This window comes from Prunus mume, linkage group LG1, assembly GCF_029339155.1.
Source record: "Prunus mume cultivar Tortuosa linkage group LG1, ASM2933915v1, whole genome shotgun sequence".
NCBI classification, from domain to species: Eukaryota; Viridiplantae; Streptophyta; class Magnoliopsida; order Rosales; family Rosaceae; genus Prunus; species Prunus mume.
In genome coordinates, this window is record NC_142698.1 from 3539162 (window position 1) to 3683340 (window position 144179).

Genomic DNA, 144179 nt, shown 5'->3' on the forward strand with positions numbered 1-144179 from the left:
TTACATATGCATCATAAAACGGTTGTGTTTTGGGTTTATGTGTGATTTGAGGTATATCTAAGGGGCGAAAGAAGACCTTTGATATATTTGAGTAAAAATGTGGAATATATTTAGGTGACGAGAGCAGAGCCTGAATATATTTAGGTGATGAAAGCAGGACCTTCAAGAAAAATTGAAAGTTTAGAATTCATAAATAAAAAATTGGGTTAAGGGACAAATGGGCAGAGCCATAGTTGTAAAACATATGGTATGGGATGTGCTGGCTTGTTTACCATAAGGTATGAATTAGTGGGATTATAAGGGAGTGAGTTCATGACATCATCACAAATGCATAATTTATCTTATATTGTTCATTCTGTGTTACGTGATGCATGATACTTTGATTAACGAAGATAACTGACCTTGAGGGATGTTGTTTGACGGTACCCTACTGGGCGTTAAAATGCTCACACCCTAACATAATATGCAAGATTCAAGGCAAGGATTGAGAAAGATGGTTTTCCACCAAGTTAGTAGGCACTTGTTGTGTGTGGTTGAATTGTGTAATATTAGTAAGTAGTCAACTGTTAGAAATGGATTTTAGTATGTGTATTGAACTATAAGCTACTACAACTCTGATTCTGTATTATTACATATTTTTTGTGTGGCTATATTTCTCATAATACCATTGTTATAGGAACTTATTCTTATAACTATGGTATGACTCACACCATGATTTGGGAATATTCTTTATTTCCAAATCGGGGTGTGACATAGCCTCACCCGTAATTTCTGGATCCTAGAATTGTGTGCATGCAACATGTTAATGACTAATTTTCATTTTAAAATTAACAAGATGCATAATTAATTTATATACTTAATAGTATACGTTGAATAATCCAAATGCCATCCCCTAACATCTTTAAGAAGATAATAGCAAGTTGGCTACTATACTAGCTAGCTAGTTTGCTTATCATTTCCCGGGAGCCCGAAGAGAAACTAACTACATGCAATCCCAATGAGGTTGGTTTTTAATTATGAGGGCTCAAAGCTGTACAATTAAAGACCCAGCAAGCTTGAAACCACTTTTGCCACCTTTTTCCCAAAATGGAAGCTTGAAATTCCTCACACTCTAAAGCAAGTCGCTATGACCTTGCGGACTCTGAGGAGCCCAATTAAGGAGCTTGAATTTCGAGACGCCCTTTTCTAGCTTGTCTCTAGCTTTGCTGCTTTTCTCTTTTGTATGCTGGTGCCAAAATAAATGCGTGGCTACATCCTGTCAGATCAGATCAGATCTCATCCATCCATATCCAATGCTTCAATATTATTCTTCTTCCTTACATTTTAGCTACTTTTTACTATTGATAAAAGTTCCCTAACAGACTACCCCACTTACCCCACCCCCTTCAAAGTCCCTACATACACACCCAGATTATTGTTGATGTTCTTTTCAATATTATTTATACTGCTTGTTTGAACCGAACTAGTTAAAATATATATATATATATATATATATATATATATATATCCCCATTTTGGATGACCAGTTTTCCAAAAAGAAGATTCAACTCATTTGTTTGTAGCTTTCTTTGCCTGGATATTCCTTTTACAGAAGACAAAATGCTCACATGAGGTTAACTTTTACCTAGCATTGCTTGTAATGGAACGCGTTACTTTGTAAATTGTCAATTGATTTTGGAGTGGAATTTTAACTTCCTTCATATAGACTAAGTTCGTGTGTAAATATTGGATCATATTTAATTAACTTGGTAGATTTATCCTTGTTCGTGATATACGTGTGTGATTCACCCTATGGAAAATGGTACTCGTAAAGTCTTTAAGTGCTTGCTGCAATTTGAAAACAATATTAATATATTGCACATGCATAACTGGAGTCAAGTTTTAGGCCAAAAACTTAACTTTAGGAATGAATGATAAACGCTCGTTTGGTTTGGTTGGAGTATATTAGGCAGGACAAAATCACTTTTAGGGAGAATCATCTTTCATGTGCTTCTTCGTATAATCATTTTAAGTGATTTTGGGGAGAGGCACCGCTCATCTGCTTATCCATAAAATCATTTAAAACCGCCTAAAGTGATTATATAAAGAAGTTACTCTCCATAAAAGTGATTTTTGGCATATCCGGAATCACTCCCAAACGAGTTCTTATTCTAAAAAGCAATTAATTATTTCGAGACCTATTATTACATTGATAAGCGTTGGGCCCTTTTTTCTTTATTTCAAAACCCTTGAAATTTAATTCTAATTTTTTTTATATCCATACATATTGAATGTAAAACCATAGAAAATTGTAACGTTACATCATAGGTTTCTGGTAACACAAGTTAAAACCCTAGAATGATTGCGTTATGCATGCGCATTTATATATAGAGCAGCAAGAATTATAGCGTATATAGATGCAACGAAAGCGACCTGGTGTATTGCACTTGAAAACAAGAGGATGACATAAGAGACTTGTCCTACCGTCTGATCCAAGTTAGAGGCTGATGCAATACCTGCACGGTGTTTCAACTCTATTCACTCTCCGTATTAGCTGTAAGTTTTTAATTTTTTTAATATTTTTTTTCATTATCAAATTTGGTCAGTGTTCTGGTTCTATATGTGCAATCTCTCTCTCAAGAGAAAAAAGAAAATGTACGCATTATTGGAGAAATTTGTGAGTGTGACACATTGACACGTGGTGTTATTAATTTAAGCATGATTTTTTAGTGTATAATGTTAATAAATAGATATATGTGTTATAACAAGACTCTAGTGGTATCACCAAGTGATGTGACCGTCACATCGAAAAAGTACGTGTATTCACTTCTCCTATTGCTTGCAAAGAAGGAATTATTGTGTGATACTAGAACACCATCACAAAGTACATTCCATTTATTTTATTTATTTACATTTTTTAAAATTTCAAGAAATAAAAAGAACCCAAAAGATTGCAGTAGTGAGGTACAGAAAAATTCAAAAATCTTTTTATCATGGATATCAATTAAAGTTGTGGAAGACACATGGGATTTCCACAAAATCTCCATGGTGAGACAAAATTAGTTTAAAATAGATTTAACGCTGACAATGGTTAAAGCACTTAAATAAAATAAAAAACCAAAAAAGTTTAACTCCTTAAAATTGAGGAGGAGCTCTTTCTCACAACCAATGTGGTTTTGACACATGTTAAAAAAATTTAATATTCTTTTTTTGTTGTTGAATCTTTGTCAATGTTGCTGGAATTTGACAACGGTCAAAACCCCATTGGTTTTAAGGAGGAAATCCTCCTTGATTTTAAGGAGCCAAGCCTTGCTCATCAATAAATAAAAAGTTACAAATGCTTAATGTAACGAAAAGAAAAATACTTTCCTCCTTACCATGTAAGTAGGAGCTCCTACATTCCTCACAATAGCAAAGTGACATATGTGTAGAATTTTTTAATTTTTTATTTATTTTTGATGAATTAATTTTGCATATGTGTCAAGCTGCGATTTGCAAGGAGTATCTCCTTACACATAAGGAGGCAAACAATATCCTAACATAAAATGCTAAACTGCTAAATACACACACTTTATTTAGCAGTGTTGATAAACTATATATATATATATATATATACATTATCAATCTAATGAATGACTTATTTTGATTGACGTTGGTCATTTAAGAGGTTAGCCATGGGGAGAAAAATCCTACCTGCTAAGAGAGAGAGAAAAAGAAAAAGGGAGAAAGCTTCATAATCCGGGGGTTTTCCCCTGAAATTTGTCCGTTCTTCTATGTTTTTCTCTTTTGGTGGACCTATGTCAATTTATGGTAGATCCACTGCTCATTAGTGCGTTGAGGCCCTAGAGTAACTAGGTGGCATTCTCTATGTCATGTCCCAAAGGGGGATTAGTGGCGGCTAGTTTTCCCTTCGTCGGCATTGCTTTAACTTTTTTATTTTGGATTAGTTTGTTCAATAAAGTCCAGATACTCTATGAGTTTTCTATGTTTTTTTTCTCTCGTGATTCCAGAAACTTAGTTGAGTTTGCTGGGTGTTCTTAGGCTTTTTAGTAGAGTCATGTCGTTTAGCGGCTAGTTTTTTTCATTGTTGTCATTGCACTAGATTCGGAGAAATTATGGTGATTGAAAGGGGTTATAAAGAGTCATTTCAAGAATAATTCTCTCTAGATCGTTTCAGCTTATTGGTTGGCTCAGGGTACTGGCCTCTATAAGTAGGGAAGTTTAACCTGTATCTAACATATTGTTATTGGGATCAAGGGTGGAGCCACAAAGAGACCAGTGTGGTCTTGAACCCCCATCATTTTTATATTAGAAAATATTATATATTAATATCTTTTATGATACTTCTAATATTTCTTCAAGTTTACATCTTTTTTCATGTTTTAGATCATAGTATTATTTTTTAAACAAGTCCTTCAAATCCTAGAGTCATTTTCACCAATTTCTCTAGATTTGTGACTATTTATTCTCTTATTCTCCATATATTATATTATCAAGTTTCAAATATTTTTTTGGCCAAATTATCAAGTTTCAATTGGGTTGACTCACTTGATTAAGATTGTTAATTTTTCTCTTTTTTTTTTTGTTTTCTCTTTACCTATGGTTTGTTAGGGTTTGGGAAAATTTGAATTATTCTCTATTGAGTTCAATGGATCTTTCAACTAATTTGTGGATTACCAAAAGAAAAAAAAAAGTGTAAAGATTTCATTACATATGTATTATATATGATGTTTTGGTATTTTCGGTTACTTTGGAATGTATTGTGAGTTCGAATTTTTTTTTTATAAATATTTTGTAAGAGGCCTCCTTACACATGAAATCCTGACTCCATCATTGATTGGGATAACTTTTTTATCAACCAAAAAAAAAAAAAAAAAGGTTAGCCTGAAGGGGAATTAACTAAAGCTAGGATTTAAAATCACTAATAAATCTCTAGGTTATTTCCCTTTTAAAAGCTAGCTATATAGCTAATTAATAAAGATAACTGGATTTATTATTAAAATCTGCATTAATTCATGGAAATGGTTTGATGTTTCTTTATGGGAGATGTTGTGGTCTAAATAAAAAAAATAAAGCTTTTTTTGAATACATGAGATAGTCTAAACTACAAGAGGAGGAGAAATTTCTCACACACATTACTAAAAAATCATGAAAGTTCAAACTTGAAACAAATTTGCAAGTCAACATCATTTTTTACCTTGACAACAATGAAGCTTTTAATTGCGTACGTGGGTTGTGTTGTGTGTGTGGGGAGACTAAAAATCAACCAAATCAAACATCACTCTCCCACACGAAAAGCAAAAGAAATCCAAAATTGACTGATAAAGAGCTGTGAAAGTAATTTTATCTCAACAAGAGAGAATGATGAAGCATAAAGAAGAAGCAGCGCCAGGATTTCAGTGCTTGTACTGGTCAGCGGCCAGCCCAGCCATATATATGTAAAAATATAAAATAAATATATTGGGAGAAAACCCTAGCAATGTAGCAAAAGCCTGCAAGCTCTCAGTAGGTGCAATCCTTGACCCTAGACAAGTATGCCAGAAAAAAGATAAATAAGATTTCAACCCTTTGATCTCCCATCGTGGGCCCCACCTGACACCCAATATCTTCTCCTTTTATTTCATCAACTCATCTTTTTAGTGTACTTTGTAATTGCATCATGCATGCTTTCCCTCAGCTCAGCTCCCTTCACTAAAATTCTGCTCCAATTCTCTCTCTCTCTCTCTCATAAACCTTTTTTTTTTGTGAGTCTTGGATCAGTCTTTCTAAAGCTGCAAACTAAAGAAGCTAGAGCTAGAGGGTTTTTATTTTTTATTTTTGTTCTTCATTCTTTGTTTTTACCAAACTCATACTAATCTGATCGAAGTGCTTTTGGGTGATCTTTGATGTGATAATTGATCGTACACTCCACTTGATCAATCGATAGATCGAATTCGCCTTCCCAGTTGTTATATGTTCTAAATCAGAAGATCATCACTTGGAAAAAGCCCACAGAAAAACATGGAGATTAATATTGATTACACAGGTAAGCTGGCAATAAACTCCTCTGGATTGGATCTGGATGATGATCATGCTAATATGGAAGATCCCATCCTCCATCAGATTTCCTCCTACGAATATTCTTCTCTTTGGCCAAACTTGCCTCTCCCTCATCATCCACTACATCAAATACCATCTTCATCCACTGCTCCTCCTCCTCCTCCTCCTCCTCCTCATCATCATCATCAATCAATCGCTGATCATCATCATCATGATCATCAAATGCTACTACTAGCTGGCGGGAATAATAACAACATTTTTGTGGAATTAAATGAGCACGAAGATGATGAAGAGGCAGGTGATGGTGGCGGTGGTGAGGAGGAGCTTGGAGCTATGAAGGAAATGATGTACAAGATCGCAGCTATGCAACCGGTGGACATCGATCCAGCCACAATCCGGAGGCCCAAACGGAGAAACGTGCGAATCAGCGACGACCCGCAAAGCGTGGCGGCCCGTCACCGGCGGGAGAGGATAAGCGAGAAAATCCGCATCCTCCAAAGACTTGTTCCGGGGGGAACTAAAATGGACACAGCTTCCATGTTAGACGAAGCCATTCGCTACGTCAAGTTCTTGAAGAGGCAAATCCGGCTACTTCAATCATCTTCATCCTCATCAGCGTCGTCAAATAATAATCATCAGCTTCATGATCATGATCCTCAATCAGCAGCAGCTCATGATGATCATGATCATGGTCAATGCAATATTAATATTATTAATAATATTAATGGATCATCATCAGTTGGTGCCAGAGGCGCAGGGTTGCCTTTGGATTGGCCGCGGCATAATATTAATGTGAATCATATTAACATAGCACAAAAACCCAACAATCATCATGCCGCAGCAGCCGCCGCCGACGCCGCCACCACCACCTCCTCCGCTAGAAACCCTCGTCACTAGACAACGGGGCGGGTCGATCCACGCAGCTGCCTACAATTAATTACTAGTACTACGTAATCCTGCTGCTGCTGTTGTGTGCTGAGTGATGATTAGACATATATTAGACGCGTGTGGCTGATTAATTTTATATATAATTGTGATTGTGTGCTAATTAATTAGTTAAGTAGATGTGGAAGGGAAGATGTCAGTGTCTCTCTCTCTCTCTCTCTCTCTCTCTCTCTCTCTCTCGGGTCATGTATTATGTATATGATTGTTATTTGTGTGGGAGGTAGCTATAGCTTGATAGCTTGATAGCTTGATAGCTTGCTAGCTAGCAAAAGGTTTGTTAGGATTTTGTTGACTAAGGGGCTGAAGAATAATCATAACGGTTTGCTTGCCTTACGTACTAGTACTACCATACCATATATCAAATATAAAATATATAAAACATATATTATAAATAACATCTCTCCCTGGAATAAAACAGTGACGCAATTAGTACCTATTGAATATCAATATATATATATATATATATATATAATTAGTAATATATAGTATGTGAGATGTAATTTTGTGTATGCATGTATGATCATGTATACATTCGTTTCCTATTTATGTTCACTACTAGAAAAAAGGATCAAGGCCACGGTTTGCCTAGCCACGACAAACCAGCAGTAGCCATTGGTGTGTAATGACCCCAGTTATTGTGCATTAAACGTTTTTGACACCTTCATTCAACACAACACTTAATCCCAATTTAACAATGTTATATCTTTTCCTTCTTTGTTGCATCTTCTTCTATGTTCGTTCTCTTCGTCGTCATTATTCTTCTAAGAAAAATTCATTGGTTGCAAAGTAATTATTCTAGCCTTTCACTAATTCTCCCTCTCAATAGACAGAATAAACGAGCCTTGAATGTTGATACAAATAGATCACTAACCACTGCTTCATCTCCATTGTAATGTACTATAATTTATAGGTAATAAATTGTTGCCTTATAGGAACTTTGTTAGATAATGTATGTTGTAATTTGAATGTTTGAATAAACTCTATGTGCCAAAAATGTAGGATGGTCCTGACATTGCCAAGGCCAATGTGGTAGAAGGGTTTTGTCACTTTTGTAATGTTGCATCCCTTAGATTGTATTGCTATATATCTAAATGTTGGGTTGTAACTAATACGTAGATAAGAATGTTGAATTTGAACTTTAAACTTGGTTTGATGGTACTTTGAAGTTAATGATCTTGGGTTTGTTACTATATTAGTTATTGAGCTTTTAAGCTTGATGGCATGTTGAGTTCAATTTTAGTATATTTGATGTGCTGGAAAATGGAAAAGATTAGTAGGTTATGGAATTTTGTTGTTATAACTCAACTTTGAAGCATGTTAAATTCAATTCGAGGATTGTGTTGGGAAACGAAAAACATTAGCAGGTTATAAAATGTTATTGTTGTAATTAATTTTTTTTTTTTTTGGGTCAGAAAGTAGGATATTGAGCTAACAAAATTCAAAAGGAAAAACAATATGGGTTGGGCCCAAATCACCCATTCAAACCGAACCAAACTATCCATTATTTGGTTTACCTTCGTAACTTTTGTTAAAACTGAACTGAACCAGATGTGGGTGGAGAAAAAAATGAGTCAGACATATTTCTGATATTTTTTTTTTCTTTTAGTGGTAGATATAGATGTCAAGGGACATTATTAATTTTTTATTTATTAAGGGGCATTTTATTAAGGGGCATTTTGGTTGATGAGGAAGGTTCACAACGCTGGGAAGTAGTTGCAGCCCTGCTTGGATCACCAATCACCAAACCAGCATGACTAAACTCTAAAAGCTCACGAAACAGCAGGGTCCCTAAAACTGTGTGACAAAAGATGACAAGCGCCCATTAAACCAATGTAATGTGAGTCTCCCCAACAATGTAAATCAACTCCTTAATCCCTTCCAAACTAAGGAAAAAAAAAAAAACCTATGATGATAGACACGTCGAATATTAGTATCTCTACAAAACAAATTGAACACAACCAAAATTCTTACATCATTCAAAATCAGACTCTGGATCTACATCCACAATATCAGGAAATGAACCCGCATCTGAATCATTGCCTGTTTCAAATGCAACTCCCATGCTCTTCTCAGGATTTGAAGTAGTAGCGTAATTGTCTCTGCCAAGAGACTCATTGCCTTTAGCCACCAGAACATCCACCGCATTGCTATCTGCTTGATCTGATGGGCCACTTTCCAAATCAACCCTCCCAAACACTTCTTCAGTAATAGTAGTTCCAGCAACTGAAACAATATTTGGAGACACGATATCCTGATATTGAACTATCGATTCTTGCAATTGGTGGGATTCAACCATATTTTCATCCCCATTGCCTCTCATGTCCACATCCTCAATGGTTGCTGTGAGCTCCTGTGCACTTCCTGCCACTACTACATTTTACACTTTGCGCGATGAAGGGACTTTCGTCGCGCAAAGTAACATTTCGTCGCACATAATTATGCGCGACAGAAGATTCGTCGCGCATATTCCGTCGCGCAAAGATCATGAAGAAAGACTTTGCACGACCAAATAATTGACTTCGTCGCGCAAAACGGTGCGACGTAGCACCTTCGTTGCAGAAAAGTTGTAAGGACGAAACGACAGTTGGATGCACGAATTATTGCGCGACGAAAGGCTTTTCGTCGCACAAACAATGTGCGACGGAAAAGTTGTTGCGCAAGATTAGTGTCGCACTATTTTGCGCGACGAAAATACTTTGTCACTCTAAATTGGTGCAACGAAGGACTCTTCGTCGTGCAAACCTTGCGCAACGAAAGTATTGCGCGACAAACAAGCATCTCGTGCATACATATTTTGCGCGACGAAAACATTCGTCACGCAAGCATAAATTAAAGTGTATAAATTATTATTTTCACGATTTTTTTTAAGTGAGTTTGCGTGACCAGAAACATTTCGTCGCGCAAAATTTATACAGATTATTTAAATTTAATATTACGTTTTCTTTATTTTGTAAAAAAATAAATTTGGTTTTTTTTTTTGGGTAATAAAATAAAATTGCAATCCAAAAATGAATTGTAAAAAATAAATTTATTAGATAAAATAAAATAAATGTAGATTACAAGAGAAATATTTAAAAAATAATTATGAAAATTATAAACTAATCAAATAATGTTCCAAAATCTACATGGTCGTCAGGCATATGCGGCTCGGGGATCTAGGGGTCTATAGGGGCCGTGGTCTGCTGGGGATGCTCGGGGTGGACAGTCTTGAATGTCGACGCACCAAAATTCGGGATTGGAATGCTAGACCACGCGAGGGGCTGCAGAATCACCGACATCCGACCCTCAAGCTCGGCAACCGCGATATCAAAGCAATCACCGACCGCTTGCTGCGATGATGACCGGTCGAGGTTCCCTCTGTCGAGCATTCCCATCCTCTACAATATGTTCCCGGCCTCCTCCCGAGAATCTGATCCAACGTCTCCGTCAAGATCTGAAATCCAGCATCCTGTGGAGGATCCACAGACTCGGTCGAGTCTCGGGAGGAAGTTGGGAGGCAGACTCCTGAAGAACCAACTGGCTCCTCTCCACCATCGTCGTCTGTTTAACATAACATAAAATATAAATTAAAACATGTATATAAATTGAATGCGTAACATAAAAATTTTTAAAAAATAATACTTACATGAAGGGACTCGCCTAACTCATTCCCAGGTCGAACATAAACGTCACCAAAGACGTCGATCTCTGGGAATTTCGACCCCCCCTAAATTGAATAAGAGAAGAAAAATATTAGTATGAACAAAATAAATTAATAATAATGACATATTAAAAATTAAATAGAAATGATATTATTATTAGCCGCCGCCGTGCATCCATCCTATATGAGAAGGGCCTGGAGCCGGAATGGTGGAGAAGAGTCTTCTTCTTCCTATTGCCCTTATTCACTTGGGTTTTATTCTGTTATACAAAAAATAAAACATATTAGTTTAAATATAAAAAATTAAATAATAATGAAATATAAAAAATGAAATAAACATTAATAAAAAATATGAAATAATTAAACAAATACCACATAATAGGGCGCCTGAAAATGAGTGCAGAGCCATGCCCAACTATCCTCCCGCCCCTCAAGCTCCTTCGGGCAACCCTCCCGAAGAGCGACTTCAGGATCATCAAATGCCTGAAAATGGTGGTGCAAGTCGCTCTTCCACTGCTTGTACCTCTCACCGAAGAGTCTGTTGACGTATGCCAACGACTCCTCGTTGAGGTCCTCTAAGTTATAGTTCGTCTGCAATAAATTACTTACATACATTAAGTAATAGAAATATATAAAATTTGAAAGAAAAATAATTACAAGGTAGGATACATACCGACAACTGGCCTCGAACCTCCATCTTGATCTCGTCAGGCATGACCTTCCAAGAGTTCCAGTGCATCGAGCAATGGGTCCAAACGGCGTGGCCAATGTCGTGGGCCAAGGAGCTATGCAACTCCGTTGTCGGTGCAGCCCGATGGTGCTCGTCGTATCCGATCTGATACGATCGCTGGTCACCGGGTGACCTTCGCCTTCTTCAGCTGCCGATACGGCCCTCGGGTGTTCTTCTTGGCTGCAATGAGATATGACAATCATGTTAAATAAATAACAAATTTAACTATAAAATTCAGAATATAAAAAATTAAAAAAAGAACTACGATTGAGGGGATATCTATGTCCGGCATGTGACCCGAGGCAACAAGCGATACCGTTGGTCGGCGTCGTGTCGGTGGTGCTTACGGGCGGTGCCTCCGCCTAGCACTAACAGGTGCGCCATTGATGAAGCGATGGCGGAGGCACAGGACACCCACGACAATTGGTCCATCGGTGTTGGAGCGGGCGCAGATACCGATCTGAGCCAGGGAAACTCGGTGTAGTCGTCACCGACCTACGACATCTAATTAGATCTGACATCTGCACAATTTCCAAAGGGTACACACACAAATTAATAGAATTTAGAATATAAAAGTTATAAAATTTCATTAACAATTTTAAAGAATAACCTAGGGTTTACGATTTCGGAGTATCCGGAACTCCGATCCACAATCCGTCGAATCCTATGCGATCCTAGAAATACAAGGTACAACATACGTGAGTTTGAGTTCGATCCAACTGTCCGAACATATCAAACCTAGAAATTTCACAATAGGAGAAATCCGTTCGAGACTGAAACGGTAACCAAATTAAAATCTGAGCACACCTACGTGCTCGTGACAAATAGGGGATTGCTCTGGGACCCAATGCCCCACTGCCATAGTCCTCACGTGGGTGTCCAAAGCGATAACAATCGCCGAAAATTTCTAAAAACTAAGCACCAAGGTTCCTACCCTAGGTTCAAAACATTATTTAGAGGCACTTTTGTTCTCGGACCTACCCCAAAAAATGGCCGGAAGTGGCCATAATTTAAATTCAAAAACCGGCCAAAACCTAGGGTTTAAATTCGAGACACCTATTCACACAATTATCCAAATCCTAATCAACCATCAGCTAGAGCACAAGAAGTAGTCCAGAAACCGTACCTCAGGCGTAGGAATTGGTGGCCGGAGGAGAGAGAAAACAAGCGCAGACCGCCAAACGGCTTTTTCCGCGGAATCTTCGACGGTGACAGGGGGAACCTCGGGCTTCAACGGTGGTGACGGCCCGGTCCTTTTCGGCGAGCACTTTGGGCTGGGGTGACGGCGAGAGAGGGTGTTTAGGCGAGAGAGGAAGTGAGGAAGAAAGGAGGCAGTCGCGATTTTTCTGAAAATTTCTCGGATCTTGCGCGACAAAGAACACAATGCATCGCGCATACTCCGTTTTAATGAACCCTGCGCAATGGAAAAAGCAAAAAACCGTCGCGCAAGGTTGTTTTCCGCCCAAATTTTCATTACATTCTGCCCAAATTTTGAAGATCTTGCGCCATGAGGTGCAAAACCGTCGTGCAATCTTGTTATGCCACCAGAAATTTTAGGGTTTATTGAAAGGTATGACCACTTTGCGCGACGAATAAATTGCGTATTCGTCGCGCAAGCTTGTTATGCCGCCAGAAATTTTAGGGTTTAGGGTTTGTTGAAAGGTATGACCACTTTGCACGACGGATAAATAACATATTCGTCGCGCAAGCTTTTTATTACGCCAGAAATTTGTAATATATCGCTTAGGAATAGTGAAATTACGGTTTTGCCCTACTTATGTTCTTTGTTCTTTTCTGTCCTATTAGGCAGCACAGTAAAATGACCGTATTGCCCCTCTCTCTTTTCAATTAATTTTTTCCCTTCTGAACTTTTTTATAACACATTTAAAAAAATACTGCAACTCACAATGAGTACTTTGTTTAATTCACACATCGCTAAGTAAATAGTCGGCCGAGAAAAAAGGTACCTCTATATCTCACTTGATCACAGAAGGCTGAGAAAAAACAGAGAAAAGAAAAGGGTTGGAGACTTGGAAATTTAATGTGAAAGGTTGAATTAACTTTCAAGTTAGGCTTGGGTGGGGCTAAACAAAATCACAATTTATAAACATGATAAAACATTGAAGTCTTCGTATTCGTCTATGTTTTGGCATTAATGGATAATAAAATATAAATATGTACATAGAACGTAATCCCTGCCTATATTTTGATCACTTTATACACATTTTACACAATTTTAAAAGAATTGAATGACATGGCACGACGAAATATTGATGTATTCGTCGCGCAAGCCTTTGAACTGGTAGCTTGCGCGACGAAGAGGTAGTAGATTCGTCGCGCAAAGATAATAAATTTCAACCAAGTGTACCATGGGGTTTAGGGTTTAGGGTTAAGGTTAGGGTTTAGAATGCGCGACGAATAGCGTGTATTCGTCGCGCAAGTCTTTGTTCTGTGCAAACCTCTGGCAAAATTTTATGCTAAGTGTTCTGTATTTGTAAAAGGCCTGAATGAGATTGCGCGACGAATATACCGCTTTTTCGTCGCGCAAGCCTTTGTTCCGTGCACTTTGTGCGACGAAAAAGTTTTTATTCCGTCGCGCAAGATTGTAATTCCGCCAGAAATTATGAAAATTCCGAAAATTTAATTATAATTACATTGCTTTTTGTTTATAGGTGTTATATATGTTTTATGTAAGTATTCATATATTCATATGCTAAACATAGGAGTATATTAATTTAAGACTATTGGAAAAAGAAAAATAAAATGTTAACGTGTTATTCTCTACAAAAATCTCAAATTTTTTCCTATAGATTAATTTTAACAAAGGAGTATATTAATTTAAGACTATTGGCAAAAAATATATACTCTTCTTTGGGTGAAAGGTGTAAGTTAAATTAAAATGTTAACATCAATTATGATAAAATAAATTTAACATAATTTATGTGATTAAATTATATGTATATATATACATGGTTCTACAATAAATTTATAACAATAGTGTTTAATATTATAATATCCTTCAAACAAAACCAAAAATGAAAAAATCATCTACATGTGGTATTCATTCAATTTGAAGATTTTAAACACAAAAAAGAGAAAACCGTAATTCTTATATTCATAAATGGCAATTGAAAATCAAATAGATATATTCAAATATAGGTATATTCAAATAGATATATTCAAATATAGGTATATATGTGTTATATTCAAATATGTTTTCAAATTTAGGTATATATCTAAATTTTAATTTATATATTATATGTTGTAATTTAATTTGTGATTGCAAATTTTGTGTGCAACTTCATTTTAATTTGTGATTGCCATATTCACACTACCATAATTAAATTACAACAAATTTCATTTACTACGTTTTATATGGGTAGTCGCTAATGAATTGCATTATTCATCATCTGAACTATAATAACTTTTGTTATCCTCGCTATCATCAATTTCGGTCTCCCAATCCTCCTCCTCATCACTTTCGTTGTTCGGGCCCATTGAAACTTCGTAGCACGGAAGATCACCGAGGTCAATTGTAATTGACTGAATCGGTATTTCGATTGAAGACACTCCTTGAAACTGAAACGGTTCTTGTATAACATCTGTATCTCGAAGTGTTTCTGCATCAGTTTCTATGGAAGATTCCAACCGTTGGTCAATGACGTTGTCGACGTCGTTGTCAGTTGGGTCTAATTCTAGTATAGCATACAGTTCCTCTGATCCATCTGCTGAGCAACTTTCCAACCGCTTCCGGCTTTAGGGTCATCTAGATACACAATCTGTCTTCTTATGTTTGCCAAAATGTAAAGGTCGTCATCATACCAAGTTCTGTTAATGTTCACTGATAGTAAGCCATGGTCTATTTTAACATTTCCCTGCCTATTTGGGTTTGTATCAAACCATCGACACTTAAACATGATCACTTGGTATCGGTCTTTGTAAAGCAATTGCACGACAGTTGTGAGTTTGCCATAGAAATCAATGTCAGTACTTTCACCACCACTTGGGACATGGACACCGCTGTTTTGCGTACACAACTTGTCATCTCGTGCAGTCCCCAAAAATTGACGCCATTAACATGGTAACCCGAGAATAATTCAGTGCGAATCGGGCCGAACGCCAAGTTATATAACTCTTTACTGTAAGAGGGTGAGTTCGATGATTTCAACTTATTCACCTAATATTATACAAATGAGTTCACATGTTAGTTTGATAACATTAAATAATATACAATATATATATAACAAATACAAAACACTTATAACTTACATATTCCAAAAACCATTTTGGAAACAAATCACGGTGTTTCTCGGCATACAAATGTGATGGATGTTCTCGCTTCATCATCTCTTTATGCTCATCTAAGTATGACATTATCTCATCACAATTGTTAAGTACGAACCAATGCGCTACCTCCATGTCATTTCTGGAAAACGACTCTCCTCGTACCGGATCTCCAAAGGGTCGTGCGCTTTGGGCGAAAACAGAAAGTTTCTCATTTCTCATACCTCTGTCATTATTGCGCTGAAGACGATTGAAAGCCGTGTCCACATCTTTTAAATACATTCCACAAAAAGTAAGCAACTCATATTGAACCCAAGCCTCTATAATTGATCCTTCGGGTTTCGCCCTGTTGCATGCTTTTTCAACTCTCCGAGAAGCCTGGCAAAATAAAAACAAATGATACAAATTAGCGACCATGAGATAAGGATACATCCAACGATAGTTTACAGGACCAGCGAGCAATGCCTCTTCTGGCAAATGAACCATCACGTGGATCATACTTGTGAAGAAAGCTGGAGGCAATATCATCTCAAACTTGCATAGGACTTGGACAATGTCATAGCGCAACTGATTAATGTCTGTCTTTCGCAATGTTTTTGCCGTCAGTTGGGAAAAAAATATGGACAACAACATGATTGGTTTCATTACATCTTCTGGCAAAAGGTGTCGAATACCCACAGGAAGTAGGCGTTGCATAAACACATGGCAGTCATGGCTCTTCAGTCCAGTAAATTTACCCCCGTCAACATTCACGCAACGCGCGATATTAGAAGCATACCCATCGGGAAACTTTACCGACGATACGAATTGTAGAAATTTTTTTTGTCATTCGGTTTCATGGCAAAAATGCCAGGTCTCTTCTAGCTTTATCTCCGTCCCTGTTCATCCATAAACCTCTTCGTATACCCATTCTTTCCAAATCAAGATGAGCTTTGATCTTGTCCTTTGTCTTACCCTCGATATCTAGAATCGTGCCCAGCAATGTGTCAAAGACATTTTTCTCAACATGCATAACGTCGAGATTGTGCCTCAATTTTAGTTTCAACCAATATGGGAGCTCAAAAAACATAGACTTGTGCGTCCAGTTCAAATGTGTAGAAGGTCTGGTCCGAGTAACTATTTTCCCGAACGGAGAAAAATCCAAACGGTTTAGCTGTTCCAAGATCTCATCACCGGACCATTCTCTAGGTCTGAGGCGATGCTCTGTGTTCCCGTCAAACTCTTTATCCTTTTCCCGCCACTCGTGGTCCCATGGCAACCATCTTCGATGACCAAGATAACAAACTTTTCCCGCGTGCCAACCAGAAGTTACATTTTCCTTGCATACAGGGCATGCCATATAACCCTTTGTGCTCCACCCAGAAACCATTGCATATGCCGGAAAATCATTTACAGTCCACATCACTGCTGCCCGCAAAGTGAACATCTTCCCAGTGGCTTTATTGGACGTGCGCACACCGTATGTCCATAAATCCTTGAGCTCATCAACCAATGGCCGTAAGTAAACATCGATTGACCTGCCAGGATCCTCGTTATCAAAACAGTCATCATCATGTACTCTTTTTTCATGCATTTCCAAGGCGGCAAATTATATGGAAATACGAAAAATCGGCCAAGTGCTGTGGTGTTGGTTTAGAACCCCGTACATGATTGAATCCGCTGGCAAGTCCCAATCTAACATTTCGAGGATCAGCAGTAAAGTCGGGAACGTTTGATCGAACTTTTCCATGCTTCCCCATCCGCAGGATGCCGCATCACATCGTCGTCTACTTGTTTCTCCTTATGTCATCTCATGTCTGTGGCAGTATGAGTCGACATATACAATCACTCGTAGCCTAGGTTTCAAGGACGAATAACGCATGACTTTCTGTGGGACCTTAGTCGTCCTATTCTGAGATGTTATCTTGAACCTCAACTCTTTGCATATAAGGCATGTATCCAATGTTTCATACTCTTTGTAGAATAACATGCAATTGTTTTTGCAAGCATGAATTTTTTCATAACTCAATCCAAGACCATTCAACACCTTTTGCGCTTGTCTATGGTCTTTGGGCAAACAATTGTCCGTCGGAAGCATTCTCTTGAAAATGCCCAAAAAGTAATCGAAACACAGGTTCGACATACGATACTTTATTTTTCCGTGTATTAGCTCCACAATGGCCTTAAGAACGGAAAAGCTCTTGCACCCTGGGTATAACTCTTGGTTGGCACTTTTTAACAGTTGTTCATATTGTTCGAACTCTGCACTGTCCATTGGGGTAGCACGTCATCTTCCCCTTCTTGATTGATGTTGGTCGATGCAAATGGAAAAACATCATTTATAATATCCATGACTTTTTCATTAGGATCCACAATATGTTCAATATTGTCTACCCTTGTGGCATTTGAAGATGAAGCATTGTCTAATTGTTCCCCGTGAAGGTTCCAAATGCTATAAGTCTCAATCATTCCATTCCTTACTAAATGAAAGCCAACATTTTCAATTGTCTCCCACAACGTGTTATTACACCTTCTACAAGGACAACGAATTCTAGTTGCCCCCGGGTTGCGTCTACGTGCAAACTCAATAAAATCCTTGATTCCGTCCAAGTATTCATCTGCGCATCTATTCGGGTTTTGTATCCACCTTCTGCTCATGATTCCTAAAACCACAATCACGACACTGTATCACAACAACTTCATACGAAGTTATAATGTCACCTTATGCCTCCGGTAAGGGCCTTATCCCATTCGGGAATGCATAGTTGTCACGTAACCTACGACTACATGATATTAGATTTCGACGTGGATAAATTTCGGCAGCATCTCGATACAGCTTCTTGAGGTGGGCATAGGTATAAATACCTACGTACCACCCGAAGAACGTATCGAGATGACACCGAAATCTCCACAATCGAAATCTAATTCTGTAGCCATAGATTACGTGACAACACTATGCATTACCAAATTGTCCAAATAATGGGACAATTCAAGAATTAATTGGACCGCAGTCATGCTTTACGCATCCATGCACGAAATCCAACTAATCTCGAACGGGAAACTAAGTGTTACTAAAAAATTATAATAAAAGTACGAAGTTAATTTCAATTAACTTCGTACATCACAACACATTGTGCTACATCACGCACAATTTAACAACATAATATAAATATAATTCAACAACAAAATATATAAATATAACAAACTAAGTTCAACATAATATAATGAATTTAATATAAAATGAATGAAATACCTTCTCAATCGTTCTCCACAATAGCAATTTACAAATATCTATAATAATAATAAAAATTAATACCATTAGTACGAATTTACATTAATAATTTTAAACAAATGACAAATAATACTTACCCAATGAGCGTATTGAATTCTTAGCAGAGGTAGCAGCACAGATAGAGGAAAAATCGAAATGGCAGAAAAATGGAGCAATCTGCCTCTGCAATGGCAGATTGCAGATATGTAGAAGAAGGATTTTGCCCAACGAATAACGTTTTCGTCGCATAAGAAATTGGGTTTTTGCACGAGGGAAATAATTTGTCGTCGCGCAAACTCATAAAGGTGTCGCGCAAGCGAAACTTTCCGTCGCACAAGATAGTGCCGACATCAAACCTTGAGCGACAAACCTAACGTCCGTCGCGTAAGTATTTGGCGCCATTTTCTCTCCTTCTTTGCGCGGCGAAAGTAAAATCGTTGCGCGCAAATATTTGGGGAAAAAAAACCACCTTGTTTTCCGTTCCATACTTTGCGCGACGAAGAAATTAATTTGTCACGCAAAGGTTCTTAGCGCGACCAATTCTGTTGTCGCGCAAAGGTTTACGCCAAAAAAACCCCGCGTTTTCTTCCCACTTTGCGCGACGACTCATTTTTTGTTGTGGGAACGATCTTTGCGCGACTAAAATGTTCGTTGCGCAAGTTTCCATTTTTTGTGCGACGAATAATTTTTTCCGTCGTTGTAGTGCCTTTTGCACAACGAAGTTTCCTTCGTCACGCAAATAGTAAAATGTAGTAGTGTGCTAGAGTCTCTTTACTAAATGAACCATCTACAGAAAGCGTTTTATCCCGATGAACTGTTGTAGTTTTTGATGGCTCTCCAGCCTGCATAGTCTTTCCTACGTCACTCTCTTGTGCTTCCATTTCTTTACAATTTGCAAGACAGCTATCATATAGGTCGTCATGATCAGATTCATAAACAAAAAGGTCTCTGTGCACGCATTCCCTGTATGTCAGTTGAAAATGTGGTTTGGTGCCTTAGATATCAGAGTACATATTTTCTGGGAGTTTGTGGCGAACTCCATCAGAGAGGCTAGGTGCATTAGCGAAATCTGTCAGCGGAAGGCCCCTGGGATGCATAAGCACCTCTAAGGCCAAGAGAGCATGAGCACTAAATTCAGTTTGGTCCAGTTTCTTGTTTGCCTGCGGAAACCACTTTTCATGTGAACTAAAATAGATGATGAATACAAGTACAGGAAAAAAAAAAAAAAAAAAGACTTGATTCTAATCGAAGAAAAAACTATTTGAGATAGTTAATTTTATTTTAGAGAAATGTCTATCTCTTTTTCAGAATGATGTCCCGTGCCTGTCTTTGAATTTTAATTTGTAGATTCAGGCCAAAATCAGTCTCTTACTCCTTGGTAGTTTTCCCGTAGGAGTAGTCAAGTGTTATTAAAGAGGTGTAATTCCTTCCTGCACATCGGTAATTAGGTTCTAATACGGGTGAAGAGTCCACCATCATTTCTAGCACATCAGGACATGTAATCATCCCATACATGTTTATTTGTTGCTTTTGATACGTCGACAAGATAATCAAAATGAAAAGAGAAAGATTCCACATATTCATGAAGGAATTACCTCTACGGAAAATATCAAGACCCTCAGCTAAATAAGGGGGCGGACACAAGATGAAGTAAGGAAATATGCCAAAAGTGCACGTAGTGCAGCAAGCTGCATATCACCCCAAATATCAGCTGGTAAATGTTTCTGTTCTCACCAGCCCATCCCCCTTTCTGAGAATTTGTAGCTATGTTTATCAGAAGAAGATGAACATCTGATCGCCATCCTTCAGATTTCAATGCGTCACCCTGTGAAAAAAAAAAAAACTATATATATATATATATATATAATATCTTGCCACTCATTAGTAATGCTTTGATGTCATAAAAAAATTATCCACAAAGATTTTAAGTTCTACCTACATAAGTAGATTGTTGCTTTAAAAAGTTGGAAATTTTCAGGTAAAATTTCACCTTCTAAAGCAACAAGACTTTATTTATGCGAGAGAGAGAGAGAGAGAGAGAGAGAGAGAGAGAGAGAGAGAGAGAGAGAGAGAGAACTTTAAATAAAAATATTCTTATTTCCTACTTATATCCAGAAAAATATTAATGACAGAATGCATACTTGGATGTAGGTCTGGGCACGGATCGGTTCGGAATGGTAGAAGGCTCTTCCGTTAACGAAACCAAAGATTTCGGTAGACCATTTTCTCTTCCGTTAACCAAACCAAAGATTTCGGTAGACTTCGGATTGGTTAACCTAATATTTGGTTTGGATTGGTTCAGTACGCCGGTAGTATCGTAATAAAAACATACTAATAAAAATACAATTTATAATACTTTCACATAACATAAGTTCTTGAACAAATACACCTAATTATCTTTGTAAAATATAAAAATCCAAAGTATAATTCATCCAAGTATGAAATCAAATAACTTAGTCACTATATCATTCAATATATACTCAAGATGTATTGGGAGCCACTTGTGTTTGTTGTTTGAACATTTGAGTGTTATTTTTATTGAATTCTCTACATTTATGTAAATGATTTTGACATTTGTTCTGCGTTGGGTTCTTTAGTTTTTCATGCTCTATCCAACTATATAAAAAAACATAAAATTTGGATCAACGGTTGGAAAATTACAAGTAGAGACAAAGGTCGAAACTGGAAAACATAGGAAATTCATAAATTCTTCTATGACCAAAAAGTGCTATAGTACCTAGGTGATAAAGAATTGATAGAATGGTGATAAAGCAGTGATACAATGATGATAAAGAAGTGATACAGCAGTGATAAAGGAGGGATACACAATGCTGATTGTATTTATCTTTGGTTTCTTATTTTGTATTTAAATAGTAGAATAAGTCGGGTTAGGAATATTGTTTCCGTTAACCAAACCAAACATCTCGGTACATATTGGATTGGAATAATTAAAATTAAAAAATAATTATTTAAAAAAACCAAACCAAACCGTCGGTACGATATGGTCGATACACGGATAATTCGGATGAGATGCCCAACCCTACTTGGATGTTAAAGAAGTTCAAGCAACTGAACGGCAGAACCCATAGGCTATAAAGACCAGATTTCACAAATAAAATATCGTCTGTGATCGAAGTATTGGTTGTTCTCATAGTATATCAGGCTTAAGAATTTCCTTTAGAAATCTTAGGATACTACAGTTAGTTTTCTACTTACTGTGCAAGAGGCACTTCACTGTTCCATATTTATATTCATAAATTACAGGAACCTGATAGAAGATGAGGGTAAACATTATACGATGCCCAAAAATGCACTGAAGGAGTGTACATAGCACAGCGAGAAGAGCTTCTAATGCCTCAAGTACAGGGATTTTCACAGCAATTCGAGATGTATGGTTGCTGGGCGTTCCCCCTTCCAAACTACTAGTGTTATGCCACTCAAGAGATCCGCTTGAAGCTCCATGCTTCCTCTTTCTATGGCTAGGTTTTGGTGTTTGAAGCATTACTTCAGCAGAAGGCTTTGAGTTTCCACTAGAAGATGCACCGCCGCTCTCACTGGCAATGGGATTTAGATCAATAAAAGCGTTGTTAACAACTTCCTGTGCAAGGCTTACTGCCACACCTGATAAGCATATGGTTCCCGATTAATAAAACTAAAAAACAGCTTCCAGGAGAAAGATACTAAATGATGGTAATACAAAAAGGGATTAGGCTTTCTGTTTCGTGCAGGGCATCAAGAACAAAAGGGATTGGTGATGCAGGATGTGTATGACCTAAATTGATTAGTTTCCTAATTTATTTGTTAGTTTCCTAGGTTCTCTAGTTTTCCAAAATCTAGTAGGATTTCTTTTCCAGGTTTTAGTTTGCTATAGTTCTTTAAAATTCAGATTTGAATGTCGATTACCTTTTCCTAGAACTCTCTGATTTCTACCCTTTCTTCCGTCCCTTCAATCTATATTTTCTTCTTCTCGATCTCCGATATTTTTCTTTGTTCTACTGTTTCTTCCCTTTCTTTTGTCTTTTTGATCTATAATTTTTTCTCCTCGATCTGTTATAATCTTCTCTGTTCTATTGTTTAAGTGCTTAATCTAATACCTTCAGGCTGTGCTACATCAATTAGGCTTTCTGGTCTGGTCAACATATCCATCCCTGTCTTTGCAATCTAACAGGAAGGTTTCTTTTCAGCAGGATCAAAATTAGATAAAAATATATTTTCCGAAATTACTGCATACCAACACCCATGGAAATCAGCAAGCTCCTTGTGATTTAGTAGACCTTTATACTCAATTCTGGCAATGCACCTCTTTTTAAGTACACTGAAAGCAGACGCACTAAATATGCAGCATGTGGTAAAAATTGACTGCAAGGGGAGATAATAAGATGGTCAGAAAGTTAGCATTCTAAGAAGTCAAGAACCGGAAAACAAAATTGAGAAGGAAATATCTATAAATATAACTAGGTAAGAAAATTAGAGCCTAAAAAGGGCATCTCTAGCACTCCTAAGTTCGAAAGAACTAGGCATATTAAACTCATATTCTAGTGGAGACTCATATCAAGTAAGCATCACAAAATATTACAAGAATTAAGTATCACCAGTTAACCAAATGTTCTATTAAACAACACATCATTTGGTTCTAGGGCAGGATATACCTTTAAAAATGTAAAAGAAAACAGTGGCATTAGTGACAATTGATCTACACTCTTTGCCCCATTTTCTATCAACTTATGAGACAATTGATCATCCTTCATGGCATTAAAGCCTTAGGATTAGGCCTTCATTCAAATTTTTGGGATTCCCCATTGTAATCTTGCCTTCTGAAAAAGCAATGGCCACATTGTCTGGAACTTCAGGGGAATTCATTCACATGAGGGGGGTGCTTAAAGCAAGCTAGCTTGAAATAAATTATGGAGCACAAGCAAGATCATATGAAGCTTTTGGTTAAATGAACTATCCAATTCTTGGATGCAGCTAAAAGCAGACACAGTTCGTTATTTCATTATTTAACCTTTTTTTTCTTTTTCTTTTTTTCCATATTAGACAAAATCCACACTGGCAAAAGCCAAAAATGGCAGGTCCCTGTTAATATAATTTCGAGGTAAACAATCAACTCTGTCGAAGTTAAAACCCATACAGAAAAATAACAAGTAAAACAATTGTAAAAAAATTATTAAGAGAAAAAGTTTAGAAGAAAGAGTAGGAAAAGGTATAAGGTGTTAAGGTGTAAAATATTCTTGAATGCCCACATCAGAAACAACTCTATAATGAAAGAAAGAGAGCAAACTTGAAGAGTAAGGCCAGCCTTCCAAGCAAACAGGACTTTACCTTCAGCATATTACCAGTGCATTTTCCTGACAATTTTTTTGAAGCAATAACATCCTCAGCCTGCATAAAGCATACAATTAGAATCCATTAGCAAGCAAGGTCTAAAGTTTTTGTAACGAAGGAGGAGCACTTATCATTTTTAGAGTTGTTTGGACAGAATCATTGTAGGAGATTTCTGACAAAGAATTAAGGGAGCACAGGTGATTAGGGATCCATGGCAGAGGTGATTTTCGGCAACAGAGTTCACAGCGGAAGAGGTAACAAGGTATGCCTGGTTTTTTACCCTGTTTTTGAATTGAAATGTAGTTTTGATTTGAAGTTGTGCATGAATCTTTGAATTTATGTATGAACATTGAAGATCATCCTTAGAGTAAAAATCGTAGGCATTCCAACCGTTTAGGTACATTGCTTTGATCTTTGGCCTACTGTTTAGTGTCCTTCATTTGTGTTTGCAGATGTCTGATTGTTCGGATAAAGAAGTGAACAGTCCCCATGCCTTTGATGGGGGAAGAAACGAAGAGTGAGAAGTGCAAGATGGCCGAAGCGCAGGAGGCCATCCAAGAGAAGAACACCGTGGTGCTGCAGAAGGCGGCATTGGCCAAGGAGGGGGAGGAGTTGAGGGAGAAGCTTGCAGCATCAGAAAAGGCACGTGCTGAAGCAGAACGAAAGAAGGTCAAGGAGATCGCTACTGCGAGTTCTGAGGCGGTCGAGGCTTACCGATCATCGAAGGAGCTGAGAAGCTATATCCTGGACAGGTTGGTGAATGATCAGCTGGCGTGGGAGGTGGAGTTGGTGAAATTCAACCCCACCCTAAAGATCAATTTTGATACCTGCGATACACCTTCTCCTCAGCCGATTCCTTATGCCAGCCCTGTGGATACCAAAGGTGAGGCCATTGCCATAGAGGTTGAGAATGCAGCTGATGAGGCTCACGGTCGAGATGCCGAAGCTTGAAGACTTCTTATGTTTTGTTTGTTGTTTGTAACTGAGTATTTTTTTAGAACACTTTTAGAGTGCCAATGGCACTCATAATATGTACGGATATTTTTCCTTGCCATCAGGCGAGGTTATTTTAGTAATTTAACATAGCTTGTCATTTATTTAACAAATGTCTTGTCAAAAGACAACCATAAATGTGTGCCGAAGGCAAATTTATAAGTAGAAATGAACCAAAGTAAGGCGTTTCATTAAGTAAGTACCGAAAGGCATAAGTACATAGGATAAAGGCACGAAGTGCCGATGATCATAAAGAAGAGAAACTGAAATGCCGAAGGTAAGTTCATTGGCATGTCTATTTGTAATAGTACTTAAGGTTATTAGCGTTCCAGGGGTGAGGCAAGGTGTTATTAGAACCACGAAGCTGATAAGTGCAAAGGGAGCAAACCTTGATGACTTCATAGGGTCCTTCCCAGGTTGCGCTTAGGGTACCTTCGGTAGAGTTCTTGGTTACCAATGAGACCTTCTGCATGATCCTATCTCTAGGTTTGAAAGCACGAGGTTTCATACGAGAGTTGTAGCACTTGGCCACGTGCTGTTTATAGGCTAAGTTGCACATTTTAGCCTGGTCACAAAGCTCGTCAATGAGGTCCGAGTTTAGAGCCAATTGCTCGTCATTTGCTTCGGCGTCATATACTGACGTTCAAAGGTGGGAAGGCTGATTTATCTCTCTGGTACAACACTTCAAAGGAAAGAGAGAAGGGTGTTTCTCTAGTAGAAGTGTTAAAAGTGGTTCAGTACGACCATAAGACCTCTTGGAGCAATTCAGGCCAACAAACTTTGCTTATATCAAACTTCGTCTTCAAAGTCCACTTGATGATCTTGTTCATAGCTTCGACCTGGCTGTTAGATTAGGAATGGACTAGAGAGGCGAAGCAAAGGTGGATCTTGAGGTTAGAGAAAAATTGCTTGAATTTAGCATTATCAAATTGCTTTCTGTTGTTCGTGACAATTGCCTTGGGTATACCGAAACAGACGATATTTTACCAAACAAAGTTTTCGACGCGAGCTACCGTGATGATAGATAGGGCTTCAGCTTCAGCCCACTTGGTAAAATAGTCCACTACGACAATGGCGTGCTTGACCTAGCCCTTTCCCTTCGGCATGAGTCCATTGAGGTCAAGTCCCCACTATGCAAATGGCCATGTGTTAATCATTGGTGTCAATGGTTCAGCAGGGAGCTAAGGATAGTGGGGCATTTGTCGCATTTTAGGGTGGAGGCTAGGGCATCAGTGTGGATGGTAGGCCAGAAATATTCCTATCGAATGACCTCTCGAAGGATGGTTACCAAAACGGTTACCACAGATGCCTTCATGGACCTCTCGAATGACATAATCCTCTTCGTCAGGTGTAAGACACTGAAAGTAAAAGAGGTTGAAGCCAGGTTTGTCTAAGGCACCATTAATGATCAGGTATCGAGCTGAATGGTACTGAACGCGACGTGTTTCAGCAAGATTGGCAGACAACATTTGATTCTAAAAGAATTGGAATATGGGATCCATCAATGTTGCATTATGGTCAATGATGCAGTTGGCGGGCGTTTGGGTGCTAGGTGCCTCTAGGAATTCAACGTGGATATTACAATCGACGCTTTAGTCTAGGCCGAAAGCCAACCTTGCAAAGCCATCAACATGGCTGTTCTCAGAGCTTGGGATCTAGCTGATGTGATAAGCGTTGAAGTTTTTTAGCAATGGTGAGTATACTAAAGGTATGTTGTCATAGAGGTGTCTTTGGTAAGGAAGTCATCATTAAGTTGATGAACGACTAGCTGAGAGTCGCTGAATATTTGAATCTGTATATATCCTTAGCTAGCCAAAGGCCAGCTAAGAGTGCTTCAAACTCTGCCACATTGTTGGAGGTTTGAAAGTTTAAGCGAAGGGCGTACTTTAAAACCACATTATCTAGGGACGTGAGGACTAAGTATGTGCCACAGCCTTGGGAATTGGAGGAGCCATCAACATGAAGGGTCCACAGTGGCTCACTGAGGTCAAAGTTGCTTTCAGTAGGGATGGTGACAAGATTTGATTTCGCGGTAGGTTTCGTAGTGATCTGAGAAGAAGCCAAATGTGTGGGTTTGGTGAACTCCGAGAAAAAATCGGCAACTGCATGCTCATTTTCGGCTAGTTGTGGCTTGAAGTGGATATCAAACTCCCCAAGTTTAATTGCCCACTTGATCAGCCTACCAGATGCCTTAAGCTTCTGCAGGACTTGTCGCAGAGGCTGAAAATATGGCTAATTAGTATGGGTACCTCCATAATGTGGTCAATCAATAGGGCAAAGAGTTGGTTGACAAGGCGCTGCTAAGTAGCTCTAGTATTTTTTAGGCCGAAAGGCATCATCTTGTAGCGGTATAGTCTTTGATCTATAATGAAGGATGTGTGAGTTTGGTCACTAGGATGCATAAAGATTTGGTTGTACCCAAAGTAGGGTTGGGCTCGGTTTGGGTTGGTTTGATTTTGGGCTCAACCCGAAACTGAACCGTAGGCTTCGGTTTGGCTATTTTGAAAACCGAAACCAAACCATAATTGATGAAAACCGACTACTTTTGTTAACAGTACTTGGTGGTTTGGTTTGGTTCGGTTTTGATTTTTTGGCTTTCTTAGAGAGAGAGAGAGAGAGAGAGAGAGGAAATAAAAGCAATGGAGAGGAGAAGAAGAAAAAAAAAAAAGGGGAGAGATGGAGAAGAAGAAGAAGAAGAAGAGGGAGACGGGGAGAGAGCGTGAAGAAGACATATATAAGAAGAATAAGAAGAAAAAAAAAGGGGGACTGATAAAGACAAGACAAACGGAGAGATTGAGAGAGAATAAAAAGAAAAGATTGAAACTATGTATTATATATATATTTCTTATAATAATATTATATATAATATTTTTTAATATCTTCGGTTTTGTTTGGTTAAACTGTGGTTTTGAATATTGCAAACCATACACTGAACCATATATTTCGGTTTGGTTTGGGTTCAAACCAATTGAAAAAAAATTAAAAATCAAACCGACCCAACCCATCGGTTTGGTTTGGGCGGGTTGGCTAGGTTTCGATCCAAATGCCCAGCCGTAACCCAGAGTATGCATCCATGAAGCTAAGAAGCTCATGGTCTGCCTTTGTGTCAACAAGCTGGTCGATTTTAGGAGAGGGAAGCTATCCTTAGGACAAGTACAATTGAGATTGGTGAAATCCATACATGCGCCAACCTCGTGTGGGCTTGCGAACCATGGCCACATTTGCCAGCCATGAGGGATAATTCACTTTCTTAATGAAGCCAATGTTACGTAGCTTCTCAACTTCAGTCTTCATGGCTTCGTATCTCTCAAGGTCATAGGCATGACACTTCTGTTGAACGGGTCAGACGTTTGGATTAATGCCCAATCTAAGAGAGATAACCTCGGGAGAAATGCCAGGCTTGTCAGTGTAGGACCAGGCGATGACTTCAAAATTTTGACTATGGTAGGCAATAAGGCCCTTTCGGAGGTTAAGGAGAAAGGAGGACCTATCTTCACCTGCTGATCAGGGAATTTGTCAAGTAAACACACAAGTTCAAGGTCTTCCATAGGCTGTGCCTAAGGTGTAATAGATTCCTCTCGAGGATTCTCAAGTTGTTCAGTAATGGCATGAGGAAGATGTAGAGCCATGGCTACTGAAAGAGCTTCATGTTGCGAGGTCGATGGGTGGATTTGAATGCTGAAGTGAACAACTTTTGGCACCAAGATGGTCACCTCGCACAACGCTCGTGTCATAGAGGGTAGGAAAGTTCAACATGAGCATATGTGTAGAAATAAATACCCTCATTTAGGCTAGGGCTAGGCGTCCCAAGATAACATTGAATGTCGTAGGGCAATCTAAGATTAAAAAAAAAATGAGGTGGTAAGCGTAGCCCAGTGGGGTGCTAAACTAACGCCGATCGGGAGGTGGATGCTCTGTATGGGTTGGACAACATCTCCAAAAAAACTCACCAAATTTGTGATGCTTCGGTTGATCATGTTGTTCGGGACTTGAAGGGCGCTAAAGGCCTCAGCAAACATGACGCTAACCGAGCTACTAGTGTCAACAAGGATATAGCCAACATCAAAGTTAGACATATCTGCACAAATGATAAGCGGGTCATCATGGGGGAAAATGACACCTCGCTCCTCCTTTTCACTGAAGGTAATAGACTCCTAGCCAGCCTTGGTCATCTTTAGCATGCGTCCTTGTTCAAAACTAAAAACATTATGGCCTCGTTTGGTTCACGGAATGAATTTGAGGGGAAATCATTTCCCATGTCATTTCTTAAGGGATGAGACATGGAAAATTCATTTCCCATGTTTGGTAATGCTGGGAAAGTAACCAGGAGATAACACTTTATTTCTTTTTCCATGTTTGTTTTGAGTAGGAATTGAAAACAAAATTTGTATAAATTTTCAATTATACCCATATTAAATTAAATAAAAAAATGTTGCATTTAATGATATATATTGTAATTCTAAATTGTTAATGGGGACAAAATGGTCATGAAAAATGTGTATTTAATATTGGTTCATTTCCCCAAACTTTCCCATGAGGAGGGAAAACAAAACCCAAGTTGAAAGGATGGCTTCACTTTCCCTCCTACTTTCTCATGGGCCAGGTAATGATTTCTCATGCCTGGACTTACCGAACATAGGAAAGTAATTGATTTATCATCCCCAAGTCTCATTTCCCATGAACCAAACGAGGCCTATATGCATAAGAAGATCGAACATAGCGCTTCAGCAAGTTATTGGATGTGTCAGCCAAAGTAAGACCGTTGATGGTAGAGATCCTGTTGATCTAGCGTTGGTGAGGGTTTGGTGGATTTGGAGCATTGTGCATATACTTATCTAACTTGCCTTCGCAAATAAGGGATTCAAATATATTGCGCAAGGCAATACAAGATTTGATATCATGGTCGTTGAACTAATGGAATTGGCAAAAGACACTAGTGTTCGACATAGGCTTATTGGTGAGCCTTCAAGCATGAGGTTTAGGGATGATGGTGCTTCATTAATCAGCACCTACTCATAGGTGGTATTTAGTGTTGTGAAGACCTTAAACCATGGATTAGGCTCAAAGTGGAGAGGGTCGCGATCTTTTGTCTTCGAAGGGTTGGTACCACCAAAACGGTAGTTATGGAAGCTCTTGTCCCGTTTATCATTGTTAAATGATCGTTGGTAGCCATCCTTTTGAAATGTTGACAACCCTAGGTATTATTAGTAGAAGTGAAATGGCTGGGCTTTGGGTGAACTGTCACAGGATGATGGTATAAAGGATCAACAAGGGCTGAAGCCTGCAGTGAGTCACCAAACGTAGTCTTTGGATGGCCAATAAAACTACGTTTGGAGTTGAAGTATTCAACCTGGGCATGGATTGCAACTTGCTTGATGAGTTTAGCATAGGTGCTCCATAGGTTGTTGTGAACCAAGTAACGGATGTTAGATTCATGAAGGCCACTTTTAAAGGTGTCAAAGGCTACACGATCGTCTGTCTCTGGGCAACAAGAATACTCATGACTGAAGTGAGCAACGTACTCCCAAAGGGGCTCGTCAAACCTTGCTGAATCATGTAGAGATCGTCTATCGAGTATAAACGATCAGTCTAGACCATGAAATGATCTAAGAAACTTTGCATCAGAAGGTCAAAGGCATCGACAGTGCCAAGGTTCAACTGGTGGAACTAATTCAAGGCAACTTCTGTAAGAGTGGGAGGAAAAAGGAGCCACATGCCCTCATCACTAAGGCCCTTTCATCCTAGGGCGAACTGGAAGGAGTGGATGTGGGTCAGGGGGTCTTCACTACCAATGTAGAAGGCGATGTGTGGGGGTTGGACGTTCTTCTACTAACAATAAGAGGATGCGCTTGGTAAACAGGCCAAGGCATGGCTTTGTCTAGATGGGCCAATGGCTGCGTTGTCACTCATCTTCGAGGCGGCAAACCTTCTCAAATAATTGTCGCATAGTGGGATGATACAAGTAAGGGTGTTGGATGCAAAAGATTGGTGGTGCCGAAGGGTGGTGATGGATAAGTTTCTCATTCCTTAAAGGCTTCGAAATGGTAAGGCTTCTAGTCGTAATGGTTATAAGATTCCCAATCTTTAGAATCACCAACCTCCTGGGCAAGGAGACGTTTGGGCTTTGGTAAAGGGCCAAGGTGAGCGACACGTGAGTCATCGAGATCTACGGAAATTTGAATGGGTTTTGGCAGAAGCTCAGAGATGCGACCCCTACAATTCTTGTATACCTTGGTTGGGGCACGAGGTTGGTCCCTAGGTGGGGAAATTTGGAAAGTGTTAGGATTTTGGCTCGTCAAATATGTCCTAGTTGGTTTAGGATTGTTTTAGGAAAATTAGAGGTATACCAATTCTTGTCCTAGAGGGATTAGGAAAGAATTTCAGTTTTCCTTATTCAATTCAGGTTTGGATTTCTAGAAGTCTATTAGGATTTGGATAAGTGTAATTTCCTAATCTACTTAGGAATAGGAATCCAATCAGCCTTGGGACATGTAAGCCAACTCTATATCTATAAATAGGGTGTGGCAAGACTTATTTTAAGGAGAGGAAAAACAGCCAGAAACAGCCAAGAGTTTTGAGATTAGTTCTAGGGTTGCAAAAGTTCTGTAATCTCTATTATTAATCAAAGGAGCGGTGATTTCTCTACCTAGAGAAATCACAACTAGACGGAGGCAAAAGTTCTGCCGAACCAGTATAATTCTTGTGTGTTTCTAAGTGTTTTAATATTTGCTAGTTTAGTCTATTGCCCGTTGGTTACATCAAAGAACAAGATCTAGAAGGCGAGTTATTTAACAAGTGGTATCAGGAGCCTAGGTTAAGGGGTTCTACGATGTCTAAAGGGAAGATGAATGCAGATCTAGGACCTGCGTTAAAGCCCTTTGACGGCAAAGATGACTTCACGGATTGGCAAAGGATGGTGAAGAACGTACTGATACAGCAAGATTTGGATGATGCACTCAGCGATGAGAAGCCAACAGGCATGATAGACACAGCATGGACTAAGGTTCTCAAGAAAGCCAAGAGTTCCATCGAGATCCATCTCACAAGATCAGTTTGGTCACACATCACAGAAAAGATGACTGCCCAAGAAGCATGGGAAAAGTTGGAGAATGTTTATATGGGCAAAACCGTGTCTAATAAACTTTTTCTAAAGGATGAACTATTCGGACTTCGACTGGAAGAAGGAGGTGATATTGAAGATCACGTATGCAGGTTTCAAAATTGCATAACTAATCTTCAGAAGGTCGAAGAAACTTACAAAGATGATGATATGGCTATCATCTTGCTGAGGTCTTGATGAGAGTCTCAAATTACATCTTTTTACTATTATTTTGGAGACTTTATGATATAATTTTGGCTTAATGAATATAATTTCACTTGTTGTTACATTTTATTCTCACCAACTGGATTTATGAAATTTCTATATTAATTTGGTGAACTTATTAGGTGAATTTATCTTCTGTAGGAAGTTGGAAAGCCAAAAGATGAAGACATACATTTGTCCAAGTTCAAGCTAGGTGTGAAGAGAATTACTGGCAGATTTAATTGAAGAATTGATTGTGGGATTATTGTGATTATAAAGAGAAGTAAAGAGGGAGAAGAGAAGACAAAACCGTTGAAGCTAAAGAGCCTATTTTATGTCAGCCATTTAACGCCCACTTACGTCACCGTTATTTCTTTTCCACTAACTCTTCACCATCAACACATGTTTAATCCAATTAATCCCTCAATTAAACCCTTCATCACCCACCATGAATGTATTAACTTCCCACTCACCTCATTGACTACTATAAATCACCCATCAACTTATTTGGCAAGGACCCCTACGACAGATTTCTTTATCCATTTAGTTTATGTTTTCTTTTGTAATGAGTTGCTAGAACTCTAGCTAAGGCTAAAGGGAATGTTCTTTGAGTAAGTTTGTGAATTGTTCTTTAATCCAATATACGGTATGAATTGCTAAATTCTTTTATTTTTGGTTGTTCAATATTTTCATATCCTTTTATTTTGATTGATGTTAAGTGCTATTACCTTTTCATGAGTTCAATTATATTTTTCTCATTGTTAAGAACTGACTTGGCATGCTTTTAAATTAAAAGAGTAGATATTAAGCAACTCCATTTTCTAAACAATCATTAATAAAAGATTACATTGAAAAATTAAAGTGGTTTTAATTTCTTTATCTTCCGGTTAAAGTTTCTCAATGATGATTTTAATCGAGTTATAATTTGGATTAAAGAGCATGGAACATATTTTGTTTAAAGAATTGAACCTTGATGCCTCAGCATTTCCATTATTGATATTACATTTTTAAACTCAATTTTCCACAACAATCAAATCAAATTACTTTTCCATTTTGCTTATCACTTTTATTGTGGTACGTTTAATTATTTCTTTGTGTGCAGATATTTGCCTACCTGCTCCTTGAGGATACGATACTTGGACTTCCAAGATTATTACTACGTGTGACTACTTGCACTTGGGTAGACGCAACAGGTCTCTACCTTCGTCTTTCAAGCACTTTCGAACAACTCTAATGTTTGGAAAAGAGACCTTGAAGCTTGAAGACGTGATTCAAGCTCTTCACTCATATGCCAAACTAGATGATATAACTGAAAGCTCTCAAGGCCTTTATGCCAAAGGCAAGGAGAGGGGGCGGGAAAAGACAAAGGAAGAGAAAACAGGCAACAGAGGTAGGTCAAAATCCAAGAAGAAAAAGGAAAAGAAGGAAGGTTGCTTCGAATGTGGTTCAGCCGATCATTGGAAGAGGAACTGCAAGATTTAGAAAGAGAAGAAAGCCAAGAGGGAAGGAAGCTCGGGTTCAGCTAGTGCAATCACCGAGAATGAGAGTGACGGGGAGCTTCTTTCAGTAACATCAGGCTCCAAGGCTTTCACAAATTGGATTTTAGATACCGGATGCACTTTTCATATGTGTGCAGTAAGAGAATGGTTCGATACTTACAAAGAAGTCAGCAGCGGAAAGTTTTAATGGGGGACGATTCTTCATGTCTTGTAAAAGGAATCGGCACTGTTCAAATCAGAATGTTTGATGGGATGATACGAGTTTTGGGGAACGTTAGATATGTCCCTAGACTAAGAAAGAATTTGATTTCCTTGGGTACTTTAGATGAGGCCGGCTATGGGTACGAGTCTAAAAAGGGAAGACTCAGGGTAGCCAAAGGATCACTGGTGGTAATGCGGGGTGACCTACAACCCAATAAGCTGTATAAGTTAATTGGGACCACTATAGTTGGGGGAGCAGCTGTTTCTGTAAATCAAGGTATAGAAGACAAGACTGAACTCTGCATCATAGGCTCGGGCACATAAGCTGAAAGGGTTGCAAGAATTACACAAGCAAGGCCTGTTGGAAGGCGTGTCATCTTGCAAACTAGACTTTTGTGAATATTGTGTTCTTGGAAAGCAAAGGAAGGTATCATTCACGAGTAGCAGTGCAGATAACCGAAGCAAGGAGCAACTCAGCTATATTCACTCAAATGTTTGGGGCCCTGCACCAACCAAATCAAATGGTGGAGCTAGGTATTTTGTTACTTTCATGGATGATTTTTCTAGGAAGGTTTGGGTTTATTTCATGAAGCAAAAATCTGAGGTTTTTGCAAAGTTCAAGGAATGGAAAACAGAAACCGAGAATCAAACTGGATGAAAGATCAAGTACCTAAGAAGTGACAATGGAGGTGAGTATACAAGTAATGAGTTTACTGATTACTGCAAGCAAGAAGGCATCACAAGGCACTTCACAGTAAAGAAGAATCCGCAACAAAATGGAGCTGTTGAGAGGATGAACCGAACTCTCATGGAGAGAGAGAGGAGCATGCGATTTCATGCAAGATTGCCTGATAGTTTTTGGGCAGAAGCTGTTAATCATGCAAGTTATTTGATTAACAGATCACCATCTACAGTTCTTGGTTTTAAGAGTGCAGAAGAGGTATGGTCTGAGAAGCCGGTGGACTATTCCAAGCTCAGGGTATTCGGCTGTAGTGCTTATGCACATATTCCAAGCGATGAAAGGTCCAAGCTCAAACCAAAGTCTACACATTGCATATTCTTAGGTTTTGAGAAAGGAGTGAAGGGTTTCAAGCTTTGGGATATCAACAACAGGAAAAAGGTGTTAGGATTTTGGCTCATCAAATATGTCCTAGTTGGTTTAGGATTGTTTTAGGAAAATTAGAGGTATACCAATTCTTGTCCTAGAGGGATTAGGAAAGAATTTCAGTTTTCCTTATTCAATTCAGGTTTGGATTTCTAGAAGTCTATTAGGATTTGGATAAGTGTAATTTCCTAATCTACTTAGGAATAGGAATCCAATCAGCCTTGGGACATGTAAGCCAACTCTATATCTATAAATAGGGTGTGGCAAGGCTTATTTTAAAGAGAGGAAAAACAGCCAGAGACAGCCAAGAGTTTTGAGATTAGTTCTAGGGTTGCAAAAGTTCTGTAATCTCTATTATTAATCAAAGGAGCGGTGATTTCTCTACCTATAGAAATCACAACTGGACGTAGGCAAAAGTTCTGCCGAACCAGTATAATTCTTGTGTGTTTCTAAGTGTTTTAATATTTGCTAGTTTAGTCTATTGCCGTTGGTTACATCAAAGAACAAGATCTAGAAGGCGGGTTATTTAACAAGTGGTATCAGGAGCCTAGGTTAAGGGGTTCTATGATGTCTAAAGGGAAGATGAATGCGGATCTAGGACCTGCATTAAAGCCCTTTGACGGCAAGGATGACTTCACGGATTGGCAAAGGATGATGAAGAACGTACTGATACAGCAAGATTTGGATGATGCACTCAGCGGTGAGAAGCCAACAGGCATGACAGACACAGCATGGACTAAGGTTCTCAAGAAAGCCAAGAGTTCCATCGAGATCCATCTCACAAGATCAGTTCGGTCACACATCACAGAAAAGATGACTGCCCAAGAAGCATGGGAAAAGTTGGAGAATGTTTATATGGGCAAAACCGTGTCCAATAAACTTTTTCTAAAGGATGAACTATTCGGACTTCGACTGGAAGAAGGAGGTGATATTGAAGATCACGTATGCAGGTTTCAAAATTGCATAACTAATCTTCAGAAGGTCGAAGAAACTTACAAAGATGATGATATGGCTATCATCTTGCTGAGGTCTCTACCTTCGTCTTTCAAGCACTTTTGAACAACTCTAATGTTTGGAAAAGAGTCCCTGAAGCTTGAAGACGTGATTCAAGCTCTTCACTCATATGCTAAACTAGATGATATAACTGAAAGCTCTCAAGGCCTTTATGCCAAAGGCAAGGAGAGGGGGCGGGAAAAGACAAAGGAAGAGAAAACAGGCAACAGAGGTAGGTCAAAATCCAAGAAGAAAAAGGAAAAGAAGGAAGGTTGCTTCGAATGTGGTTCAGCCGATCATTGGAAGAGGAACTGCAAGATTTGGAAAGAGAAGAAAGCCAAGAGGGAAGGAAGCTCGGGTTCAGCTAGTGTAGTCACCAAGCATGAGAGTGACAGGGAGCTTCTTTCAGTAACATCAGGCTCCAAGGCTTTCACAAATTGGATTTTGGATACCGGATGCACTTTTCATATGTGTGCAGTAAGAGAATGGTTCGATACTTACAAAGAAGTCAGCAGTGGGGAAGTCTTAATGGGGGACGATTCTTCATGTCCTGTAAAAGGAATCGGCACTGTTCAAATCAGAATGTTTGATGGGATGATATGAGTTTTGGGGAACGTTAGATATGTCCCTAGACTAAGAAAGAATTTGATTTCCTTGGGTACTTTAGATGAGGCCGGCTATGGGTACGAGTCTAAAAAGGGAAGACTCAGGGTAGCCAAAGGATCACTGGTAGTAATGCGGGGTGACCTACAACCCAATAAGCTGTATAAGTTAATTGGGACCACTATAGTTGGGGGAGCAGCTGTTTCGTAAATCAAGGTATAGAAGAGAAGACTGAACTCTGGCATCATAGGCTCGGGCACATAAGCCAGAAAGGGTTGCAAGAATTACACAAGCAAGGCCTGTTGGAAGGCGTGTCATCTTGCAAACTGGACTTTTGTGAATATTGTGTTCTTGGAAAGCAAAGGAAGGTATCATTCACGAGTAGTCAGTGCAGATAACCGAAGCAAGGAGTAACTCAGCTATATTCACTCAGATGTTTGGGGCCCTGCACCAACCAAATCAAATGGTGGAGCTAGGTATTTTGTTACTTTCATGGATGATTTTTCTAGGAAGGTTTGGGTTTATTTCATGAAGCAGAAATCCGAGGTTTTTGCAAAGTTCAAGGAATGGAAAACAGAAACCGAGAATCAAACTGGAAGAAAGATCAAGTACCTGAGAAGTGACAATGGAGGTGAATATATAAGTAATGAGTTTACCGATTACTGCAAGCAAGAAGGCATCACAAGGCACTTCACAGTAAAGAAGAATCCCCAACAAAATGGAGCTGCTGAGAGGATGAACCGAACTCTCATGGAGAGAGAGAGCATGCGATTTCATGCAGGATTGCCTGATAGTTTTTAGCGAAGTCGTTAATCATGCAAGTTATTTGATTAACAGATCACCATCTATTCTCGGTTTTAAGAGTGCAGAAGAGGTATGGTCTGAGAAGTCGGTGGACTATTCCAAGCTCAGGGTATTCGGCTGCAGTGCTTATGCACATATTCCAAGCGATGAAAGGTCCAAGCTCAAACCAAAGTCTACACATTGCATATTCTTAGGTTTTGAGAAAGGAGTGAAGGGTTTCAAGCTTTGGGATATCAACAACAGGAAAAAGGTTGTCAGCCGAGATGTTGTCTTTGATGAGACAACCATGCCTCTGAATAAAGTCGAGAGCAGTAGGGAGAAGAAAGACGATGCTGAAATTGAAGCAACAAAGATTCCGTTTATCAGATTCAGACGAAGAAGCAGCTCAGTGGAGCAAATTAAGCAAGATGTCAATCTGATGGTTTTGAGGAAGAAGAAGAGCATCAGCATCGTTCACCAGTTAGGAATCAGGTGGAGCAAGAAATAGGGCAGATTGAAGGCACTCTAATCCGCCAGACATCCCAAGGGTTAGAACTCAAACCAACAATCCACCTGCATTCCAGAGATGCATAGCACTAGACAAACCTAATCGGAACAAGAAGAAACCCGACAGGTTTGGGTTTGACCAAGACGAAGTTAATTATGCTCTCAACATTAGTCAAGGAGATCCAACTACTTATCGAGAAGCTATAGCAAGTGATGAGCGAGATAGTTGGATAAGTGCTATGACAGAAGAAATGGAGTCTCTTTACAAGAACTCTGTTTGGGAGTTGGTTCCTAAGCCCAAAGAAAGAAAGCTAGTTGGATGCAAGTGGGTATTTAGGAAAAAGGAAGGACTACATGAACAAGATGCCGTGAGATTCAAAGCAAGGCTCGTGGCTAAAGGGTACTCACAAAAGGAAGGGGTGGATTATGATGAGATTTTTTCACCCGTAGTTAAACATACTTCTATCAGATTGCTTTTAGCAATGGCAACTCAGCATGACATGGAGATTGAGCAAATGGATGTGAAGACAGCATTTCTTCATAGGGATCTAGAGGAGACAATTTTCATGGCTCAACCAGAAGGGTTTGTTGAATATGGGAAAGAAAACCTAGTATGTCAGCTAAAGAAGTCCCTGTATGGCCTGAAACAGTCTCAAGGCAAGTGGTACAAGAGGTTCGATTACTTCATGCTGAAAATCAATTTTAGAAGATGTTTATATGACTGTTGTGTGTACTATCATGTATTCCAAGATGGGATGGTCATATTGCTGTTGTTATATGTGGATGACATGCTAATCGCTTGTCAAGACAAGTCTAGAATTCAAGACTTGAAGAAGATGTTGAGCGAGGAGTTCGACATGAAGGATCTAGGTGCAGCACAAAAGATCCTTGGCATGGAAATTCAGAGAGATAGGACCGCTGGAAGGATTTGGATATCACAAGCCAAGTATATTCAGAAAGTTCTTGAGAAGTTCAACATGCAAGAAGCAAAGGTAGTTTCAACTCCTTTGGCAGCTCACTTCAAGTTAAGTGGGCAACAGTGTCCTAAGTCCGAGGAAGAGCAGCAAGTAATGGAGAAGGTTCCTTATGCTAATGTCGTGGGCTGCCTTATGTATGCAATGGTATGCACACGTCCAGACATAGCTCAAGCAATCGTGTCGTTTCCAGATACATGGGAAATCCAGAAAGCAACATTGGGACGCAGTCAAATGGATTTTGCGTTATTTGAGGGTTCTTGGCGACAAAGGATTATGTTTGAGAAGCAAAAAGAAAATGCAAGGGTGTTGGGATATGTGGATGCTGATTATGCAGGGGACTTGGACAAGAGAAGGTCAACTTCTGGTTATGTGTTTACATGCGCAGGAGGACCGATCAGTTGGAGAGCACTACTGCAACCAATTACAGCTTTGTCGACCACAGAGGCAGAGTATATTGCATTGGCCGAAGCTGGAAAGGAAGCAATTTGGCTTAATGGCTTGGTAAGTCAAATGGGAATCACCCAAGATTTTGTGAAGCTGAAGTGTGATAGTCAAAGTGCCATTCACTTGGCAAAGAATCAAGTTTTTTCTGGAAGATCAAAGCACATTGAAGCAAGATATCACAGAATCAGAAATTGGGTGGAGTCTAAGGAGATTTGGATTGAAAAGATTCATACGGATGACAATGCCGCAGATTTCCATACAAAGATAGTGTCGGCCAAGAAGTTCAAGCATTGCTTGAACTTGATCAATCTCGTTGATTGATTAAAGTGGAGCACCTCCTCACTTGAGGTGCAATGAGGCAAGAAGAAGATTGCCAAGGTGAAGACTCTTGAAGATTTCCAGAGCTGCTTCAAGGAGGTTCAAAGATACTCTGGGGTGCAACGATCAAGACTTGGTTTGACTCACCAAGGTGGAGATTGTTAGGATTTTGGCTCGTCAAATATGTCCTAGTTGGTTTAGGATTGTTTTAGGAAAATTAGAGGTATACCAATTCTTGTCCTAGAGGGATTAGGAAAGAATTTCAGTTTTCCTTATTCAATTCAGGTTTGGATTTCTAGAAGTCTATTAGGATTTGGATAAGTGTAATTTCCTAATCTACTTAGGAATAGGAATCCAATCAGCCTTGGGACATGTAAGCCAACTCTATATCTATAAATAGGGTGTGGCAAGGCTTATTTTAAAGAGAGGAAAAACAGCCAGAGACAGCCAAGAGTTTTGAGATTAGTTCTAGGGTTGCAAAAGTTCTGTAATCTCTATTATTAATCAAAGGAGCGGTGATTTCTCTACCTATAGAAATCACAACTGGACGTAGGCAAAAGTTCTGCGAACCAGTATAATTCTTGTGTGTTTCTAAGTGTTTTAATATTTGCTAGTTTAGTCTATTGCCGTTGGTTACATCAAAGAACAAGATCTAGAAGGCGGGTTATTTAACAAAAGGTTGTCAGCCGAGATGTTGTCTTTGATGAGACAACCATGTCTCTGAATAAAGTCGAGAGCAGTAGGGAGAAGAAAAACGATGCTGAAATTGAAGCAACAAAGATTCCGTTAATCGATTTAAGACGCAGCTCAGGTGGAGCAAATTAAGCAAGATGCCAATCTGATGGTTTTGAGGAAGAAGAAGAGCATCAGCATCGTTCACCAGTTAGGAATCAGGTGGAGCAAGAAATAGGGCAGATTGAAGGCACTCTAATCCGCCAGACGTCCCAAAGGGTTAGAACTCCAACCAACAATCCACCTGCATTCCAGAGATGCATAGCACTGGACAAACCTAATCGGAACAAGAAGAAACCTGACCGGTTTGGGTTTGATCAAGACGAAGTTAATTATGCTCTCAACATTAGTCAAGGAGATCCAACTACTTATCGAGAAGCTATAGCAAGTGATGAGCGAGATAGTTGGATAAGTGCTATGACAGAAGAAATGGAGTCTCTTTACAAGAACTCTGTTTGGGAGTTGGTTCCTAAGCCCAAAGACAGAAAGCTAGTTGGATGCAAGTGGGTATTTAGGAAAAAGGAAGGACTACATGAACAAGATGCCGTGAGATTCAAAGCAAGGCTCGTGGCTAAAGGGTACTCACAAAAGGAAGGGGTGGATTATGATGAGATCTTTTCACCCGTAGTTAAGCATACATCTATCAGATTGCTTTTAGCAATGGCAACTCAGCATGACATGGAGATTGAGCAGATGGATGTGAAGACAAACATTTCTTCATGGGGATCTAGAGGAGACAATTTTCATGGCTCAACCAGAAGAGTTTGTTGAATATGGAAAAGAAAACCTAGTATGTCAGCTAAAGAAGTCCCTGAATGGCTGAAACAGTCTCCAAGGCAGTGGTACAAGAGGTTCGATTACTTCATGCTGAAAATCAATTTTAGAAGATGTTTATATGACTGTTGTGTGTACTATCATGTGTTCCAAGATGGGATGATCATATTGCTATTGCTATATGTGGATGACATGCTAATAGCTTGTCAAGAAAAGTATAGAATTCAAGACTTGAAGAAGATGTTGAGCAAGGAGTTTGACATGAAGGATCTAGGTGCAGCACAGAAGATCCTTGGCATGGAAATTCAGAGAGATAGGACCGCTAGAAGGATTTGGATATCACAAGCCCAGTATATTCAGAAGGTTCTTGAGAAGTTCAGCATGCAAGAAGCAAAGGTAGTTTCGACTCCTTTGGCAGCTCACTTCAAGTTAAGTGGGCAACAGATCCTAAGTCCGAGGAAGAGCAGCAAGTAATGGAGAAGGTTCCTTATGCTAATGCTGTGGGCTGCCTTATGTATGCAATGGTATGCACACGTCCAGACATAGCTCAAGCAATCAGTGTCGTTTCCAAATACATAGGAAATCCAGGAAAGCAACATTGGGATGCAGTCAAGTGGATTTTGCGTTATTTGAAGGGTTCTTGGCGACAAAGGATTATGTTTGAGAAGCAAAAAGAAAATGCAAGGGTGTTGGCATATGTGGATGCTGATTATGCAGGGGACTTGGACAAGAGAAGGTCAACTTCTGGTTATGTGTTTACATGCGCAGGAGGACCGATCAGTGGAGGGCACTATCAACTAATTACAGCTTTGTCGACCACAGAGGCAGAGTATATTGCATTGGCCGAAGCTGGAAAGGAAACAATTTGGCTTAATGGCTTGGTTTTTTCTGGAAGATCAAAGCACATTGAAGCAAGATATCACAGAATCAGAAATTGGGTAGAGTCTAAGGAGATTTGGATTGAAAAGATTCTTACAGATGACAATGCTGCAGATTTCCTTACAAAGATAGTGCCAGCCAAGAAGTTCAAGCATTGCTTGAACTTGATCAATCTCGTTGATTGATTAAAGTGGAACACCTCCTCACTTGAGGTGCAATGAGGCAAGAAGAAGATTGCCAAGGTGAAGACTCTTGAAGATTTCCAGAGCTGCTTCAAAGAGGTTCAAAGATACTTTGGGGTGCAACGATCAAGACTTGGTTTGACTCACCAAGGTGGAGATTGTTAGGATTTTGGCTCGTCAAATATGTCCTAGTTGGTTTAGGATTGTTTTAGGAAAATTAGAGGTATACCAATTCTTGTCCTAGAGGGATTAGGAAAGAATTTCAGTTTTCCTTATTCAATTCAGGTTTGGATTTCTAAAAGTCTATTAGGATTTGGATAAGTGTAATTTCCTAATCTACTTAGGAATAGGAATCTAATCAGCCTTGGGACATGTAAGCCAACTCTATATCTATAAATAGGGTGTGGCAAGGCTTATTTTAAGGAGAGGAAAAACAGCCAGAGACAGCCAAGAGTTTTGAGATTAGTTCTAGGGTTGCAAAAGTTCTGTAATCTCTATAATTAATCAAAGGAGCGGTGATTTCTCTACCTAGAGAAATCACAATTGGACGTAAGCAAAAGTTCTGCAGAACCAGTATAATTCTTGTGTGTTTCTAAGTGTTTTAATATTTGCTAGTTTAGTCTATTGCCGTTGGTTACATCAAAGAACAACATCTAGAAGGTGAGTTATTTAACAGAAAGGTCGTGACTTAGTTGTTTTATGATGAATATGGCCTTTTCCTTCGTCAAGCCTAGGCCACGTTGGGGTGCTATGAAAGGAGATGTCTAGTTGATTCAACAAGGTATGCTCGACACCTTGGGTAACATCGTGCTAGGCTAACTAGTGGTGAGTGTTCTCCGTCATTTTGGCAACATCAGCACAAAGTCGCACCACTTCAGCCTAAATATGCGCATCAATTGAACGTTTCCTTCTGGAGGATTCCACATGGAGGTGTGATGCTGAGTGCCAAGGCTAGCTTCACTCAGAATGACGGAGTGTGATGGACTGAAGAGACGACGGGGTTTGATAGACGAAGGAGCCAATGGGACTAGTAGAGATGCGAGATTCAAATCTATTCCCACAGACAGCGCCAAAATGTTGATGCCCAAAATTGGAGCAAGGGGGTCTAACCTCTTTCAAATATACAACATGGATTTTGGCAATGCAATGTAGTTGGACTCTCATGTCGATCCGAATGAATTATCCTTTCCACGAAGGTAAATGTTTGCCTTCTATGCAAGAGAATAGCAAGTTACAAATTCTGTCTATGTAGGACATGTATTTCTATTTCTATTACTATGAAATTCTTCAACTTAGATAGGTGAAGTGCGGAGTCGTCAGTAGGGGGTTGGAAGGAGTGGACATTCGGTAAGGGAAGAGACCTACAAAAGTAGGATAGAAGAAACAATTATCAAGCTTTGAGCATCGATGTGGTGTCAGCCGAAGACTCTCTGATGCTTAAGTCAACAAGAGTAGGGTTGGTAATTTTGGCAGAGTGACAGTGAAGGTGAAAAGTAGTTACTTTTCTACTTTGGGCATTATTCCTTTTTTATAGAGAAATGAAAGTGGGAATTTGCACTAAGTTTCGATGTGGGACTTTGTGCAAATTATTATGGTGGTGAAGTGTCAAGAGTTTCAACATGCAATTCACGCATCGGAGGAAGGTTTCTTTGATAGCTGAGATCATGATGATGCCATCAGTATTTAGGGATTCCCATAAGTGTCTTACCTTCGGTAGGCTATATGGGCCTGTATGCACACTGGTCCCCCAAAGATGAATGTGCGCGGTTGATTATGAACAAAGCACATGAAGTCATTTGTACCATTGCTTTTGCATGAACCGAAAGCCACACGCAATCATCCAATCAATAGAGTAAAGAATATTTATTTATTGAAAATACCAAGTGGATGGCCAGCCAAGAGGAGGAAGCAGTGGCGGATCTGTGTAAAGGGCAGGGTGGGTGCCCGCCCATCCAAAGTTTTTATTATTATTTAAAAACCTATATATGTTATATGGGCAGCCCAACTTTAAAAATTTAAAAAGCTAACCCAATGTACACACACGCCCATCCAACTTCAAAGTGGTCCCACCTTTTGTCTCTTTCTTTTGGCGCAGCTTTTCTCCCTTCCATTCTACAGACCCAACGACAACAACAGCTTCCTTTTTCCCTTTTTATTTTCTGCATCTTCCTATTATATTGGCTGGGCAGTGGGCAACTTGGCAAAATCTTGTCCTCTTCTTTCTACAACAACAAGTAATTTCTAATTCTCTCATTTTCTATATGTCTTTAATTATAGTTTTAATTTAAAATTCAATATTCTAGGGTTTACTTAGAGATTGAATTATAATTTTGTGATTTTGTTGAAATTAATTAGGGCTTTGATTTTAGGAATTTTGTTGAGATGTTTCAATGTTTGATTTGTTCTTTGTTGATATTGTTGAGATGCTATTATTATTAGAATTTGTTTGATTTTTTGTTGGTATGTTTGATTTAAATTATTTATTTTACATGTTATTCATAGGTTATCTTTGATTATGTCGGATCACAATCGGAATCCCAAGAGAACAAAAAACTTGTTCTCTTTTTTTAAGAAAAAGAATGATGGGTCATCATCTAGTACATTGCCTTCTAGCTCTTCTTTATCTATTCCAATATGTGATGAGCAAAATCTTCCCGAGTCTCCTATCATCAAGCCTCAAGTTGAAAGAATTGAATCTGAAAAAGTCGATGATTATCATGATTTTAATATCAATTAACTTGAGCGTGATCCGGGATTACGTCGTCTAATATGCACATATCCGGTGAATGAACAAGATAATGTGCGAAAAGCATATATTCTTTTAGGACCATGTCAACCTGAGTTAGAAGATTATCCAAGCCACTTAGAAGGGCGGGACTTTCGTCGATTTAATAAAAAGTGGTTTGGTCAATTCACTTGACTTGAGTATTCAATTGCTAAGAATAAGGTATTTTGTTTTCCTTGCTTCATTTTTGACATGAATCAGTCACATCCAACCTTTATTATTGATGGGTATCAAAAATGGAAGAGAATTGGTGGGAATCAATGTGCATTTCAACATCATATAGGCAAGTTAAATTCACCACATCATCTTGCTATGCAAAAGTGGATTAGCTTAAAAACTCCATCTCTTCATATTGAAAAAGTGGTAGAGAAGCAATCAAAGCAACAAGTGATGGAAAATCGGTTGCGACTTACGACCACAATAGAGGGCATTAGGTATCTAGCGAATCAAGCATTGGCTTTTCGTGGCCACGATGAATCCGTTGACTCATCTAATCGGGGCAATTTCATTGAAATTATAAAGTCTTTTGCAAGAATGAATATAGAAGTTGAGAAAGTTGTCCTTGATAAGGCTCCTCAAAATGCTCAATACATTGTGCATGACATACAAAAGCAAATCTTACATATTTTTGCTAACAAGGTGAGGAAGACAATTTGTAAGGAACTTGGGAAGAACAAATTTTGTCTTTTAGTTGATGAATCACTTGATGAATCCGGTAAGGAACAAATGGCTATTATTCTAAGATTTATTAATTGTGATGGATTTATTCGTGAGCGCTTCTTCGATATTATGAGTGTTGTAGACGCTAATGCCTTGACTCTTAAAAAAGAGATATGCAAAGTGCTTGGTAATAACGACATTCTAGTGGAAAACATGCGTGGTCAAGGGTATGATGGTGCTATTAATATGCATGGTTCATGGAATGGCTTACAAGCATTATTTCTTCAAGATTGTCCATATGCATATTATGTGCATTGCTTTGCCCATCGCTTGCAATTGGCATTAAATGGTGCAGCTAAAGATGTGAAAGTTTTATGGAGGTTTTTTTCAATGTTGACTAACATTGTGAATTTTGTTAAGCGCCGTAGTGAGTTAAAGTTAATTAGAAAAGTTGAACTCAATGGGTTGTTGAATTCTGGAGAACTTGAGACAGGTAAAGGACTTAATCAAGCTCGTAGTTTGAAACGAGCTGGAGCCACTCGTTGGGGCTCTCATTATGCCTCTATTACAAGTTTGATGTGTTTATTTAAAGAGCCTAAATTACTTCTTCAAGAAATCAGTGATCATGGACCAAACCAACAATTTCGTGGAGATGCTGAGAGTAACTATATTGCTATGATGTCTTTTGAGTTTGTGTTTTCATTAGTTTTGATGGATAAAATTATGGGATTGACCAATTTTCTTTGTCAAGTATTTCAGGCCAAAACTCAAGACATTGTAAGTGCTTTAAATTTTGTTGAAAACACAAAAATGCAGCTTCAAGATATGAGGGTACATGGTTGGGATGATTTATTCTGTAGTGTGGTATCATTTTGTGAACTACATGGTGTTGATGTTCCTGATATGAGTGCTTGTTATATGACGGGCACACATCGTTCTTGTCAACAAAAAGATTTTATTACATTTGAGCATTACTATCGCGTTGATGTATTCAATGATGTTATAGATTGCATGTTAAGGGAGTTGAATGACAGATTTCCAGAGCAAACAGTTGAACTTCTTATTCTTAGCTCAGCATTGGATCCTCGCAATTCATTCAAGTCATTTAATATTGAGCATAAAGTAAACTTGCTGAGAAATTCTATCCTGCTGATTTCCTTCCAAATGAGTTGAAAGATTTGGAAATAGAGTTGAGGTATTTTCAAAATGATGTACATCGCCTTCCTTGCTTTAAGGAAACCAACAATCTTCCTCATTTATGTCAACAATGAGTTGAAACAAGTTTGGTAGAGAACTATTGTTTGATCAACAGGTTGATTTGGTTGGTGTTGACTCTTCCCGTTTCTACAGCAACAACGGAACGAGCTTTTTCATGTATGAGAATTATTAAGAACCGGCTTCGAAGCACCATAGCTGATGAGTTTCTTGCTGATTGCATGACCCTTCACATTGAAAGAGAGTTTGCTAATAGTATCACTAATGCATCGATAATTGAGGAATTTAAGATTTCTAAGTCTCGCAGGGTAAAATTTTAGATTTAACTAGTGATGTTTTGTATCACATTTACTTGTGGTTTTTTTTTTTTTTTTGTTAAGCTTTTATTTATGTATAGATGTATTTGAGGGTAAGGCTTATTACGTCCCCCCTGACTAGGTGTATCTTTTTTTTATTATTAATGAAATTTACTCGTTCCGTCGAGTTTAGTAATGTAAATTCCGCCCAACTGGCTTTTCAATCCTGGATCCGCCACTGAGAGGAAGCGAATAAAAATTAGAACACTATCAGCGACAAGAACTAAACATAAAAGAAGAAGTATTATCTTTTAGTTCTTTATCATAAAAGAATATGGGTGCATCATCCAAGTGGAGAAATAATGATAGCTGGTGCACCAAAATATCAAGGCAACAGAGATGGGATTGAAGTGAGATTCCTTGAAGATGGTAGTTGTCAGTTTTGGTTGCCTTCAAACCTCTATAGAAGGCTCCCAACGAACCAAAGGACAACCAAACAAATAAAATACAAAAACTACTCAATCAAACTAATCAAGTTCAATGATGTAAACAAAACATTCAAGCCTTCGAATACATAAGTAAAGCCAGCAAAGGTGCCAAGTCATTTTCTATGCTTCAGACTTCACAATTTATCTAAATAAAACTGGTGAGTATGATAAAATACATGTGTTTGAAATAAAAACAAACAAGTTCAAGGAGAACTGCTTGAAATATAGTAAATTAAAGGAACTGCCAAGTCTGGAAAGACATCAAAAAATTGGACTTTGATGTCTGCCTGAAACGCCATTGCAAAAACGTTTGTTGGTTAGGCTAGACTGGACATATTGGTACTATTCCAAACTAGACATATTGGTATTATTCCAGGCTGGACTAGATTGTACTAAATCGATAGTACCTTCAACTAACTGGAGTTTAGCTAGAAATCAAACCAAAGATTGTGTATTGGCAAAGCTTTCTTCAGGTTGGAGCCAAAAGTGGTTGGGATCATGAGTTGGAATTCTGAGCAGAATCTTAACGATAGCTTTGGAGGTCCTTGGCACCTTTGCTGGCTTTGCTTCTATATTCAAAGGCTTCAATGATTTGTTTAAATCATTGAACTTGATCAGTTTGACTGAGTAGTTTTTGTACTTTATTTGTTTGGTTGGGCTTTGGTGGTCCTTCGGTCCGTTGGGAGCCTTCTATATTTATAGAGGTTTGAAGACAACCAAAACTGACAGCTGCCATCTTCAAGGAATTGCATGCAAATCCATCTTTGCTGCCTTCTTGATATTTTGGTGAGCTAACTATCATTATTTCTCCACTTGGATGATGCACCCACATTCTTTTATAATAAATAAACCAAAAGATAATACTACTTCTTGTCTATTTAGTCCTTGTCGTTGGTAGTGTTTTAATTCTTATTTGAATCCTCCCCTTGACTAGCCATCCACTTGGTTCTTTCAATAAACAAATATTGTTTACTCTCTTGATTGGTGATTGCACGTGACTTTCAGCTCATGCAAAAGCACTTGTACAAACTAGGCCTGGACTCGGTTTGGGTTGGTTCGATTTTGGGCTCAACCCAAACACCGAACCGTAGGCTTCGATTTGGCTATTTTGAAAACTAAAACCATACCATAATTGATGAAAACTGACCACTTCGGTTAACCGGACTTGGTGGTTTGGTTTGGTTCGATTTCGATTTTTTGGCTTTCACTCAACAGACCACAGGACAACCAACCCCCAACCAAACAAATCAAATACAAAAACTACTCAGTCAAACTGATCAAGTTCAATGATTTAAACAAATCACTCAAGCCTTCGAATACATAAGCAAAGCCAGCAAAGGTGCCAAGGACCTCTAAAACTATCCTTATTATTCTGCTAAGAATTCCAGCTCACGATCCCAGCCACTTTTGGCTCTAACCTGAAGAAAGCTCTACCCATACACGGACGTAGGTATCAATTTCCAGCTAAACTACAGTTAGTTGAAGGTACTATCAGTTTAGTACAATCCAGTCTAGCCTAGAACAATACCAATACGTCCAATCCAACCTAACCAACAGACGTCTCTGCAATGGCGTTTCAAGCAGAAATCAAAGTCCAATGTTCTGATGTCTTTCCAGACTTGGCAATTCCTTTAGTTTACTATATTTCAAGTAGTTCTCCTTGAACTCAGTTGTCTTTATTTTCAAACACTTGTATTTCATTGTACTCACTGGTTTTATTTAGATAAATTGTGAAGTCTTCACCAATCTGAGGCATAGAAAATGACTTTCTTGGGAAGTTTCCCCACCTAAAATCACAATCATTTGTTTAAAGTCAAATATTTCAGGCGCAAGTATTTTAAATTATTCAAGTCTGTTAGGGTTTTAATTGCTAACAATGGCACGCTAACATGCAAGAAAGTTGATCTAAAGACCATTAATGGTTAAAAGATCAATGGGGAATTTTACTTAGCCTTCAACAGGCTCAAATCTAAAATGGGTAAACAACTCCATTTCATAATCAAACGCAAATTCATTAAAAATTTGTCCACAGAAAGAAAAGAAAAAGTGCAATTCTTTAGCCGCTAAATAAAAGAGTGGATTAGTCATATATTATTTAAAGAAAAGATTAAGCAACTTACCCAAACAACCTCTGAATGATCATCATCTAATAATTATAAAACTGGTTGAATGCCTTGTTGAATGAGCTTCCCAGCATGGGCAGCTCCATCCCTTTTCACATTAGCAGATCCACCGAACCTAAAAAAAAAGTACGCTTCACAACTGAGGACCTAGCACCGTTATTAACCTATATACCCTTCACAAACTACAGATCAACAATGAGGATTACAAATTCCAGTAGAAATTATTAATGCCAATTATTATTATTAATTTGGTTTTTTAAGAGCAAGATGACATATACGACTCCCAATGAAAATTTTGGCTACTAACCCATATAGACTTCAAATAATATAGATAAACAACGATGATAACAAATTCCAGTACAAATAATATCAATTATCATTGTTAAAAATTAGTTTGGTATTAACGAGCAAGACAACATATATGACTCCAAAAATTTAAGCAATTCATCAGTTTGTGCATGAGAGAGAGAGAGAGAGAGAGAGAGAGAGAGAGAGAGAGAGGGTACTTGATTCAGACCTAGGGATCTGACTACAATGTATAATCAAACAATTTCATGTACTACTGTGCCCTACTGTGTCTTTGTGTGAGGCGAACATTTACATTTATATGACATACAACCTTGAGATGAGATCTGACATTGAAGCACAAGAGGCCACCTTCACAAATTGAGAAATTTCCGTAGGCTGTTTGGAAAAGAAATGCAGCATTAAAGTTAATTTCAGAGATTATTCAAAATAAAAAGGGGGTGGTGCAGAGAGTTTACCATACAAGTCAACTTTATTCACAACAAAACCAGAAGTTCAAAAGATGAAGAAACCAGAAGGCAGCATCAAAACCTACACAACTGCAGTCTGAGCTATTCCAAAGACTACAAAAACAAATCACAACAAAGGATCCATGTGATCCAACCAGGGTGCACATAATGAAATGCTTGGGGAGAATTCTCAAAACATCTAATATAACATATGGAATTATCCCAACTAAATATAATGAGATTCAATTCTAAGCTTTAGAGCCCAGACATAAGGGTTCCTGGAAGATCATTAGGATATTAGGATTTATTTAATGTATATATGGCTTCTCTTTATCTTTATCCTTTATTACATAAAGGAAAATCCTTTTTTATATATATATATATACAAGCAATACTGGGGGAGGGGGAAGTGGGGAATCGAACCTAGGCCTCAGGTGCAAGGAAATGCACTTAACCACTCGAACTACAAGTCCGTTGTAGTTTTTTTTTTTTTTTTTTTTTTTAATGAATTGAACCTAGGTACTCTGGTGCTTGTGGAATCAAAATCACAGTTGGCAAGGCAGTGATTTTAGAGAGTGTCCTTCAATTTTATTATTATTATTTTAAGAAGCAACAGTTTAACCATAACATAATTATCATTATTTAAACAAACATTCATTTGGCTACCTGAATATGTGGTAGATGCTTCTGGAACCAACCAGAGTATGATTCTAAGAAACGCTCGTAGCTGCATTCCTGACAAGTCACCCCCAGCAAACAAATTCCCGCCCAACATTTATCTGGCTAGAACAGAAGAATATGATAAAATGAATTCAAAAGGAAGGCAAAGCAAAACTCTTGGTAGAAATCAAACAGATAGTGTCTTTTTCTCCCTCACCCTGACATTGTGTAAAAGTAAAACTATTAATTACGCCTCAAGTCATGACTGTTAATTATAAAAGATGACTCATCCTAGAACAACTTTACTGGTTTGGCTTCCTCAAAGTGACACTAAAAACTAAACCCAAGTTTCAATAAACTCAAGAAAATCAAATTTATCAAAAATAAAAAACTAAAACAAGTGACTTTAAATAAATAGAATTTGTCAAAAATTAATTGGTACATACAATGTCATTGACAATGAGCTCCATCAAGTGGTTGACACAGGAATCAATGGTGGATCTCCAATTATTGATTAGCTTTTGAAAAGTCGGATCTTGTACAGACTCGCGAAGGAGGTTGTGAGTTTTGATTGTGTACACTACCTTCGACAGATCCAATGGGCTCCCGAAAGGGTGCTTATTGTCGGGGACATGGTCTCTAATGAGCGTGTGCAACAGACGAGGCTTTAGAGCAACATCGTACATGTCCTTGATATGGTCGAAGGCTGCCATTGGAGCCGAAGCTTAAGCTCTGAAATTGAACATACAGACAAAAACAGAGGGGCTCAGAGCACTAGAGGAAAACCAAGATTTAAACTACAACTGCAACTTAATCATATAAGAATATAGGAATATCCAACTGGATATATTGGTGCATGATATCCTAATGTTCTCTAGATGCAGATAAAGCTACCTAATTAAGGGAAATCATATATAAACAAGTAAGTCATTGTATTGAACTCACTGTTACAGATTATCCATTAAAAAAATGCACGCCATACAACTTAATATTTTAAAGAGACATTTTCAACAATTAGTTGTTTTATGGAATTGTACTCAAAAGTGCATGACAGGCAGCTTTAACAAACAATCATATGAAACATAAATTTTGTTCTTGCCTAGGAGACTACTTGGGTGCTTAGGTAGCAGCACAAGACTTCAATGGTCTTGGCATGCAAGTTGCAAATGGTTAAATTTCATAACAAAGCTAACCCTTGGAAAAATAGAACTGAACCCAAAAATTGAAATTTGATGTGAAAACGGAAGAGACAATATCACAATAGTTTTGCAACCATGGCTTGTACCAGTCCCCCATTAAAGTATAAAGATGGCTATTCAGAGATGTGTTATGTTTCCTATATGATTACAGAGAATGGTGATATTAATAATACAATTGGAATAGAAAATGACAGGAAGGAAGAAGGAGAAGGAGGAAGAAGAAAGAATTAAAGAACTTACTTGCGCTTGCAGCTGCTGCGTATCTCCAGTTGCTCTGCGAAGAAGAGGCGGCTATCCCATCAACTCGTGAAGAAGACGATGTTAGGTGCCGCAAGGTGTAACAGTAACGGGCTAGTGCCTAAGCCTGTTTTGTTTCACTAATGGGTTAGCATTTTGAGTGCTTTCTATAGTGAGTGGAAAGTTATAAGGGATTTTTTTGAGGGGTATGTAAAAGCCATTAGATTTCATCCGACGGTGAGTTTTTAAAAGATGGTGCATGTAGAACCGGGTTGAAATCTGACCCGTTTGGAAACCCAACTTCAGCAGAAGATTTTCCCCTCTCTGTGAAAAACTCAAGAACACAATCCTCTCTTTTTTAATGTAATGCAAATCCACAATTAGAAAGATCCAAAGCTCCCAAACTCTATAATCGCTCCATTGTCATCAGCTCCTTGGGAGGCCTGCGATCTATGGTATCCTCGGTATGACGATTAATGGCTTTTACCTAGCTATTGCCCTGTTTTGATTCTATGATTCAAGTGAAAACCCCTTCTCTTTTTCGTTCAGCAGAAGAGATTCCAGATGAAAGCAAAGTAGCATATCTCTTTTTCGTGCTGCTGCAGTTGTTCCTCGATTTTGGTAGAGATGGAGTCTCCACTACGAAAGAATCCTCTCTAATGTCCACCACATTCTCTCAAGCTGACTGACTTCGGAGCTCCCGATTGACTTTGAGAGGTAAGTTCACTCTTGCTGGATTGATTTTGTTGGGTTTGATTTGTTTTTTGTGAGGGTGAGAAATTTGTCATTTGTGGCATCAATAATGCGTCATTTGCTCTGCTATCAATAATGCGTCATTTCCTTATGAATATTCAATATACTTAGTTGATTATTTTTTTGGAGGGGGGTTGGAAAATTATGAAATGTAGGTAAAAGATCCTAAACTTAGGCTTAATGGCATTAAGAGTAAGCATTTGGAGAGGATATTTGGTGAAGTTCTGTAATTACTGGTTTGAATTACATTTGAGTTCTTAGTTGAACATGTTGGTTCTAATGTTATTTTTTCCAGATTATTTCACAAGAGATGATGTAACTATTATTAAATTTTGCTTGTGTTTTGTGTAATTAGAATCCAACAAGCTAGGCTATGCGTGTATTGTGTCAATTTGAGCAATGTTTTGTGTAAGTGGAATGCATTGATAAGTTGTGATGCAGTAATGATTGATTAATGAATTAACATTTGCTATGCAGTAATATAGAAGTAGATCAATAATATACGTGGATAAAATGTCTGGGGGCTCAGAGAGTGATAACTCTGTAACAGCTAATGGGAGAGTTTACATTCCTGAAGTAAGAAATGAGGAAACACCAGCAATTGGGGTGAAGTTCGACTCGCTTGACCTCGTTTATAAGTTCTATAATAGATATGCATTCTTGGCTGGCTTTGGTATTCGACTTCATTCTAGCTTTTGGGGGCAAAATAAGAAAGAGATTCTGAGAAAAGAATTTGTATGTTGCAAACAAGGTGCATACCGAAAGGATGAAACTCGGGAGAGAAAAAGACAGCGGGGAATAAGTAGATGCAATTGCAAAGCTAAGATTGTGGTTATGAAGACACATGGGAGCAAGAAGTATACCATCTCTCTTTTTGCAGAGGGACACAATCATAAGATGACACCCTCAGGAAGAATGCATTTACTGAGATCACACCGTCGTATTTCAGATTCTACAAAAGTACTCACAAAACAGTTGGGTTCGGTTAATATTCTCATTAATCAGAAGGTAAGTATTTTCGAGGTGCAATCCGGAGAAATGGATAAAATCGGTTTTATCAAAAATGATATCTACAATCTTGAATGTAGTATGAATGGGAAGCTGAGGAACCACGATGTTGAACTAGTGACCGAGTATTTTATGGCTGAATAGAAAAAAAATGAGGCTTTTTATTTCAAGATTGAGGGAGATGGCGATAACAGGTTTAGTCGATGTTTTCGGGCAGATGCAACTTCTAGACGGGCGTATGGGTTTTATGGAGATGTTGTTGTATTCGATACCACATTCAACACGAATAGATACGACTTGACATTTGCACCAATGTTGGGAGTTAATAACCATGGTCAAATAATTGTCCTAGCATGCACATTTTTGAGCAAGGAAACGACTGAGTCGTTTATTTGGATGTTTGAGGAGTTTAAGAAAGCCATGTCAGGTGGCGAACCTAAAACGATCATTACAGATCAAGATGCGAATGAGCAGAGCGATTTCAATAGCCTTCCCGACTACATTTCATCGACTTTGCATATGGCACATCACATCAAAGTTCTCTGTTAAGTTACCACATTCTGCTTATAAGGAGTATTGGCGTGAATTCCAGAAAGCCATATGGGATACTGACAATAAGGATGAGTTTGATGCAAAATGGAATATTGTGGTCACAAAGGCTGGTTTGATTGACCATCCATGGCTAAGTTCAATGTTTGATTTAAGGGAATCTTGGGTTCCAGCCTACGCACGACACTTTTTTATCGCTGGAATGTCAAGCAGCCAAAGAGCGGAATGTTCTCATGGTTTCTTCAAGCAATACATATCAAGGAGAAATTTGTTGATGGATTTCATAATAAGATTTGAGAGGGCACTTTCTCATCAACGTCAAAAAGAGTTAGTTGCTGATCACGTAGATGCATTTGAAGCGGCTCAATGTATTCTACCAATGCCAATGAACAAACAAATGGCTACCTTATACACAAGGACAATGTTTCAAAAGTTTGAGCAAGAACTAATACAAAGTACAGCATGTTTCCTAGAGCTGAAAACAGAGGATGCTTCTAAAGTTGTCTTTAATGTGAGCGAAAGGAAAAATTGGGAAACAAGAGTGGCAGAAGTCGTATATATCAAAGATTCTGACCACGCATCATGTAGCTGCAAAATATTTGAATTTGTTGGAATTATTTGCAAGCACATCCTAGCATTGTTCAGAAGGGACCAGATTGAATATATGCCCGATAAATACATTTTGAAGAGGTGGAAGAAACTGCGAAATCTGGATTGGTGTCAGATGCAAATGGCAACGAAATTAAAGACTCTGCAGATCCTGGTCTTTTAATAAAGCGGAGTACAATGTCCCGACTTGCTTCAGATGTGGTTGAGGATGCATTAATGTGTGAAGAAGGATGTGAGCTACTGTCAGAGACTCTAAAAAGTTTGCGGGTGAAGTTGAAGTTGTTAAAGGATGGACCAAGTAATAACGAAGTTGGAGGGTCCAGCTCTCAAACACAATATATGAAATACCCTAAGAGAGTAAGGTGCAATGGAGGGTCGAAACGAGTAACGGGAGCAAAGGAAAAGGCAACGGCGAGGATTAGACACTGTCAGAGTGTGGACACATTGGTCATGATAGAAGACAATGCCCAAGAAATTTGAACACACCATAAGATGTTAACACTATTTATAATAAGACCTAAAATTTGAATAGGTAAAGTTCTTATGTGCTTCTTTTGATGTTTATGCAGGGCATCACCGTCGAACAATGACGAATCAACTCCAATAGATTTTAGTGACCCATTATTCGACGAATTTTACAGGATGCACGGACCAACTCAATGATTTAGGTTTCTATTATACGAAGCCCGGTTATTATGAAGACTAATGATCAGGTGAAGTTTTCTAGACTGCAGTTTTATTATTATTATTTTTTTGTTCATGTCCACCGATGAGCTCTTACTATGTCCATTGATAATTGAAATGAAAATTTGCTTGGTTTCATTCTTGCATGAAATTTGGACACATGTTAATTTTACGTCTTCTCCCTATTTAGAAATTTTCATAGACATTAGATAAAGCATCAAATTTTGATTTATGTGAAGAAGCAATGACTTTTACCTTGTAAAATGGGTAGTTTATGGTGAATTATGTTTTAACAGAGATTCATTGATTATATGACAGGCTAATGCAGCATTTCCAGCAGCCATCTGTTGTTTCCATTACCAGTAATGATTTCCAGCAGCACGCATCATTTCTAGCAGCACCCACTTTGTGCGAATATTATGTTCTAGTGTTTTACTGGTGATTAAGATTTGAGTTCAACTGGTTATTAGGTGCACGATTTTGCAAACATTCGTAACTGAAGGGTACTTGAAGCACTTTGTTGGAACAGAAAGATTAGAAAGCAACGTGTAAAAAAGTACATTGCAGCTAATCATATTTCGAATGGTTGGATAATATTAAAGGGTACACCAACATTTGAACTACTCATAATTCCACACACAAAAGAAAATTTGATTGCAAAGCATTTTATGTGCTCCCTCTTAGCAATACCACGATCTCCCCAATCAACTGAACAACGGTAGCCACAATCACTAGGTCGTATTGGTCAGCTTCTTCTTAGCAGGTCTCACGTGCTTATGGTCACTCATGTCCCCAGTGATATAGACAAAATAAATATTCAGCAATATTTGGAATTTTATTATATATACATAAACCATAAACCATTCACTAAACAATGTACAGCACATGGTATTTTACTTATGACTCACGTGTCATGATAATGGGGCTTTACTGATTCCCAACGTGCTGTGATATTGACTGCTTATTGAATAATATTTCCATATTTGCAAAATATAGTGTTAGACAGAAGGAACACATGATGACTTGCAAGACATAGTCCCAATAATTATATATGAAGAAAATGAAACTGATATTTGTATTATTTTATATTACATAATGACATTAAGGGAATATCCTTCTAATTTGTGCAATACCACGATCACCCCCAACCAACAGAACAGCTGTAGCCGCAATCACTTAGTCGTATCGACTTCTTCGAGCAGCTTTGACGTGCTTATGCTCATTCATGTCACCACCGTCGTCTAGTATCTCTCTCACAGCATCAGGGGACACATAGTCCCAATTATAACTTGTATGAGTAGTTGCCGTGAATGCTCGGAATTTTTCGAATCCTTCGTTGAATGCCAACTCTAGTTCACTGTGGTGCTCTTCGCATCGCATATGGTTCATCAAACAACCTTTAATTTCATCATTCATTACTGTATCCAACTCCTCAGCTTTCAGCTTCCTTTTATGACTCAGCTTCAAGTACTTGTTCTTTTGGGAGAATGCTTTGTTCACTCTAATGTTAAGATTAGCCAAAATGGCCTCGTCTTCAACACATTTCTCGTGCCATGAATTGATTAGTCTGGAATTATAATCCAGCTTGGTACTGACTGCATCTATTGCCTCTAATGGATCATCGGAGTCCCCCTCACTCCCAAATGATGTTGAAAATGGAAGGGGTCGGCGAGTACAACGTGGAAATGGAACCTGCGACTCCAATTTTTCATCTTTGATTGTGTTGTTGGCGCCTGAAGAGGTTGACATGCTTGAATAATCCTATTTGTTTTAGAGGATGAGGATTGCATATGCAATTTCGTTTGAGAAATGGAACATAGCTTTATAGACCAACATATCAAAGCTTGCGTGTAGTCAACATATGTACTTTATTTCAATTTTAAAAAAAGAGGTGTCAGGTTTTGCTTTTCAAGCATGTCAACCTCACACTCTCCTTACACCACTATTAGTGGTTGAAAGAAACTCAATGGAAGTGACATCTATTTAGTGAACCCAACCAAACTAACCAAACTAGTTAGGATTAAACTTAGATTGTATGAGACCTTTTTTAATTTATACATTGTCAACCAAATGTTTTTTTTGGGAACCCTTTTTTATTGGTATTAGTATCACCCCCTTCATAGAAATTCTCCCTCCACAATCCTCCACCGAATCTGTCTCCATCTATCTGAAATTCTGTCCTCCACAGAAACTCTCTCCCCCCATTGAATGGATTTACTAACGAAGTTTGATGTGAGCATAATAAACACCCCTCCAAACAAAGACCGCCTTCGAAACACAAGTGAGTCACCAGACAAGCAATGTCACATTCCTAGACAGAATGACCATTTTGTTGGAAGTTTTGAGTCTGAAATAGTTCTTGCTTTCTGGAAGGAGAGGCATCTTCAACTTGGTGATGAAATCCAAAGGGCAAGGGCACGTTTGGAATTTGTTGAAGGCCAAATTGAAGATGACAAAAGGCAGGCCAATCTGGATAGGGCGAAGTTGCAGCGCATGAAGCGTAGACACAAACGACTTCGGAGTGTAGCTGTTCAAAAATACAAGAACTCATCTAATGCAATGGAGTCAAAGAAGCGTGTGATGCAAGCTGGATTCGACTACTTCCGGTCTTATGCAAAACTCGTCGTACCCGGGTTTGATTGGTCATCTATTACCGTTTCCGATGTTAACAAATATACTCAGCAAGGGAAGTAACCATTTTGGTTATCGTGTTTGAGTAGAGGCAAATCAGAGGAATTGGAATTTTCGTTAAACTCTGCTTCAAACCCATTTTGATGCTTACTACTATAGAAGATTTCAACCTTAATATTTTGATGTCTTTAATTACGATAACACGATGCAAAGTGCCCATCTACTTCAGTCATATGTTGCTGCCATGTCCATTTTTTTGTGATCACGTATCAGATTTGGACATGGTTGCATCATATGCAATGTTGCCTTTATGTATTATATGTTAGGGCAAGGTTTATGGAAAAGCATGTGTGAGTGCTTTTGTGACAAGGTTATGGCATTATTTTGTACCAGTTATATATTGTTTTTTGTGTTATATGTTACGGCAAGGTTTATGGAAAAGCATGTGTGAGTGCTTTTGTGACAAGGTTATGGCATTATTTTGTACAAGTTATATATTGTTTTTTGTACTGGTTCATCTCCTACTATTGCTTTATTTCTTTATATTATATGTTTATGACATTGGACATGATAGAAAATATATTACTGATTCCCAATGCAACGTCATATTGACAACTTATTGAATACCGCCGACGTGTTCAAAACTCTAGGTGCAGGTGCATATGGACAACTTATTGAATATCTCTGACGTCTTCAAAGCTCTAGACGCATGCGCAGTTCCAATGATGGCTTCGAAGTAGTGGTGCATTTATTATATATGTACATTATTATAACAAAAACAGATAATTTTACATCCTTATATATGAAAGGAAACTAATTCTTGTATTATTACAAATTATATAACGAATATTAAGGAAATATACTTGTTAAAGTGACAAACATATATACTTAGGGTTAAGAGGAAAGTGAGTTATGTAAACAATTTTTGAATTTGTAATTGCGAAATGGATGATTTACGGGTTCCATAGTTTTATAACGTCATAAGGAGGCCGGAGTATTTTTCGGGGCATTTTTAAGATTTTTCTACTATTTATTGCATTTTTTCAAAGATTTTTGCACTAAAAAAGCCAAAATAATTGCCAAATGGACACTGGGGCGATCTCAGCCCTTGACAAGTGTACGTCACAACATGGCCACATCCTTACCTTTTACCCTAAATTATTATTTTATTACTTTTTCTTAGAAAATTCATAACTAAATACACAAAAATCAGAAAAATGATCTGAAAATTGCTACGAGCTCATTCAGACTCCATCTCCCTTGCTGAATTCCCCGATTCGTGGTTACGCATTTTAAAAAGCCGTTCCGAACATTAACGGGAGATGCTTGTTGAAGTAGGTTATTTAAGCTAAAGTTAACAAACATATATACTTAGGGTTAAGAGGAAAGTGAGTTATCTAAACCAATTTGGATGTTTTCATTGCGAAATGGATGATTTATGGGTTCCCCTCGTTTTATAACGTACAAGGAGGCCGGAGTATTTGTCGGGGCATTTTTAGGATTTTTCTACTATTTATTACATTTTTTCAAAGATTTTTGCACTAAAAAAGCCAAAATAATTGCCAAATGGACACCTGGCGCGATCTCAACCCCTCACCTTTCACTCATTGACAAGTGTGTGTCAGTGAACATGGCTACATCCTTACCTTTTACCCTAAATTATTATTTTATGACTTTTTCTTAGAAAATTCATAACTAAATACACAAAAATCACAATAATGTTCCGAAAATTGCTACGAGCTCATTGAGACTTCATCTTCCTCCTGAATTCCCTGTTTCATGGTTACGCTACATTAGTATTTTATTATTATTTATCCTAAATTATTTGTATTATTATTGTTATATTACTTTTTAGCTTGTACATTTGTTAATTATATTTACTCCAAATTTTTATTTTTATTTTTATTTTCCGTGTGAATAGACCATTTCTGGTGCTAATCAATTTCTCTATTCTTCAATTTGTTAATGTTTTTTCTTTTTTAGGTTTAAGGGATGTTTTCAAACATAAAATGGAAATATACAAGCCATCCATTCTACAACATCATGAAATAATTATTCAAAGTCTTTCATTGTTCAAGTTTTGCTTAAGAAACGTGTAACCAAATCATTTGGAATGTGCTAAGTGGGAAAATGTCATTCTCAAGAACCGGTGAAAAGACACATACTCACTTCATGCATGCGTTTTCGTTTACTAAATATTAAGATTGCAGTTGTGCAAAATATCTGTGTCAGTAAAATGTCATTCGTAGCCGTCAATTATGTCAGTAATAATTCCACTATATAACATATATTATACATTTATATATAAAACGGTTTAGGACAGCACAAACACCAGACAAAATGGATTAAAACATGAAATAGAAAACAACATTTGTAGAACATAGACATGCATAAAAACCATAGAAACATACTACAACTAATTATAAGGGTATGGATTCCCTGGCACAACATAGACACGCATCACCTTGAACCAAAAAACACTCTCACGGTGCCATTTGCATCGATTGCAACAAGTCCAGAAGGCAGGATTGATCTTTTCTTCACTAGGCCAGCCTGGAATAACAAAACACCAGTCGTTGTTATTACAAGCGCTGCACTGATTGAACTTAATCTTCCCATAGTGAAACATATCTATGATATGTCTTCCAACAGAGAAAATTCCGCTTAATCTTCGTCTCAAAGCATCCCTGGTTCCTTTCATATCAATGTTGTTACGTTGATTCAAAGAACACAAGAATTCTAATGCATCCTCTTTTGACTGACCAATTCCGGACATGCCAAGTAGTCCAACTAGATATGCCGCTTCCATATGGCCTGTCGTGGCTACAACGCGCATCCTAGACAATGGTTCCACATTACCGTGCTTGGAAAACGCATCGAACGCTTCTCTAAATATCGCCTCAGGGTTCTCGCAAGCCCTGCATTGTTCCACGAAATGCCGGACCTGCGTTGAGGCATAGTACCAGTTAGGATGGTGTTGGTACTTTTCCATTGAAATGGTGTTCCACACTTGTGGAGTGTTTGCCAACGTATTGAACAATGGGCACACAGATGCCATACGAAAGAGATCTTCCGATGATTGGGTTGCCACGTATGACATCACTTTAAACCAAGCTAATTCCGGGATGAAGGCTTGAGGCACATCCAGATGGAGATGCTTCCTTCTCTTTCCTCCGACTGTAGTGTAATGTTTCGAATTCATTGAAATATTTTTGGAATAGAACGATTTGAGGACTGCAAGAGGGGAGAAATGAGAATATACGGGGTTTTGGGTTTGTTTTAGCCTCTGTTTGCACTGTTTTGAAAAGGTGTTTTCTTGGGGTTTTTCCAAGTTGACCCTTTTTAAAGAAACTGAACCCAACACCTAAAACATAAGACAGTGAAGGGAAAACGTCATCGAAATGCAAAGGGAGTCAGACCGTCCAAAAGTCAATTAATAACCTATTTCCATAGCCATTGTTAGACTTTTCCCGCCATTAAATTCATTGATACAAATGTGATGGATTACTGACTAGTGACAGAAGGTCCCATCAGATACTTTTTCATTTTCCCACACCACACTACCCCTAGTAAATGACGGATTCTTATCCAACTAGTTGCCTTAATGAAATATAAAGAAAATAATATATTTAAAGCAGTGTCCCCTTAATTTTAAGATTAATATTTGGTAGTGAAATAGTATATCGCTTTTTGGAGTAAAAGGTGTCACAATTCTGACGGTACAGGTGTCTAGATCGAGACCAACCCACCCACACACGGAAAAGAAGGATATAATTCGATTTAGGCAGAGATGAGAGAGAGCTGAGTGAGAAGTTTAGGGTTATGAGTGAACGGGTATGACTGAGAAGGTATGAGTCCGAAGAGATTTCAGTGAGAAGATCTGAGTGAGAAGAGGTACAAGTGAGAAGATTCAACATGTCTTCGTCTTCATCCCCCGCTCAAACAAAGAGGTGTCAGTATTGTGGAGCTGCAATGGTGCTTCGGGTTTCAAAATCAGATAAAAATCGAGGGAAACCATTTTGGAAGTGTCTAACCTCCTATGTAAGTTTTCATTTCCAGAATATGTATGTGGGTGAAAAAAAAAACTAGGTCTAACTCTGACAGAATTATTTTGCATATATGATGCCTGCAATTAGGGAGCCACCAGTTGCAATGGATTCGAATGGGTTGATGTAACCTCCGCTGAAGCAGATCAGCAAGTCGACACGTATGATGCTACAGTGCTTAATATGCTGAAGTCCATTAAGGACTTGGTATTAGTTTTATTAGTTGTATCAATTGTCATATTATTTGTTCTTTTAATGACCAATTGAGTGCACGGTTTAAAGGATTGTAAAAGTTCTCCCCAAAAACACATGTTGCACGCACCACCAATGACTTTTCAAACCCAATTTGTAATTTTTGTTCTTCAAATTGGTGGATTGGCATTGAGTTTAAATTATTGTTTGAAACAAAAGCATTTATTTGTCTGAAACCCAATAAAAACTTTCCTAGACTTTAAAAAAATAAAGTCATACGAAGACGATAAAATGACAATACAGGGCCAATACGATGCAATAATAAGACAATAACTTTTTTTTGAAGATTGCATAATTATTCAGTGTATATAGATTGTTTACTGCATGTAAATCGCATGATATTGAAGGTTTATTAACTGCATGTATTTCGCATATTATTACTCCGATATTGAGTGTTTATTGAAGGTTTATTGATTGTTTACATGTTTAGTGAAGGTTTAATGATTGCTATCTGCATGTATTTCGCATGTTATTGAACCGATATTGAAGGTTTATTGAAAGTTGATTGAGTGTTTACTGCATTTATATCGCATGTTATTGCTCCAATATTGCATGTTTATTGGGGGCAAAAGTAGGACTCAAGTTAGATTTAAGGGGGGAAACGGTCCTTCTTCTGTGTTTTTGTAGGAAGAACAACTGTTAAGTAGAATTTCCTATTCAATACGACTTCCTTATGGTTGATGTAATTGAGTGTTTATTGAAGGTTTATTAACTGCATGTATCTCGCATGTTATTACTCCGATATTGAGTGTTTATTGAAGGTTTATTGATTGTTTACATGTTTAGTGAAGGTTTAATGATTGCTAACTGCATGTATTTCGCATGTTATTGAACCGATATTGAAAGTTTATTGAAAGTTGATTGAGTGTTTATTGCATGTATATCACATGTTATTGCTCCAATATTGCATGTTTATTGGGGGCAAAAGTAGGACTCAAGTTAGATTTAAGGGGGGAAACGGTCCTTATTCTTTGTTTTATTAGGAAGAACAACTGTTAAGTAGAATTTCCTATTCAATACGACTTCCTTATGATTGATGTAATTGGGGACTGATGTATATTGTATGTCTACTGCGTGTATATTTCATGTCTATTGCGTGTATATTGCTTGTCTGTTGCCTATGTATTGTTATTTATTTCCTTCGTAAGCAATACAAATCAATACAGACGCAATACATGTAAGATATGCACGCAATAGACAAGCAATATAAACCCAACAGACATGCAATATAGACGCACCAATATACATTACTTTTATGCTACTCAACTGCCCAAAACCAATAAAATAAAGAAAATCAACCAATTTATTAACCGATTATAAAGGAGAGAGGGATTCAAACCCGAGGGGCAGTGCGGAACCAATAGGGAGTTTTTAGAGCATTGCACTTGGGGACATTTTTTCATGTGTTTCTATAAAGAGGGCATGGTTGAATAAAATATTGGAGGCGAGGCCGTAGCCGCCTATTCCCCTTACAGAATTACCTTATTAAGATGCAACCCATTGCGATTAAGTCAAGGCATGTTGAACGGCTTAAAGATTGGGATCTGATATTTGGAATGGTGGCTTGGATAAATGATGACATATCACTTTGCAATGATGTAATACACTTAAAAAGCCATCAGTCCCCATTCACATAAGCATTATTCAAATCCCAATTCACATATGCAGTCTTCAAATCCCAATTCAATGCAGTTTGGTTGAGGTTAGGTAAATGTCGTGAAGGAGTTAGGCCAATATTACACCGATGTTTGTTTCATTACATCAAAAAAAACTTTACACTCCATATGCACATTCTATGTATGGGAATGGCATGTGTCTAACTTCAAAAACGCATCTGCCTATCCATTTAGATTGCCCACGTGCAATAGATTTACAGATCCATTTACTTTTCTCCTCACCAACCCTCAGCATCTCCATTTCAGATTCTTCATTTTTCTATGCTCTGCATCCAGCTCCATATACATTTCGCACAATATGAGAATAAACATAGCGTAATATCACACTAATCGAAATGAAAGCATGCATCCGCTATAATATTTGCCACTATTTTGGTTCTAATTGTTATTGTCCAATAACTTAAATCTAAATTTCTGTACACAAATACACTAAGATTGAGAAAGACGAAGAAGAATTCAGGAGCAGAGGTAGAATTCGAAAAGGACCTGTGGGTCTCTATTGTGTATTTACATGACTTTGAAATTGGACATTCCCAAAACCTATTTAATCATCATGTGCCTAAACCAAGTTCAACCGATATCATGGCATGTAAGCATCTCCCCGTGCAATTTCTGCAGCCAACTTCAACCGAAAAAATGGCATGCTCTGCGAGGTGCAAGTAGCTAAGGGAATCTGAGCACTCAACAGCTCAATGTACTTCAACACGAACATACCACAATCGCCTCTAAAGCAAAACAAGAACTCGATCAATTCAACTAATGACATTCTCACATAATTGACAAATTAAAGTAATAAAATTAAATAAAAAGTTGTGCTCACTGATTAGCCTGTTATGGAACATCCACACGATGTATTGGCCATGGACACCACCAATCTCGGGTGCGCTCGTTCGCGTAAACACCTTCTTCATAAAAGTCGAGGGTGTTCAGAAGATTTGGAATCGTAATTGACAGGGGGCTGAGTTCTTCCTTTAAGCTCTGATCTGGAATGAGTGAAACCATTGAATCGTAGACTTTGATTTCACACTGAATCAGATCAATCTCTAGAGCCACCCAATGCTTATATTTTGGCAACATACAAGGTACATACACCTTATACGTGTTCTGCCAATCCAATCCACACGCCGGAACCTTGCCATTTACAACGTTCACTAAACTGCTTCTAATTTTCCACCCAACTTGCTCTTTTTTCCTTTTATTATCCGCAAAGCAAGTACGGATGTGATTCTGTGAAATAGAAAACAATCAATGGTTAAACACCTCCACAAAGCAAGTATGGATAATTTGTAATTATTAACTGCACTTGGTCAAGGCCTATGCGATACTGATGTAGCACATCCCTGGGTGTGTTAGTTTAAACACTTAGAGCAATAAGACAGAACAAATGAGAAAAGCCGAAGGGAAGAAAAGGTAGAAGGCAGACAGAAATCAGAGAGTTTAAAGGAATGTTTAATCAATATTCAAATCTGAATTGTAAAGAACTACATAGGGTATTTATAGCAAACTACAACCTAGAGATAATAGAATTAAAATCCCCAGGTAAAACAGAAATCCTATTCCTAATAAAATAGGAAACTTAGAAATCCTAATAGGATTTGGAAAACTAACTTAGAAATCTTACTAGGATTTGGAAAACTAAAGAATATAGGAAACTAACAAATCAATTAGGAAACTAAACAATTTAGGTCATATGCATCCTGCATCACATACCATAAAAAATACATCGGTCGTTGTCCAATCCGATATTTCTACTTCCTCCAACTGTTGTTGTCGCTTCCGGATGAGATACAAGCCCAAATCAATGTGCTGCACATGTTTTCCTTGTCAATCTCATAATCTATGTACATTCAAACAAATGCATAATCAATTAAACTTACATCTCCTTTCAGCCAACCGTCAGCCTTTGACGAGGGAAGCGAAGAATTCAATCTCAGCGTCCACGTTGCCAAATTGCATCACTAAACTATGAATATAAAAAAGTTTTAGAACACAACAATTAAAAAATATATACACTCATGCCTTCTATCTCAAAAAACAAAGGACTTACTTTGGGTTATGGCGCCATTCCTAACAAAGTTTCAGCAATTTCACCATGTCATCATGCGGAATCGCCTTTATTGGGTCTAACGTCCGACGTCGGGTTGTCTTTGGCAAATTTTTTTGAACCACTTCACTAGCTTCAACGATCTTCCACATAGGAATAATCCTCTTCGTCTTCTGTAATTGGACCCCTCGTTCCACACCTTGACCTTCATCATTCAACCAAACGTTCAACTGAGATAACACAGCTGTAGGTTGATCCAAATCAATGTCCCCGAGAGTAAACTCAACCTTTGTCCCCTCCATGCTCTTGCCAATGTCATCGCCAACCAACATAACTTCATCATCCTCTTCCTCACATTGGTTTCTTTGCACTTCTTTTTCCTCACTTCTCTGTGTTTTCACTTCCTTGCCCTTCCTTCTTTTTTTGGATCCTCTCCCTCACTGCTTTTTCTTTGCAGTTTTTCCTCTCCCTCAATGCTCTTTCTTTGCGCTTCCTCTCCTTTGCTGCTTTTATTTTCACTTGCTCTCCCTCACTTCTTTTCCTTTGAGCTTCTTCTACCTCCCTTGGTTTTCTTTGCACTTCACCCCCTTCAATCCCCTCCTCTTCCTTTTCCTCTCCCTCATTTCTCTTACTTGGCACTTCACCCTCTTCAATCCCCTCCTCTTCCTTTTCCTCTCCCTCATTTCTCTTACTTGCCCTTTCACCCCTTTCAATCCCCTCCTCTTCCTTTTCCTCTCCCTCATTTCTGTTATTTGGCCCTTCACCCCCTTCAAAGTCCTCCTCATCATTTTCATCTCTCTCATTTCTGTTACCTGGCCCTTCATCCCATTGCATGCCATCCACTTCCTCATATCCCCTAAATAGATGTGACACGACACAACGATTCGTCCTCTCTTTCAGTAAAGCTATGTCCCTTCTCACTTCCTGCTCAAAATGAGGACCTAAACAGTGGTCCAAATTTTTTCCATCCGTATGACCTTTAACTCAAGGACGTCCTTTTCCCGCTTTACTTGAAACAACTCGGACCTCAACAAACTTACCGTCTTGTTCAACTCATCAAGGTCAGCACATGAAGAAGGAATTGACTCTGCCGAGAAAACAGCAGGGCGATCCTGTGGCCGACTCCAATATGGTTGTCTCATTTCCTCTTCACTTGGACATAGCGCCAGAATCGAATCGATCGTTTGAAAATGCAGACAAGAGTCATATGCAATCATTCTACTTCATAATTTCATTGAATCTTATAAATAGTTCCAAGTGCTGCAAACCAAACCTCTTTGCTCTGGAAAAAATAATTGTTCAACTTTCTCATCTTGGGAACAGACGTAGTAGTTCTCCATCGCAAAATACGCGGGAGAGCTGTCGGATCAACAACCTTGCAGTAATTCAGGTCCGACATTCTAGGAATTAATTTATATACCCAAATCTACACAATTCACAGGACACAAGTTATTATTTAAGTTTTAAAGTCAACAAAACATAACGACATGAACATTATTACCATGTACCTGGAAAGCATACGTGAAACCTTTAAAACTCTAGCCACCCCTTTGCACTTCACCATGGTTATCCTTCTTGCCCTTCTCATTTCTCCGCTTTGTTCCGGTTACCTTACTTTTCCCCTTCCCTCTTCCCTCTTCATTTTTAAAGCTTTTCACATACTTTGTTGGTGCAGAAAACAGACTGTCTTGGGTTTTGTCAAACGACACCGAACCCCATGGATACCTGTTGAACGCATCCAAGTCCTTTACAAGGGTCAGGTAATTTAGATTGATATTCAAATGTTTGTCCCTTCCCAAAACCGCTAACTCAGCAAAGTAAACAAGAGCTAGCTTGTAGACGTCATCTCCTCTGTGCACCTCAGAAATGCTTCTTCTAAAGCATTACATGTAATTCCTTCGTCTATAAAATATCTTTCCTGAAGTCTAATTTCATCACTTTCTCCACTGGAAACTTCGGACACTTCCCCAAAACGAAGCCCTGAGATCAAACAGAAATCCTGACGAGTGAACTGAGCAACGTCGCACCTTATTAAGAAACTCAATCCATCCAAGTCTTTCACACCCTGCCCCGCTACTCTATGCAACACAACCTCATGCACAATCTGCCCGCTAAACTGAATCTTATCTATATTCAGAAGATGGCCAAAGCATGATGTCTTGAATTGTTCTAATTGTTTGGCACTCAACTTCGCTTGAATTGCAGCTAGGGATGAATTTGCATGTGAGCAGTTGTTCACTCGTAAGGAATATGCCTCTGACTCTGGCCATACCAGCTCCACGTTGGATCCCATTTCCTGAAATACAAGATGAAATAACGTGAACACATATACTACCACGTATTTGCACAATCACATTGGTATTTACACAACTAGTCAACCAGCACATTACAAATTTTACAAAGTACATGCGCATAGGGATTACTGATCACAGGCTTTAACATCATCAAAGCAATATGACATATTTTGTGCAAATACCTGTTAATGCAATGATTCTGTGAATTACAAGCAATAGCATGTGTTTTATTTATGGATCCAAACTCCAATCAATGGTTGATGCATGAGTGAGTGTGAGTGCAATCTAGGCAAGTTCTGCACTTCACACACATGACAATTATTGTCATCTCATACACAACACAAAATAAATAAATAAATAAGAAAGATGGTGGAAGGAAGCAAAGCAAAGCATCTGCTCTGCTATCTGCTCGCTAAGCCATTGCCACATCCTTCTTTCTTTCTAGCTTTTTCTTCAGTCAGCCATAATCGTCATAGATCAACCTTTTTTCAAATGCTTTGCACTTTTATTCATGAGTTTATTATTATCCGTTCTCATTTTTAACAGGCAAATTTAGTAACAACGGAAATAATATTTATTTCAAAAATTATATATATTCTAGCGCCATAGAAATAATCTGCACTCTGCACTGCTTCAAATGTGGAAGGTTTTGAGGGCCTCCTCCAATTCAACACCATTACCTTATTCATATCATTATTGACATGTTATTGACTTTATTTTCATTTGTTTTTTAACATATACCCAAGCAAAAATTAACATGCAAGTGAAGCACACAGAAGAGATGCCAAATCTAACAACATTCATGGTACAAATTGGGGAAAACGGTTACTCTAACCCTAAACTCAAATTCCATAAATTACTCACCAAATGCTGGTTATTGAACAATCGCAAGGTGTCTGTGTTGGGTCTTTGTGCGTCTTTGCTCCACAAATGGAACCTATCACTTCCAACGAATACGACTTCTCTCCTTCCCTTTCCACTGCTTCATCTTTTCACTGTTTCAGAATCCACGCCTTTGCTCCTTCCACTCAAAATAAATACCTTTTCACGGTTTAGATAGTGGAGTTGCGCTCAACCGTCATTAACCTTTGCCTTCAACCGTCGTTGCCCGTTGCCTTCAACCGTTTCTCAGAGCTTAGCGGTTTCTCTGAGCTATGAGTTTGAGATCAATGGGTTTTTTCTGTTCAAAATTCGAACTTGCCTCTTTTTTTCTTTTTTTTTGGGACCAACTTCATTGCTGGATAGTAAATTGGGAGTTTCACTAAAACACCCAAAATGGGGGTTGAAATTATAAAAAAAACCCAAGCACTATTTAAACATATAAACACATCCAAAACCCATCATTACACACACTCAAAACCCATTTATAAACACACCCAAAAAGTTGACTTTGGGGTTGATTTTGGGTGTGTTTCTATGTTTAAATAGTGCTTGGATTTTTTTATAAATACATGTCTAAGATTGGGTTTATTTATAAATTTGTATATTAAATTCGGGTTTGGGTTCCTCACCTACCTGATTGCACAACTTTATCCCAATTCTCCCCAGCCCTTGGATTGATCCAATGACTATAAAGTGAACCCCTTATAACTTACCCCTTATAACTTACCCCTCATTATAGTCTGAGCGTAGCATTTTTAACTAGTTGTGTTTCACTAATGTGCTAGTTTTGTTTTGATTTAAAACTAGGGGCTCATTAAATGTAGTGGTTTAGAGCAATTGTTTCTCTCAGGAAAGGTTTTGGGTTCGAGTCATAGTATCCTTGTTGTGTGTGTGAGTTTAGTATATGATCGCCTCTCTCAATAAGAAAGGTCTTAAAAATAAAATATTAAGGGCTCATTTGGTGCCTAGAATTGGATTTGATTTGATAAGTCACTAAATCTTAAGGTTGATTGAAGGAGGAAATGAAGGTAGTGGAATTTCCATTTGGGAGGATTAGGAGGGATTAGTTATAAGGTGTTGCTACCCTATCATATTTGTGGGGATTAGATGAGATGAGTAATCCATCTTCTACCTTCAACTTGATCAAAAAAATTTCATTTCTTTCTTAAACATGCTTTAAATCCATTTCAATTCAATACTAGTCACCAAACGAACCCTAGATGTAATTTTGTGTATGTATGATCATGTGTATATGTGAACCAAAAAGACGCAGGTATGTGCGAATGGTCATTTTAGCTAGCTGTGTTTCTTTCATGATGATGATATTTATAATTCTAGCAAATTTAATTGCAATGTAACGAAGAGACTTGGTAACAAACTCGGTTTGATGGAACTTTGAATTTAGTTTGATAGAACTTCGAAGTTAGTGATCTCTGGTTTGTTACTATATTAGTTATTGAGTTTTGAAACTTGATGACATGTTGAATTCAATTTTAGTATGTTCGATGTGCTGGAAAATGAAAAAATTAGTAGGTTATGAAATTTTTTGTTGTTATTGAACTTTGAAGTTTGATGGCGTGTTAAATTCAATTTTAGAATGATTTTTTGTTGTTGTCAAAGTTATGTAAGAGGAGGGAGATTCTCACACATTGCCAAGGTGTCATGGAGATTTGAACTTGAGAACACTGTTAAATTCAAGGCAAAGAATCCGGGTTATATAATTTTGTTGTTATAATTGGGTTAACAAAATTCAAAAGAAAAAATGATATGGCATAGGCACAACTCACCCTAACCAACCGAACCAAACTGTCCATTATTGGTTTAGTTTAGTTTGGTTTGGTTTGCTTAGTAACTTGTAACTTCTGTTAAAATTGAACAAAACCAAATGTGGGAGGAGAAAGAATGGGGCGGACATTCTCAATAGGCATTATCTATTATTATTTTTTATTAAGGGGCAAATGCACACACCCCTGCCACATAAACGGTACATTCTTGCTCCTTGCGGTAGACTGGATTGTACTGGTTAAATTTTCATACACACAGTTTAACAACCAGAGATTACCCATCAAAAGTAAACAGGTATCCTTGGGTCACACACACACACAAGGCATTTTCCATTGGTGTGCTACACTTTCTGAGACAAATGAAACCCACAAGAATCATCTGGATATGAATCAATTGCCTAGATTTATATGGGATACATATTTACTAGCCAAGATTCATATAAGATTGAAATTTGAAATTTTCTAGTCCATAGTCAATAGGCTTCCAATTCGATTTGGGTTCTACAACATCCATATTGGATCAAAAGTGAAATAACAGAAATTATACTTCCCAGGGAAGGGAAGGGTGGTCTTTCTAGCATCAGTAATTTAGTACACTGAATCCTATAATTGAATAGGGCAGAGAAATCAGCACCCAGCAAGTGAGATTAAATTGATTACAAAATTTACAGAGGTGAGAATGGCGGCTATCACGGGTCGATTGCCATAGGTGTAATACGCCTTTTGGTAGGAGGCCTATTTACAGCAGTCTTCATTGAGCTTTGAGATTCTGTTATCCCTTCATTCCTTTCTGCTTCTGATTTTGCATCATATGCTGCAACAAGACTACCATTTGCAGTAACTTCAACTACCATGTCCTCAGGGTTCTCAACTGGACTTCTGTTCTCTAAATCAACGACTTCTTTTGCTTTCATTTCTACTTCTGTTTTTCGATTCCCTTCTGCTTCTGAATTTCCATTATCTGCTGCAACACGACTGTCAGTTGCAGTAGATTCAATTACCATGTCCTCTGCCTTCTCAGCTGGCCTTTTATTCTGTTCACCCATGACTTTCTCTTCTTTCCTTTCAGCTTCTGTTTGTTGATTCCTTTCTTCTACAGTTCTTCCATTATCTTCAGCGACAAGACTATCATTTTTAGTAGCTTCAATCACCATGTTTTCTGCCTTCTGAACTGGGCTTTTGTTCTTGTCATGCATGACTTTCTTTTCCACTGGAGCAAAATGAAACAGGAACCATGATGAACCAAACAGTGGAAGAAATGATGGATTAAAATAAGTTATGAAATATTTAGGAAATGGAAGGATATAAAACCTGATGAACAGATAGGTGATCCCAGTTCATCATTTTCAAATTCTACCAACGTGCAGTAACCATCTTGAGAAGACAATCCTAAGTATTGGGCGTTGGGTGACCTTTTGAACAGCAAAATGTACCAGCAATTTAATTTACAGGAAACATTATCGGCAGTCAAAATCAATATAATCACCAAAAAATAGCAGAAAACTAACACAAATTTTACCATGCAATGTCTGTTATGGCTGCATAGTGAAGACCAGCAAAGATTGCAATTGGAGGAACACTCTCTGTGTCATAAATGTACAAAGAATTTAAAGTGGCCACAGCAAAAACAATACGATGGGGAAGCTTGAAGAACCCGGCTGCAGATTCACCAAAGACTGTTAAAATACTATAATTACCAACAAAGCTACAATATATTTTACAAAATAACAATGTCAACCAGCATGAGTACATTGATTTGACCCCCGCAGGCTAAAGAGCAAAGGGCAGAAACGAACTGCTACAACAGGTTTGCAGGCACTAGGGAGCTGTAGAGCAGGCCTGCATTAACATGAAACGTGAGAATATAAATGTAAGAAGACAATTTCCTTCAAACTTTCATTTGCTTGACAGTTAAGACACTGAAAAGCATAGGATCATGCTATGATGCCCCACTAGAAATCTAGGGATGTCATGCTGGACTTTTATTCCATAATATACAGATGAATCATTTTAAGACAACAATATTCCGAACTAAAAGGTAATATCTCTGACTTGCCTTGAAAGGTCCTTTCTAGAAAATACATAAGCTGTATTTATTGTCTCCGGTGCAGATGATATTTTGTAGGAACCTGAAATTGGAAGATTCTTATGTCAACAAAAACTGTAATGGAACTAAACATAAGTGGTCATAATCGACAGTAGGTGGTCAGGCTTCAAAAGCTTGTGATAATTGCTAACTTCTTTCAGGAACAGAAATAACCTAAACTGCGAACCTCAGATTATCTTTTCAGTTTGCAGCAAGAAAAATACTAAAATAAATTTAAACAAAGCCATAAAAAATAAAAAGAAAGATCCAAAGATTCTTTCCAATTATTTCTCCCCCTCACTTGATGTTTGTTATTCAAGGAAAGCCAAATAACAAATTTAAGGCCATCACATCAAAGGGACTTGGAATATTTACAATCAGTGTTTAATATTGGAGAGTACAAGACCCCTGATGTCTGTCTGCTTCTCAATCAGGTAATAGGTTAAACTGAATCCTAGCAGCACTATCCGTAACGACCCAAGGCGTCCTCAAAAGTGACATTTGAATTGAAAGGACTTACTTACGTACTCTAAAACTCCCCAAGGCATAGATGATGTGGGATTTAGGGGTATCCCAGTTTCTCATCCTTTAAGCCTTGGCCTATTTCCCCTTTCACTCACTGCCGAGGAGACGTCATCATAATCATGGCTCTTGAGTCTCCTGTAGGCATTGGACCAGTTCCTCCCATACCATTTGTGATGACCCAAGGCTTGCTCCAAAAGTGCTATCTGAATTCATAGACCTTACTTAAGTACCCTAGATCTTTCCAACGTATAACCAATGTGGAATTCAGGAGAATAGCAGTCTATCCACCTCATAGGTTATAATAATGGAATAAACTTACATTTGCCCAAAGTAGACAAACCCAATGGCAATGCTACTAAAGCAAGCTCTGTTACAGTCCTCAGATAAGGCTCTAGTCAATGCTTCAGTCACAACAATATTAAAAGGTTGGATGGGGAGAACAAATATACAATATTATATTCGAAAACCAACCATTGCGGTGAGCGAATTAGACTACATAAGTCCACAGTTCACTGAGCATACATTTAGGCGAACTACCTGCTGGAACAAGTAGAAATGATCCATCAGGTGACCATGCTAATCTTCGAAAGAAAGATGGCAACGTCTCATCATGAAAGAGATGGTATTTTGCAGACTGCACATAAAAACATACAAGAGGCTAAGAACATCTATATTCCATCTATGCTTTTTTTTTTTTTGGTCTGAAAATATTCCATCTATGCTTAGGATCAATGAAATACGTAGAGAATACAAACTTCTAACCTTAGAATCATCCAACAGTGGAGGCTCGGCCTTTGAAATAACATGCTGGCAAACATAATTTGTCTTCTCGGCACCTTTTGCTTTTGATTGAGCTTTTTTGACATAAATGCGACAAGTTCTATCGGAACTTAGGGAAGCAGCGTAGTTGGCCAATGGGTCCCATGCCACACCTTGAACATAATGGGAATGGGCATCCAGAATCTGATGGACAGAACCTGAGAAATAGAAATAGGAAAAATCAGAGTTGAATCTTTTGACAATTTAAAAGATATTTGCTATAGTTATGCTGCTTAGGTAATGTCTTTCTTACCTTTGTTCACATCCCATATGATGCAAGAATTATCAACTGACCCAGAAATGAGAAATGCACCATCAGCAGACCACTGGAGGTCCAGCACATCTTTGCGGTGAAATCTATAACAACAGAAAAAGTCAGGTACAAAGAATCCATGCCAGCAATATATGGCCCACGAAGCTCTAAACTAATCATCATGGCCTTCATATCTGATACTTTGGTTGAAATCCAACATCTCAAATTGAACTCCAACATGCCAGACTACCAGGTCTAAACCAACAAAAACTAGAAAGAATTCACATTATCCACCTTAAGGGCCTGGATCTAACAGATATTACTTATCATTTTATATCAGGCCCAATAATCTCTTGGTTTTAAGTCTCAGATTTTGGGACAGTGCCCTTTAGTTGAAGGACCCCTCGAATATAAGGGGCACACTGTGGAGCCCACTCCACATTGTAGTTCGATAATCTGAAGTCTATCTTTTAAGTTTTTGTCAAATGATCGTCATTGCCAAAACAAATAAAGAATCAGCTAAATGAAAAACCATTCAATCATTTGATTAAGGGTGATAATTTCAGCCAAAATGGTAACACCATGTTTGTCTATTTATTTGAAAACAATTAGATGTCTTAATAGTTTTGGATTTGGTTCATTTTTTGCAAGGTTGATCCTTTGGTAGAGACTTAAACCATAGATGGTTCCAATCGTCGACCTACAATGCACAATGGGCCCCACAAAGTGTCCACTAAATAAAATTGGATTGTAATCAAATGGCTAAACAATTTCCATTTGAATGGATATTTTGTTCGGATGATCCTTGAAAGAGAAACTTTTAAGGTTCTGACCATTTGGACCATGTGTTGGGGTGAGGATGTTCGCAGATTTTTCTTAAATGAGGACATCGTCCTCACTTGAAGCTTCATGTATGCATGTATATATATCTGATCTATTTATTTTCTAGAATACACATAGCACATTGGTTTCAAACTGCATAAGCCAAATGCATAGGATCAATAGGCCCATCCCTGATTTGGTCCGCCCTAAATCACCTAAGCTTGCTGTGTTGCCAACTATACTTTAAACAAATATCCAATGCATACAAAAGGTTAACTATTGAATTTAAATTCTTACGACAATGTCTTAAGGACCTTCCACGTTGTGCTAGTTTCTGTTGCATGCAACTTCCATATAATCAGCTCACCTCCTGATTAATAGAAAAAGTAAATAAAAAGAGGAAAAGGTACTTTAAGAGAACAATGAACTAGAAAAATAAGTGAATAAAGATAGTCAAGTATATATAAAAATAAATTCAATAATATGAGTGATCTTCATACCGTCGGCACCAGAGGCAAGCTGTTCTCCTGCATCATCATCAAAGGAGTGATATCAATTCCACCATAAAAGAGAACCATAATGAGGGAACATGTGTCAATAACACAATTTTCCAAGCTTCAATTTTTTAAATATTAAAAAGGAAATCTCATTTTATTGCAAAGCCAATCTCATCAACAAGCCAATGCTGTACAAAAATTGAAGCTTGTATGCGAGAGACAGTTCGGTTTTTCATTAGAATAAGCCTTTTTTTCTTATTGCCCACTGTTACAAAAAGAACAGATTACAGACTTCTCAGCACTCAGAGCATCTACAAAGGGCTGTACCATACTAGCTATCTAGCTACTAAAATAGCTTAAGCCTCTGGGGACTCCTAAATTTGAGGAGAGAGAAAGTGGCTCTGCTGAAGTTAAAAAAGTAATGAAAAATATGGTGAATATCTAAAATCGCATGGCTGGAGTAACCACTTCAAAAGTGCTAAAGTATACCAGTTTTCTAGTCATCTTGGCAAAAATTTGGCTAAAAGTTAGATAGCGCTCCCTTGGATATGCTCTTAAATCCTAAAACTTCTTCCTCATGAAACATGTTCTTCCATCTTGATTCAAGATTCAAAATTCAAAGTATAAGAGCTTCTTCTATGTTCTAGAGTCTACTATCGATGCTCTGTTCTGCCATGGAAGTTCTTTCTTCTCCCTCCCTTTCCCTTTCCCTTTTTTTTTTTTTTTTCATTGCTTTATTTTCTTTTCCACAATAGTGGGGCTTGAGATCCCAATAATTATGCTTCATAACAAATAAAATTCAATGAAACATTCTTAGAAACCAATACTGGAAATCATCCAAATCAGCTCGCCAAATAAACTAAATTAGCTCAATAGAATTAGCCAAATTAGCATCCCTAAGCATATGGTCGTTAAGACTCCCTCTTAAGCTGGAGAATAGGGTATCGGCAACTCCCATTTTGCTGCAAACAGAATAAGAACGTGTTTACGAGCTTTCCAAAACCTAGATAGCTCAGACCAATTGATAGTAATTAGGACTCTTCATTTTTACACTAGTATAAAGCCAAAGAAGAGGAAGACCTTGCTATCTGTTTTGGTACCAACAGGGAATGAAGTAAACCGAGCCGACAAATGAGATAAGATCTGATCATCTGAGCAAGACAATAACTGAGACGTAATTCAAGTGGTATGAGATCCAAAATAGAAGATTTAATGAAACATGAGGAATAATAGTGAGAGGAAGAAATTTCTTTGTTTTTCTTTTTGGTGGTCAAAGTAGGATAGGGGTAACAAAACAGATAGCCTCCTCACATTGATTCAAGCAAGGTCTAAAATATCGATGGCATCAAAAATATCAGTAGTCCAAAAACACGGAAATTTCTATGGAAATATCCGGATATTATTGATATCAATAAAAATTGAATAAAAACCACAGAAATTATAAGAAAAACTTGGAAATTTTTATTGAAACTTTGGAGGATGTTTATTCAGTCAATTATGTATTAGTTTATCACAAAAAATTGGAAGGAAATGCATTGCATGATGGGTTAACTGATTTAAGTTGATTATATAGCGAGCTGACAAACACTGTGAGTGTAGAAAATATGCATTAATTAATGAAAGAAGATTAAACACACCATAATCATTTATATATAATGATTTACTACAATATTTTTACACTTTATACATTACATGGTAAGATACATGAGTAACTTACTATCACACAGAATTCTTATGAGGTTCAAAGTTTTCACTATCTTCATCATTTATGAAGAGTAGTCATCAAATGATAAACCCAAAATAGTTTTGCATATAATTATTCAAAACAAAACAATATAAATATATATATTTTAGCATATTATCACAAAAACATAAGCAACATGGTGGTTAAGGTGTTGGAGGAGTGAAATGGCAAGGGTTTGAATCCCCTTTGTGTGGCTTTGAGCTTTTTTTTTTTTCATTACATCTATATTTTCAATATTTTCAATATTATAGGGATATTTTGACAAAATATTGTTGAAGTGTGAATGAAATTATTGACATCGATATTTTCCGATATTATCGATATATATACGATATGTGTATGGATAAATTCCAAAATATCTATGACCTGAAAAAACGATAATATCCTTGATATTTCGTCGATATTATCGATATTTTAAACTATGGATTCAAGTGATATGGTGTCATCTTTTTCATTGATTCAACTGAGTAATATGCATACACTTGTATAGCCTCCTTACATATTAACACCAATGCAAAATTCCTAGAATCATCCAAATCAGCTTAATCAAATGAACAAAATTAGCTCATTCAGTAATCTTGGATTAGGTAAATCAAATCCGCTCAATTTGCTCAATCATCTCAAAATATAAGGTTTTCTTACAGCTAGGGATGGGCAATGGATACCCATTGGCCCACATTGATAAGCATTAGGTGGTGCTGGTAGTGGTGGGGTGTTGGTGGTGATGGTGGCAGTGATTGGTACCCGTTGCTCATCACTAGCCTAGGTCAGCATAAGTTGGTACTCCCATTAGAGCGTATATGTAATACCATGGATTATGCACCTAAGACAATTATTTAGACTTCAACTTTAGGTTAAGGCCAAAACATACAATACAGGATCAAGAACTCTGTACAATGCCAATAGAATGCTAAGGTATGTATGCTTAATTATTTTAAAGATCTTTGAAGACTTCCCTCCTTCCTTACAAACAATTCCTAGCAATCCTATAATTCTGGTCCTCGCCTACAATCATGCTGAGCTCTCATCTCCTAAGAATAGGATTAAGAAAGACAACTTCGAATTAACTGCGCTAGTTGTGTTGTTTCCTTGAATTTATGATGGTGGGTATGGAAATATGGGTATAATACAACTTTGGCATCAGCACACAGCAAATGAAAATGTAACTTCAAATCTTACACTTTGTGGATGTGGAACAAAATGGGAAAAAAAGAAAGAAAGAAAGAAAGAAAACGTAACCAAAAAACATATTTCTAAAGTCAGCAACTTGATTCTCTCTTCATAATCAATAACTTTGTGAAGAACTCAGGATTACAAACACCAAAGCAAGAAGAACAGACATGCTAGCTATCATCTTAGTAATCTTCCAGGAAATAGTGAACGCTCCATAGTATCTCATCATGAAATGAAGTTTCATGCAATTACAAATGTAAAGTAAAGAATATTTATCACTCAAGGAGCAGACAACACCGAGGAGGGCATAGGTTTTCACTTACCAGAAGGAGAGAAGCGAAGGACATTTACAGCAGAACTATGGTAAGAAAGGCTATTTTGATATGAAGCTGCTGGGAGTTTCTTCTGTGTTTCGCTCGAATTTATTAACCAAAGCTTGTAAAAATTAAATAAAATGAACACAGTTAGTCCAATAACTAACAAAATGACATCAAGAAGTATATCAAATGAGCACTTACGAAAAAGCTAAATAAAACCTAATAACAAAAAGAAAAATTCGAAAAATCCTTTATCCGAAAAACAAAAAGGAAGGCTCTGATGCTCCATTGAAGCAACAATTTGAGCTGAGAGTAGGCGCGGAAATAAAAAAGAAAAGCTTCAACATTAATTGGCCCACCCATTAGATTCGTGAAAATGTAGAGGAAGAGAGAGGAGAGAGAGAGAGAGAGTAGAAGTGAGTACCTTGATGTCGAAATCGGCGCCACCAGTAGCGAGAGTACCAGAAGTTGGGTGGAAATCTAGGGTTAGTACCGGCTTGGTGTCGTGCCAGTTGATCTGAACTGTGCCTCCTTTCATTTTCTTCCTTGTGTTTTTTGTTTTTTTTCGTTTTGGGTTTTTAAAATTTTATCTTTGTTAATCAAATTTGGGAAGACAGGGAATTTAGGTTTACTTACTGGAAGGAATTTAGAGGTATATGTTGCTCGGAGCACTACGATTTGGCGGGAATTGTTTCGGGAAATTCTGCGTGTACCCAAAAATTTGCTAACTAGTTTTATCTGCTGACGTGTCAAATGACAAGAAGTCACAAAGCAACCTACAGTAGAGTGACATCTTTACTTTGATGATTCTTGCTGAACTTTTCCGCAAATAGCCAAAAAGAAAAAGCAAACTTTTACAAAAGTGAAAGCAGAGTTAAAACAGAAGAATCTTGCTTTAACCAGAGGAAAAGTAAAGCTAAAATGACAGGAAAGCATAAAATTACAATATTTACAAATTGTCTTCTTATCAGACAGAATATCACTGAGGCCCACCATAAAAATCCGGATGATAATTGTCCAGCATGTCTTCATTAGCAAAAAAGTCCACCTCATCTTTAGGCTAAGTGGCAGATACTAATGCCATGGATTCGTCATCGAGATCAATAATCTCGATGACTTTCTTTTTCAAGTCTTCTTTGGAAGATGATGATCCTGGCTGGTCTATCAAGAGTTGCAACCTTTGGGAAACACTTAGATTAGAAGAAGTGGCCAAAGGCTGAGCAGCAGCAGAGTCAGGGGATGGGATAAGCGCTAGGATGATCTTGGCGGGAGCCAGGTGATCCCTAGTGAATTTATCCCACCATCTGATTAAGAAACTTCATACTAAATTTGGAATATAAGTCCATTCCTCATCAACATCCTCTGAAATAACATATTCCCATTTTAATATCCATGGTAGTTCATACATTATCATGAACCACATGAATAAGGTCCTATGATCAGGATGGTTTTTATTCCATTTACAAAATTTCATTTGAAAAGATTCCTTTATTTTAGGAAGAAGGTATTCCAAAGTAGGACCCCAAATCAGAAAAAAGCTCTTGAACCAATTAGGGAGTTCTTTCAGAGCTCGAAGCTTAAACTGGATAAACCAAGTATGAGAATAGTTTTGATTTTGAAAACATAAAACATATTCCCATGCCTTTTTATAATCCCAGTAATTATAGGAATATGGCCTAATTTTAGGATGGATAAATCTTTTGGCCCTTTCAAGGCTAGGACCCCATTCTTCCAAAGAAATGACGTTCAGAATTTGGATTTTGGAGAATGCTATGGTGTTGGCATTTTCACCTCTATAACGATAAACGATATTAACAGACTTAGTTTCAATTAGAAGAGTTTCATAGAAAATACGAGGCTTATTCAAGGGAGGAAGATTATCCCTTAAATATTTTTCAACCAGAAAATTTGGGTGTTTATCTAGATCATTCATTTCAATGATTGCTACAGACATATTCATATATTCACAGAATAGATTTTCAGCAATCTGCTTCTCCTTACCCTTATTATATGGAGAAGAAGACATCAGTGGCTTTGGATCATTAGGGGATGACTTGGTAAGAGCAGAGGAGCTCTTACTGGGTGTCATCTGTTCGAAATTTCTGGTTCGCATCCTGCAAAAATTCTCGAGTTAAAATGTCCGGGAGTGCGTTAGTTTCACCTTTAATAAATTCAATATCAAAATCGAAAGCAGAAAGAATTCCTTGCCATCTTGCAAGAATTTGTTTTGATGCTAGATTTTTAACATCCTTGAACAAAATGTCTTCGGCAGCCTTGCAATCCACTCTTATAAAAAAATCTCTTATTTAAAAGATCAGGTTCAAATTTAGAAACAGCATGGACAATGGCTAGCATTTCTTTCTTAACAGTGAAATAATTCTTTTGAGCTAGTTTCCAAACTCCAAAGGTGAACCTGGTTAACCATAGTACAGACATCACCTTTTAAGAGTGGTGGTGAGCATACACCTATAGTTAGTGTGGTGAGCAAGCACCCGCCCTGTTCCCCACCCTATCTCGCCAACACACAACTGGCGTGAGAAATAACTAACGCACAAATTAAACCCTATAAATTATGCAATCGTAGTACGAGTAAGTAGGGATCGTTCTATTCCGGGGATTAGAAGGGATGCTAATCAACACAAATTAGACTTATTAAACTGGAAACTAAGTTAAGGGAACAATGATTGGGGGGAATTTGGACGATTTAGAATAAAGTAAAACTGACAGCAGCAAACAACTAAGTTGTGAATGAAATATGGATTAAGGGATAGCTAGAGGATTCTTCTCCACACATGGAACATATGCACACAAATCGATCTCCAGTTACTCTTTCTATAAAGTATGAATGACAAAGCCCCAAATTAATTGTGAATGCACTAATTAACTCTCAGATTTTCCTAAGTTCATTGAATTGGACTCAGCGACGCAATCAAATTATCCTTATCAAGTTTCCTATATGAACAGCATGATAGAGATACATATCAAAGATCATTAAGTTCTATGAAAATCATAAGCCTTGACAAGGCAATTGTAACTATGAAAAGCATGATACTCCTGCCAAGAATTTACTTAACGCAATCATGACTAGTGACTTTTACTCTTATGAATATAAGTTCATAACGATTAGGTGAAATTCCCTTATATTCTAGCATCAAATCCCTGCATACAAACTAAGTATGCATCTTTAATAAACATGCAAGAATAAGTCATCAATAAAACAGAAAAGTAAATCACATTCATACTTTATGAAACCATAACTGGAAGTAATCAATTCATGTAAAACATATGTCCATGGCTTCGAATTCACCTCTAACTAAGAAGAAATTCAGTTACACATGTTCATAATAATTGAAAAACAATCTAGAATAAACATTTGAACTAATCAAGGGAAGAACTCTGAAAAACCCAATGGATGCAGCAGGTTCCGGCGCCAAGTTCTTCTTCTCCCTTTCTCCTTTCTTGCTACGGCACCAAAAGAACTCCCTTCTCCTGCGGCAACCCCTCCTTTATATATGTGGTAGATCTAGGGTAAAAGGGCTCAGCAGAAACCCACGAAATTAGGGTTTTATTTGGCAGATTTCTTTAGGCATTATAGGGCCCAATAGAAACCCACGAAATTAGGGTTTTTAGGTTTCCTAATATGAAATTAATCCCCCCCTTTTCCAGCTGGAATTTAGGTCGAATAGGATTAGGATAAGGTAAAATAAAATAAAATCAGTTAGGGTTTTTACTTCCCAGAAGCTGATTCTTGAATTAATTTCCCCATCTTTTTAGCACATTCCTAGCCTATTCGAACTTCAAAAACGTCCATCCATCTTGGCCCATGCATATGCTATCCATTCCAAGTCCAAAACTGCTCTAAAATGCTCCAAAATGCCCTTTCTTGCCAATCTTGCCATCTGGACCTACAATAGTACGAAAATAAGCTAAATCACTCTAATAAATGGGAATTAACTAAGTAAATGCAAAGAAATAAGATAGCAAAGTCGCATAAATATGCTCCTATCAACAACCACACCATACCCATTTCAACAAGCTCCTCATCTCCTCCCCTTCCTCCTCCTCCTTCGTATTATTCCCTACTTGTTAGGGTTCTTTCTCAAAGCTCTTAACCCTCTACACTTTCATCACTCTCTTCAGCCTTTTTCTTTTTGTTATCTCTGGAGGTTTGTGCTCTAAGGAACAATCATGCATGCCCCGTTAATTACAGTGGTACGTTTCTCTATTTTACTTTTACTTTTTGTGCTTTTATGGGTTGATTTTGGTGGGTTAGGTTTAATGGGGGTTCTTCATTTTGGTCTAGTTTTAACGGGTTGGTTTCAAGGTGAAATCTTTATATCCAATTCATATGGATCTATATGTCCCCTAGCCTTAATCTTTTGTGCCTTTGTTGACTTGAGATTTAGCTTTCAGACTTAAGATGTGGATACTTGTAGCTGATTTTAGTTTTTTGTTTTGGGGATTTTAGGTGATGATGATTTCTATCATGCAGTTTTTTTACTCAAATCCCATGAATTGGGATTTGGGTTGCCTGTTGTCAATTGGCTCCCATGGGTATTACCCTTCTAGCAAGCGGGCTCACATAAGCAAAATCCACAAGGTTGATCTTTGCAAAAGCCCAGCTGCAGATAAGGTGATTCAACCTTTGAAGCTTGACAATTCATATGACACCTTGACCACTGGTGAAGAAGACAAGAACTGGAAAATGATGGTTACCTCACGAGGTGTTTGGAAGGGAAGAAAACAATGGATAGACTTGCTACTATTGCTGTTGGAACTAGTAGTCGTGGGGGAACATAGGGCGCCACTGGGTTACTAGGCAGGGAAGGGGTTAGGTTTTTTTAAAAGACTTATATTTATGTTAATTTCATGTTATTTTATCATTATATAAATATATATATATATATATAAAATTAGGGATTGGTTAGTAGGTGGGTCCCACAATAGACACATCATCAGTTAACGTCTGACCAAACTATCAACTTAATGAAATAATTAAATTGATTAGATTTGAAAACACTAGGGTGTAAATTGATGAAATTGAAAACCCATGGCCCGTATTGAGAATGACCCCAAACTTTCATGGGTTTTTTTGTCGTTAGCCCTTAAAAATATTAAAATCAATTATTTAAAAGAAAAAAAGAAAAAACCAACATTCCAACCAAAACCCCTAGTTGTCACCAACCCCACCACCAAACCCTCTCTTCTCTCTCAACCCATACCACCTCACAACCACCGCCTGCAAACAACCCACTCTCCTCCTTCCCCAACCCATCGCACTCCAGATCTGAAACCATCCCTACCCCTAGCCTCCTCCCTTTGAAACCCTAACCCCTTGAAACCTAAGGCGTCGTCGAAGAAACCATGCCTCCAAAGTTCAACCCATCTCAGGTGGTCAATGTCTACATTCGTGTCACTAGAGGCAAGGTTGGTATCAGTCCTTTAGGTCTCTCCCCAAAGAAGATCGGATAAGACATTGCTAAAGAGATGGCCAAGGACTAGAACGGCACCATGAAGCTCAATGTTCAACAAGCTCAAATGATAACATTACGGTGAAGAAGATTCTGGGCACTTGCATTTTTGGGAATTCCAGGGGTTTGGCAGCGGCTGTTGTGGCTAGGGTGGGGATGGGGTTGGCTAATTTATGCAAGGGAGAGAAAGAGAAGGAGTGGAAGGAAGAGAGGGCGGGTTAGGTATGTGAAGTTGAAGGGTGGTGATGAGCGTGGGCGTCTGAAGGAGAAATATGTGTTGGGAACAAAGGTGGGGATGGTGGAAGAGAAGGAGGAGGAAGAATAAGGATAGGGGCGGTGGAGATGCTGGTTTGGAGTTGGTTGGTGACGGCTGGGGGGTTTGGTGGGAGTGTTAGGTTTTTTATTATGTTTTTTTTTAAAATAATTGATTTTAATATTTTAATTACCCTAACAAATAAAGATTTTTTAAATATTATTTGTTACATATTTTTATTACACCTAAGCTAAAAAGGTGGATCATGTGTTTGCCACATCGTCACTTAACAAAATACCAAACAGTCAAATTGACGGAACATGTAAATTGGTCAAATTTTAAAACGTTAAGGCGTAAATTGACAAAATTAAAACCACGTAGCCTTTTTCAAGAATGACCCCAAATCTTGAAAGGGTAAAATGATGTTAGCCCTTTTTTTTTAAGGACCTTTCCTATTGAGAGGGGCATAAACTAAACTCACACACGCAACACGAATGCTAGAACTCGAACCCAAAACCTTGTGTAGGGGAACAATTACTCCAAACTACTACACTAATGGACCCTTTGCATTTATGCTTTCTTTCTACGTGGAAACTATTGGTATCCTATTAGAATAATACACGTGTATATCACTTATCAAAGAAATAAATGAGTTTTTGTTATGAACTGAATTTCCATTTTACCAACTATAGCCATGGAAAACCCAACAGCCACTTCATTTTTCTCTCTATCTATAAATCTCCTTTTTTAAAATAAAAAATATATTTATGGGTGACTTGGTTCCCCTTGCAGTAGTTGGTTTTTCTTAGTTGTCTTACTTTGCTTGTACTTAGGGGTGGGCATCGAGACCGGAAAACCGGAACACCGAGCCGCACCAAAAGGAAAAAATCGTGTTGACTAAAAAGTCAACAAATCGGCACCAAATCAGTTCAAACCGATTTCAGATGCGATTTCACACCTTAAAAAAAGGACCAGACCAGATTAACTGTGTATTTTTTATTTTTTTAAAAAATTATTTAAGTCTAATGCTAAATTTCTAATCTCATAACTAATATTTTCCCAAGCCCAACTTCAAAGCACCTCTCTTTTCTAGTGTTGGGGTCTTTTTCGTTGGAAGGCTCATCTGGGCTTATTGATTCTTGGACCGCCATAAAGTGATGAATCAAGCCTTCAATACCCTTTTTTTCTGAGTTAGCAAGAACTAGGCCCAAAGTACCCTGAGGGAGAAGCAAGTCCCAAGGGAGTACTTTGTTCTTCTTCCAGCAACTGCGTGTTTCCGGCAGCTCGACGAAGAGTTGAAGATGACTTGCTGATGTTGATATGAGATTATATGAGCTTGGTATGAGAGCTTGGAGTGTGGGAGCTAAAAACCCACAAGTTTAGCAAATGAGAATGCATGTGCTCGGCTTGGCGTTTGATATATTTGAGTTTGGTGTCGATAATTTGTTGTGTATGGCTATAGCTATGGGGACTTAAGAGTTTCAAGAGAAGGAGGATGTAAAGAAAAGCTTGAGGTTTGAAGGCTATTGTATTTAAAGCTTGGAAGGAAAGAAAAGCTTGGAGTTATGCTTGGTGAGGCTTTATGGAGAAGATGATGGATTTCAAGGGTGAGAAAGTAGAAGACATGGTTGTGATGGCTGAGGAATGACTGTGAAGGCTACTAGAATACTAGCAACAACTAAGGAAATGTGAGTTCTCATGGTTGCTGAGAAGCTTGCAACAACCAAGAGGGGTTGATGGCTCTGGGATGCTTGCAGAGCCGAGTAAGAAGTGTTAGGTGAAGAAAAATTGGTTCCCTTTGCTTGAGCCATGAATGCCAATTTATAGAGGGTGAGGGTTTTCCTTTATTTCCGATAGGTAAAGGGAGGTGTTGGAACCAGCATATTTCCAGTGGTTAAAAGGGAGCACTGGGGCATACTATTTTTTAGCATGTAAAGCTAGGTACCATAAACTGATTATTTTCTATGGGTAAAAGGAAGCACTGGAAACTGTTTGTTTCAAGTGGGTAATAGGAAGTACTGGAAAAGGCTTGTTTCCAATGGATAAAGCTAGGTGTTTGGAAAATGACTATTTCCTATAGGTAAAAGGAAGTGCTTGAAAAATATCTCATTTGCTCACCCACATTGGAGAACTCTAAGTAATGGGCTTAGACTTTGGTGCTCCCAAGTAGTTAGCCCAAAGTCTCCATTATCCAAGAGCTTCCGTGGGCCTTGTGGACCTCCGTAACCTTCCACACCATAATCCTTCATGTAAGCCCCGTAAACCACATGACTTGGGTTCATGTGAGCTTGATAGGTGATTGGCATGAGAAAAATGTATTATTAGTTTGGCATGGCATGTACGCTATTTCTATATTTATTTAATGAATTAAATCCCAAAATACAGCTTGGATTAACGCATGACCGACAATATATGTTATATTGGGCTTTAAATGTCTTTTGGCTTCCCGTGACATTTTTGGGCGTCAACATTACCCCCTTGATTATTGGGGCTATGAAGTGGCAGCGAGATGGGCCAAATAATCAATTTCAGCCCAAAAGAATTGGCAGTGGCATGGCATGGCTAGTTCTTCAATATGCATGAAATATCCATGCTTGCTTGCTTGACCGTAGTTGTTTTGTTTTTCTTGGCATGAAGATTAGCATGGTTTTGGCAACTATTAGTTTGGTCATATATACATGTATATATATATATATATATATTCATATGTAACGATGAGCAACTCAAGGATAACCAGTCAAGAGTCTTCGAAATCACAGCCAGGTCTTTTCCGGGAAGGTTGGAGGGGTCGCAATGGTCCCGCTTAAAACCCAATCTTCTTAGACACCGAAGGTGTCGCCTTGAAGAACTTTCCTAGACACTGTAATATCGGAGTTTACTTACTGGGGTTACCAAAAGTTGGCTTATTTTGCGGCATGACATCGGAGATAAGGCTTGGTTGAATTTTAACCCAAAATAAGTTAGCTTGCATGATTGATGTGCTTGAGTGACTAGTGATGCTTGATTTGGCATGGTTGCAGCTTGCAAGAGTTGCATTAGTTTTGTATGCTTGATATTGGCTTGCATGCTTGGTTTTGACGTGTATATTTGGTATTGGCATGTATGCTTGATTTTGGGTTTATATGCTTGGCATTAGCTTGAACGCTTGGCTTTGGCATGTATGCTTGGTTTGGCTTGGATGCTTGGCATTGGCATATACGCTTGGCATTGGCATGTATGCTTGGCATTGACGTGCACGCTTGGTATTAGCTTGTATGCTTGGTATTGGCTAAAGTGACATGGTTTAATATAGCTTTTGGGCTATTTAGCATGGTGAATGTGCTTGAGTGTTTGGGTTTTGGCATTTATGTAAGGGCTTTTTTGTTCCAGCAGCTACAGATGGCCTGGGCTGCTGTAAAGAGCAAGTGGGAGTAGTTGAATCAAGATATAGCTTGGTCTGGCATGAGGGCTTTGGTAGATTAGAAGATGAAAAATATAGAGGAAGATGCTTAAGGCTTTGAGCATGATAGTGTTTGTGGTAGCTTGAAAGTGGTATAGGTGTTGGCAAATAAGCATTGCAATATAGAGGCCTTAAGTCACTTGGACTAGATCTTAGTTTTGGAGTCCACTGCGCTGCCTTCTAGTACTCAGATCTGGGGCTCCTCTTTCAAATTTGGTGGCATGATGGTTGTCTCTTCCGACAGCATGACTATAGGGCTTGTGTTATATTCCAGGAGCATTTCATACAGCGCATCATTATCTTCCATGTTTTGCTTGGCTTGAATCTTGGTTACTGTAAGCATATTTTGGTTGTTGTGTTGCATAGTGACTTTACTCTTTTTCTTGATAGCTTGACCTCACTTCAGAAAATTTGATTGCTTGGTAAAAGAAACTTCATCTTAACAGCATTTACGTTCTTCCTATAGTAACATAGTACTACCTTTGTAGTATTTTCCTTCTATTTGCCATGAACTAAGATGTTTTCCTTCTTGAGTAAAGCATGGTACTTGGATTTCTTAAATAAGGCTTGAGGCTTGAGGACGCTTGATTATGGAATTGTGGCAATTGAGACATCCCAATGGTCTTTTGGTTCGACTCTTAAACACAGTCATTGGAATTGCCAGGGCTTTAGAAAGTGCTTGAGGCGCTGGACCATATCACTTATGGCTACTTAGGTATTGTTTATTACAGCTGTTGTAAGCATATTTTAGGAACCAAAAGCTTGGGCTTGGCTATTGAAGCTTGAGCTTTGCATGTGGTTACTGCAACAAATGTGTTGGGTTACAACAACTTGAGTTTTTGCATGTGGTGGCAAACTTGGAGGTCATAGTGACATAATTGGAATTTCTAGGAGATTTTGGTCTTGGAATAGTGGCTTTGGTAATAATGGATTTTTAAGCTCATTTGGGGTTTTGGAATTTTTGATGGTGGTGATTGCAATGAATTCCTTCTTAGCCCCCAAGTGTACCATAATCATTATAACAAGATTTGATTGGCATGAGTTGCAAAAACTCTTGCAGCGTGGCCTTCTGAGTATTTGTTTTGGCCATTGCATGGCATGATGAACTTAAGATATCCACTTGTTGCAACGGAGACAATTTGGCAATATAGCATGGCTTCTTCTCTGTGCTTCTGGCAACTAAAAATGCCAAATTATCACTTTTATGATGACTGTGTTGCTTGAAAAGCTTGATCTTGTGATATCTGGTTTGGTTTGCTTGAAATGATTGCATCAAGTGAAATGCTTGAGTTGCATGGTTTTGGAGATGGATTGTTTCTCCTTGGCATGATTTCTCTTGAGACCACCTCCTACGGCACAATTTTATCATTGGCCTGGCTTGGCGTCATTGAGCATGTTGAGATGTTGATGAGTACAGGAACATAAAGTCCCATGCTCCTTAAGGCTTAAGGCATAAAGGAATGTACTCATCGTCTTAGGAAGAATAGAGTGCTTGATAGATATATAATTTCTGCATGACCAAAGCAAATGGTGGTTAAAATAATACATGTGTTGCAGCTCGCAAATGAATATAATTAATATTTGTAGATTTTAAATGGCTGTCATCCAACATCATTAAAGAACGAATGAATCCCTTATCAATATTAAAACCAACATAGGTAGCTTTCAGTAATATGCAAGCATGTGATGCCTTGGCAATAATTAAAACATGTGATGATGCTCTTGCTTTTGGTAGTGTGTAAATGCCTAGTCTTGTATTCCTTTCAAAGTGAAAGACAAGAAATAAAGGAAGCTGAATAGTCCAACTTCACTCTGTTGGTATTGGCCTCAAACATTATTTATATATATAAGAAAGAAAATTTATCAGTACATGTTTATATTTGAATAGATGACATGCTCGTGCTACTTTTACTAGTATGACATATGGCATGATAATATATATTTTATTGTGAAATCTAAAAAGGTAAGAAAGAAAAAAAAGATTTTCTTATCTTTGGCCTCCAACAGAGAGCATGTGGATTGTGGAACCAACAGTCGGCATAGAAAGTCAGGGCATCTTGTGGGCAGTGCCAAAGATGGAGGCAATGCAAGCAACGTTCCGGAGAGGTTCTTCAATTTTGAGTTGAAGCACATGCGTAGTTTTGTGCAAGATGTGGCTATATTGTTCTAGAGTTAGCCAAGTCTCCTCTATTGGTCAGAGAAGATGGTCTCTCCGTATCAGATGCTTGGCTTGTGTTTGGCTTCTTCTTTATTTTGAAAAAACTTGTTTGACACGAAGCCCCCAAGTATTTTGGGGTTTGCATGCGTAGTTTGCTCAAAGGCATGAATGATGGATTTGCCAAAGCCTCCAGAGCCCTCTAGCTCTTGTGCTTTAGTCTCTTCCAGCACATGATTCTCATCAAAGCTTAACTAGCATGAATCCCTACACAATCTTCCAACATCAAGGCAGCACGAATTTGATTTCATATACTCATAAAAGAAAAAGAATCGCCTAATTTATGTAGGGGCTTCTTTTTATTTATTCGTATGGGTGTGTCTCCAAATGGGCAAATGATGATGGTAGAAGACTTTCTTGATTCCCAACTGTAGACATGTGAATAAGCTGAGCATAGTGCAATATCGGAGAGAAGAGGTTTATCCCTGGAGATCTGTACACTAGAGAGGCCTAATTCAATTTCGGCTCGAAAAGTATGTGCAGCTTTGTGCCTGATATAGCTATGTTGTTCTAGAGCTGGCTTTGTATCCTCTGTTGGCCAGAGAAGATGTTGCATATGGACATCATTCTCACAAATTGAGTCTGGTTAATGATGTTGTGTGTTGGGCTACAAGATCTATGAAAAATTGTATTATTAGGTGACAACTTTTAATGTTTTAGTATTATAATATGATGATGCCTTGGGATGATAGCTTTGGCATATAAAATATAGTCATGCTTTATTAGAATGGCAGCCTTTAGGCAGACATCAGATGGTATGATGCATAGATAGAGTGATAAAGTGATGTGACTATTTGACTCACACACTAAACAAGATAATGATACAATATAATAATGGAAGTGACAAGTAAAATAATGGTTGTGGAAATAATAAGAAAATGATGCAAGCTGGTGCACCATATAATGCATCAGACTATAATAACAACAACTAATCAATCAACCCTTTTGACTTGGGCAGACCAACCCACGTGCTTTTGCCTATGCTTAAGACAATTCAATGAAGCATGAATTTTATGAATATATTAAAACAATAAACAAATATATATGCTATATTGAGATTAATGAGACAAAAAATCTTATCTTGGTGAACTCATTCGCAGAGATGAGGCTGAGAGCATTGAGCAAGTATTCCTTCTCCCTTTCTCATTGTGTTTGCACAACTCTAGAGAGGTGAAGGCTGCTAAGAAGGTGATTTATGGTTGTGGCCATATTTGCTGACGATGTTTCATGGTGGAGAGGTGAACGGCAAGGCTCGCCTCAGTCTGTGAATGGATGTTGAGCTCAACCTTCTTCTGCTCAAGCTTTCATTTCTCTTCTCTGCTTCGTATGCTCTGTTTCTCTCAAGTTTGAAAACCTTTTCTTTGATTTTGCATCAAATTTGCTTGGCATGAAGCCTCCAAGTTATTTGGATTTGGGGATAGTTCTGGAGTTTGCTTTGGTGTCTGTGGGAACCGAATTAAATCAGACCCTAGGTCAAATGATTCCTTCCATTTGGGGATTATTTGACCTAATTGGGAATTAATCAACCTAATTGGGAGTTACTCAATTTAATTGGGGATTACCCAATTAAATTGAAGATTACCTAATTGGGTTGAGAATTGATTTGATTCCTACCCCGATTCCCAATTAAATGAGGAGTTACCTAATTAAAATGGGATTCGATTTGATACCTACCACAATTAGGGATTTAATTTACCCTAATAAATTAAATCCCTAATTAATCAAATCAATTCCAAAAAAGGGAGGAATAATTCCCTTCCATCTACGGAATTATTCCTCTGAAACCCTAGCCTCCAAGACAACTATAAAAGGATGGCCACACACAAGGGTTGAGGTACGTCTAAATTCCTACTAAAACTCTGCAGAAATCATTTCTCACAAACCCTAGCCACCACTTTCTTTCTCTCCCTTACACAAGGCTCCAACCACCACACACGGCTCCGGCCACTCGGTTTTCCTTGAAATACCTTACCTAACATAGGCATCGGAGAGCCTTTGGCAAACACCCCCCGGGTGTGGTCTTTTTACTCCGATCTGTTTTGCATGGGGAAAGAGAAGCGGAGAATATGAAGGAATCTTTGACGAATATTCTCGTGGGGAAAATCATTCCCTCCAAATTGGTGCTTTCATTGAGAGCACGAGTTATACTCAACGCGTGCTCAAGGAATCCATTCCTCCTACTTTCCAATCCACCGAAACCTTCCAAACAACCATGGTTGGAAGCATGAAGACGAGAGGCAAAACCGCCGCGATGGCTAAATCCGCGACGGCCCAAAACCTCTCACCACTGCACCGGCCACCGCCGCCGAACATGGTGGAACCTCTCACCACAAAGCACCAGCCACCGCTGCCGAACATGGTGGAACCTCTCATCAAGGTGGGCTTGTTACCACTGCCGACTTAGGCCCGGTCTTGGCGCAACTTCAAGCGCTCCCTCCATTGCCTCCAAGCTCGACGCACGCTCCCGCGCACACATCCAATGAAACCCTAAACCCGTGTGCAATTGGGCTCCACACACTTCTCTTTTCCCGATCCACGAAGTCAAGCAGACCTTAGTCCGAGAGTTGACCAGCTAGCTCAGAGAATGGACGACCAAAGCGATCTGATGAGGGAACTCCTCCACCAAATCAGCTTGGCTCAAAACCTTGGCCTTGTACAACTGGCGAAGAGAGAAGGATGGACGAATGCACCGGCAGCAGCTCAATGGGTACCCAACAGTCAAGCGGGAGGGGCATAAGGCGAGGACAACAACTTGATCGGCCTACCGACATGTCACAAGCATCTGCAAGCCCCACTCGGAGCAGATTAAGTTTGAGGAACAACATGCGCGAGAGGCTAGGCCCACGACTTGACTTCCACTCCCGCTTGGGCCCTCAGGCAAATGTACTTCAAAGGCTACGCCCCCAAGGAGGTCAACGGACAACCATCACAACGAGGATCGTGAAGAAAGACGCTCAGCTGTCCACTCGCAGAGGAGCATTCATGAGAGGCTAGGTCCCCAGGGTGGTCAACCGGATAATCCTCACAATGAGGATCACGAGGAAAGACGCTCCGCTGCTCACTCTCGAAGAGACGATTCTCGTCCGACAAGCTACGGAGAATCTCTGCAAGCTCGATCCACCAACACGCTGCCTAGGCATAAGACGAGAAGGTCGACCCTCGCAGACCTAGGAAGAGGTCAATCGCCGTAGCGAGATCGACCAGCGATGTGTGTGGAGGACGAGAAAAGCTTATGAATGACCGACTTCGAGACTTGAAGACTGGCGGGAATTTCGAATATGTACTACGTAAGGAGATAGACCAGGCAAACTCTACACCTTTCACGGCCGAAATTGAGCAAGCTGCTCCCCCAAAGCGGTTCTCAACTCCTTCGTTTACGCACTTCAAAGGGGATTCCGATCCCGAGAGCTACCTAAAACACTTTAAAAGTGTCATGATCCTCTACAAGGCCAACGACGCGTTGATGTGCAAGGTATTCGTAGTGACCTTGCGAGGAGCAGCCAAGATTGGTTCCACACCCTGCCATCCGGGTCGATCAACAGCTTCAAGGAGTTGGCTTATGTCTTCACCAAAGAGTATACCTCTTACCGAACAATCAAGAAAAATCCCGACCACCTGCACAACCTGCGCAAGAAGTCCGACGAATCCCTTCAAGATTACATCAAGAGATTCAAAGCAGAAAAGGCCAACATTGTAGGATGCGACAACCGAATCGCGTCATCCGCTTTCAAGAAAGGCCTTCCAGTGAACACGACTTGTACCGTGAGTCGACTATCACTCCCACCGGACTCGGCAGAGGTCTACACGACGCGAACGCTACGCACTGGGATGACGATTGAATCGCCGCAAAAAAGTCTACTAAGCAGGAAGATCAACCGACTAAGCGAGCAGGTCAAAGAAGCGATGGATTTAGCAACAAGAACAAGGATAAGCGCAGGTCACACCCACAAAGAGACGCTACAGCAAAAGAGAACTACACCAAGTTCACCATCCCCATACATCAAATCTTAGCCCAAGTGAAAAACAAACCTTGGGTAAGAAGACCGCCACCCTTGAAAAGAGATCCAGACAAGAGGGATACTAGCAAATACTGTGCCTTCCATGGGACACACGGGCACACTATCAACAACTGCCTCGCTTGGAAAGCACACCTTGAAGAACTTGTGAGAGAAGGTCACTGCACGGAGTTCATCGCGAAGTAGGCCATCCAGCGAATTGAAGATCGAGACACCGCCAAAGAACCACCCCAGAAGGTCATAAGGATTAACACAATCCTAGCCGACGCCAAGGAGTCAGGGTTGACCAGCAAGGAAAAGAAGATGAAGATCAAACAGGCCACTATGATCTTCCAAGTCTCGATCGGCCTTCTACTAGCGAAGACGATCCTGTAATCGGCTTCCAAAAGAAAGATCGATCGGCCTCGACATGCCACATAATAATGCCCTTGTCATCAGCATTCAAATCGCACGACCATGGTCGACCGAATCCATGCAGACGAGGGCAGCGCAGCCAATATCCTATAGTGGTGTCATCCGATAGATGGGCTTGGAGGCAAAATTAAAAATCAGCCAGATCGCTAACCGGCTTTAATGGTGCAACAACGGTTACTGTGGGCACGATAGACCTCGATGTCTACTCCTCACCTGTAGTCTGCTTGCAAACATTCATGGTTATTGATGAGGTCTCACCCTACAACGGCATTCTAGGCAGGCCATGGATTGGCAAGATCAACATCATCACCTCTGCCACACATCAGAAAATCCGGTACCCAATCCCTAGGCGGTGTCGGCCAAATCAACAGTGATCGGCAATGGCGATGAAATGCTCCGCCCAAGGGCTAAAGAAAAGCAAACAAGCGCAATTTCTCCCTGTGAGCTAGGCAAATCTGAAGGAAGTTGAACAACCGAATCTTGCTATCTTATAGCAATTAAAGCGTCAGGCCCAAGCTGAGGAAATCCGTCCAGAGGTCTTCCCTAAAGAAGGATGGAAACCTAAGGAAGATGTCGAGTTAATACCCTTGGATCCTAATCAGCCAGACAAAAAAACGCGGATCGGCTCGCACCTAAGCCCAGATGAGAAGATGGAGCTTACCACCTTCCTCCAGAATAACAAAGATATGTTCGCATGGTCGCCATCAGACATGCCTGGCATCAACCCAAAAATCATCTGCCACCGACTCCATGTCAACCCTACCTGCAAGCTAGTGGCGCAAAAGAGACGCAACTTCACACCCGAGCGAGTTACTATCATCGAAGCCGAGATTGACAAACTCCTAGCTGCCGGCTTTATTGAAGAGGTCTCCTACTCAGAGTCGCTTGCCAACGTGGTTCTAGTAGCAAAACAAGAAAAGGGCAAGTGGAGAGTCTGCGTTGATTACAGTGATCTCAACAAAGCATGCCCAAAAGACAACTTCCCATTGCCGAGAATCGACCAACTCGTGGATTCCACATCCGGCAATCCGCTGCTCAGCTTCATGGACGCTTACTCCGGCTATAACCAAATCTTGATGCACATGGATGATAAGGCGAAAACTTCTTTCATCATCGAGAGGGACCTCTGCTACAAGGTCATGCCCTTTGGGCTGAAGAACGCCGGAGCAACCTACCAAAGGCTGGTGAATAAAATCTTCAAGGAGAAAATCGGCAAAACTATGGAGATATACGTGGATGACATGCTGGTCAAGGCCCCAAAACGTGCAGATCACCTCAAAAACCTCGCCGAGGCATTCAGACCTACTCCGCCAGTATCGCATGAAGTTGAACCCAAGTAAATGCACGTTTGGTGTATCCTTCGGTCGATTCTTGGGATACTTAGTCACACAACGAGAAATCGAGGCACACCTACGTCAAATCAAAGCTATTCTCGAGATGAAGTCGCCTTTCACAGTAAAGGAAATACAAAGTCTGACGGGCAGAGCAGCGGCCCTCAACCGATTCCTCTCGAGATCAACCGACAAGTGCAAACCATTCTTCAAAGCTTTGAAGAAAGGACAAAGAGACAAATGGGATGAGGAGTGCGAAGTAGCTTTCCAGAGTTTGAAGACTTATCTCACTTCACCTCCCCTTTCAAAGCGGTCCACCCGTGAGAACTTGTTCGTGTACTGGCGATGTCCAACTCACCGTGTAGCTCACTCTCATTCGAGAAGAGATGGGGCCCAACATCCGTATTGTACACGTCAAAAGCTCTCCTCGATGCAGAGACTCGTTACCCAAAATTGGAGAAATCCATTTTAGCTCTTGTAGTTTCCGCGAGAAAGCTACGACCCTACTACCAAGCTCATCGAGTCATCGTCATGACCGACTTTCCTTTGAGATCAATCCTTCACAACCCTGATGCTTCTCAGAACTCATGAAGTGGGCTATAGAGCTAAGCCAATATGACCTCCTCTACCGGCCAAAGCTGCAATAAAAGCCCATGCTTTAGCCGACTTCGTAGCGGAGTTCACCTCATCGGTCGAAGAAGAGAAAATGGTCAACGAAAAGAATGAAAGTTCAAAAGCAGACGGGACCTCCACTGAACCTAGCCAACCTAGAGACATGTGGCGATTGCAGTAGACGGAGCATCAAACCAAAAAGGAGCTGGAGCGGGTGTCGTCATCATCACCCCGGATGGAACCTTGTTGGAGCAAGCTATCACGCTTGCCTTCTCAGCCTCGAACAATGACGCAGAATACGAGGCACTACTTACCGCCTGCGCTTGGCGAAGGAACTCGCAATCAAGAAGCTAGCCATCTATTCAGATTCTCAGCTAATCACGAATCAAGCGTCAGGTGAATACATGGCGAAACACCCAAGGATGATCTTGTACCTTGACAAAGTTCAGGAGCTATTGAAGGTGTTTCCTACCTTCACCATCCAACAAGTACCCCGGGCAGAGAACGCGCGCGCGATGCACTAGCCACCTAGGGTCGTTGGATACCCGATTGAGATGCTCCATCCCGGTCAAACACCTTGACCGACCAAGCATTGAAGAAATAAAGTCAATCGACACGATGCAAATTGACGAGGACCCCAGCTGGCAAGACCCCATCATTAACTACTTAGTGAATGGAAACCTGCCACCGGACAAGTCCGAAACTAGGAAAGTCCAGCATAAGGCCACTAGATACTATATGCACGGCAGCAAGCTCATCCGCAGATCATACTTCGGCCCTCATCTCACCTGCATAAGGTACCCTCAAACACTTGAGGTCCTCTGCAAAATTCACGGCGAGTGTGGCAACTACTATGGGGGCAGATTACTCGCCTAGAAGGCTCTAAACACAGGCTATACGGCCTACCATGCGCCACGACTCCACCGAATATGTCAAGAAATGTGATCGCTGCTAGCGATACAAGCCGATCCCTAACCTGCCTGCCGAAGTCTACCATTCATGTAATGGGTCATTGACTTAGTGGGACTCTTGCCACCCGTGCCCGCCAAGAATGACATGATGATCATCGCCACCGACTACTATACTAAATGGATCGAGGCCGAAGTTCTATCCTCTATTAAATAAGCCGATGTGGAGCAATTCATCTGGAGAAACATCATCTGCAGGTTTGGTTGCCCACAATCGCTGGTTACCGACAACCGCTCACGCTCAATGGCGGATAGATCACCACAAAACAGAGCCCATAAGCAACGTCCTAAGGGAGACGCAGGCGACGACCAAAGCGTCCCGGGAGATGCAGCCGTAAAAGCGCCTAAGTGAGACGCAGGTGCGCCAGAATTTCTTAAAAGAGGTCTCCATGCCTTCGGGAAGTATCCAAGTTCCTATCCGCTTCCTAAGGAAGGCGAATAGACATGCATTGCCCATAAGCGGCGTCCTAAGGAGACGCAGGCGACGACCAAACCGTCGCCGAGAGCGCAGCCGTAAAAGCGTCCTAAGGGAGACGCAGGTGCGCCAGAATTTCTTAAAGGAGGTCTCCATGCCTTCGCAATATCCGAGTTCCTATCCGTTTTCTAAGGGAGGCAGATAGACACACAGCTTGCCCATAAGCGGCGTCCTTCAGAGACGCAGGCGACGACCAAGGTATCCTAAGGGATGTGCGAATCGCCTGAGCCTCTTAAGGGGGCCTAGCACTCGCCAACTTCCTAAGGGAAACCATCCTAAGGGATGTGCAGAGCACGCCGGAGCCTCTTAAGGGGCCACGACACTCGCCAACTTCCTAAGGAAACCATCCTAAGGGATGTGCAGGACACACTGGAGCCTCTTAAAGGGGGCCTGCACTCGTCAACTTCCTAAGGGAAACCATCCTAAGGGATGTGCAGGACACGCCCGGAGTCCCTCAAGGGGGACCCTAGCACCCGCCAACCTCCTAAGGGAAAAACATCCTACGGGATGTGCAAAATACGCTTGGAATCCCCCAAGGGGAACCCTCACTCATGAATATCCGAAGAAGATGTGCAATCAAGACACAGGCTGGTTACTCAAGTAGTTCACAAATCAATACGCAAATTAAAGTGAAAAACAAACTGAAATTTCCATAACAAGCTGACCAATCGGCCAAAGTTTAACAAAGAGAAGATGGTCAAATAAGACCAATTATTCTAAACAAGAAAGCAAACTATAAAAGCTGAAAAGAAACAAAGAAGTCTTCATCTACTCCGAGGCGCTAGCAGGAGACCTCTGAGTTGCAGCCTCTTCGGCATCCACCTGATCAGCTATGCCTTTAGCAGCCTCACTTGCCTGATCCGCGATGTTTATCACTACCTCATCTGTTGCATCCTCATCTACTTCATCCTCTTCAACTACCTCTTCGACTTTGCTCTTCACTCCTTCCATGTTCACAGCATTAACCTGCTCACTCTGCATAGGGCAAGTCATAACAGATCATCTCGATGTCTCCATCTCCAATGGCATAGAATGAACCATTTCCAGTTGAGCAGTCCAAGTAGCCCAACTTGTACGCATTTGTGGTAGCTTCGAGCTTGGACTTTTCAGCAGACTTATGACATGCGCCAACCAGAAGCTTGTCATAACTAAAGAAGACGTCAGCATTCTTGCGCTCAAGACAAAAGTATGCATCTTTTCATCTAATCAAGTCAGCAGCAAAAGAGGGGGCAACCGCAGATGAGTTTCGGATAGTTTCAACAACAAAAACTACTCATTTTTTAAGCAAATGAAATGTTGCTTCACTTTGTTTTTCCAAGGAAAGACTCGAGAAGGAGCCGAGATAGCCAGGCTGACAGATGTGATCAACCAACTCAGCACAAGAGGACGGGTTTGATAGAAAGTTCGTCTTGAGTAGGTCAGACACGCATGCATCCCATGCAGGGCTGGACTTGTTCACCTTGGGATCAACCGCCGACACTGAAGATCCCTTCGCCAGGCAGATGACTCTCTAGTCTTCTTAGCCTCCACCAACCTCATCTCCAAAGGAGTCAATGATACTGAATCAACTCCACGCTTGACTGCCCGTGACTCAACAGTTGGATTATGAGCAGACTCCCACTTCAATCTCTATCTTTTGACCGATGCAGATGACTCAAACTTCGAGGAGGAATGTCTACATCTCCTTGACGCTCGGCAGAACTAGGCCGGGTACGAGCTGCCTCACGAAGCATATCATGGTTTTCAAACCTGTCAGCATGAGGCTTGGGTAGAACACCTCGAACACCGCACATACCGCCAACCTTCTTGCCATCTGCGCCAAAGAGATGTCTGACCCTGGTAGATGACGATGGAATAAGTCTTACTTGAGTCTTCTCAGCAGAAGGGATCCTTGGCTTCTTCTTCTACGAGGATGCATCCTTCGCCAATGAAGTCACGGCTTCATTTCTTGAAGACTTAACATTAGCCTTCCTTTTTGAAGGGGAGTCTAGCAGATCCCCTAACTGGCCTTCGCTGCAAAAAAGAAGAAAAGACGAATAAAAAGAAAATACGTGCTCGACTTACCTTGGGATGCACGGCGACTCCTCTCTTCGACAAGCAGTACAAATTCTCCAAGATCTCTCTCAAGCTAGAAAGTAGAGAAGTTAAGTTTGCGATGTGAAGGAGAGTGAAGAGAAGCCCTGCATTTACAGAAGTTGGACATCCCAGGTTAAGAAGGAATCGCAAGCCCATTCCTATTGGGAACCCAACTCCAAGAACAATCAAAAGCTCACTCCAATTGGGAACCCAATTTGCAAAAGGAGTCCAATTCATTAAAGGAAGCCCAGTTACAGCTGGACAGCCCAATGGATAATCTACATCTCCTACATGCCACCACGCGCCATGCAGAAGCTGGGGGGGCATTTGTGGGAACCGAATTAAATCAGACCCTATGTCAAATGATTCCTTCCATTTGGGGATTATTTGACCTAATTGGGAATTAATCAACCTAATTGGGAGTTACTCAATTTAATTGGGGATTACCCAATTAAATTGAAGATTACCTAATTGGGTTGAGAATTGATTTGATTCCTACCCTAATTCCCAATTAAATGAGGAGCTACCTAATTAAAATGGGATTTGATTTGATACCTACCACAATTAGGGATTTGATTTACCCTAATAAATCAAATCCCTAATTAATCAAATCAATTCCAAAAATGGGAGGAATAATTCCCTTCCATCTACGGAATTATTCCTCTGAAACCCTGGCCTCCAAGACAACTATAAAAGGATGGCCACACACAAGGGTTGAAGTACGTCTAAATTCCTACTGAAACTCTGCAAAAATCATTTCTCACAAACCCTAGCCACCACTTTCTTTCTCTCCCTTACACAAGGCTCCGGACACCACACACTACTCCGGCCACCCGGTTTTCCTTGAAATATCTTACCTAACTTAGGCATCGGAGAGCCTTTGGCCAACACCCCCCGGGTGTGGTCCTTTACTCGATCTGTTTTGCGGGGGAAAGAGAAGCGGAGAAGACGAAGGAATTTTTGACGAATATTCTCGTGGGGAAAATCATTCCCTCCAGTGTCTCCGTTACCTTAGGGGCACGAATGCTCGACTTGCCTCAACCCCAGGGGTCCTTTCATAAGATTTCGTTTAGCTTGAGAACATAGATCTAAGAAACAGAGAAAGAGATAATGTTATCAACTTTTTTTTTTGGGTTGTTCTACAGAGCATATGGCTAAGAAAGAGAAACAAATGAGGAAACACTCTTATCTTTGGTATCTTGCATCGACTGACTTAAATCTTGTGTGGAGAAGCCGCTGTAAGAATAATGGCCTAGTCCCCAGCAGAGTCGCCATTTATGTTATGGTCTTTTTCGTCGGAAGGCTCATCCGGGCTTATTGATTCTTGGACAGCCATAGAGTGATGAATCAAGCTTTCAATGCCCCTTTTTTCGGAGTTAGCAAGAACTAGGCCCAAAGTACCCCGAGGGAGAAGCAAGTCCTAGGGGAGTACTTTGTTCTTCTTTCAGCAACTGCGTGTTTCCGGCAGCTCGACGAAGAGTTGAAGATGACTTGCTGATGTTGATATGAGATTATATGAGCTTAGCATGAGAGCTTGGAGTGTGGGAGCTAAAGACCCACAAGTTTAGCAAATGAGAATGCATGTGCTCGGCCTGGTGTTTGATATATTTGAGTTTGGTGTTGATAATTTGTTGTGTGTGGCTATAGCTATGGGGATTTAAGAGTTTCAAGAGAATGAGGATGTAAGGAAAAGCTTGAGGTTTGAAGGCTATGGTGTTTAAAGCTTGGAAGGAAAGAAAAGCTTGAAGTTATGCTTGGTGAGGCTTTATGGAGAAGATGATGGATTTCAAGGGTGAGAAAGTAGAAGACATGGTTGTGATGGCTGAGGAATGACTGTGAAGGCTACTGGAATACTAGCAACAACTAAGGAAAGGTGAGTTCTCATGGTTGCTGAGAAGCTTGCAACAACCAAGAGGAGTTGATGGCTGCTGGGATGCTTGCAGCAGCCGAGTAAGAAGTGTTGGCTGAAGAAAAATTGGTTCCTTTTGCTTGAGCCATGAATGCCAATTTATAGAGGGTGAGGGTTTTCCTTTATTTCCGATAGGTAAAGGGAGGTGTTGGAACCAGCATATTTCCAGTGGTTAAAAGGGAGCACTAGGGCATACTATTTTCCAGCATGTAAAGCTAGGTACCATAAACTGATTATTTCCTATGGGTAAAATGAAGCACTAGAAACTGCTTGTTTCAAGTGGGTAATAGGAAGTGCTGGAAAAGGCTTGTTCCAATGGATAAAGCTAGGTATTTGGAAAATGACTATTTCCTATGGGTAAAAAGAAGTGCTTGAAAAATATCTCATTTGCTCACCCACATTGGAGAACTCTAAGTAATGGGCTTGGACTTTGGTGCTCCCAAGTAATTAGCCCAAAGTCTCCATTATCCAAGAGCTTCCGTAGGCCTTGTGGACTTCCGTAACCTTCCACACCACAATCCCTCATGCAAGCCCCGTAAACCACATGACTTGGGTTCATGTGAGCTTGATAGGTGATTGGCATGAGAAAAATGTATTATTAGTTTGGCATGGCATGTAAGCTATTTCTATATTTATTTAATGAATTAAATTCCAAAATATAGCTTGGATTAACGCATGACCGACATATATGTTATATTGGGCTTTAAATGTCTTTGGGCTTCCCGTGACTTTTTTGGGCCTCAACATCTAGGTCCAATAATCTCTCTTTGCATAAAATTGGACCATTTGTGAATTTTTAAGCCCAAAAAAAAATTAATTGGAATTTGTAAAAAAAAATAATTTGAAAAAGATATAATAAAAAATATGTACCAGAACCGAAAAAATTGAAAACCGCATTAGAACCGATTTAAACCAGACTAGTCGGTTTCATAAATACTTTTCACCAAAATTAGACTGAACCGCACCAGTTGAATAGTACCGATTCCACGAGGTGGAAATCAGACCGAACCGCACCTGCCCCTACTCGAACTTGTGGGCTGCTGCCCCATGTTTCAATGAAGTTTCATCATTTTGACCCAAAACAAAATCTCTTATATTGTCTTTGAAATACATAAACAACACCTTAGAATATCGTTTTCTACATCTCTCAGAATAATTAATTAATAAGTAATTTTGGTAGATGAGACTTGTTAAAGTGAACATATATGTATGTTGGGTTATTCGGAAATATTCTTTATTTTCATATCAAGGTGTGACGTGTGCCAAGCAATTTTCCAACTTGCTAAGAGCACTTCCAACAGTTTGCCCCTTTCCATGGCAAGGGGGTTAGGGCAGCTACTATTCAGTGAATAGTGGCTGCCATTTCCATATTAAGCTCTGAATAGTGGCTGCCATTTCCATATTAAGCAATGTGTGTTTCCAGCAGTTGCCATTTGCCATGGCAAATACTTTTTATTTTTTTATTTTTTTCACAACTTTTTTTACCTAAACAATTAATTTGGATAATATTTTCGGATAAGATTTTATTTTATTAGTTGTATTGGTCGATATTTATAGAGAAGAAAAAAATGTATGAAGATTTGGTGTTAAAAGTGAAGAGTATTGATTGGTATTTATTAACACTGGCGGACCCATAATTTTTTTAGCGGAGGTGCAATATTTACTAAGTATGAAAAATGGTTTTTCGAAATAATCATTTTCTCAAGATAATTTTTGGCGGCTTTTATTCCTTACACATTAAATAAGAAAACTTGATTTTATGGGATTTTAGTATGAAGTATATATTGACTTAATGAGCCATCATTTTTAGCCTAATATCATATTTTGCACTAAAACCGATTTTTCATATTTTGATTTGGTGGGAATTTGATTTTCTAGTATTTTTATTTGAATCCAAATGGGGGTTACTTCCTTATTTACATTGTAAACTTAAGTAAATTGAGTAATATAAAAATAAATGAAAGCAAAAGGACAAAGACATTTACTTAGATATTTAAAATGGAAATAAAGTATATTACTTAAATGTTTAAAATGGAAATAAAGTATAGAGGAAAAAAAAACAGTAATTTTGTTTTTTCATTTTTTTTATTGCACAAAAATTGGCTGCCGTTGGATTACTGGAAAAATTTGATCGGAGAGCCGAGCACGAGCCACGTGAAAGAGGGCGCTGTAACGGCACGCTGACATCAGTCTTGCCCTCGGGCCAGCCCACTCTGCTGGGTCCCACCATCTGCCCAGGCTTGCTTTTGTTGCTAGAAACCACTTTTTGGCCCAAACCCCACCCAGCCCGAGTCCAGCCTTAGCTGCTGGAAATGCTCTAATATATAGGCTTCCTGGTGTGTGAACTTGCACACTTGATGAAGGGATGGATGCGTCTGTTGTCAGTCCTTTTGCAGGTGAGCTGGTAAACTCGAGTCCCTTGATCCTTGCGCAGACAGTGAGAATTGGCTCCAACATGGTTCTTTTCTGACAGTAGGGTTTCAACGCCCAAATTGCATTGAATGCAATTGCTTAGTTCTTAGTTTACCACCTGAAATCCTCCCCGTTGTCAAAGTTAAACTAAGTCTTTTTGGGTGAAGTGTATTTACCCGGGTAAACCTACTTAGGATGTAGGTTATTAGCTCTTGGAAAAAGAATAAATCAATTTGAGTTGAAAAATAACTTGGACCTAAAACTTGGTCCATACCCAAGTCCCATTCTTCCCTTGATCTATACATTTGGCTTTTCCAATTTTTGGTCCAAACAGTTATATGCAACTAAGACGAAAAAAACTTGATGTATCACATTGAAACTCATTAAACTTCATTGTAATAAAATGAAAACTACTCCTCACTTGGAGGACTGTAGTCTGCAGGAGAGCTATGTATGAGCGGGAATTGACCCAATTATCCAATTGTATTTCTTACCTACGAAATCACTAAATCAATTATTATTCACATAAAAATGTACAGACTAATAAATCCTTCAAAAGATTTCCTATTCTACTAAAATCTTTATCATACTAAAAATAGCAGGACGCAGGCTCTCCACTGCTGATTCTTCTTGCCTATTTAATGAGCCAAGGATTCATTGCAAGATGTCCCAGAAATGAAGGGCATCATTTTATAACATAGACTTCAACTGTGATGAGCCAGTGCAGGGTGATCGAAATGAACTTTGAGTTAGAGCCTGACGGGCAATCCATAGTTATGGAATGTCCTGATTGTTCCATCACATCCAGCAGTTACAATGACAAGCCCCCATGTATCTGGTCTAGCAAGGTGATTGTGGTGGTGCTGCTGATGATCTCTATATTGCAGAGCCCATGGGGGAAGTTCCTCCTCAGGCCAAGTTGCAGAGCCCCTGCACGGACCATTTGAGAATAACCAACTTCCAAGGGAAAAACGTTCTGCATCTCTGCTTCCATAAGCAGGCTCTAGATGGCCTTGTCTTTGTGAGCAACATCGCCCACTAGCAGTTTCTAGGCTCTTTTGTTCAGGTCTCATGCCTGACCAAGGTACTGCAACAGACACTCCTTCACAGAAGAAATACTCACAGGATTTAACAGATCTTATTTGTTTGGAGGATGAGACACAAAAGCCATCATAGTCCCATAAATAAACATGCGAGTCCTCTCCAACTGAGATTATATGTTTCCCATTAGATGTGAAAGAAGTTGACATCTGACATCCTGACTTTGGAAGACCTGTTATATTCAGAAGGATCTAGTTATTGAATGAACGCTTTTATTAATTGCAAACAAATCCATCCAAGGTATAAGCTAAGACAAATATTAACTTATTCAAATGATTTGAGATTCATTGTATGTCATTATTATTGTCATAACGCCAGAATAAATGCTAACAATGAATTGAAAACCTGTGCATACGGATAGATGCTAACAATGTCCAAGATAATATTACAGCTGTAAAGACTGATACAAAGCAACATCATAACACCAAAAATTTATGATTAAGTATTTCAGATACAATGAATGAGTAAGATGCGTCTGAGCATATGTTGCAGAGAATGGGCAATCATCCACACAAAATCAAGATATCATAATACTCAAACTATGCCATAACGAGCAAACAAGGTGGTTGGTACCTACATGCTTATGAAGTCCACAAAATTAGTAGCAGTGTGAACTATGAATGTTTGAGGTCAATCTAAGTAATTACTCAAGAAACTACAAACTTATCTAGTTGTAGCACAGATGTGACTTTACTGATTCCAGATGTTAGAGGACAAAAACAATGGAGGACGATATGATTTTGTTTGAAAAGCATAATTAGCATTTGGTTTGAACATTTAATCACAGAGGCTATCATCAATACAACACAAACATCTGACTACTGACCCTATCACCCAGTCAACATCATGCCATTTAAATTGAGGGTTATCAATTGCATGTTAATCAATTTGATTGGAAGAATACAACAATCAACAGTAATAGTCTCTCATGGTCATAAGGTTCTTTACCTTTGTATTTCTTTATAAGTTCTACTCCCTCAAATATACGGATTTTCGAGTCTTCTGATGTTATCATAACTCTTTGCAACTTTTCCTGGGAAAACTGGGAGAAAATGACTCTTAATGTTAATGAATGATTTAGAAACATAGCATCTTATGGAAGCTTAGCAGAAAAGAAAAAGAGAGAGAGAGAGAGAGAGAGGAAGAAATGAAGTAGAAAAGTTTTCAAGTGCAATACCTGGATGCCAGTGATTTGGTTGCCAGAGGTTTTAGTTCTACCATGAACATGCATTTGCACAGCCAGTTGAAGATATTCCCCTGTCCATCCACAAAATCAGTTTAGGAACTCCACAAGCGAGAAAGATGTAACACTTCAAATTCAACAAGAAGATAACATCCAACATTTATGTACCTGATACTTCATAGAAGTGGCAAGTGCCTGTGACGGAACCAACTACAAACCCCTGCTTGTACAGAAGAAATTGATATGGTTAACATCATGAAGGAGATTTTCGTAGCAGTGTAATAAAATCATGGCTAATCAAGTACTAAGAGTCATACTTTCCCATCTGGTTGATAGCATATAGCAGTTATAACATCTCGCACATCAGCCCAATCAACAACTCGCTTCTCAAAAAGGCCCCAAACTCGAACTTTTCCATCAATTGATCCACTTATGAAGTAATTGTCATTGAGAGGGTTGAACTGAATGCATGTCACTGGTACCATTTAAAAAGTTACAGAATTAAATTTCAGAATATTACATCACATTAAAATTTGAGGGAGTACTAACATATATGTATGTATGTTCCGATTTGAATCTTTACCGTAATCATTGTGATGGAAAACATTTAGGCACTGACTGCAACCAACTTCCCACAGACGAACAGTTTTATCCATTGAAGAAGAAAGAAGACACTGCAATGGAGCATATATATTGAATCAATCACAAACTGAACGAAGGAGTTGTAAATATGATCAAATACGAGTCAACTAAATAAGTAATGTTTCAGCACTCACATTTGAATTTGACCAAGCAAGATCTAACACATCACTCGAATGGCCATGGAACTCTTGCAGCGGTGACTCTTCAATTCGAAAACCCTTATCAGGAAAGATCACTCGATAACCAGACTTGATCTTTTTAGTTTTGCTATCAAAGTTGCCTTCAGCTGGTAAGTAATTACAAGAGGCATCTGTTAATGTAACACACCAAAGGCGTACAACCCCATCGTCACCACCAGTTGCAAGATATTGGCCATCAGGACTAAACTTCATAGCCCCTATAAACCCCTTGTGCGCATGAATTTCTTGCCCGTTGCATAATGCAGCGAACTCCATACACCTCTTACTGTTCTGCTGGACCTTCATCCTATTTTGTTTGAGTATTTCAGTATCTGGTTTTGATCCCTCAAATACAACTTTCCCTCCTCTTCTCTTTGCCTTGTTTATAAACTGTTTCCACCAACTTTCCTTCTTCTTTCTACCCTCATGTGAATTCCCACATTCTTCTACTGGAGCCTCAACTTCTCTCTGGGAAGAATCTGTAGCAGAAGGTGAAATAATACGAACAGCCTCCTGGATGGAGACTAAATTCAACTTATCTTGTAGGTTTCTATCTAATTCATTCTGCATAAGATTTGCTTGATTGTCCCCTTCCCTGCTACAACAACCCAAATTTTCTTCAATATAACTAGAAGAAGAGATGTAAGAGCTTGAGGCAGCTCTACTGCATTCCAAAAGTCTTTGCAATCCCATCATCTTTGATGAGGCACCAGATTCCATTTCCATCTCCACAGAACCACACTTTGCAGAATCAAACTCAGCTAAACCCATCTTTCGTAGAAAACTCTCCCGTCTTTCCTTAACACTTGGTGGCTCATTCATCCAAATTTCATACTCCAACTTACTACACCCCGGTTCCTCTTTTGCTACAATTGACTCTTGAGATGACAAGTCCACCGAGTCGAAGAACACATCATTTTCACCATCATCAGAGCTCAGCATGTCTCTCACTTAAGACCAATATTCCACATAAAAAAAACACTATATTCTAACACTCCCTCCAGCTGCAGGCAAATCAAACAAACTACTTAGAACCCCTTTAAAACCCACCAAAGCCCTCAATTCACGGACCGAGTTTTTCTCCTTAACTATGCAAACACAATGAGGCATCCACAGCAAGTAATTCAACTGAATATTAAATAAACAAGCATGGATAAGTACGAGGAACCAACTACCAACTCTAAAATAAGAACCACCCTAGCCAACAGATTTTTGGCATGTTCTAAAACACCAATAATATATAAATACATATATACAATTACCCAAATACTAAAAGCAATAGAATATTTAAAAAAATGAAAATGTCATACAAAAAATCCGGAAATGGCACAAATATTCAAATGCAGAAAAGAGACCAAAGCTGAATTCAAGGTTCGAAGACTATACCTCGGTTTGAATGCAAAGCAAGAGTGATATTGTTGAATATAGCCGACCCTCCTGTGATTGTGGTGGGCAATGCAATATATTTGAAAAGGCCAGCTTTCACACCTTCAAGCGCATACAAAACAAACCCAAAATCTCCTCTCTCAAGTGCTTTGTATTGAACCCAATAGCCAAATGCTATGAGGGGTTGGTTTACCAGAGAAAATGGCGGAGGAAGGAAAGGCCGCAAACACTTGTCAGTTTTGGAGGCCAAGTCCAAAGGCTGGCCTCGAGATCTCAACTCTCAAGTCAAGTGAAGGGTTTCAAGGCGCAGGAGGAGCAAAGCAATAAACACGAGCGGCGTGGCCCGGGAAACAATAACCTCTGCTTGTGCTTGTGCTGCAGCCACTCTACTTTTTGGTTTGTTCTTTTAGGCTAAAAACTACCCAACAATCTCTGCAAAAGTACCAACAAATGTAAACTGTAAAATCTTATGGAGATTAAGAGAGGGAGGCAAGGCAATTAAGAATGTTGTTTATTTTTATTTTTTATTTTTGTGTAAATTTTTGTAGTTTAGGAAGCCAGGTTAATCTGAAAACTTAACTGTAAATTATAGATTAATGGAGAATTAATGCAGAGCATTCAGTATGAAACCCATATGATGAAATTAGTCAATCTAAACTACCCAATTAACGGTAAATTCAAAACCCAATTGAGAAAGAAGAAAAAAGATGTCAAATTTGAGTGCATGTAATACAATTAGTGACCCTATAAAGTTATGAGTGTAAGAAGTCAAACAATATAAAATATAAACAGTACAATTGGGATTGGGTTGTCTAATGTTTGTAAATTCTGCTTTATATTTTGGGACTTGCCAAAAGCATTAACTTAATGCCACAATTAAATTACAAACAGCATTACACAAAGCCTTAATAAAATAATAAGACAAAAAGAAGAATACAAAACAAAGCATACATGTTGTGTGATGAGAAGGATAAATACTTTTCCCTAGAGGCTAGAATTGTTTGATTGTCGTGTTTTTTCTATCTCTTTTTTCAACAATTGTCGTGTTCTTTCTATCTCTCATCTTCTTTGATAAGTGACACGGGAAGAAAAATAGGAAAAATGGTTCGTTACACTTTTTTCTTATCTCACCTTCTTTGATATGTGACACGAAAAAGGAGATAGAAATAATGGAGCAATGAAATCGAGATAGGGAAGTTTTCCTCCATGAGAAGGGCTCACATGCAACCACAACTAGTGCTAGTAGCCACACTCTATAGGAAAAGACAACTGCTGGTGGCTAAAAGTACAAGATGGCTCAATAGCTCCTCAGCTCAGCTAGTGCCCTCCATAGTAAGTACCTAGAGAAAGAAAGCGATTACTCACAACAACAACAAAACTGAGAGCCTATTACTGACAGGTGTCTACTACCTACCTCACCTTAGGTCTCCACATTACAACAATAACAACAACAACAAACAAACAAACAACTCTATCTGCTTCTCTGAGACCAATTTCTCTCTATTTATAGTTGCCATATGTATGTAGGCCTACCGAAGGAATGTTGCACGAAAGTGGAACTAATGGTGTTGGCGTGTGTGAATTAGGTTTAACTAGGAGATTTGTTTGTATAGGTTCTTGTGTAATTAGCATTAATAAACCTTTACTATTTTCTTTTTCCAAAAAGAAACTAAGTTAACACTTCCAGAAGCCATATTGGTGCCTCAAATTCCCATAAGAATACACCCTCAATTGACCTTTATTGGTTTTTTATTTTTTTGACAAACAACATGGAGATTGTATTCATTAATCATGCGGCACGTCACAAAGACAATACAAATACAATAGTTACGAGAGTCAAAACAACTACTCACAAAAAATTACAAACTAATACAGAGAAATTTAACAACAACGTCAAACTCACACGGAGTTGACCTTTATTGTTGAGTAAACATATATTTACCTCCTTAAAGAAATTAATGCATACTAAAATATTTCCCAAATACCAATATTTTGACAAAACTATGACAAATGTTTCTTTGCTGTCTAGTGCTTCTATTAAGGCTTTTTTTTCCTTCTTGTTTTGGTTTTTCTAAGTTTGTTTGTAAATGGCTTTTGACCTCTTTGGTTAACATATTATTTATCGACGAAAAAAAAAACTATGACAGGTGGACAAATTTATACTATACACGCCCACAATGTCGATTTGTCTTACTCTAACACTACATTAAACATTAACTGTACCATCTTAAGCTTAGTGCCAGGAAACTTGGAGAGCAATTTGAATTCCTAATTCCTATGCTCTTTTATGTATATTCCACTCTTCTAGTTGCTACTCTTAAGTTCTAGGAATCAAAGAAGCAAATACACTTATTGAAAACGAAGAAAATACAGCTTGCAAGAGGAGTTGATCTTGATATACCAATTTATTTTTCCGCTCTTTTTTTTTTTTTTTAAATGAGACCGTTAAAAATGTTAGAGAGAACATATTATGTAACACATGGTATGCCACTTCATAATAAGAATGACACCGATTGTATAGGTGAGTTTCGTCTCGATTAGATGTATGTAGTACATAATTGTGATATCCCTAACTTTACTCAATAATTGCAAGTGCGTTTATAATAGACTTTGCAATTGCTTGTACCAACTACGATCAATTTACATATAAGGTTAATTTTTCTCAAAAGTTGTATATTTTCTTCTTCTTTCACTTTGTTCTTCTCAGCATACATAAGATAAACAGAGAGATTAATACAATTTAATTCTTCTCATCATTGTTGTTTTAATGTAGTTATATGATGCAAAGAATTCTCATAAAATCAGCCTGCAGACAGTATCCCAAAACAACACAATTTGCAGACAAACATGAAAATTAATTATCGATATCGTAAACTTGCAGGTGCATATGAAATGAGGAAATTCAAATGAAGAATTAAGGTTGAAATTTAACTGACCTCATCAAACCATCGATAGCACTTCTATACCTGTTCTTCAGTCGACAAACTATGGCTGAAATATATATATCTGTAAACTGAGCTATATATATATCACAAGATATATGAATATATATATATATATATATATTTATATACGCATGAGAGAGAGAGAGAGAGAGAAGACTAGTATTGAAGCAAAGCCGTGTGTGCATGGTTGGTGTTTGGCAATCAAGTTGTAGCCTTAATTAATTGAACATGATTTTTGTTTTTTTTAAAAGAATTGAATATGTTTATTTTATAAACTTTTTGAGGCACCTAAGATTTGGTCCCTAGTTGCTAGCGCGGCATATCTCCGCTCTATCTTCCCTCGATTTCCTCTCATTTAAAGCCAAAAGGCGCACTCCCATTTTAATACTCACATTTGCATGCTTAACTCTTTTTCACTGAAAAAACATTTAAATGTAACGGTAATAACACTGTTTGCTATTCTTAATCAATAACACAATGATATGTAGAAAAGTTATTCTACGTATCATTGCGTTATTGGTCGGAGATAACAAAAAGTGATATCCCCATTACATGAGAATTTCTCTCTTCCACAACAATATTCATCACTTTACTGAAATTATTACACATTTTCAATTCAATCCTTAACTGAAATTATTACACATTTTCAATTCAATCCTTAATTTTCCGTCATTTCTAATAGATTATGACATGCTCCCCTAAAATTTTATCTAGATTTTTCATTGAATGGATTTCTTCCTTCCACGTGCATGAAAATTCATTATCGTACTTATCTAATTGCTTGTTTGTACAGTATTTCAATATGAATATTAATAGTTACTCAATAGACAAAAATCATTACATAATTAAACTTTGTGTTTTTGGCCTCCCAAATATATTGAATCATGGCTCCGCCCTTGATTTCAACCAATATGAACCCATGCCTAGTCACAAAAAGAGTCACTACATGTGCAGCTCTATTCCTATTACGGGGGGATACTCATCATATTGTGCAATCGTTCATGGGCGGAACCACACTAAAGGCTATAGTGGGTTGTAGCCTAGTGTGATTTTTTAAGGAAAAAAATATAAAATATATATATTTAACTTATTTTCAATATTAGCCCAGTTAGTGGCGCTGTACATATTACCTTATTTCCATTTTCAACATTTAAGTAAATGTGTTTGTCATTTTACTTTTATTTATTTTTATATTATTCCATTTACTTAAGTTTACAATGTAAATAAGGAAGTACCCCCCATTTGGATTAAAATAAAAATACTAGAAAATCAAATTCCCACAAAGTCAAAATATGAAAAATCGGTTTTAGTGCAAAATACAATTTAAGCTAAAAATGATGGCTCATTAAGTCAATATATATTTCATACTAAAATCCCATAAAATCAAGTTTTCTTATTTGATGTGTGAGGAATAAAAGCCGCCAAAAATTATCTTGAGAAAATGATTATTTCGAAAACCCATTTTTCATACTTAGTCAATATTTTTACATAAAACAACTTTTCATGTATGATTTGAATGCATGAAGGAACCTAATGTCAATCTAGGTAAAAAGCCTTAGATGTTCAATCCACTATGGTATTAAACCCTATTTAGTTTATGTTAAACCTTATTGAAAATTAGTCTATGGAGCTATGAACTAGCTTGGTATATATGATTTAATGTTTACTTTTATTTCTAGAAAGACTATAGAAATTTGAAGTACCAAAAAAAATAATAATTAAATTTTAAGCTAATAACTTTAGCTAGCCCACCCATTGAAAAATTCCTGATTTCGCCCTCGCAACCGCTCTTATTAAGAGAGGTGATAGTTTACTAAACTCATACACACTATGCAGATACTATGACTCAACTCTAAGACCTTCTCCAGAAAAAGCATTTGCTTTAAACCACTACACTACTAGTGGGTCGTTTGCTTCGTATTGATACTTGATTTTGAGAATGACATGATACTATCTCAGATGTATTGATTGAGACTTATTTTTTATTAAATAATCAATAATGTATCATTTCGTTTAAAAAAATGGAAAAGCCCAAAAACATCTGGACGTGGAGAGGGACACGAAGGCAAAGCTATATGCTAATGTTTATTCTTATGTAAAAATTAAGCATGCACCTTATTTACAAATCTAGGACTTCGTATGATTTTTATACAGAAAAACACAGATGTAGACCTCAACCACACATGCACATGCGCCCTTATTTTCATAAGGACTCACCTTTTCATATTCATATTTTTAAAATTGTATTGCTCCACTGGCATTCAGCCTCTTGGTGGTGGAGATTTCCCTGCTCCATTTATAACTTATCTATGATCCAATTCTAATTAGTTTATAATTAGAGAGATATGATCCTCGAGATCATAAAGATCGACCCCCTTAATTTAATTAACACTAAATTGTGAAATTCCCCCCTCAATTTGTACCCACGTACTTTATTTACCCCCATGAATTTTTTTATTTATTTTTTCTGGAAAAATTGGAACATGAACTATTAAACATAGCCTTTAATTAATTATCGTTAAGAGATTACAGTGACTATGATTGAGAGCATGTGATCATATATCTTGCTTACCTAATGGATGATTATCCTTCTGTTTTTTTAATGAAGTTTTGAAATACTACGTCTTAATTCCAAAATCATACTAAGGGCTATGCGACTTAATGGCAGTTCTATTGCCTTGCCTGCGTGTGAGATTTATTTTATATTTTTAATACAAGCGATGTTGGGGAAGTGGAGTTCGAACACATGACCTTGGGAGCTAGGGATGGCAACGAACTGGTCCAGGACCGGGGATGGCAATAGGTTGCTCCAAGACTGGGGATGGAAATGGGCCGATTCAATGTCGAGTATGGTCATACTATCTCCGCCCCCACTTCCAATCCATGATCTCGTCTCCGCCTCTATCCTCGGTAAGAATTTTCAGGTAATTCTTGTACCTGTCCCCGTCGAAGGGCTATCTCTCAAACCTGCCTTGAATTCGCGATTTTTTATATATTACAAAAATGCTTATCCTGCATTATAACACTAATTTCACTTTAAACCATCAACCAACTCAATTGCATTTAATTGAACTATAAAATTCAACTTAACTACTCATAATCATCTCAATTCAATTTGACAAAACTAAATATATATTATATTATATTATATATTTATTGATTATATTATAACAATACATAGTTATATTATATTTTATATTACTTCAAAAATAAATACATCACTTATCGAACAAGGTTCAAGAACAAGAATAAGAATACCATCCCCATTTGCCCTACATGGGATTTTCAAAATTCCAGGATCCTCGTACTATAACTCCTGGTTTTCTAGTGAAAACTCTCCCCGTTAGGCTGGGAAAACGGAGATTTGTGCCATCCCTATCAAGAGCATGGGTAACTATACTTAACCTTTCGAGCTACAAGTCCCTTGATGAGTCAATTTGAATCAATGACACGCTTAGTTTGGAGCCTATTAGCTAAGTAAACTATTCAAAGGAATAGGAGCTTTGAGATTAAATATTAAATTTCACAGTCTTTTTATTTTAAATATTAACCCTAATTAATTAATTAACACCCATCACAGTAATATAATAGGAAACTACTTCCCTTAATCTAACCAATAGAATTTTCCGAAATAATATTTACTAAACCATTTGAATAGCAAATAATTCCAGTAACATATAGACCATATCATGTGGGCCACATGTAATATTATAAAAATATTCTTACATTCTCTCACTTGACCCATACAATAAATTTGCTTTATAGTTCAATAAATGAACATTAGACACGCAATACATTCGGAATGACCCCTGTACTTTCATGTGCTCAACATAAAGATTTGTAGTTATGTAGCTTCTTACGATTTCCGACCAGTCACTGTGAGTGATTTCCAGGGGTGTTCTCCATGTTTTAGTTGGCTCAGTTCAATCTGCTTTTATCCCATGCATTTTATAGAGCTTGTGGAATTTATATGCCATAGAGAGAACGATTGAGTGTGAAGGGGAGAAGATGAATAGTTCAAAATGCGCGTTTGGTAATTTTGTTTTGTTCTCATGAAAGTTAACATTTTTGTTCAGTTAAGTGAGAGGAGTCGAGGACGCTCTTATAAAGGTTATGTAAACCCATTAAATTTCCAATTGGGGACAATGGAACAATGCACATTTCAACTCAAAGCCCAACAATTTCCACATATTTAGTGATCTATGCCTCATAATGTGAATGTGCCAGCTTGCACAGTGAAAAAGAGTTTTAATTGGCAGATCAGTGATCTTAGGTTCGAACCCTCATAGTATCATGATAGCGTGTGTGTGAGAAATTCCCGCCCCTTTATAGTTTCGGCTATCAATTGTATTTATAAAAAATGTTAATGTGTGTATCTGGTATGAATTTTGGATTCATCCGACCCAAAACAAGTTAACATAATCAATAATAACCTGGCACGTCGAAGTTCACCCAAGGAGATTCAACTAACCCATCGGCCCATTCTGAAGATAGTAGTGATTTTTGATACCCAGGCCCTACGTTATCAAACCTTTTTGATACCCAGGCCCTACGTTATCAAACCTTACCAAAACTAGTGGACTCTACACTCGTCTGGCCCATCACTGCAACTAGAGAAAGACTAATGGCACCAAAAAAAAGAAGTAATAATTTATTTACTCGACTCTTTCTCTCTCTTATTTTATTTTATTTTTTAAAACAAAGAAGAATGAATTTCATTCCAACAAATCCAAAGTACAAATAGTATGAATCAGGATGCAGAAAAGTTGCCCAATAAAACCTTACCGTAAAACATTAAGAAAAATTTGATCAAGAAAAAAGAGTAGTAAACATCCATAAAACGAAAGTAAATAAAAACAACAACTAATAATCCCCCACCAAATCAGAATCCAAGAACGACAGCGACCAAGAAGGGGCCTCACCATTGCGGAAAAATTGGGCATCTAGCATCAGCCATTCCCTTGTCTAGGGCGAAAACCCACTTCACCAACATACAACTGTGTCAGTAGATATCGACTAGCTTATTCTTCTCGTAGTTTAAATTAGATTAAAGTATAAAAAATATATATGCAACTCTGCCATCAAATATGGTTGGGAATGCCTCATGTAATAAATATAGATTAAATATTAATTTTTTTTTTTGTCCAACCGTTAGATTCCGTCAGAATTTCTATTAAATTAATGATGTGGCATGTATGTGATGCTCATATATCCAGTGAAATAATGCCACGTGAAAAAAATAGTTACAAAATCTTTTTTTTTTTGGGTTACCTACTGTAGACGTTCCTAAACTTTGCCCCCAGTTGCAATTGGGTCCGTAAACTTTTTTTTTAGGCAATTACATCCTTTAACTCGACAAGTAATTCCAATTGAGTCATGCCGTAACAGAATCCGTCAAGTTTGACCGTGTGAATGGCACATGCTCTTGTTGTGAGGGGTATATTTTAGGTTTCACGATGGCCAGCTCTGTGTCTTGTTGTAAACCTCACGATAGCCAGCTTCATTTGCAGATCAGATGGTGCGCAACCTCATTTAGTAAACATTCAATTCCAGAAGAAAGTGAAGCTCCTAGTATGTGTGAAAGTTTCTGCAAGAGAATCATGAACCAGTTTAGAAGGGTTGAAATTCAACACATTTATAAAGAGGGGAATTTTGTTGCAAATGGTTTAGCTACTTGGAGTCACAACCTCGACCTAGGATATTGGTACCTTGATGACAGTCTTGTTTGGCTTGGCAATAACCTGCTGATTGATGATTCGTTGGGGCTGCTAAGGCCCATTTGATTAATGTAGTGTAGTTTGTGTGTTTGTTCTTTCGGGGTTCTTTAACCTCCTTTTCTCATAAAATTTAAAATAAAATAAAAAATCCAAAATTTGATTTTGACTAATGGGTTTTGTTTTTTCTCACCAAAACAAAAAAACAAAAAACAAAATCAGCTTCTTGTTTTCTATATGGACTTCAAGTTTGATGAGAGCTATACACCTTGTAAGATCTCAATTCGTGCCAGGGATAGCTTGCGCTTCTTGTCGAAGAACGAAGACCCACGGCTAAGTGAAGAACTTCTCGATCTTCTTCACATCGCCGGTAGTGGTTTCGAGGGTTATGTGGTTCAAGCATGAAACAGAGCTCAGGCTAAAATGGTGGGGTTGAGTTTTTTTAAATTTTTTATTTGAGCTTGTTTGTGTTGTTGTTCATTATGAAATTAAAATTCAAAACCAATAGTGGGGTTTTCTTTCTTTTTGAGGGTGGTGTGGGGTGGGGGGTTTTGGTTGGTGTGAATTTTTTTTACTGGAGATGATGGAAAGGCAAAGCAGGTGGCATCAGATGAAATTGAAGGTGAAAGAAGAGGGGAGGGGATGGTAGAAAATATATCCGATCTAAGCGGGTGAGCTGGAAATGATGTTGCTGGAGGAGGAGAACTTGAGGGGGATGGGGGTGAATGTGGAGGAGAAGGAGAGGGTAGAGGTTCACATGCGGGATTATCCAGCAAAGGTGTTTGTTGGAACTCAAAATGACGCTTTTACCTCTCATTTTGACGGACAAATTGATAAATTGGATGACAGGATCCAATTTAAATTACTTGTCAAGTTAAATTGCCTAAAAAAAAAAGTTCACGGACCCAATTACAATTGGGTCAAAGTTCAAGGACGTCTACAGTAGATAATCCTTTTTTTTATATATATTTTTTTATAAAGTTGCAAGTCCTGCTGCAACTTCCCATCCTCTCTCTCTCTCTTCACCAAGTAAAAACCCCACATACACCGCCTCATCCTCTCCTTAAGTAGTTTGTAATCCAACAAACCACTCCCATACCACAGGACCTCTCTAAGTCCCCACTCCTCCTCTGTTTCTCTCTGCCAAAACAGAGCTTGTGTGCTCGAAACCATTGAAACAATCGCAACCCAAATGAGATTTAAATACAAAAATTAATAACCATCGAAAAACTTAATATTTTCTTTAAAATTTTGACGCTGCTAGAAGCAGTCTACAGAGCAACAAAAAAAAAAGAGAGAGGGTGGGGTTGGGCGTAGGTTGCGGGTGGAGATGGGGGAGATTGGGTTGCGAACAAGAAAAAAAATAGAGGGACAGGGAGAGCACAGGAAGGAGAAAGGCCAGGGCGGAACCATGAATTTTTTAATGGGTGGGCTAGCTAAAGTTATTAGCTTAAAATTTAATTATTATTTTTTTTGGTACTTCAAATTTCTATAGTCTTTCTAGAAATAAAAGTAAACATTAAATCATATATACCAAGCTAGTTCATAGCTCCATAGACTAATTTTCAATAAGTTTTAACATAAACTAAATAGGATTTAACACCATAGTGGATTGAACATCTAAGGCTTTTTACCTAGATTGACCTTAGGTTCCTTCATGCATTCATATTATACATGAAAAGTTGTTTTATGTAAAAATATTGACTAAGTATGAAAAATGGGTTTTCGGAATAATCATTTTCTCAAGATAATTTTTGGCGGCTTTTATTCCTCACACATCAAATAAGAAAACTTGATTTTATGGGATTTTATTATGAAATATATATTGAATTAACTTGATTTTATGGGATTTAGGCATCATTTTTAGCTTATATTGTATTTTGCACTAAAACCGATTTTTCATATTTTGACTTTGTGGGAATTTGATTTTCTAGTATTTTTATTTTAATTCAAATGGGGGGTACTTCCTTATTTACATTGTAAACTTAAATAAATGGAATAATATAAAAATAAATAAAAGTAAAATGACAAACACATTTACTTAAATGTTGAAAATGGAAATAAGGTAATATGTACAGCGTCACTAACTGGGCTAATATTGAAAATAAGTTAAATATATAGATTTTATATTTTTTTCCTTAAAAAATCACACTAGGCTACAGCCCACTGTAGCCTTTAGTGTGGTTCCGCCCATGGAGAAAGGGAGAGCACAGGGAGAGGGAGAGAGAGAGGGGGGCAGAGCCGTAGAGGGGAAGAGAAACGAAGCAGAGCTGCAACTTAAAAAAACCAATTTAAAATGTGAAACTATTTTTTAAAAATAATTTTTTTATTTAAATCCACGTGGCATTATCTCATTGGATATGCGAGTATCATATACATGCCACATCACCAATTTAACAGAAATTTTGATGGAACTTAACATCATGGACCAAATTAATGTATGAGGTGTAATATAAAAGACCAATAATATAAGAAGAAAAAAAACATAAAGAAATGATAATTTTGCAAACCTCAAAAATAATTTGTGATAAAAGTTCATATTAATTAATAATGCAAGAAAAGAAGGAGAAGACCAAAAACATGAGAAAAGTAGAGGGCCTCCTCCTCCCAAGTGCTTGGGGAAACCATCCACCCAACTTTTGATTTTGCATGTCTTGACCAATCCCAATCCACTTGCAAACCACAAGTCCAATACAAAACAAACACCTTTAATGTGTTTATTTAGTTGCAATGCATGGTTTGAGAGTGAACGCCCCTCTTTTCAACACCCCACTTTTCTTTTGTTTGGGGGTGGTGCATTCTCAAGGGCCTATCTTTCTAGTTCCCCATTAGAAATATAAATATATATATATTTATATATAAATGTCATAGGGATTGGAGTGGTCAAAGTTTGTATATCTTTCCCTCCTTTAGCACATTTCTTTATGGATTTGGATTCCAATCTCTTTCAACCAAATTTTAATTGAAAGGGAAAGCTTGTTAGGTTACAGTCAGCAACCATTTCAGCAATTGCGGCACTTTGTCTCTCTTCTCTGTCTTACTCTCTAAACTCTGAAAATTTATTTATTAATTTACTTGCTTTATTTATCTCTAATTCATTGCAGCCACGTCGGTGGGTTGCCTTCAATTGTTTATAGTCTCTGAGCATCCGACTGCCCAATCTCCGGCATCTCGCTTACTTTTTAATGCTAAATAATACCCCATCTGCCACCCTGCACCACTAGTATTTTATTCAATGCATCCGAAACCTAGATCATAGGTTTCACCCCACACCCACCATACCATAGGATGATTATTTTGTTGCGTTTTATTTTTCTTATAGAAAGAGATTTTGAGGGCGAGGGATTTGATTCGAACACAATATCCCGATAGCCTAGTACGGTTTTTAATATTGAAAAGAGAAGTACGGTTTTTAATATTGAAAAGAGAAGTATTACAAAAACCCGATGCGATGTAACTATTTTCATTAATATTAGTTGAGGGCACCAATTGGTCTTTCTTCAAGTTCAAGTCATTATAATAAAAAAAGATAAATGCCATTTCTCTTGTTCCTTGTTAAGCACTTCAAGGGTGTTGATTGAACATCTTTAATTGAATGATGGTCAAACAAAACAAAAACCATTTTTCTCTTACACGAAACAAAGACAAATGATCTGTCGTTTTAACATATTTTTGGTGCTAGACGTAATTCAATACATGATGCAAACATACGGTGGCGGGGCATTTGCAGCTCCTGTTTTTATATGAATATTTTTTTTACGAATTACCAAACAATCAGGATTATATAAAATGCAGCCTCACCATCCAAAGTGGAATCACTATTACCATCTAATAAAAATAAGAATGATTGCTGCTGCATGATTAATTACTTAATAGCAAGTTGCTTAGCCAGATAATGCCTGGGTTATAATAATAATTAAACCCTCAACCTAAACGCACATCACCATCCCAAAACAATCCCAACAATTACCCACTAAACATGGATCACCATTATCTCCACTCTGCCGAATGGAACTTAGGACAATGGGTAACCGCTTAAAATTTTTAAGTTATTCATTAATTATCATTATCTCCACGATGCAGAATCGAATTTAAGACATCGAGTAACCGCTTGAACTACAAATTCCTTATCAATCAACACCGTAAAAATACCACATTTTTACGGTTGGGGCTACTGTTCCTACTGAACTGCAAATTTTGATCGAAACCATAAATAAATTTAAAATAAAAACAAAAATACCCAACTAAAAATTAAATGAATTTCTCCGTTTGTATTCACTAACAAAATTTGTGTCATTTACAATCATTTGTTTCTTCTGTTTTTTTTTCCCTTCTCAAAAGGGCATGATATGAGTGGTCTTAGTATCATAACAAGAAATAACCGATTTGGAATTGACCCGAAAAATCTTGAGCAAATCGGCCGACATTTGACGAACAGCCGGCGAGCAGTTGCTCTGCATCAACAGCAAGATCTTGGTCAACCCATTCGCCTTGGCAACCGCCTCCTGCGCGGCCCGTTCCTTGAACAAATAGCACACGCTCCACAGTATCGTCACCGCGTGCTCCATCGCCGCACCCGATACTTTCAGTAGCCTCTGCACGATTCCCGCCACGCACTTCCCGTCCTCACATATCTTCGCTCTCCCTTCCTTCACCGACGACGCCATTTCGAGCACCTTGAGAACCTTCTCGATCGTCGACGTGGCCGAGTTCGGGTCCCCCAGCAGCTTCGACAGCCACTTCACGGCTCCCAAATGGACCAGCCTCACCTTCACCCTCCTCGGCGTCGACACTGCGATTAGGCACGAAAGACCCGCCTCGATCAGGGTCGGGTCCTTTTCCGGACCCGTCAATTTCAGCAATTCGGACAGCAGGCCGTCTTTCTCGGCAATTAGGAACTTGGCCTCAGCGTTGACCGCGATTGACTCCAAAATCCTAGCCGATGCGATTCGAGCGTCCGCACTTCCTTGTTGAAGGACGACGAGCAGCGACGCCAGGCAGTCGCGGCCGGTCTTCTTTAACATCCATCTCATCAGCTCCTCGCGCTCTTGGATTTCGTCGTCCAGCAACAAATGGATGATCGTCACTGCTTGCTCCAGGACGCCGATTTGAGCGCCGTCCACTGCATTGTCACCGCCGCCGATAAAGTCGACGAGCAGTGACATGAACCCGTCGCTGCTCGCGAGAAATTTCCGGTTCTCGTCGGACTCTCCCGCGAAGCGAGCGATCTTCGACAGCGAGTCAAGCGAGGAGGCGGAGGAGGGCTCGGAGTCCATGCACTGGATTAGGTCGCTGACCTGGTCCCTAGCCGGTAACTCGGAAGGGGAAGAAGGCGAGTTGCTGTCGACTGAGTCGACCCGGTGGGGGCGGAGCGAGTCGGACCAGATCTGGATGAGGCGGTGCAAGGTGCGATTGGGGACAAAGTCTTTGGTGTGGAGGACTTGCATGGTGGCGGGACACGTGTTGTTGCCGTCGTCGAGCCAGCGCTGGATGCTGGTGCGATCGTAGGTGACGCCGGTGCAGAGGCTCACAGGGGATTTCATGACTTCAAGCGAAATTGGGCACCGGAAGAAACTAGGCACGGCGATGTACAGGTCGTCCCTCACCATTTTCTCTGTGTCTGTGAATTCGGGTGGAGGGAGAGAATGGAAGAAGGGGAGAGAGAGAGAGAGAGAGAGAGAGAGGAGAAATCGGAGAAAGAATGGAGAAGACAAAGAGGAGCTGTGCGTTTAAAGTAGAGGTGTCAAACGGGCCGTGCCGTGCCGGCCCATCCCATTTAAACTCGTCTTTTAACGTTTTAGTGTCGGTACCATTTAATTTATCGAGCCGTGCCGTCCCATTTAGTAAAATTATTAATCCCGGCCCGCCCATGTCCATATTGAAGCGGGCCGGGCTCGTTCGTGCTCGTGCTCGTGCCACACTCGGGCCCAAGAACCAATCCATTTAATTTGAATTTTTTTCACTTCATTTTTTTTTTCCTAGATAATTCAAATTATAAACATTAAAAATATAATTAGAGGCAAGAAATGATGAACTATTTGAAAACATTAATCAATCAAACATCCAAACAATATGAAAATGGCAGAGGGCAAAAAGTGTCAAACTCTACAAAGTCCACTTCAACTTTTCATCTTTAAACAACTTATTATTTTATATGTGAAATAATGTCTTACTTTGATTATAAGATAAGCATATATGTCATATGTACTGATTAGATATCAAGTCCAATATTGTTTAATTAATTTGTAGTTGATATGTTTAATTAATTAAGGACCCAAGTAATTTCCCTAAAATGAAATACATCAAATATATATTTATGATTAAAAAAACATATAAATAATGACATTAGATGTCAAATTATTGCATTTTAACTTTTGAGAAAGAAAAAAATGTTAAGTGGGCCGTGCTTGGGCCGTGCTTGGGCTCGTGCTTGGGCTCGTGCCGTGCTTGAAGCGTGCTCGGGCCAAGCCGCCCATGTCGGCCGTGGGCGGTCCATTGGACCTCATTTTTGATCCCGGCCTTTTCGTCTTGTGCGAAGCGCGGCCATTAATATTCGTCTGCGTGCCGCCTCATTTAAATGGGCTGGGCTCGTGCCGTCTGGGCCGCCCGTCCCGTTTGACACCTCTAGTTTAAAGAAGACAAAACAGAGAAAAGAAAAAAAAGAGAGTAAAAAGAGTCAAAGGTACGCTGACGTCACCATTTTACTTTTTTTCTCTGATTTCATATTTATTTAATTTTAAAAAATATTCTCTCTCCCCCCTCTTTGGTCTCTGGTCAAATGAGGTGCTATTATTTATTCAGAGTTCAGTTTGCGGGGGTGTTTGTCTGTATGGCACTGTGTTTGAGTAATGGAATCTCAACCCTTGGATGAAGGGGGTTAGGATCGTGGGGGTGAATGAAGGGCTGGGATTAAATGGAGTACACGTGGGATGGAGTGGATTTGAACTTTTGAACGAAAAAAGCGTATAATGGGGAGGAGAACGTGGGGTGGGGAAGTGGGGACCACGCAGCAATGAGCATTGAGGTGGTGGTGGCCCAGCGAGGGGTTCCCTTGGTCGGTTTTAATGGATATTACATCATTTGTACGTTGAGAAATGACTTTGGATTTGCGGGAGGGAGGGGGGGAATTTATATTGATTTATTTATTTATGATGGGCTTTTATTTCTTGAGATTTACGGTGTAGGGTAGCAGCATTACTTATTACAACTTAACAAGGAAACACGGAGCAAGTAGGGTGACCCGATATTCCTTCTTTTGCTTGCTTTATGATCCTTCTTCCACTCCAATATTCGTCTTCTACTTCTCCTTTTAATCATTTTTATTTCTCCAAAAGAAATACCAAATAAAATTCTTATGTCCAAAGAAACAACTGCCAATCCGTAGCATACAACTCACAAGGATTCGTCACCATGTTTCTTCTCGAAACTTATGTTGTTGTAAATAGAGTTTTGGAATTTGCTGAACAAGGAAAGGATGATTCACAGCTTCTACTTCAATTTGTCCTTGAACACTAATTTATATGTGAGAGGACGAAGAGGATGTAATCCAACGAAGCTGAGAGTTGCTTAAGGGGCGAGGGTCTGCAACTTTTAGGCTTAGAGAAGGGGCTGGGGTCAGAAATCGGGTAGATTTTTTTATAATTTTTTTTTTGGATTGGTTAGTGGGTGGCCCCATAATGCACACATCATCAATTAATGCATGATCAAACAGTCAAATTTAACGAAATGCTTAAATTGGTCAAATTTGAAAATAATGGAATGTAAATTGATGAATTGAAACTCGGAGGCCCATATTGAAAATTGCCTCAAACCTTTAGGAGGCCTTTTTGACATTAGCCAAATTTTTTTTTTTTATAAAACTCAGTATAAAAAAAAAAAAAAAAAACCAGTTGGCACTTAAATAACATGTGCATAAACATGGTGATGAGAAGTCCTTTAAATTTTTTTTTAATTAAAATAATAAGCAATGACTATTATCGATGAACAAACAAAAATATAAAGCAACTATGTGCTGAATATGGATAAATCTTCTTTAAAATGTATTGATTTGGAGAGAATCATGTACAACTTAAAAATGAGTGAAATCCTGATTCAACAACTAGATGGACATGTACTCAAACATGCAATACAGATCCGTGGTGCAACGGCAAAAACAAAAAATTTGTATCGAAAGCTGAAAGCTAACAAGAAATAAAACATCCAAAATAGAAAACAAAACACAGCAAACTCCAACAGAGTTACTGAAAATTATTAGACTAAAACAAACTAGGAAGCAGGATCACCGCTCCACATTCTCCCAGGAAACCCGAAGAGAGCCATAAGTGTCATCTCGGCTAAATCCAAAATGTTACATTGGCTACACCCGAACCTGACACAACCCGAGATCTTCTCCTCTTTGCAACTCACAAACTATTCCAAAGGCTGACAGCTAAAGCCAACTTCTTGTGTATGTGGGCCAAAAGACGGCGACTATACCATGACAACGACATCGTGACATAGATGTTGCTTCCACATTACCCAAAAAAAAAAATCACTAATAAATGAGGAGAGGGGAGAGGGGGTACAGAGGGAGGCCACTAACCCCTAAAGGGGGCGATAGCTGGGACTTTTTTTCCTTAGGGTTTTCTTAGAGAGCTCTTCCACATCGCCTATAATTGGGTCATGTTATATTTACTAATTCATGTGTTATATGATGAGAATTCTATTGCAGTGTAGGTCTTGTAAGTAGGGATAGCTTTGGATTGAACTAATGTATACCCTAAATTAAACCTTAATTTAAAATCCTATTTAAAGCCCAAGTTAGCCCCAAATTAAATCCTAAGTTGCAACTTAAAAGAAACAGACAAAATATGAATAACAGATTATCAAATAATTAAGGAAAAAAAAGAAGAGAAAAAGAAGCAAGACACATGAGAATAAGGATGAAGGGGAATAGCGAAAGAATAAAAAGCACCAGAAAAGTTCGAAAAGGTTGGGATTGGGCCGGGATAATCCTGAACTAAAGGAATGTTAACCAAAAGAGTGATGATAATTTTTGAAATATTTGATGGATTTTTGTGACATAAAGCATTTGTTACCTTTCATTCATAGCTATAGATTCATGGGTTATCATGAATGTAACCATCAAATCATAGCATTTAAGATCATTATCCAACGGAATCATGTTGAGCAAGGTTCATAATTGTAGACATGTACACATTATACTGTGTGAATGATGTAGTAGCAGGTCTCGCTAATTTAATTAAAATTTAATTTAGTTTCTATAAATTATTTTTCTGGGTTAATGATGAAATTGTACATTGATAATTTTTTACTTGACCTTTATTACTTTAACCTACGTTGATAATAAATTATTTTATTATGCATCTTGCTTCTAGGGTCTCAAGATCGGACTTGAATCGGACAAGGAAATTTGGGTATAAATTCATTCTAAAGTAACTACCAACTACACTGATTTTGCATTAAAATTCCAAAGCGCATCATCAAAATTTGTTGACTACAAAGGCATTCCGAGTGATTGGTTTCTCTCATGACATGTTTACTTATGAGAAATGTGTATGATAATTATTCCAATTTATACTTTCCTTGTATTTACACGGCCATTTTTCATGAGTTTGGATTGCAAATTTTTATTTTTTGTTTTCTAAAACCGAGTACGTATTATTAGAGAATATTGAGGGAGCTGGGCAGAAGGTATGTATGCAGTGCAGCTGCTTCCTAGGTCCGACGAATGATTATATGTTGAAGAAAGCAATAATAATCATAATAATAAGCATGATGGCACCGAAAGCATCACTACTCAGTAACAGAGTTTCTCGTAAAACACTTTCACTCGGCATTTGCTTAGATAATGGCAAAACTTTCATCATCTCTATCCACTAACTGGTTTCATTTACGGTAAAAAAAAAAAAGTAAAATGGACTTTCCTATCTCCATTTATCTTCTTTTGAGGGACTACAGTAAAACTATACACGGCTAGCATAATAAGTTGTCAGACTGCTGACAGTGGTGGAGCTAGGAATTTATTTGTGGAGGGGCCAATATATTAAGGTTTAAGATTGGTTTCTTTCTCAGTGTCAAGCTTATCAATAGCAATCATACATGCAATTTCAGCAGCTTGAGCATTTTTTAATTCATCTGTATGCTTGCATGAAGTATCAACAATATTAGTGAAAAAATGGTGGACATGAATAACTTCTCTTGATAATGCAACTGAAGCCAAATGTAATTAATGTGCTAAACAATAAACATAGTAAGTATATGTACAAATCAAAGCTTGTAAATAAATAAATAAATAACTGATTATCTTTGATTTCTTATTTTCTTAAATATACTTATGAAAGAAAGATTTGATTGACTATTTTTTTTTTTAATATTTTTATTAATTATGTTGGTGGGGTTCAGGAGTAACTTAGCTATTTTGCTAAGGAAATAGCCTTTTAGTTGGAGGGGGAAACGTAAATCCCTCCTTCTCTTTATTGTGGAGGGTCCTTTGGCACACGCTCAAGTAGAGGTGTCAAGCGGGCCGTGCCGTGCCGGCCCATCCCATTTAAACTCGTGCTTTTAACGTTTTCGTGTCGGGCGGGCGGCCCATTTAATTTATCGAGCCGTGCCGTGCCCATTTAGTAAAATTATTAATCCGGCCCGGCCCAAAGCCCATGTCCATATTGAAACGGGCCGGGCCGGGCTCGTTCCGTGCCCGTGCTCGTGCTCGTGCCACACTCGGGCCCAAGAACCAATCCATTTAATTTGAATTTTTTTCACTTCATTTTTTTTTTCCTAGATAATTCAAATTATAAACATTAAAAATATAATTAGAGGCAAGAAATGATGAACTATTTGAAAACATTAATCAATCAAACATCCAAACAATATGAAAATGGCAGAGGGCAAAAAGTGTCAAACTCTACAAAGTCCACTTCAACTTTTCATCTTTAAACAACTTATTATTTTATATGTGAAATAATGTCTTACTTTGATTATAAGATAAGCATATATGTCATATGTACTGATTAGATATCAAGTCCAATATTGTTTAATTAATTTGTAGTTGATATGTTTAATTAATTAAGGACCCAAGTAATTTCCCTAAAATGAAATACATCAAATATATATTTATGATTAAAAAAACATATAAATAATGACATTAGATGTCAAATTATTGCATTTTGACTTTTGAGAAAGAAAAAAATGTTAAGTGGGCCGTGCTTGGGCCGTGCTTGGGCTCGTGCTTGGGCTCGTGCCGTGCTTGAAGCGTGCTCGGGCCAAGCCCGGCCCATGTCGGGCCGTGGGCGGCCCGGTCCATTGGACCTCATTTTTGATCCCGGCCCGGCCCAAGTTTTCGTGCCGTGCGAGCACGCCCATTAATATTCGTGCTCGTGCCGTGCCGTGCCTCATTTAAATGGGTGGGCTCGTGCCGTCTTTGGGCCGCCCGTCCGTTGACACCTCTACGCTCAAGTATGTGTAAATTAGTTTTTTATTTTTAATTTATTTTTAGAATTAAGAAAAGATAATATGAGTAGTTATGTTCTATAAAAATAGAAAATATTATCTGATTTTATTTTTATTTTTAATTTTTTTAATATGAAAAAAATGTAAATTTACAATACTATCCTCATTTAATTAATAATTTTAATTTTTAATGTTTGAATTAACCAATGACATTTTATGGTATTTTGAATGTTTCATCATTCTCTACATTTTGCTTTATATATACTAGCCTCTCTACACTCGCTTCCGCGCCCGTGAGAAGCTTTTTTTAAAAGAATTTAATTTTTTTAGAATTAAAAAGATAATGGGTAGTTGTGTTCCGTAAAAATAGGATCCATTATCTGATTTTTCTTTTAATTTTAATTTTTTTAAGGTGTGAATTTACCATATTATCCTCGTTTAATTAATTTTAATTCTTAATGTTTGCATTAACCAGTGACATTTTCTGGTATTTTGAATGTTTTATCATTCTCTGCCTTTTGCTTTATATATATAGATATATATTATCCTAAGTTTGTCCTATACAAACCCCAATATATAATAGTATTTTTAGAATTTTGGGAGGGCCAAGGCCCCTGCAAGCCTAAGCACACATCCGCAACTGACTGCTGATATTTGTTTGAGAGTACTTCTGAAAAGGTTAAAAGCGGTTTGTGATAATAAAAATTACTTTTAATAGCGTTTGACACTGCTTTTAAAGGCACTTTTTCAAAAACCACTTCCAAGTAGTCTTTGAACAAACACTTCTTTACAAAAGACAAGCCCTAAAAAAAACACTTATCAACCCAAGTGCTTCCTACATAAATATTCCCAATTGAACTAATTTTCTTGTAATAAAATATAATAAAACTTTTTGTTATCTCTTTGGAAAAAAAAAAATATGTGGTAAAAATAAAGTGGTGTAATCGAAAATTAAGTTGAAAAAAGAAGAAGAAGAAGAAAGTGGATAAAAGGATATGACTATGGGGTTTTGTAGTCAATAGTCAAAGTACGTGGATTTGCATGAGAAAGACGTGCTTGGGATTGCAACCAAATGCTGCACAGGCGTAAGCAATTGACTAATACACACACACACACACGCATATATATACCTAACAAACAAACACTTTGTGGCTGTTGGAAGTCCAATTTGGTGTATCTGCATCTGCACCGCACGGCATTGCTTACCATTTCAAAGTCAAATTTAGGAAACAGTCGACGACTTCTCAACCTCCAATTCCAAGACTTGGACTCAAGAGCATATATATGGAATATGGTGGTTATGGTTTCAAAATTTGCTTCCTTTGGAAGGAAAGTATACCCTAACAATTCCATTAGGCAGCTTTTTTTTGGAAATATTTTTGCTCACCACTTTAACCCAATATGTACTCTCATCACATTTCTCAATACTTGGCATGTATTAATTGGTATAACCATAGTTAACTCTATGCTTTGTATTTATAGAATCATGATTATGTCAATGGATATGTGTCAAGTGTTGAGAATAATGGTGAAGGTGCACCTTGGGTTAAAGTGGTGAGCAAAACTGCTCCCCTTCTTTTTTGTGTGCTTCAATTAATTCATTAATTCTTTCTCTTTTCACTGTTTTTTTTCTTTTCGAAATGGGGTTTTGCAGTTGGAAATATTTTTGCTCACCACTTTAACCCAAGGTATATGCTCACCACTTTTCTTAATACATGATATGTGTTTATAGGCCTAATCATGGTTAACTTTTCACTTTGATTTATGTAACTACAATTATACTTATAGACACGTGTCAAATGTTGAGAAGGGTAGTGAGCATACACCTTGAGTTAAAGTGGTGAGCAAAATGCTCCCTTTGCAGTCTCTAATCTCACCACAATTTCTTTTACACCTTACATATATTTTTCTATATATTTTTCTTTCTTTTTTCCTTTTATCTTCTTTTGCAATAATTTCAATGAACATAGCATAAAAGAAAAACTTCGATTAACATGTGCGAAATAAGGGTGGAAAGTTCAAGTTATCCTACAATTCAAAGAGATGATATTAACTTTTTGACAAAAAAGAAGAAAAAAGAAGAAGATGATATCAACTATGCTATTTAATATATTTAATATATTTAATCCGTACTCTGAACATTTGTCCGATTATGGAGAAAAATTACATCCGCTTTGATGGAATGCATATGATTCCCTTTGAATTGATTCCATACAAACATTTTACTTTTCTAAGTCTCTATCCTTCATGTTGAAACTTTTTAGAGACTTAAGAGTTAGGCTTTGACTTTTTTATTTTTATTTTTATTTTTAATAAATATACGTGATAGTCTAAACTACAAAGGGATGGAAGTTTTTCACACACACACACACTACCAAGACAGTGACTATAGAGTATGAGGTGCAAGGTTTTCACGAAGAAGACCTTACCTAATTTCTTTTGCTAGAGCGACACTGTTCTCTTTCTCTGATGTCTTTTAATGAAACTCATCGTTTCATTTAAGTTTCAGTTCTCCAAAAGCAAGAGGTGCATTTTGGTAGCAGAGCCCAAAAAGATGAGCCCTCAATAACTTAAACATATGCGTAAGTTTTTGTTTGGTCTAGACAAAAGATTATGAAATTCCCATATTAATTGAATGCATCAAACTAGAGAGACCATATTTTATATTAGAGAGGTGGTATAAAAAGTGGTATATAAAATGTGGTCTCGCTATCATTTTCCTTAATTGAATAGGTTACAGTTTCTTATGCCCACTTAAGAACATATCTTTTTTTTATTGTTGTTGGGAAACTTAATAACATATCTAATACTTATTAGTAAATTTAGTTTAACTCCTGCAAAGTCATTTTTCCTCAACTACAACCCATCTTTTTATTTTTGTTTGAATAAAATCATGTTTTTTTCTAAATAAAATTCGATGACTAGGATTCAACTCGGCAAGTTATCTAATCAAGCGCAAAATCGAATTTATTGTACTTCATTGATTCCTAAAAACCTCTAGCTAAGCATTATTGTATTTTGTATATTAATGTAGGAACAAACATAGAAACACATTTTAATTGGAATGTAACTAATGACACACATTGAATTTGGAAATATCTCCAAATAGATGTAGGAATTAATTTGGAAACTTTTTTAAAATTTAACAATAAATTCATATTTAACATACCTAATAAGTTTATTTAATAAAAAAATGTTTTTTTTATTTACTTATGAATTATACGTTATGAATTATGTATTGCATTATTGTTTTATAAATATAATAGCATACATACAATTTTATGTTGAAAAGATAACGTACCTATTACTTCTTTTACGAAAAATAATGTACCTATATTAATTTACTTATTATTCAAATAATATACCCAACTTTTATTATGCAATAATATAACTTGTAATTTACCTATTATAGGTATATTGTAGGTATATTAAAGCCAACACATTTATAGGTATATTGTGAAAATAATTTATCTAGTCGTATTGGATATATACAAGATATATAGGTAAATTTGTAGGTACATGATATTGTATTGATAATAATTTGCCTATTATATTGTATTGAATATATACATATTGTAGGTATATTAAAGCCATCACATTAATAGGTATATTATGAATGGGTCACCACAACACATTTGGTGCCTCAATGTCACCCACTCCTAAGGCATGGTGCCTCTCTAGACACTCATTCTCAACTCAACGGGTTTCTCTCTCAAGACATGGGTAGGTTAGCACAAACACTTACTGCCATACCCTCTCTATGCCTCTCTGTGTCTACTCTAGACACACTCTCCCTGTTTCGTCTCCCCTTGAGATCTCTCCCAAGAGACTACTAGTTTAGTCTTGACCATTCTAGTCTCTTCCGATCTACCTAAGCCTTCCAAAGCTAAGGTATTTATAAAAGCATTACAGTTGACAACCCCAACTACTTAGGTGATGTGTCTGCCATGCACGCAGCCACCATGGCATATGTAGTTTTCCTCCTAAAAACTGTCATGCCACTATCCCACTAAGAAACCCACGAACTCCTATTCTTAAGGCTTCCTTTTTGCTCGTGGCTTCATGTGTCAATGTCAAGGCCATGTGACAGGACCCGCCTCAAATTTCCCGAAATCCGAGACGAACCCTGCAGAGACCCGGCATCACCCCATGCCAGTTCACTCCTTAAATCTATGTCCTCGTTTACAGAGAGGATTAAGGGCACGAGACTTTCTGCGAAATTTGTGAGTCTCCTAAATTGAACATTTCCCCAAAATTTCCACATGCATAAAACGCATTTTATAACCCAACCGGCAGCACGCACAATATAATCTCATGCAATTTACATAAAGGGCCTCCGGCCTTTAAATGATTCTAGCAGAACTACCCACAAAGTTTTCAAAATAACTTAATGCATCAAACATGCATATAACAATTTCAAAATCTAGTTATGCACCCCTTCACTTACTTAGTCCACAGGACAAGCCTCAATTCAACCAAGTTTTGGGACCAACAACAAGGTCCAAACCAATCCCAATAAGACCACCTAAGTGGGGTCTAATCTGTGGCTGCACCTAGTAACTTCAGGTTGCCTACGTACCCTACTAAGGGATCAAGCCACACGTAGCTCTTTCGTATCTATCCCGGCTCCTAATATCAAATAGACCATTACCGCCACACAAATACATATATTCCAGGCTTTATCCATCACCACTCACCAAACACAATCACAATATCTCCCCATACGCCGAAACATCCAAAATTACGTATGGACCCTATCCGCACGCTGGATAAACCTACGACACGTGAGAACTCATCAACATATCACATAATCCCCTCATACGACGGGACGCACCCACCTCGTATGGGGTGCATCAACATGCCGGCTAATCCAAAACGCGTGCGTGCGACCTCACACTGGACACGGCTACATTCTCACCACCCTCACACAATCATATCTCCTCATACGTCGGGACGCACCCGCCACGTATGGGGTCCAAACACGTCGGCTAATCCAAAGGCGCGTGCGACCTCACTCGGGCACTGGCTACATTCTCACCAGCCCTCACACAATCATATCTCCCCTCATACGTCGGGACGCACCCGGCCACGTATGGGGTCTATCAACACGCCGGCTAATCCAAAGACGCGTGCGACCTCACTGGGCACGGCTACATTCTCACCAGCCCTCACACTGCTTCACTTTGGCCTGGCTACATTCTCACCAGCCACACGGGTTTAAAGGCCTCAACATAATCACGATATGGGGTACGTAGGGTAGTGCGTATAGCACTGTAAACTAACATTCGATCGCTTTATTTACCTTTATACATCCACACAATTAATTATATAAAATATAATTTCTACTACTAAATAAACCTCAACCCTGGTATAGCATCTGATAATTCCGCAATTTAAATCATATAATAATATCCTAAATTCACGTATAAACCATTTAACTCAACAACGCTCAAGACCTGTCACTAAGGTCACTCTAACCCTCTTGGGATGATAGAACTACAACAAAAGTCTAGTGGTCAACCCAGGGTCAAACTACCCAAACATGGTCACACAAGCCCGCGGGGCCCACGACCTCCAAATTCTGATCCAAAAGTTCCTATAGGTTTTACAAGCTCTAGGACACATGTCCTGCAAGTTTGGTCCAGATCGGACGGTCGGATCGCTCACGATCGCACGATCGGACGGTCACTAAAACCCTAACCCTAGGGTTGGCATTTCCGGAGTATCCGGGAATCCATTTTACAATCCGTCGAATCCTACACGATCCTGGTAATACTTAGATCAACATATTATAACTTCAGGACCATCCAACGGTCGAAACCTAGCGAACCCGGAAAATACGCGATATGCGATATCCGTTCGAAACTCTAACCGTATCCAAAATGAGATCCGAGCACACCTACGCGCTCGTGACATCGAGAGGATCCCAGTGGGACAAAAATGCCCCTCAGCTACAGTGCCCACGCGCCGCCACACGCGCGGGCAGCGCGTGGGTGTCTAAAGCGATATTGCATCGCCGGAAAACTTCCAAATCGTGAACCAAGACTCCTACCTTAGGTAATACACCTAATTTGGAGTCACTTTTGTCCTTGGGCATACCCCAAAAATTGACCGGAGGTGGCCGGAATCGTGATCGCAAAACCGGCCGAAACCTAAATTGAAAATCAGATGATCTACACTCAAAATTGATGCAATCCTACCCAACCATCAGCTAGATTATGAAAAATAGGTAGGAATCCATACCTCAATCACTAGAAACGGTGGCCGGAGGAGGGAGATCGAGCCGGCGAAGTTTCGGGCGAAAATTGGCCAAAACCTACATTTTTGGCCGGCGGCCGATGTCGGGAAGGGCAGTCTTGTGGTGGCCAGGTCCTTTTGCACCGGTCCCATCCATTGCCATGGGCGGTGGCGGAGTTTGAAGAGAAAGAGAGAGGAGCTGCCGTCGGGAGAGAGAGAGATGCGCGGGGGAGAGAGAGAGAGATGGGGACAGTTCCGTCTTTTAACCAAAAATCCACTTCAAAATATTTACGATTATGCCACTGAGCTTCATTTGATCATATCTCTCTCGTTACAACTCTGATTCGAGCCCACTACGTGTCTACGGACTCATCTTACCGTGCTCTACGCAACGGTATAACCGGAATTCTCAAATTCCTTCCGGATAAGAAAATAACTAAAATACCCCTATCCCACGGGTAATTTCTCAATTCCACTTAAATAAATTAAAACATGGGATAAATTTGGGGTCGGGGTGTTACACCATGTCATGCCATCATGCCATGTTGTATGCCTACAAAGGTGCAAGGTAATCGCTCACTCCTTCCAAATTATATTAGTTGTATTCCTTATTATCAACCCATTTTATTTCTAGTTATGGATTTAGATAGCTAAGAACCCATTAAGATTTGTGGAAAACATTGAAGATTACACAAACTATAACATAATCTTCCAAGTTGGCTATGTAATTTATGGTACTTGTTATAAGAAGCTTTTTACTAGGAATCTCCTTCCGGTCTTAACCTAATTCTTCCAATCATGCAATTAATGGCCAATTAATTGAAAGCATTAAGAACAGTAACAAACACTCAACATGTGTATATAAATAAAAATTAACAATATCAAAGAATATGAGTATTCATAGTTAGGCTACATCATAGCCCTAGTAAAAGAAATTAGTTCATGAATGACTTATTGAGAATCATGATGGTTGATGAAGACATGGAAGGCACCAAATTCTCCAAGTAGAATGCTAAGGTTGCGCAAGCTCTCTTCGTATTCTCCTCTGAGTGTTTCGACTATGAGTATGAATATGTAGGAATTTGATGGTAGATGATGAAGGATGGAGGATGGATGATGGATGATGGGTAATGGGTCTAAACTCCCTATTTATAATACTCCTAGAAACCCTACCTATCTAAGGTATAATTACAATTATTATCAAAATAGGATTCCTTCTAATATAAGGTCTTCTTTATTTTTCCTTGTTTGTCTTGGTAAGACTTGAACCATCTTGAACTATGAAATTTCACAACATTCCTTGCGACAAAAGGAATGACTTGGCTTCTTGACTTGATTAATCTCCAATCTTCATCTTCTTGCCCCTTTTTACCTCAATTTCTCATATTTCACAACTCCTTAACAAATCTAATAAAACAAATTAAACAACCAATTTAACCCAAGAAAATTAACAAATAAATAAGTAAAGGAGGCATAAATATATATATATATATATATAATATAGGCTTATCAATAGCCCCTAGGTGAGGCCCTATCTCTTAACCGTTGTATCAAATTAATTAGCATGATCCAACGGTTAAGAGATAGAACCAGAAGGGCCATATATAAGGCCTTTGCTATAGAATGACTCATAAGACCTTATCCATTTCTCTAAGGACTCGTTTTGTAGGTCAGACTGGACTGACTTGGATTAGGCTTTAAGTATTGGCTGGCTTGAACTTTGAGTTGTGTCCTTTGTTTGGTATGAGACTAAGCGGGATTGAAGTTGACTTCGAATTTTTTATAGGGTTTTTAACTGTAGACATCTTTGAACTTTGCCCCTAGTTGCAATTGGGTCCGTAAACTTTTTTTGAGGCAATTACATCCTTTAACTTCACACGTTGTTCCAATTGGGTCCTGCCATCCAAGTTTGTCAATTTGTCCATCAAAATGAGAGGTAAAAGCGTCTTTTTGAGCTGCAGAATTGTTTTAAGTAACTGTAGACGTCCCTGAACTTTGCTCCCAATTGCAATTGGGTCCATGAACATTTTTTTAAGGCAATTACATCCTTTAACTTGACAAGTAGTTCTAATGAAAGTCACATGAAGATACATTCTTAAAAATCATCCAAGAACCCAAACAAAGTTCAAACTAAAATGTTAACCTAAACAAATTATTGAAAATAACAAAGCAAATTTATAATTCAAACTACATCTCAATCACAAACTCTATAATCACCACCAAGTATAGTGTTGCCATATACTCGTACTATACGCTCTTAGGGTTTAAAGAAAAAGGTGATGGGTTTGAACTTGCTCCCCTTCTCTTATTATTATTATTTTTCTTTCTTCTCTCTCTCTCTCTCTCAACTTTTTATATATAGTAATTAAATTAAAAATTAAAAATTAATTAAATATTATTTTTTCTAATCACGCTCTCTCTCTCTCTCTCTCTCTCTCTCTCTCTATTAACTTTTATATATATAGTAATTAAATTAAAAATTAAAAATTATTTTTATATTATTTTTTCTAATCACGAAGACTTGTAGCTCGAGATGAAAAACACAGAGCGGGAAACAAGGAGCGGCCCAGCAAATTACTTTTAAAAAAACATAGATTTTTTATTATCACAAATGGTCTTTGAGATTTGCCAAATTATCACCTTTGGTCCTATATGTTTTTTTTTTCCTGACATTATTGGTCCTTTATGTTGCACCTCGCACATTAATTTGGTCCCGTCGTCACGTTCTATCAAAAAATTTTGTTAGATTGCTAATGTGGATGCCGCATGGATTAAACAATGTTTTAAATATTTTGGGTTTTCTCACAAATGGTCCCTAAGATTTTCGAAATGATCTGCTTTGGTCCTTTATATATATATTTTTTTCTGACATTATTGGTCCTTATGTTACACCTTACACATTAATTTGATCCCACCGTGAGATTTGGTTAAATTTTTTTGTTAAATTATTGACATGACACATATGTGGTGCACACATAGCCAATGAGAAAATGTTAAGTGGATCTAAATGAAGAAATGTTTTTTTAATTTTTATTTATTTTTAAAGTTTAACATTTAAAATCTTTTTGTTATTTTTTTTAAAGGGAGAAAAATTTCAAACACATGCATTTTTTTTATATTCAAATCCACTTGGCATGTTATTAATGGACATGTAGGCTCTACATACATGTCACGTCAAATCCGTTAGGTTTTGTTGAAAAACCCTAAACCCTTTAAAAAATAATTTAACATTTAAAAAATATATTTTTTTAAATTTTAAAAAGAGAGAAAATTTTCAAAACATAAATCTTTTTTTTTATTCAAATCCACTTGGCATGTTATTATTGGACATGTAGGCTCCACATACATGTCACGTCAAATCTGTTAGGTTATGTTGAAATTTTCATCAATTTAACAGAAATTTCAACAAAATCTGACGGATTTGACCTGACATGTATATGAAGCCTACATGTCCAATAATAACATGCCAAGTGGATTTGAATAAAAAATAAATTATGTTTTGAAAATTTTCTCTTTTTAAAAAAAAAATTAAATTAAATTATTCCTTAAAGATTTTAAATGTCAAACTATTTTTAAAAAATATAAAGGACCAATAACTTTATAAAAAAACATAAAGGACCGAAGGTGATAATTTCGCAAACATCAACGACCATTTGTGATAAAACCCAAAATGTTTAAAACATTGTTTAGTCCACATCAGCAATCTAACGGAAAATTTTGACGGAACCTGACGGCGGGACCAAATTGATGTGTGAGGTGTCACATAAGGGACCAATAATGTCAAAAAAAAACATAAAGAACCAAAGGTGATAATTTGGCAATAATTTGGCAAACCTCATGGACAATTTGTGATAAAAATCCAAAAATATATTATTATTGTTATGGAGCGGCCCCGCAAATTACTTCTGTAAAAGGAAATAATGGGAGGAAAAAAATCACACTCAGAAAAATCTTGAGGAAAATCTAAACTTATCCCATCAAACTGCCATCTAAACATCTCTCCTCAAACTCAGAAAAATCTAAACCCATCTCCTCAAACTCAGAAAAATCTAAACCCATCTCCTCAAACTCAGATAAAAAAATGGCATCTTCATTCCCATTTTCTCTCGATCTAAACATAGCTCCGCTAACACAAGCATGGGGGGTAAGAGGCTACACCAGTGTGGATGCCTTACTTTGCTTCCTCGCGAGGACCAGTTACTGTAAACGACTCTTTAATCCTTCACAACGATGCTGCTATTAGAGTTACAAAGAGTTTGGTGACTCACAGGGATGTGCGCGTGCTGGTAACGAGGGATAATAATCAAGTGGTGAGTGAGCCATGGCACTGAGCGTGCAAAGTGCAGCATCTGTCACAAGTGTGGGGCATCATCTCATTGTGAAATCTCATGAGGTTGAGGTGCTAAGAGCTCAGTTGGTTGCAGAGCGAAATTTGGTTGAAGATTATCAACGTGTGATAAGGAGTTTGAGGAGAGAGTGGGCAAAGATAGTGGAGACGAATCGACATCAGCGTGAAATATTGCAGGAAGAGAATCAAAAGCTATCAAAGATGGTAGATTTTTACTCTCAAGACATGCAAAAGCAGATAGAGGCCTTGGATCGACCCAGTAACTGCAAGCAACGAGATCACGACACAAGTTATGCTCAAGCTAAGGGTGTGATCTTTGGGAGCTCAAGTGATGAGCCCCAAGACGCTGTGCATGAAAACCCAAGAAAAGAGATCCAGATGGCCAAACTACTGGCTCCTATTATGGAATCAGGAAGCGCGCCATGATGTTTTTTTTTTTTTTAATATTCACGAAGTACTCCTATTGTAGCATCATGTTTTTTTTTTCTTCTTTAAAAAAAAAAGTGAAATAACCTGTTTATTAACCTGATGTAGTCTCATGTTTCCTCTTTTTAATATTTCCCCCTTTTTTAATTGGACACTAGGAATGAGTGAATAAGTTATTAACTAGGTAACCTATTTAATAACTTGTTTAAGACGACCCAAACCCTACACAACACGTTTATTAAATGGGTCCGGTTTGAGTTGAATCTTCTTGACACGTTCATTATCTCAACACGACACGACCCAACCCATCGCCACGCCTACTCCTACATATTTGTACCCTCATTTATTGTCTGGAACACACACTTTAACTAAATCAGTAAATAAAATAAGTAATGAGATTCGTTATGAAATAGAAAGCCCCATGTATTTCAGCTTATCGGGCAATGCTAGCAATCTTCTCTCTAACCTTCTCTTTTGGACATTCTCCCTTTTTAACTTGACATGTGTCATTCTCCTTACACTTAAAACAATGTCATTAATATATTATACAAGCTAACTTTTGCTTTCCAAGTTTACCCTTATTAATTGTATTCAATTTATCCAAAAAAAATTCACAACTTTCTTACCATATTATTATTATTATTTTTTAATGACAATTTTTTATTTATTTAAGAAAATGTCTGCTTTTAAAAAAACAAGAGGAAATGTCCCCTTTTTTTTTTAATGTCAAGTTTATATATATATATATTTTTTTAAGGGACATTTCCTCTTTTTTTTTTTAAAGCAAAAATTTTCTTTAGAAAAAATAATTGACGTTAAAAAAAATTTAATAAGATGGTAAGAAAGTTGTGAAATTTGTTTGGATAAATTGAATACATTTAATAAGGGTAAACTTGGAAAGCAAAAGTTGGTTTGTATAATATATTAATGATATTGTTTTAAATGTAAGGAGAATGACATATGTCAAGCAAAAAATGAAGAAAATCCAAAGAAGAAAGCTAGAGAAAAAGTTGCTAGCATTTCTCTTCTTCTAAAGTCAATATTCATTAACGAGATACTTAGACTATTAGGCCTGAGGTAACTCCAACACCTTCTAACATTATTCTCCATTTTTCCACACATACATTATTTTCAAAGATGGTACAGTGTGCGCTATACTTTTCTGGTCCGCCAGTATTCAACAGCTACAGAGTTTTCAAAGGGACCTAGGGATTGAAGGCACCTTCTACGGTGCACCTGGTGTACCGATACACCCAGATTTTTTTTTAAAAATGAAACCTGTTGTGCAAGTTGCTCGGTTCCAGCTTTTCTTCTTTTCTCTGTTGGAGTTCCAAGTTTTTTTTAATATTTAATCTTTGTCCTTTTTTTTAAGGAAAGAAACTTTGTCTTATTCAAAATTTTTTTTGTCGAAATGTCTTATTTAATTTTAGATAAAGTAATCTTAACACAACTAATCCAATCAAATTTTAAAACTTTATATAAATCCAATAAACCAAATTTTTTTTATTAACTTGTAAACAAAAATAATAACAACTTCAAATTTGTTGGGTATAAAATAATTATGTTGGTTACACAGAAATTAAAAAAACTAAAAGAACTTAAGAGAAACAAATAGAACGTCACTGTAACTAAGGGCAATTTCCTACACGACTCGTTACATGACTCGAATCTGCATGATTAATAATTGGGTAATTTTCGGGTCAACCCAGTTTGATCCGTTTCGGGTCAACCTGTGTAAGACAGGCCAACCCACAAAAAATTATAGAGAAATAAAGACTTCAAAACACACATATGGGGTTTTGAACCCCCACCAGCCTCATTAGTTTCCAATGCCTTATCCACCATGCTAGATACAACTTTGTGATTATATACTATGCCTTTTGATATTTATAATGTTTCTTTTTCTTCTTTTGTTTTTCTTTCTTTTCCGTCTATCTTCTCCTCTCTCTTTTTTAATTTCTTTTCCTTCTCTCTTTTCTCCTCTCTTTTTTTACTTCTCTTTAGTTTTCTCTCCTCTCTTATTTTTTTTCTTTCTTTTCCTTCTCTTTAGTTTTCTCTCCTCTCTTTTTTTTTTTTTCTTTCCTTCTCTCTTCTCTCTCTATATATATTTTTTTCTTTTCCTTCTCTCTTCTCTTCTCTTTTTTTTTCTTTTTTTTTCCTTATATTTTCTCTCCTCTCTCCATTTGTTTTATTTAAATTTTTTCAGTTGTGACTTTTGTAACATGCATGTTATTATTTATCAACCCGTTACACGACTCGAAAACCCGCACGATAAAAGACGACCCGAACCCGACACGACACGTTTATTAAATGGGTTGAGTTCGGGTTGAGCATTCTTGACACGTTTAATATCTCGACATGACCCGACCCATTGCCAGCCCTAATTGTAACTGCTCACGGTCCCACGATGTTGTGGTTTTTTTTTTTCACTTTTTTTAAAAAAACTAATGTAATACTGAAATTTTTAAAACAATACTTTCATAATGAACAAACTTGTAATTTTTTTTTTAAAGAAAAACTTTTTTTTTTTTTTTGGGAATAAAAGAAACATTTGTTGTAGACCTATAAACGAGTTGGATTTGGATCAGATATACATCGATCTTAATCCGAATTCATTTATATTCG

General features: G+C 38.3%; 7 protein-coding genes and 1 pseudogene across 14 annotated transcripts; 3 read left to right on the forward strand and 5 right to left on the reverse strand.

The window, feature by feature from the left end:
* Positions 1-5416: 5416 nt before the first annotated feature.
* On the forward strand, positions 5417-7358 carry LOC103330813 (uncharacterized). Its single transcript, XM_008233428.3, has one exon. It carries the CDS (start codon positions 5980-5982, stop codon positions 6913-6915), a length of 936 nt encoding a protein of 311 aa, XP_008231650.3. The 5' UTR covers positions 5417-5979; the 3' UTR covers positions 6916-7358.
* Positions 7359-21992: 14634 nt separating this feature from the next.
* LOC148920720 (uncharacterized) lies at positions 21993-25850 on the reverse strand. Of its 2 annotated transcripts, XM_089055515.1 has the most exons (4): positions 25574-25850; positions 24190-24249; positions 23099-23226; positions 21993-22421 (listed from the first exon to the last, which is right to left on the reverse strand). In XM_089055515.1, the coding sequence occupies exons 1-4, from the start codon at positions 25742-25744 to the stop codon at positions 22076-22078; spliced, it is 705 nt and encodes a 234-aa protein (XP_088911641.1). In that variant the 5' UTR covers positions 25745-25850; the 3' UTR covers positions 21993-22075. The 2 variants fall into 2 exon arrangements, with proteins under 2 accessions (XP_088911641.1, XP_088911643.1); XM_089055517.1 differs by lacking the exons at positions 24190-24249; positions 25574-25850 and adding an exon at positions 23517-23876.
* LOC103330830 (uncharacterized) lies at positions 24256-53044 on the reverse strand. Of its 5 annotated transcripts, none has more exons than XM_089055522.1 (6): positions 52907-53044; positions 51914-52199; positions 51474-51590; positions 50672-50736; positions 50050-50167; positions 24256-25060 (listed from the first exon to the last, which is right to left on the reverse strand). In XM_089055522.1, the coding sequence occupies exons 2-5, from the start codon at positions 52178-52180 to the stop codon at positions 50083-50085; spliced, it is 534 nt and encodes a 177-aa protein (XP_088911648.1). In that variant the 5' UTR covers positions 52181-52199; positions 52907-53044; the 3' UTR covers positions 24256-25060; positions 50050-50082. The 5 variants fall into 5 exon arrangements, with proteins under 5 accessions (XP_088911648.1, XP_088911651.1, XP_088911655.1 ...); XM_089055525.1 differs by lacking the exon at positions 24256-25060 and adding an exon at positions 47035-47372; XM_089055529.1 differs by lacking the exon at positions 24256-25060 and adding an exon at positions 47504-47679.
* Positions 45805-47103, forward strand: LOC148920721 (uncharacterized). Its single transcript, XM_089046932.1, has 2 exons — positions 45805-46183; positions 46286-47103. Exons 1-2 carry the CDS (start codon positions 45805-45807, stop codon positions 47101-47103), a joined length of 1197 nt encoding a protein of 398 aa, XP_088903058.1.
* A 19491-nt stretch (positions 53045-72535) lies between the features above and the next one.
* FAS2 (Transducin/WD40 repeat-like superfamily protein) lies at positions 72536-81023 on the reverse strand. Of its 2 annotated transcripts, none has more exons than XM_089041973.1 (12): positions 80776-81023; positions 80358-80469; positions 77121-77147; positions 76918-76990; positions 75799-75902; positions 75489-75703; positions 75249-75360; positions 74172-74244; positions 73866-73954; positions 73635-73773; positions 73427-73527; positions 72536-73325 (listed from the first exon to the last, which is right to left on the reverse strand). In XM_089041973.1, the coding sequence occupies exons 1-12, from the start codon at positions 80887-80889 to the stop codon at positions 72805-72807; spliced, it is 1680 nt and encodes a 559-aa protein (XP_088898099.1). In that variant the 5' UTR covers positions 80890-81023; the 3' UTR covers positions 72536-72804. The 2 variants fall into 2 exon arrangements, with proteins under 2 accessions (XP_088898099.1, XP_008231684.2); XM_008233462.2 differs by having other exon boundaries at positions 75264-75360; positions 80776-81022.
* A 25292-nt stretch (positions 81024-106315) lies between these two features.
* On the reverse strand, positions 106316-110869 carry LOC103330857 (Transducin/WD40 repeat-like superfamily protein). Of its 2 annotated transcripts, none has more exons than XM_008233474.2 (8): positions 110434-110869; positions 109003-110051; positions 108810-108900; positions 108544-108701; positions 108395-108446; positions 108221-108300; positions 107992-108085; positions 106316-107215 (listed from the first exon to the last, which is right to left on the reverse strand). In XM_008233474.2, exons 2-8 carry the CDS (start codon positions 109987-109989, stop codon positions 106692-106694), a joined length of 1986 nt encoding a protein of 661 aa, XP_008231696.2. In that variant the 5' UTR covers positions 109990-110051; positions 110434-110869; the 3' UTR covers positions 106316-106691. The 2 variants fall into 2 exon arrangements, with proteins under 2 accessions (XP_008231696.2, XP_088900036.1); XM_089043910.1 differs by having other exon boundaries at positions 109003-110175; positions 110434-110817.
* A 12474-nt stretch (positions 110870-123343) lies between these two features.
* On the reverse strand, positions 123344-124825 carry CMPG2 (CYS, MET, PRO, and GLY protein 2). The gene has a single exon (XM_008233650.3). The coding sequence runs from the start codon at positions 124699-124701 to the stop codon at positions 123427-123429; it is 1275 nt and encodes a 424-aa protein (XP_008231872.3). The 5' UTR covers positions 124702-124825; the 3' UTR covers positions 123344-123426.
* Positions 124826-140946: 16121 nt separating this feature from the next.
* Positions 140947-141554, forward strand: LOC148920722 (uncharacterized; annotated as a pseudogene).
* Positions 141555-144179: the final 2625 nt, after the last annotated feature.

Excerpts from the sequence above, each read along its gene's own strand:
- LOC103330813 (XM_008233428.3), top strand. The coding sequence starts at position 5,980 with ATGGAGATTAATATTGATTACACAGGTAAGCTGGCAATAAACTCCTCT.
- LOC148920720 (XM_089055515.1), bottom strand. The coding sequence starts at position 25,744 with ATGTGCAACTTAGCCTATAAACAGCACGTGGCCAAGTGCTACAACTCT. Across the intron at positions 24,250-25,573 it reads GACCCTATGAAGTCATCAAG|GCTGAGGATGTTATTGCTTC; the intron begins GTTTGCTCCCTT and ends TGCTTTATGCAG. Across the intron at positions 23,227-24,189 it reads GCACTGGTAATATGCTGAAG|TCAATTTTTACCACATGCTG; the intron begins GTAAAGTCCTGT and ends CTCCCCTTGCAG.
- LOC148920721 (XM_089046932.1), top strand. The coding sequence starts at position 45,805 with ATGAATATAGAAGTTGAGAAAGTTGTCCTTGATAAGGCTCCTCAAAAT. Across the intron at positions 46,184-46,285 it reads TGGTGCTATTAATATGCATG|CTAAAGATGTGAAAGTTTTA; the intron begins GTTCATGGAATG and ends TAAATGGTGCAG.
- LOC103330830 (XM_089055522.1), bottom strand. The coding sequence starts at position 52,180 with ATGGCAGCCTTCGACCATATCAAGGACATGTACGATGTTGCTCTAAAG. Across the intron at positions 51,591-51,913 it reads AGCTCATTGTCAATGACATT|CCAGATAAATGTTGGGCGGG; the intron begins GTATGTACCAAT and ends CTTCTGTTCTAG. Across the intron at positions 50,737-51,473 it reads AGCATCTACCACATATTCAG|CCTACGGAAATTTCTCAATT; the intron begins GTAGCCAAATGA and ends TTTTCCAAACAG.
- FAS2 (XM_089041973.1), bottom strand. The coding sequence starts at position 80,889 with ATGAAAGGAGGCACAGTTCAGATCAACTGGCACGACACCAAGCCGGTA. Across the intron at positions 75,903-76,917 it reads AAGGTCCTTAAGACATTGTC|ATTTCACCGCAAAGATGTGC; the intron begins GTAAGAATTTAA and ends CTGTTGTTATAG. Across the intron at positions 73,326-73,426 it reads ATCACCTATCTGTTCATCAG|TGGAAAAGAAAGTCATGCAT; the intron begins GTTTTATATCCT and ends ATTTTGCTCCAG.
- LOC103330857 (XM_008233474.2), bottom strand. The coding sequence starts at position 109,989 with ATGCTGAGCTCTGATGATGGTGAAAATGATGTGTTCTTCGACTCGGTG. Across the intron at positions 108,901-109,002 it reads TTGCTTGGTCAAATTCAAAT|TGTCTTCTTTCTTCTTCAAT; the intron begins GTGAGTGCTGAA and ends GCTCCATTGCAG. Across the intron at positions 108,301-108,394 it reads CCACTTCTATGAAGTATCAG|GGGAATATCTTCAACTGGCT; the intron begins GTACATAAATGT and ends GTGGATGGACAG.
- CMPG2 (XM_008233650.3), bottom strand. The coding sequence starts at position 124,701 with ATGGTGAGGGACGACCTGTACATCGCCGTGCCTAGTTTCTTCCGGTGC.